Here is a 133,196-nt window from a genome sequence, read left to right as displayed (position 1 = left end):
CTTTACCTTCTATTGTGTGCTATTCTCCTTCCTGCTAATTTTGCTGCTAGAAGTCCAGGAGGAGAGCAAAACACTTTAATTATGTCTCTTTGGCAAAAATGTAAAACAAAAACCATAATTTTTAAGCACACTTTTTTTCTTCAGGTGCTGTTTTGTTTTGCTGTATTTTGTTTAATGGGTGCTATTTCCTCTTTAAAAGTCAAGTCTAGAGCGCCTTGGGCTTTATGGTACAAGAATACAAAATATTGGGGCGCCTGGGTGGCGCAGTCGGTTAAGCGTCCGACTTCAACCAGGTCACGATCTCACGGTCCGTGAGTTCGAGCCCCGCGTCGGGCTCTGGGCTGATGGCTCAGAGCCTGGAGCCTGTTTCCGATTCTGTGTCTCCCTCTCTCTCTGCCCCTCGCCCGTTCATGCTCTGTCTCTCTCTGTCCCAAAAATAAATAAACGTTGAAAAAAAAAATTAAAAAAAAAATACAAAATATCTTTCTTCAACATTTTGGCAAATATTTGTTGAGTTCCTATTATTGTAGGACACCGTTCCAGGAGCTAATGAGAGAGATGGAAAGATGGACAAAATTGCTGCTCTAACTGAGCTTAAATTCTAGTGAGGGGGAAATAAGCAATAAGCAAATACACAAGCAAATGTCATGAAATAGTCAGTGTTGTAAAGAAAATAAAATACATGTATGTCCAAAGTGCAAAGCTTGCACAGAACTACTCTGGAATGGGTGGTCAGGGAAGGGCAATCTAGAAAGGTGACATTTAATCTGAGACCTGAAAGAGCCACAGGAGTCAACCCCTGAACCAGGGTTGTCCCCGGGCAGAGACAATTGACAGGAGATCCCAAGGTGGGAACACGCATGTTCTAAGGAACAGGAGATCATCTTCTGCTGGCCTGCAGGCCCTTCCTAGGTAAGTGCCATAGACCAAATGTTTGTGTCAAAATTCACATGTGGAAATCCTAACCCCCAATGTGAAGATATCAGGAGGTGGAGCCTTTGGGAGGTGATCAGGTTATGAGGATTGAGTGCTGTTATAAAAGAGACCCCAGAGAGCCTTCTAGCCCCTTCCACTCTGTGAGGACACAATCAGAAAATGGGCCGTCTAGGAGCCAGAAAACAGGCCCTCCCCAGTCACAGTCTGCTAGCATCTTGCTTTTGGATTTTCCAGCCTTTAGAAATAAGTGTCTGCTGTTTACAAGCCACCTAGTCTATGGTGTTCGGCTAGAACAGATTAGACAGATTAATCTGCTGTACTGATTAGGACAGTAACCACATGGAGCTGACTGCCAGGGCTAGCTCTGGGTTTTCAAGAGACCTTGGCTTCACCAAAGGCACTGTAACAAAATCCACCGAACAAATCCACGTCGCACATCTCCGTTTAGGCAGGCAATGGCATAAACCAAACTTATTATCCCCCTGAGATCATCAGATCATCAACAACCTTCACAATCTTTCTGTTCCCGGAACTTGAAGACTGGAATAACCATCTTCCTTACTTCTATGCGTGTTTTGTACAAACACACCACACACACACACACACACACACACACACACACACACACACACGGTTTCAGAAGGGCATGATCTTCTTTGAGGATCCTGACGACATTTCTGTTACTTTTTTGCTTATGCTGCACAATTTAGCAGTAGAGAGGCCAAGCAGCCCCGGAACTCTCTGTCCTTGCCTTCCTTTTCCACACATGCACACATGCCTGCTCTACATATTTATATTAATTTAACCCCTTCACATCTGATCCAGTTTGTCTCACAAGTGGATTTTCCTGGGAGGCAGTGGCTGGTCTGTGGCCCCAAAGATGAGCGGAGGAGGCTTACTCATCCTGTACCACCCCTCAAGGAAATGCAGAACCACCAGATTTTAGCATCACTAAGCAGGTAGGGTTTTGCTTCCCACCCATGGGACTCGCCTACAAAGGCTACGGAGGGCTTTTGCCTGAAAATTGCATCCTCAATAGTTTATCAACATGTGTAAATTGCGAAGAACTGTTGGTGGTGCTTTCCCTTGTTTTCTCATTTCATCTTTGCAGCAATCCTAGAGGCAGGTGCTACTCTTGCCTTGTAGAAGAGGGAAGGGCGGCCCAGGGAGGGTCTGCAAAATTACTTCTGGTCACACAGCCCATCACTTCCCGTTTGAGCTGGGATCTGAACTGAGAGCTCAAGAAATCCGCTTTTCTTTGCTTCGGGGTGCTGCCCAGGCTCATGGCAGCCTTGTCTGGGCTCTCTTGTGGGCCCTGCTTTCTTCTCCCCAGGTTGGTTCCTGGGTTTGTTGATGGGATTTTGCTTGCTCTGAAACTGCTATAATTTGGTTCCTGAGGAATCACTTGCATCACTGAAAACATACAATAGGTGGCAAGAGAGTGACAGATGGTGGAGGTGGAGGTGGGGAGGAATGGAGAGAGAAAGAAGAAGAAAAGGAAAGCTCACATTTATGGAGCTCCTGCTACATCCCAGATATTGTGCATGGCTCTTTACAAGTAAGGGATCGCCTTAAAATTCTCCACCTCCCAGCCCCAGCCCTTGCCTCATAGTGTTACACTGATTCCCCAGGAATCTAAGGTCTGCTGGCCCATGGAAAATCCCAAAAATCCCAACTACTAACTGGAAACAGCAGCCACTCAATGATTTATTTTTATTTTTATTTTTTTAAGTGCCTCAGATTAGAAGTCCCTGGGAAAACAGACTTGCTGCTCTTGGGCACCTCTCTGTGGCCACCGCAAGAACATTCCAGAAAAACCATTAAAATGCATTGCTGAGCTACTCAAAGGAACAATAAACCCTTGGCTTTCTTCTTGTCTGTCCTTTCTGCCTCCTGTTACTTGAAGACTATAAATGGTTAACAGAAATGTGCTTCTTATTTTTTTTTATTTTTTATTTTTTTATTTTTTTAAATTTTTTTTTTCAACGTTTATTTATTTTTGGGACAGAGAAAGACAGAGCATGAACGGGGGAGGGGCAGAGAGAGAGGGAGACACAGAATCGGAAACAAGCTCCAGGCTCTGAGCCATCAGCCCAGAGCCCGACGCGGGGCTCGAACTCACGGACCGCGAGATCGTGACCTGGCTGAAGTTGGACACTTAACCGACTGCGCCACCCAGGCGCCCCAGAAATGTGCTTCTTAAATATTAGTGACTGTCCTCCAACATAAATATATGCTGAGAGGCTTTGAAATCATAAGAGGTCTGAGCCACAGGCTGCTCTGCCAGTCAGCTGCTCTCTGCACCTCAGTTTCTTTGTCTGTAAATTGGGACCAACAATACCTACCCTTGCGGGATGTTGTGGAGACAGATGAAATGATGCATGTCCAAGTATCCAACTCCTTCGGTGATTAATAAATGTTAGTTCCTTTCCTTTCCTTCTTTACTCTCTACACAGCATGATTTCCATAGGCAAGTCTGACATTGAACACTCTCAGATGAGAATAAACGTTTTTTTTCTAAGCTCTGGCCTGAGTCTAAGGGAACAGCAAGCACATTTCTAGGAAAACCAAAAAAAAAAAAACAAAAAAAAAAAAAAAAGGGGGGGGGGTGCTGGAGAAGAAGTCTGTGCGAACTGGGTTAGCTGCAGGCGACTTTCAGAGAGAGAGGTGATCCCAGATAAAAGAGCTGAGTGAAAGGAAGTGTTTATGGCATGCCCTTTTGGGCAGGCTTTCAACAAAGGGTCCTGCCTAGAGCATTCTGAGCTGGCTGCTGACCGGGGCTTCCCTCTCCCCTCCTGAGCAAGCAGGTCCCCTGCTGCAGCAGCCATGTTTGAAGGCCTTTCATGTGCTTGCCTCAGCAGGAGAGGCAGCTCTCTGCTGAAAGGGCCAAACACAAAGGAGAAGGTCCTTATTCTCTTGTGTTTATTTTGTTGACTGCTGCAGCAAAACTCTACCTGTGGCTACCTTTCACAACAGAGTTCCTTCCTGCTTTTAGCTGCAGGAATATTTCCAAAGCAGACGCTAACACATTCTATTGCCCAAAGCACATATTTGCATGCCTCTAAAGGAACTAGAGGAGGACACCAGCCTCCCAAGAAGCCATAAGAGGGAAAACTAGGACCAGATTTGTTCTCCTGTCTGGTAGGGAGGGAGAGAAGGAGCCCTCAGGGAGGGAGAGCCCTCTGTGTGTCCCCAACCCCTCTGCCTTTACCTTTGCCATCTCCTTGAAAAAGAGCATGGCCTTTGGGTACAGTAAGGCCTGGGTTTGCATTCTGCCTTGTTATTTGTGGGCTCTGAGACCCGGGAGAGACCACTAACCCTTGGCTGGGTTTTAGTTGCCACATCTGTGAAAGAAAGCCCTTGACTTTGTGAGAAGAAAGTATAACAAATGCAAAAACCTTGCAGAGTTAATAGAACATAAAAGATGCTCAATTGGTTATTTTTTTAATTAGTGGGGGAATGATATTAAAAAATCGCTTCCTAGAAAATGCATACGCTTGTGGTGTATTAATATAAAACATGTTTAAAGCAATTAATAAGAAGGACATATGCATTAAAAATATATTGAAGAACGAACTCAAAAATGTTGATTAATTCTGGGTCACAGAGTCTAAGGCAATTTTTATTGCTTCATTTCTAGTTACCTATATTTTCTCATTTTTCAGCAATGAACATGTATTGCTTCTACAATAAAAAGAAGAGAGAGCTGAAGCTATATATGAATCTTAATAGTCCAGAAAAATGTTCAGGATACTTTATTGTAAACAAAAGCTTGGCTATGCATCTCTGATATGTGTAGATGACACATCGAAATTGCAGTGAGGATGTAGACTAAAACGCTTATAATCTCTGTGTGAGGTAATTGTAGGTGCTTTTAATTTTCTCTTTTTTTATGCCACGTTTCCTACATTTTTATATTAGCTCTTAAAGCCCTGAAAGGAGAACAATTAAATTGTTTTAAGAGCATACAAAAAGAAAACAGACATTATTGATAGGAAATAAACATCTTGTACGTATATTAAAATAAGTTAATAGAAAAAGATATATGGGTCGCTAAGCCTGCAGCAACAATGGTGAATAAATAGCATATTCAATAGCCTGTGATATCCCCAAATCACCTTGTGTCTGGCCTCAATGCCTTTGCTCACATGCTTTTTCTGCCCAGAATTCTTTCCCCTCTGCGCATTCCCTCAGTACCATGTACGTAAGTCTCTGGAAAAGGCTACAGCATTTTACTTGCACTGCTTTGTTCACATAACCATCTTCCCTCCTAAACTGTAGGAACCAAGTCCCATGTACTTCTCTATCGTAACACCTAGCAAAGTGACTAAAACATAATATGTGCTCAATAAATGCTGTACAAGTAAACACATTTCTTAATGTGAATCCTGTCTCATATCTACTTTAAGGTCTATTGATCTCAATGCCTGCCAGTCTTAAAAATCTGGTTATTGGGAAATTTTAGGCCAAAATTACAGTTGTAAGTCTCGACAATTCTACTATTTCAAGTTCTTTCAGATCAATCTTCAAAGGGGATTGTTATCTCTGCTTTTGTTTATGTTAGGCTATTCATTAGTGATTTCTAATTTTGGGTTCTGAGCTCATCTTTAGCTAATTCATTGTTGCAGAGTTGTTTGAATTGGGAAGATGTTGTATTCCTATATATTGAATTTTTTATCTGCTATTTAGAAGCACCGGGGGTATTTAAAATGATGGATTTTGGTATTACCAGCTTGGAGCTTCCTGAACTAAGCAGGAATTTTACATCGATTCCCTCTCAAACCTGTGACAGGACAAACCTCTAGTTCAATGTCTTTGTTCTTTCCCCATCCAGAGGCCAGACAGATATACCTTCCTTTATGCCAAGGAAGGATGCCTTTATGTTTATATATTTTTGTTTTGTTTTGTTTTTCCTCTTTAACACACCAGTTAAAGGCTACAACTTCCTCATGAGGATCCAAGCACTTACTTCCTATCCCTTCCTGTCTATAAGATGTCACTTTCTTGCTTACAAAGTTACCAATCACCCTTACAGCTTCTGTACTTGTAGCTCAACTCACTATTCTAGTTTTCAGTATTTCTTCGTTTCAATTGTTATTCTTCTTGCAGATTTGCAATGAAAACTGTTTTTGTTAAATCCTGTACAATTTTGGAGTATTTCATACTGGGAAAATATTTGGGCTTTCTAATCTACCATAATACATATTACTAGAAAATAGAAGTGATAACTTATTATTAAGATTACATTTTGACCCAATAGCTGAGGTTGCTTAACCTAGTTGAATACTTAGGAAATGAGATTTGAAGGCTCTATCAAAAGTGTTTTATGTATACCTATGCTGGTGATGAAAGATACTTCAAGGAATATAGGCTTCATTTTCCATTTTGTAGAAAACGAACGGAAGAAAAACTTATAAATACTCACATGGAAAAGTAATTTCTAAATTCTTCTGGCTCAACACCCAGAGTATTTATGTCTTGTAGCACTATTTCTGGGACATTTATCCTTAACTTTTTCCTTTCTTTCAGTCTACTTGGCCAATTTGTCAGCAAATCCCAATGGCCTTCTCTTCTAATTGATTTTGAATCTGGAATTTTACACTCCCACTGCTAACACCATAATCTAAGCTACCATCCTCACAAGCCTCACTACGTACGGAACCTTCTGGTTGATCACCATTTCTAGTCTTACCCTATACTGTCTATTCTCAACATAGCCAAACAAGATAGATGACATCAAACCTGTGAGCTATATTCTCCCGTTTAATATTAGGCTTCCCCTAATATTTCCATAAAATGCAAAGTCCTTTCCGTTGTCTATGTGACTGGCTCCTGGCCTCCTCTCTGGTTAGAGAAAGAGGGGTCCAGCTATTGTGTAACTAGAGTTGAGAGGAAGGGAAGAATATTGTTGGCTAGTTATCAGAAATACTTCTTGGAGAAAATAGTCAAAGGAGTGCTGTTCAGTTCAGACTGGCCTTGTGTGGATACCCATTTGTTTTACAATGATTGTTTCACAATGGGGGCATTGAACTCCCTTACCCTTGCCCCACTGTGGACTGCACCAGCAAACAATCACAATAATCTCTTGACCTTGCTTTTTGTTGCACTGCCCTAAGGGTAGTCCAAGGAGCATGCACATCTTTCATCTGTCCACTAAACTAAATATATGACCATCTTCAAGTAATGAACCACAAGGATTGGACATCACTATCCCTCCTATCTGCCAATGGCAGCTGGAAAAACTGATTGGCCTTCTAAAACAGCTAAACTTTGTTCTAATATTGAGTCTCTGGTGGGTTCTAATGCTTTAGGATCAAAGTGGTTTATTGTTATAGAGCTAACTTGGAAAAAGAGATTTCCCTTTGAAATTAGAGAAGCAATTTCTTCTGTCGTCACCACTGTGCTGATAGAGGTCATGATGCAGGGCTTGAACTCCCGAACCAAACCGCGAGATCATGACCTGACTCGAAGTCGGATGCTCAACCGACAGAAACACCCAGGTGCCCCCAAGACAGTATGTTTAGCTTAACATCACAGAGAGCAGAAGAGGATGTAGGAGAGTCAAATGTACCAAGTTCAGTGACATCAAAGCTAAGTATTAAAATTGAAGTCATATACTTAAGAATTCAGAAACTGAATTATTTAATACCAAGCGAAATAAAACAAGAGGAACAGAGAGTGGGGTGTTTGAAGCCATGTTTTCAAATGCTAGTTAGCATTTTAAACTATTCCATGGATGTCCTTAGCAATAAGAAAGGGCTGGGCCAGTCCTAAATGGCTTACCTATGTTAGGGAGTAACCTCACGGGACCCCTCTTCTGACTCCTTCTAGCCCTTGCTGGTCCCCATGAAATATTTCTAAAGCATCTGCTCTGCTCTGTTTGGGAATTATTCTAGATGTTTCCTGCCCTTGACACTCAAACTTTTCTCTCTGTTGGCAGCTGGTTTTACAATCTTCATTCTTTTCCTTGGATAGAGACTAGCCCTGCAAATTGACCACCTAGATAAGTCTGCTTTCTTTTTTTCTTAATATTTTTTAATCAAGATTTATTTAGTCAAACACATTAGTCTTATACACAGAGTAAATTCAACCCTTGGTATCAGAGATAAATGTTGAGTTCCAATGATCTCCAATTGTGGGACTTCATAGTAAAACCCTTACTCAAATTCATGTTATGGGTGTTTTTCCATGGCAACAAATGAAATAAAAATCTTATACTACCTAGAAATTAAAGAAAAGGAAACAGTTTACTCATGAAATATACTATAAAGTAAACTACACTTCTAAAACACTATCTTAAGAATTATATTTCTATCCAATTTCCATCTGAGTATGATCACTTGACCGTAGCAGTGAAACGACATGAAAGAAAATTCAAAATTACTTTAGAGGAGAAACAAAAAATTGGCAGTGTTTCTGAATCAACAGAAGAGATTTGTGAAGTAGCAATGACACATCTAGACTCCCTAGAAATCAAATTAGGAGGATATAATTTAGTAGCAGGATTCACATTTATATAAATGTACATTTATAAAACACTACCCTAAGATTTAGAATTCTTTCAGACTACCACTAGAGCTATTGTATACTCACTTTGAAAGTAGCAATAAAACCAAGGGAGAAAAAGAAATCAAAATTACTGTACCAAGTCCAAGAGGAAAGACAAAAAAAATTCTTTGGTTGTTCTGGATTATTCAAATGAGTTTGTTAACAATAACAAAAACATTAAAACAAAAGCATACTTACAAATAGAATCAAAAGAAAGCAATTTATCAGATTGGCATTTAAATCATCTACAAGTATAAAACACTACCCTAAAAATTATAATCCTACCAAGCTTCCAGTGAGCCAAAAGACAGCCTTCATTTTTACTTGGCACTTTAAAAAAAAATTTTTAATGTTTATTTACTTTTGAGAGAGAGAGAGAGAGAGAGAGAGAGAGAGAGAGAGAATGAGTGGGGGAAGGGCACAGAGGGAGGGAGACAAAGAAACGCAAGCAGGCTCCAGGCTCTGAGCAGTCAGCACAGAGCCTGATGTGGGGCTCGAACCCACAAACCATCAGATCATGACCTGAGCCTAAGTCGGACGCTTAATTGACTGAGCCACCCAGGTGCCCCTTTACCTGGCACTTTCTTGAACTGTAGATTCTGGGATCCGTTAGTTAGTTTCACAAACTAGTGGCAATAACGCCAGGTTATTGCAAGCAGCTCAGAATAATATGGTATGGCAACCTTGGCCTGGCCTTAATCTGCTTCTCCTGAGGATGGGATCATTCCTGACACGAATGATCCCATCCTCTGTCCCCCCCCCCCCCCGCCTCTCCCCCTCCCCTGTTCTCACTCTCTCTCTCAAACATAAATAAATGTTAAAAAATTTTAAACATACTGTTTTTGACTCCAACAAGAAAATTCTTTGTTAGGTTCTTCCTGGGGAAGCCTACTTTTTTCTGACTGCCCACTTCCTTACTCAATACCCTTAAATCCAGGTTAAACACTCATTATGTCCTTTATTCTTTTCAGGTTAGGTGGGCTCCTCATGAAATAAACGATCCTGTTATGACTACTGCTTGGATCATTTTCATTCTTGGTTAATTATTATGATTTCTTGATGACAAAGATTGTAGGACTACCATCAACACTTTTCTTCGTGGCAGAAAAAACACTACTTCATATTGTATATAACATTTCATCTGATCTCTAAAGAGGAATAGAGGAGACTTGGTGTCCAACAGCGTCTAGGCTGGGTCCACTACATGATCCATGAGCTGGAACCAAATATTCTTCTCTTTAGACGACGTCTTCCAAAAGGGCAACCAAAATGAAGTATATCTGGGGATCGTCGATTAGATCTTTTTCAAATGTAACGTACATGTGTATATAAGGTTGTACTCAGTGAATATTTGAAAAATGTGCAAATCGTTCTTCCATACCTGTGCATCAGCTGTATTCTTCACAGCAACAGAGCTCAGTTAAATGCAACTGCAAGTAGGTTACTGTAAGGTATTCAAGATAAATTGCTTCTAGTCAGTTTTCCTCTTACTATAAGTGCCTGTTTGATTTTGCCTGTTATTTTTGTTAAAGTTTGTATGTTGCATTTAAAAAAATTTCATATTATATATTTCATATTATATATATTTCATGTTATATATATTTCATATTATATATCTTCCATGTGAGTTATTTCTTGAAGAGACTTCGTTAAGTTGTGGAACTTCCCATATCCTTGTTTGGCTGATGATACCATCGTAGTCTCTTTTCATCTGTTTGTCTGCCATATTTCTTGCCATTTATCTGGTAGTTAGATCCAGGAGTTTGATTAGATGAAGGTTCAATTTTTGTGCAAGAGTATTTCATAGATGCTGTGTACTTCCTATTGCACATGGTATCTGTGTGTCTCACTCTTCGTGATGCTGTTAAGATAAATCAGTGGGTTCAGGTTTTTTAGCTCCATCCAGCCATTTTGTTTCCCACTTACATTCCACCTCATACTTTTTTAATTTTTTATTTGTAAGTAATCTCCATGCCCAGCATGGGGCTCGAACTCACAACCCTGAGATCAGGAGCCACATGTTGCACCCACAGAGCCAGCCAGGCGGCCTCCACCTCATACTTTTAATAGCCATGCTGTTAAGCCATTGTTGCCTTGTCCCCGTGCTTCAGTAGGAGTTGTGAAGAGTGAATCTCTAATTCTAACCTTTCTGTTGCATTTATTATCTTTTCAGACTATTTGGGTACCCCGAAATAACAGCAGAATAGAGACTTGATTTTTTCCTCTTATTTACCAGTTTTCCAAATAAAGAGTTAGTTCCTTAGGTGATACAAGGCTAAGCAATGAGGGATTTAAAAAAATATTACTACGTATTCATGGATGTCTATAGATATGTTAAGATCAAATCAGTCATTATTCTTTCTTGAGCCCAAACTATTCCATCTTTAGCCAAAGGGTGCCCCTTTCTATTTGCTCTTGGGTTCTTTTGACAAAACCTCAGTTGTATTTGATAGCTACCTTGCTTTCTGGCCTAACAAAATGTCACAGGCTCATCTTACACAATCCCTGCCCTGGTTCTGAAATCAGTCATTTCCTAAAGGGGTCTCTGTTCCTCTTCAGGGGGCAATGGCATTTAGATGATCCATTTGGACACTAGGGCTGCTCATAGCCAAGAGATTGCCATTGCTTCTTGGCCTTTTCAGTGGACACAGCCTGCATACAGGCATTTTGTAGAAAGAGAAAATTTAATCATGAATTCATACTACCATTGCCAATTTAAATTTTCCATTCTACAACTTATCCCTAACATCATTGATTTGGATACCTGTATCTTTTCATCTCTCACTGAAGACCTTGATTTCCAACAATATCAATTCAATTATTTACTATTTTATTTATACATATATATATAATACAAATACACGCAATAGCATGTAAATAACAATACCAGTATTATTACTAACAAAGTGTTATTAAATGCAGCTTGATTTCTTGCCCATTTTTTTTTATCCTTAAGATGTGTCACACTAAGATTATGTAGTCAAAATAATGAGTTTTAAAGTCAGTTTCTTATATTTCCATGCAGTTATGTCAGTAACTCCTGATATATTTTGATTAATGGCTTTTTTTGTCCTTTTGCAAAATGCTTTGCTATTTTCTTTTAAAAATGTAGCATGTAAACCATTTACATGATTCCAAACTCAAAGTATAAAACACAATATATGAAAATAAGTCTAGCACTTATTTCCATCTCTTACATCCTGTTCTTCTTATATGCAACCATTTTTATTAGTTGGTGATTTATATTTCCATTGCTTCTTCTTTAAAATGTAAGCAAAGCACACATCTTTCTTCGAAGGAAGGCAGCGTATACAGGGTCCCAGTCTTGCTTTTTTCACTTAAGGTATCCTGGAGTTTGGTGGCCTTCCACAGAGATGGTCTTCATTCTTTTGTAAAGCTTCACAGAACTGCATTGTGTAGATACACCGTGGTTTATTCAGCCAGTCTTCTGTGGATAGACACGTGAGCTCAACAAACGTTTACTGCATGGCTAAATTGTGCCAGGCACTGGGGATAAAGACATGCTCTCTGGCCTCAGGAAACTCAGAGTGAAGAGGGGGAGGTCTCTGCAATACAGGTACTTTGCTCACAAGGGAGGGAGATCTTGGATCCACTTAGCACAAGCAGTGGGTAGAACAGGGAAAAGAGGCTGACACACAGGAGGGACACAGTAACAGTCTATGACTGGCACTCTTGTTCCCACACGGGCCTTAATATGGGAGAATCCCCTTGGGATGAACTAGTTTTTGTCAATGTTTGAAATTACTTAGAAAATCATGAGAGCCACCAATTGGTCGGAGAAGGCAAGGCCAAATGAAAGACGCAAAGAGGAAGGTTCCTAACCACAAAATTCCCTCAAAAGAGGAAACGTAAATTAATACATTAGCTGTGGTTTAACAATTAAAAGCTACTGCCTGTAGAGAATGTAACACTCCCCAGAGCTTGCTCTAACCCTAACCCTAACCCTATATGACACATATATATATAACTTCTTTATTTTTCATAACAATCCTAACAAATAGGGGCTATCATTTCTCACATTTTACCGTTAAAGAAATTAAGGCACAGAGAGGTTACTGGACTTTTTCTCCAAGGTCACACAGCGAGCGAACAAGGAAGGGAGCAAGGAAGACATCACAGATAGGACACCCGCAGGTAGTGCCCTCTCCCAGGTGGGACCAAAGTCCTCTAAGTCTCTCCGGATCCGAACCACTTCCAGGGGAGGAGAACCTCCCTCCCTCCGTCGCTGCAAACATACACCCCACGATCGGAAAACCCCACAGGGTTTTCTCTGGATTCTCTGGGGTGGGGGTGAGGGAGCAGGAATCCCAAAGGCAGGCGGAGACCTTCTGGGTGCGTGGCGGAGGCGCGGGGTTGCTAGCCGAGGTTCCCCCTCCGAGAAGCAGCCAAGCCTGCTCTCCGACCCCTTCCGGTGTGCGACTCCCATTTCTCCGCGCTGCCGCTCCCGCCTTGGCACCAATCAAGTCTGCTTCCCGGGCTCCTACGATGCGGGGGAAACTACCGGAAGTCACGAACAAACTCCCGAGGACAGCCACGCACCGTTAACCGCCGCTGGGGAGCCCAGGTCACCTGGGCACAATTCTACCCTCTGGGAACCCGCAGCTAGGGGACAAGCAGTGCCGACGCAACATGACACGGCGAGACAGGACACGTTCTCACACTGGGCCATGGTTGGCCAACCCGCCCCGCCGGTCTAAACCGAACCAATGACCGCTAGGTGGCTGTGGGCCCCCTGCTCGAACCTGCAGATTGTCGAGCCCGCTGGCTCGCTCCCGGCGCCGCCTGCCGCCCAGACCCAGTACTGCGCGTGGCCACACCGCAGCGCTGGGGGCTCACACTCGAGAGGCGCCGCCTGCCGCCCAGAGCCCAGTACTGCGCGTGGCCACACCGCAGCGGGCTCACACTCGAGAACCGGCCCCCGGCGCCACCGCGCCGCCCGAACCACCCATTTTGCTGGAAGGCCCCCCGCGTCGGGGTGGGGGTGGTCAGACTTAAGAAGTCCATTCTCGCCGGACACTGGCAACTGACTCCCCGCAACCCACTGGTAACCATTTTAAAATCGCCGGCTCCCGGCTGCTGACACCTCGTATAGAACTAGAAAGCTAGTGCTCGAATCCAACTGGAAAATCAGCGTGACAACCCGCAAGGAGATATACCGGTAGATATAAAGGACACTAACTTTTTGCATCACTGGAAGAGTAAAAGGATCCTCCAAAGTTCACGTCAGACGGGTAATGTGCCAACATCGTAACAAGGTTTAAGGGTGGCACACGTCACACAACGGCGTGAACACCCAATCATCACGCTTATGAACTACAAAAGGATCAAGGCGCGCTTCCTGTTAAGGAGTCCCGAGGATGTCCCACTGACTTTACAGAAAGGGTGACATACATAGTACTTATACACTCAGTCTCAACCGTAAAATCCTGTACACTTTTAAGACGTTATCGATGTTCTTCTTTTGTTCCTACCTTACTAGATGGAAACAGAAACAAAACTAGCAAGAGGATCTATCTATGCAAATTTTTCGCCCAAACGTCACCTTTTCTGGAACCCGATTCTCTGTTGCTTTACGACAGTAGGTCGTGAAATGACGAAGTGTTGCCTCAATATCAGCGGAAGCTAGCTTTGTGCTTTGCGGCAGCGAGGATAGCTAGGTCCGGATCCTGATGAGCACAGGGCGTGCGGGAAGGTCTGGAGGTTCCCGTGGAGGTGTTCTGCTCATACCTTAGGGGGTTATTTCTTAAACTCTTAGGGTTTTGTTTTTGTTTTTAATCATCCGTTGGGAGTCTGAGATTCTCTTACTCCCAGAGAGGCTCCTTTCCCTTTCCTGCACCTTTTCCTCTACAGACTTTACTTTTATTATGCTGGTTAGACTCTTGGTCCTCCGTCCCGCGGACGTCTTGCCGTTTTATTTGGCTTTAGTTGTTTTCTTCGGGAGAATTCCAGCATCCGAGTGATCTTTCTCTAGCAGACCCCCCCCCCCCCCTTGCCTCCATCTCGGTTCTCTGGGGAAGACCAGCTCATCACTGCCGCAGTCCGAGAAATGGAACATGACCGCTCTCGGGAATCCCCATCGCGGGAAGGCACTTCCTTGCCGGGAGAGTGGCCTTCCTCGGCCCTCGGACAGTCCTTCTCCCAGATTTTGCACCGCCTTACCAGCCAGGAGTCCCGACGGGGCAAGGGCAAAAGTGCAGCAGTTCAGGACCTCGGTACTCTCATAGAAGCCACAGAACGCGATCAGTTTTTTGAGGGGAGTGGCACATCGCTCCACGGAATGACCGAAATGCTGGGGCAGGTGGCAAAAGCCCTGGAGAAGTATGCAGCCCCACCCAAGGAGCAGGAAGGTAGAGGTCATGGTTACTCTGAAGTGGCCGAGAAAGCAGCAGCAGTTGGCTTAGTATTTCTTAAACTCTTGGGGAAATTTGAGGCGGCCAAGAATTCCTTGGTTTGCCCTAAGTGGAAGACAGGCCTACGTGACTTGGCAGGACCCATCTATATTTTTGCGGTCACACACAGCTTGGAGCAACCATGGACCAGCCCAAGATCCCATGACGTTGCTGGAGAGGTGCTCGCCTTACTCCTTCAAGTTACTGAGTGTGGTTCTGTGGCAGGATTTCTGCACGGAGAAAATGAAGATGAGAAAGGGAGATTTATTTTAATAATGGAACTTCTTAAACCCGATTTGAATAAGTGAGTATTCTTGTTGAGAGAGCTACTTACTTGAGCTTCACCCTAACGTTTTAGAATGTTAGATAGAGCTCAAAGAAACTTGTTTCTTCATCAGTAAGATAAAGGTGTTGTAATAGGAGATTTCTTAAGGCCCAGAAAGGTTGTGATTTGCTATAAATGACATTAGACATTGGCAAATTCTACATTAGAGCCCCGGTCTTCAGACTCCCCATTTTCTAGTGCTCTTTGCCATCCTCCTGACAACTGCCCTTGGCATTGGAAGTTCTGTCCAAATTATTTATACTGAACTTTCTTCAGTTAGGTGAGAATGGGATTTGGAGAAGATTTAAACTTAAGTGGTTTGAACTTAAACTCGGGGATCTTGAAACTCATCAACAGTTATTAGATAAGGATGGTTATTAGATATGGAAGCAGTGTTTGGGATGAAAAACACCCTATAGATTGCTGTTAGCTAAAGTATTTTCTGTCAGTTCTACCTGCTATTTTGTTAGTATTTGTAACACCAGAGTGATGAGAGAAAAAATGTGTACATAACTCTCACTTACCAGGAACTTGGAGTTCAAAGGCTTGGTTTGGAGGTAGTCTGGTACTTCTTTTTATTGCTTCCGAGTAGAACCAGGTCAGAGGGCTTCTCTGAACCTGTTTCATTTTTTTGTAATATAAAGATAATATTATCTATTATAGAGTTATTTTGAAGGTTAGTTGAGTAAAGTGTGTAAACCCACTTTATAAGTTGTAAATTGCTGTTCAAATATTGACTCATTTACTCCCTTACAATAATTATAGTGATGCTTGAAGACATTTCCTTTACTTCTCTCCCGTGTCAGCACGTCTCCTCTGTAACCACCCACAGATTCTTTACAAGCTGTTGGTTATAAATGGATCCTTCTCATTGGATTAGCTTTAGACCCAGAGCCCTGGGTGATTATTAAATGTATTTAGTGTAAGTTATTTTGATTTAGTATGCGTAACATCAAGAGATATCTTACGGGGTATGTATTTTTTTCAAAGGCAAGATAATGCTTTATTTAGCTTGAAGAGTTTAATTTTTTTTTTTTTTTTTGCTAGCTAACACTGTATCACTTTACTTCCTGTGGTTTCACATTTCCATATAGAGAATCCTGGAAGAATAACCCTGCCACAAAACATGTTTTCTCATGGACTCTGCAGCAGGTCTCTCGACCCTGGCTGAACCAACATCTGGAGAGGATACTTCCCCCATCGCTGCTCATCTCGGATGACTATCAAACAGAGAACAAAATACTGGGTGTCCACTGCCTCCATCACATCGTGCTTAATGTGGTGAGCGACCTCTGCACTTTGTCATCTGTGTCGATGGGACAGACTGAGTCATGATATCACTATTCTTGCCTTTTCATATTTCCTGTTAACTTTCCATTAATGCCGTTACGTGAAAAAAATCACTTCTTTATATTTTTTCTTTATATTTTCCTTCTGCCAGCCTAGTAGATTGTGTCTCGTAGGTAATATGTGGAAGACACCTGGGCCATGCTCACGCGTGTCAAAATGAATAACCAGACCTTGAGTAATTAACAGTTGACTTTCAAGGAGCAAAAGAATGGGAAACTGAAAGGGATTACACCCAAATGTGCAAGCTGTTACTCAAGGAAACTTTTTTTTTTTCCCTCTTAACTATGTGTTGTGGAGCTTTTAAAAAAGTATACACAGAAGTAGAGGGTGCTGTTCTGGGCCCAGCACCCTTCCGCTGCACCACTTTGCCGAGAGTGCTATTATGAATCCTTTGGTGTAATAGACCCTACGTACCCGTAATTCAAGTTCGAAAATCATCCATGGTTTGGCACTGTTGGGAAGCTTTTAACGGCGTAATTTGCTTGCAGCCAGCTGCTGATTTGCTCCAGTATAACAGAGCCCAGGTCCTGTACCACGCCCTTTTCAACCACCTGTACACACCGGAGTACCGCCTCATCCAGGTAACCCTACGATTTGTTTATTGGCTGTGAGTCTCAGTTCTCAAATTTGAGTAGAAGGTGGCATTGTGCGAATAAGAATAGTTGAGCCCTTTTCCTCTCTTGGAAAATGAGGATGATAACTAAGTCAGGGCCAACTTGAAAATAAAGAGGTAGCAAATGACTCGTGAAAATGTCTCAATACTGAGCAGGCATCCACATTGCTGAGTCTCCACAGAAAAGCCAGTGTTTTATCTTCATCTGGGTCAATTACACATTATTTGAGGGTGGCTTTATGTGTGAAAAGTTCTGTTTTACTAATCTTAAGTGTTCTTCTCTGCTCCTCTCTATGAACTCACAGTTGAAACTCTAACTTGTAGGTTAGATGTTCCAGTGCCATTCTTTCATCCAATACACATTGAACACCTACTGTGTGTTAGTAACCATTGTCCGTTCCAAGAATGAATGAATCAAATCAATGAATCTTAAAGCCTTTCTGGCTTTAAGAAACCCTTTGAGGGGCGCCTGGGTGGCTCAGTCGGTTGAGCGACCGACTTCGGCTCAGGTCATGATCTCGCGGTCTGTGAGTTCGAGCCCCGCGTCGGGCTCTGTGCTGACAGCTCAGAGCCTAGAGCCTGCTTCGGATTCTGTGTCTCCCTCTCTTTCTGCCCCTCCCCCACTCATGCTCTGCCTCTCTCTCTGTCAAAAATAAACATTAAAAAAAAATTAAAAAGAAACCCTTTGGAAAGACATGTAAATAAATGAGTATTTTTACATGTCTACAGTGCAGAGTGATAAATCTATTAAAAGACATTTGTATAAAGGGCAGCACATGTCCAGCAAAAGGCAGTTAACCAGGTTTGGTGGTGTTGGGATGGTTTTAGGATTTGGGAAGGAGATGATATTTGATGGATGAATAGAACTTTCTTAGGATGGGAGAACATTCTGAAGACAGAGAAAAGAAGTTATATAAAATCAGAGGTGGAAATAACCTTTTTTGTGCCTGCCCTCCCTTCCCTTGTCCCCCTGCCACCTTTCATTTTAAATATTAATTTAGGTATTAAATTGAGGATCCAGGTACTAAGAGCCAAAAAGTTTAGTGCTCTTTAGATGGTGGTTTAAAAACAAAACAAAACTCATAGAAAAACCAAAAATCTCAGGAGAGCTAGAAGGGAGTGCCTTGACACTGAAACTTCAGATAGGGTAGGTCAAACTGGACACAGATGAGGACCATCTTAGATTCTGTTCAGGAGTGGTTTTACTGTAAGTATGTATAACTACTGCTTAAACTTATTTAATGGCAATGGACTTAGACTCCTAAAATTTGAGTTAAAGTCTGGGGCGCCTGGGTGGCTCAGTCAGTTGGGCGTCCAGCTCTTGATTTCGGCTCAGGTCATGATCTCACAGTTCGGGATTCTCTCTTGCTCTCTCTCTAACCCTCCCCTCCTCAGGCTCTCTCAAAATAAACAAACATGAAAAAAAAATTAATTTGGGTTAGTCCCAGGTGTGCTCATGAAGTCCCATTTCATAGCTTAGCAAAGAACAGTCTTGAGTAGATGTTAACTTGTTTGGAGATAACATAAAACAAATTTGAAAATATAAAGTAAGGGGTGCCTGGGTGGCTCAGTTGGTTAAGTGTCCAACTTCGCTCAGCTCGTGATCTTAGTTCATGAGTTCAAGCCCCACATCGAGCTCTGTGCCAACAGCTCAGAGCCTGCAGCCTGCTTCAGATTCTGTCTCTTTCCCTCTGCGCCTCCCCTGCTTATACTCTCTCTCAAAAATATACACTAAAAAAAAAAAAAAAGAATATAAAGTAACATACACTTGGGGTGCCTGGGTGGCTCAGTCAGTTAAGCATCTGACTTTTGATTTTGGCTCAGGTCATGATTTCACGATTTGGGAGTTCCAAGCCCATGTTGGGCTCTGCACTGATAGCACAGAGCCTGCTTGGGATTCTGCCCCTCTCTCTCTGCCCTCCCCCACTCATGCGCTCTCTCAAAAAAAAAACATTAAAAATAATATACACTTCCTGTGTTTTTACTAGTATCTTTCAGAATTCTATAATGTGGACCCCACGGACAGATTAATAAGGGTGCTAGACGAGTTAGTGAATGCAAATGAACGAACGCTTCTTTTCTGTTACTTCCTCCTAGGCTGTGCTCTCGTGTCTGCTGGACTTATTCCCCGTCCTGGAGAAAGGCCTGCACTGGAAGGGAGGTGGGGCTCGACCCACCACACACTGTGACGAGGTGCTGCAGTTGATCCTGACCCACATGGAGCCAGAGCACCGCCTTCTCTTACGCAGGACCTATGCAAGAAACCTGCCAGCGTTTGTGAAGAGGCGAGTGCCCGGCTGCTGGTCTGGCCGCACCCCTCAAGTTCATCTCTGTGGTGCCACATCTTCTCTTCCCTTTTCAGGTTGGGGATCCTAACTGTCCGGCACTTGAAGAGGCTGGAGCGAGTCATCATCGGCTACCTGGAGGTTTACGATGGGCCAGAGGAGGAGGCTAGACTGAAGACACTGGAAACCTTAAAACTTCTCATGCAGTACACTTGGCCCAGGTAAAACAGCCAAGCAGGGAGGTGGGCCAAGAGGGACAAAACTCAGCCAGTTTTCACTTCAGAACTTGTCCAGGTATACTTTCAGTACAAAGTATTAAGGACAGGCCTGTTTTTACATTGCTATTGAATTTTGAACTGAAGTTGCATTGAAAAGATAAAATACACCCATTGTTACTTCAGGTGTATATCCCTCAATTTATAATGCATATTAGAATTTCAGAGTCCACTTAGAAGTGCTGTAATAGACATGCTTAACTTTGTTCACCCTAAAGTTTTTGAAATCTAATTGAGAACAGAGAACTTCATAGCTCATTACTGAACATGTGTGGAGCAGTGACCAGGAGAATACTGAGAATATCATTGCTTAGAAAGCATTCCAACTCTGGCTTGAGGTGGTGTCAGGAACAATAAAGTGGAAGGGAAACATGTTAAGTCAGCAAAATACTTTCTTGCATCAACAAAGTTTAATTCAGCTGGAGTCCAGTGCTCTAACATCTGTATCTGTTCTGAACCACAGTACTCTCATTTCCTTAGGATGTATCCAACCTTTTCCCTTAGTTACATCTGGAACTGGACTGCCTTGGTTTACTTACAGTCTTTCTCCTCCACTGAACTGTAACACCACTACTTTGGTATATTGAGTATATGAAAGTTTAACCAGTACCTGGTTCTTAAATACACAAATATTTGAAGAATGAATAGACTAAAATAGACTGAATAGATGGATGAAAGAAATTGAATCCAGTTAACATTGGCAGGCCTTTAAAGAGCAGAGACTAAGCTTCCAAGTCAGGATTGGCAAGCCCAAGTAGGAAGGTGAGAAAATCAGTGCCCTGTATGGCACGAGGGGGCGCTGGGGAGTGGGAAACAGCAGGTTTTATGTTGACGATAGGTGGAGGACTGAGCAGCAAACAGTATAGGAAATCGTTAAGTACTTACTAGATCAAGGGATGTAAACTTTTATTCTCCCAGTCACATTTCTGTCCAGAGATATGGTTTACTGTGCATATTTTTGCACTACAAGTTCCATTATTGTTCAGCTTCCATTAAGGCTTTTAAGGTTTTTTTGTTTTGTTTTGTTTTGTTTTTTTATTGTAAGAAAAACTACATACGGTTTGCCATTTAAAATGGATTCAGTGGCATTAAGTACCTTCACGATTTTGTACAACCATCACCACTGTCCTTTTCCAGAACTTTTTTTCATCAAAATAAAAACTTTCAAAAATGCTAAGAAGTTGAAGTTAAATGGGCTGGGCTTAACTGAGGGTAAAAGCTAGGATCTGGAATTAAATAACAGAAAATTCTAATTACAGTTAGGTCCCAGAAGCCAAGCATATTTCACTTCATTTTAAATTTCCAGGCCTATGACTGTATAAGTTAAAGGACTGTGGGCCATCTCCTGTTCTCTGGCCCAAAGTAAAAGCCCCTGGTAAGGGGAGATCCCACTTCTCACTTTCCAGGTGGGGCGATTTCCTTACAGTAGAACCAAGCTTCTGGCTTGGCAGGCCAGAGTATGTGTATTGGAGCCATGCTGCAGAAAAAAGGGCTCAAAATGAGTTCAGAAATCTGGCGTCTGGTCTCTAGTTCTGCACCAGCTCCCTGGTCTCCTAAGTCATTTAACTTCAGTTCCTTCATTTAGGCAATGAGGGCTTTACAACTTAGACGGCCTTGGAAGTCTCAGTTTTAATATCCTGATTTTAGAGTATGAATGTGACTTTTTTCTTCCTGATTCCAGAGTTTCCTGTAGACGTGTGGTCTTATTGAAGGCTCTCTTGAAACTGATCTGTGATGTAGCAAGGGATCCAAACCTTACACCTGAGCCTGTTAAGAGCGCCTTGTTAGAAGAGGCCACAGATTGCCTGATTCTCCTGGACCACTGTTGTCAAGGACAAGTGAAGGTAAGAGTCTGCAACCTGGTCCTTAGGAAGCTCCTATGATTGATTATAATTTACTGTTCACATGCCTGACCAAGTCTGTAAATGAACATGCATGGTTCAGGTTTTCACCTGGGAGCCCTCTAACCTTCAATAAAGGCGGATTAACTTATTCAGCTTTTAAAGCTATTCAGAGGTATTTAGGCCAAAAGGCAAGAGGCTCAGGAGATGTCTCTGGGGTGAGGATAGACAATGGGCAAAAGACTAAGAGTTCTTAAAATTTAAGTTCTGTTATATCTGATTTTTTTTTTAAGGATGAAATAATGAGCTATAAGCCACCAAGAAGTAATAATATGAGTAATTCAGATCCCAGAAATGTTTCCAGTTTTTCCAGGGCACCTGTATTTTTATTTATCCTTACTTTTCCACATGGGAATTCTTTAGTTTCACATGCCACAAAAGTTAACCTGTCATAGCCAAAGCATATAATGGCTGTGTGTATATTTACATATATTTATAAACTATTGCCTCATTTCTTATCCCACTTAGAAATCTTCAGGTTATAAAGCAGCATGAAAAAAATTCATATCCCAACAATATTTATAGAGTATTGTTTGTTGTGTTATCAGTTTATTCAAATTACTTCGTATTGGCTCTTTAATCTCTGGCAGTTTTCGAGTCCTGGATCTAATCTAATTTGCATCGGCTGGGATCAGTCTGCTGCTTCCTGAGCCAACAGGACATCTGCCCACATGCCAACACAGCTTTTAAAATTACACCTGTTCCATGAACTGTTCCCTAGTCTCATCCATTCTTTCTTTCTTTCTTTGAATATGGTACCAAGAAACAAGAACCAAGGTAAAAGGAACAGAAGTATCAATTAAAAAGAAAAAGCCTGTTTGGTTTCATATTTCAGGGTCTCCTGGTCAAAATTCTCCAAAGCTGTGAAGACAGCAAGGTGGTGAACTGTATCAGAAAAGTCCGGCAGGTTTCTGAAGGCACGCCCTACGAAGGAACTTAAGATTTGTCTTATTTTCCTAAAACAGGAAGACTTTTCTTCTTGTTCCAACTGTATACATGGAATCATTTAAGAAAAAAGGTATTTTTACACTCAACAGTGTAACTTAGTTCTTTTTCCTTCTTTTATTCCCACAGAAGTAGGGAAAGGAGAGTAAGAAAAAACTGAAATCTGAACATTTCTAAATAAAGTTGAGGGGGGGTGGGGGAGAAGGATACCAAGGAAAACAGGTGGGTAGCATTTAAAATTTAGAAATATTTACACCCACAGATTCATCTGTTAAGCTTCTTGGGCTCAAGCTGTTACTTCAAAACATATGCCAACACTATAAAAATACTCTGTTCACAACTTAAGGCTTTCTCCACTCCCAGATTTCCTTGCCCCACAGAAGCAGCATAAATATTAAAGACACAAATATTGTGTGAAATACTGTATGAAAGAGCAAAACCTGGAGGTATATACATGGTTAAGGTAAAAGAAAGGAGGATACTGAAAATGTTCAGTCCTGTTGCAGATGTCTGAAGGGAAGTCATGTGGTTTTGGCCTTGGCCACAGGCTCTGTCTCCTGCTCATACTCTATCTCTACGTAGGCTCGTTTCCTCCGCAAAGGTCCTTTCAAGGGTGTTTTGCCTTTATGTGTGGCATCAAGGGCCTTTTCTTCTTCGTCACTGGAGGATTTATCATCCTGATCTTCATCACTACTGGCATCCAGCTTATCCATATCCTGATATGGAGAGAGGAAAAAAAGAGAGAAAATGCTAGATGCATCTCCCAAACTCCTTTCATCGTCCTCTCAATTTAGAGCTAGGTAATTTATCTGCCTCTGTGTGTGTTCAGAAACGTTCTGTTCTCTGAAGGTCATAGGTGAATTTTTTGCCCATAAATCTCACCTCAAAATCACTTATGTCACTCTCATCCACCTCATCATCTTCCACAAACTCTCTCTTTCCCACATCCTAAAACAAAAACATAACTGTTAAGTTGAAAATACAGAATGAAAATTCAGCTCACACATCTAATTCTATTCTTTGATAAGTGCAACAGTAACAAACAGAATCATAGTCTACTTACTTAGTCCCAACCAAAATCTAATTATTTCCAAGTTTAATACTTCTGAATTAAAACATTTTAGGGATATCAATTCTCATGCCTAATACAAATCATTAGATCATTTTAATTTGCTAAAAAAAAAAAAAGTACATTAGAAAGGCTTTACAAACACTTAAATCTATTAATTTCAAATATCAAAAAAGGGTCACTACTAGGAAAAGTACACCTATGTGCCTGTATGAGCGCACCATGTGATTAGCAATTACCTGCTAAATCTGGCCTTTTTCTAAAAGACTATCACTCAAGTACCTCCCCTATATTAATAGTGAAATTAAATCCTGTATAAATTTCAGGTTCCTGAATGGTATATTCTGTCAGCTGATGAGGATTCTTCATTTGTCCCCTTGCAAGAAAAATCTCAGAATGCCAATAAATAAGATTAAAATCCAACGTGTTAATAGTTTGTTGACTGAACTAAAATTAATCTCATGATAGAAAAAAAAGGACCAAATAATTATTTTTGGGTAGGGGAGTGAAAATGCTCTTCTGTCACTCAAGTACATATGAAGAGATCTAGGTCTACAGGTTACTGCTTTAGGAAGCACAAACGAACAAACAAGGCTTACTTCTTCATCATCTTTTTCCTCAGCATCTGAAGAGTCACTCTCTGCTTCCTGCTGTTCCAGGGCCTTGTCGAAGGCATGAATGGGGAAGTTGTAGATGTCGCCATACTGAAGAACATAAATACAGACTGGCTTTAACAACATCTGGATTTTGCACTTGAAGTCCACTGTCCGATGACATACTGTTTTCTCCTCAGTGATTAAATGAGAATACTTAATGTGATGGATAATTTTTCTATATTAATTTCAAGCCTAGAGCCAACAGTGTCTTTACAAGCCCATTTCTGACATTTAGGTAATCAGTGGTTAATACCAAACACTATAAACTTAGTAGTTTATAAAATCAGTGGGTTAGAATAAATGTAAATGTGCTGATAGGAAATAATACGGGAAAAATAAGTTCTATCCGTTTTGTCTCATAAATGACACTAATTTTTAATAAGATTTAACTCCTTTTAAAGACTAGGTAACTCCTTTTATAGACTATAAACTCCTTTTATAGACTAGGGTAATATGCAGGAGGATCAGAACTGCATGCCTTTTCTTATCTAGAGCTCTGAAACCGTTGCGTCAGGAACAGGAGTTCACAGTATGGTGCAAAGGGAAAGGTCTCTTTGCTGGATGGAACATCAAGGGTAACCAGGGCACCTTTCATGTTCATGTTCACAAACTAAGACGGGGAAGCCAAGGCCTGTATATTTGTTCTATTCCAGGAACAAAATCAAGGTGAAGATCTTTCTAGCATCTTTGAAAGTAAAACACACTTCCCACTATTTCCTAGCATGATGTTACTGTCTAAAAAGTGAAATTTATATCCCAAACTTCCTAGCTTTCTCACCGTATCTTGTTTCAGTCGCTCCAGCAATTCCTTTTCAATGGCATTGTCCAGCTGAGCAGCTATTAATGCCTTTTCCTGTAACAGAAAAATTTGAGTAAATCCATTTACTTCCTAGTACTCATATTTCAGCCTGTAGAAGTAAAAAAAAAAGAAAAAAAATTTTATTTCAAAAAAAAAAAAATCACTTTTTTCCCCTCTTGCATTAAAAAAAAAATAACATACCACGATCAAGTGGGATTTATTCCCAGGATGCAAGAGTGGTTCCACATTCACAAAATAACATGATACATACGTATCATTAGGAGAAACGATAAAAACCATATTATCATTTCAATAGATGCAGAAAAAGCATTTGACAAAGTACAGCAACCATTCGTGATAAAAACCCTCTGCAAACTAGGTCTAGAGGGAACATATCTCAACATAATAAAGGCCTTATTTGAAAAACACACAGCCAACATCATCATCAATGGGGAAGAACAGAGCTTTTCCCGTAAGGTCAGGAACAAGGCAAGGATGTCCACTCTCACCACTTTTATTCAATATAGTACTAGAAGTCCTAGCCACAGCCATCAAACAGAAAGAAAAGGCAACCAAATTGGTAAGGAAGAAGTAAAATTCTCATTATATGCAAATGACATGACACTATATATAGAAAACCCTGAAGGCTCCACCAAAAAACAACTAGAACTGATCAATGCGGTAAAGTCACAGGATACAAAATCAATGTACAGAAATCTGTTGCATTCCTATACACTAACAATGAAGCGGCAGAAAGTAAAATTAAGAAAACCATCTCATTTACAATTACATCAAAAATGATAAAATATCTAGGAATAAACTTAACCAAAAAGATGAAAGACCTGTATTCTGAAAACTATAAAACACTGATAAAAGAAATTCAAGATGATGCAAAAAAATGGAAAGACTCATGGGGCTGGAAGAGCAAATCTTGTTAAAATGTCCATACACCAAAGCAATCTACACATTTAATGCAATTTCTATCAAAATACCAATAGCATTTTTCACAGAACTAGAACAAATAGTAAAACCACAGAAGACCCTGAACAGGCAAAGCAATGTTGAACAAGAAAAAACTGAAGGTATCACAATTCCAGATTTCAAGTTATATTACCAAGCAGTAGTAATTAAAACAGTATGGTACTGGCATAAAAATAGACACATAAGGGGAGCCTGGGTGGCTCAGTCGGTTAAGCGTCCGACTTTGACTCAGGTCACGATCTCGCGGTCCGTGAGTTTGAGCCCTGCGTCGGGCTCTGGGCTGATGGCTCAGAGCCTGGAGCCTGCTTCAGATTCTGTGTCTCCCTCTCTCTCTGCCCCTCCCCCATTCATGCTCTGTCTCTCTCTGTCTCAAAAATAAACGTTAAAAAAAATAAAAAAAAAAGAATAGGCACATAAATCAGTGGAATAAAACAGAAAACCCAGAAAAAAGTTTACAATTATATCACCAATTAATCTTTGACAAAGGAGAATTAAAATATTCAACAGGAAAAAGTCTCTTCAATAACACTGTTGGGAAAACCGGAGAGCCACAGGCAAAAGAATGAAATTGGACCCCTTCCTTTCACCATACACACAAAAATAAACTCAAAATGGATTAAAGACCTAAATATGAAACCCAAACCATAAAAATCCTTGAAGAGAGAACAGGTGGTAATCTCTGACATTGGCCATAGCAACATTTTTCTAGATATGTCTCCTGAGGCAAGACAAATACATGCAAAAATAAACTGAGATTACATTAAAATAAAATATTTCTGTACAGCGAAGGAAACAATCAACAAAACTAAAATGCAACCTACTCAATGGCAGAAAATATCTGCAAATGACATATCTGATAAAGGGTTAGTATATAAAGAACTGATACTACTCAATACCCAAAAACAATCCAATTTAAAAATGGGCAGGGGCACCTGGATGGCTCAGTTGGTTCCGTGTCCGACTTCAGCTCAGGTCATGATCTCATGGTTCGTGGGTTTGAGCCCAGCATTGGGCTCTGCACTGGCAGTGCGGAGCCCCCTTGGGATTCTCTCTCTCTCTCCCTCTGCCCTTCCCCCCAACTTGCATGAGAGCACACACACACACACACACACTCTCTCTCTCTCTCAAAATAAACTTTAAGGGGCGCCTGGGTGGCGCAGTCGGTTAAGCGTCCGACTTCAGCCAGGTCACGATCTCGTGGTCCGTGAGTTTGAGCCCCGCATTGGGCTCTGGGCTGATGGCTCAGAGCCTGGAGCCTGTTTCGGATTCTGTGTCTCCCTCTCTCTGCCCCTCCCCCGTTCATGCTCTGTCTCTCTCTGTCCCAAAAATAAATAAACGTTGAAAAAAAAAATAAAAAAAAAAAATAAACTTTAAAAAAAAATAAAAATGGGCAGAAGACATGAACAGACATTTCATCAAAGATACCAGCTGGCCAAAAGACACGTGAAAAGATGCTCAACATCACTCATCAGGGAAATGCAAATCAAAACCACAATGAGGTATCACCTCACACCTGTCAGAATGGCTAAAGTCAAAAACACAAGAAACATCAAGTGTTGGTGAGGATGTGGAGAAAAAGAAACCCTTTTGCACCATCGGTGGGAATGCAAACTGGGGTAGCTGTTGTAGGAAACAGTATGGGAGAGCCCTCAAAAAGTTAAAAACGGAACTACACTACAATGCAGGCAATGCACTACTGGGTATTTACCCCAAAAAACGAAAACACTAATTCAAAGGGTTACACACACCCTTCTGTTTATGCCAGCATTATTTACAATAGCCAAAATATGGGAGCAGCCCAAGTGTACGTCGATTGATGACTGGATAAAGAGAAAGTGGTATTTAAGAAACAAAACAAACAAGGAAAAAAAAAAAAGACAAACAGATCCTTAACTATACAAAACTGATGGTTACCAGAGGGGAGGTGGGTTGGGGGGAATGGGGGAAAGAGGGAATAGGAATTAGAGAGTACATTTACCATGGAAAAAAAAAGAAAAAAGAATGCTCAAACCCTGCTTTGAGTAGTATGCAATGTATAAGATTAACAACATACCAAAATTCTGATTTCTCTCTCTTTTAATGTTTGCTTTTGAGAGAGAGAGAGACAGAATGTGAGCAGGGGAGGGGCAGAGAGGGAGACACAGAACCTGAAGTGGGCTCCAGGCTCCAAGCTGTCAGCACAGAGCCTGATGCAGGGCTCGAACTCACAGACCTCACAATTATGACCAGAGCCAAAGTTGGACACTTACCTGACTGAGCCACCCAGGTGTCCCCCAAAATTCTGATTTCTAAAATACTTAACTTCAAGAATCTCAGACAAGGTACTTCTCTGTTCTCCATTAAATGTATCTCCAAGAACCCTTATTTTAACCTGCCCTGAAAATCATAATCTTAAAATACGAATATCCAATATCTTATGCAACTAATACTGTTATCTATTAGCGAACCACTACCCAAGGCCCAAACAGTTCACAGGAAATGGTGACTGAATCTTTCTCATGATCCCTACCTATAGAGTCCTACCCTCAATGAGATACAGAAGCTATGAATACAAGAAGGGTAAGTTACCTCTCTTCTTTTTTCCCTCCGCTCCACCTTCTTACTCAAGGGAACAAGCTTCCTCCTATGGAAAATAAAACACATTATCAGAAAACCCAAGGGCATGTTTTGTGTGTTCCTTTAAAAAAATGAGAAAATAGGAATGGAGTTGATTTTGTAGGGCTCAACTCAATATAGCTAACATTATATACCTGTAATTCCCTAAGTAGTTAATACTACAAGTCACACATTTTTACACATATTTTTATGCTTATTTTACTTTTTGTTTTCTTTGAGCATTCTGAGACTTCTGAGGGCACTCACCATGCTTCATGATTAATGCTTCAGTTAACTAAAATAATTTTCTGTAGGGATGCTTGGGTGGCTCAGTCGGGTAAGTGTCTCACTTTGACTCGGGTCACAATCTCCTGTGAGTTCAAGCCCCGCATGGGGCTCACTACTGTCAGTGCAGGGCCTGCTCCGGGTCTTCTGTCCCCTGCCCCTCTCTCTGCTCCCCCCCTCGACCCCCAACTCTCACATGCTCTCTCTCAAAAACAAACATAAAAAAACTGTCTGTAGAAGACTGTCACCTTTAGCTTTCTCTGCAGGTCACAACGAAAAAGTATTAGGACGTAGCACTCCTTAGTAAGATATCCAATTAATTCCATGGATTTCATATCACTTTTTAAAATTAATTTTTGGTGAACCCAGAGTAAAGTTCTGACATTCTTATTTATCCCCATTTTTTAGGTCATTGTTAAATCCCTAATTTTATGATTGTGTCAAGGAGTTATACAATTTCCTGAAGCTGATTTTCAGACAGGGAGGAGATCATCAAGTTCTACTATATTGTTTTTTATTTTTGTTTAAGTTTATTTTTATTTATTTTGAAAGAGAGAGCGCAAGTGAACACGTATGTGCGAGCAGGGGAAAGACAGAGAGGGAGAAAGAGAGAATCCCAAGCAGACTCTGCCCTGTCAGCATGCAGCCCGACATGGGGCTTGATCCCACAAACCGAGAGATCATGACCAGAGTGGAAATCAAGATTCGGATGCTTAACCAACTGAACTACCCAGGTGCCCCCCCGACCCCCACACTGTTTTTTAAAAAGATCAAAGGGCACAACTTTAATCAGAGGTAAACTTTCTTCCTAGCATATCATACAAGGTTACCTGAAATTGAATTTAGTAAGAACCATTACTAGACATTTAAGAGTCTCTCCATAAAATGATCCAAGGAAAGACAGACTTAAAAAAAATACACATAATAGATGAATGATTTAAATACTCACTGTCGCTTTAATGTAAGTTTTCTAATTCGAATTAGGTACTGGGTGATCTTGGTGAATCTCTGCTTACACTTGTGTCGAATGAAACGGGGCCAGTAAATTAGATTTTCATCTATTTGCTCCAGTGCTCTCTCATAGTTTTTATGAAGCCGGACCTATAAACAGAAAAAGAAAGCTTGAAGAGTGAGGGTAAATGATTAGGTGGGCCTTCACTGCTATGATACCCAGGGGCCTAATGAGGTTGGCTTCAAAAGTTTAATGTAGCTATGGTCAAGGAAGAGAGAAAAGCATGTGGCAGTTTTGTTATTGATCAAGGGTCACTGTCATTTTATGTCCTAAGTCTTACCCGTTCCCAGAGCCGCCTAGGAAAAGCTGCTCGTTCTATAACCTTCATATACAAGTAGCACTGTCCTGCAAGGTAAAGTAAATACCGTTAATATTACAGAGAGACGAAAGAATATCCTTTTAAAAGCTGTTGGCTAGTTCTCATGGAAGTTCAAACTAAAGAGTTACCTTTCTCTTCTTTGATAGTGGCATACTGACTGTTTGCCAGGGGACAAGACGACCGATTACACAGTCCAGTCAGGCTGTATTCATTTCTGCAAAAACTCTGAGTCTTGGTTCTAGAATGAGAGGGAAAGAGCAAAAATTGTAAGAGGGGTTAACGAGAGGACAGCTGAAGGAATCTTTCCCCAAGTTGCAAATCTAGACTCACCTTATTTTGAAGGAACAAAATTGCTTGTTTCCGAGTGTGTCCCAGATAACCTGCAAGACAAGGTAAGAACACATTTCAATTGCTCTGACCCAACAGGTGGGAGTATTAACCCAGGAAAACACAGTGCCCTGGTTTACTTAGGAGGTCTCAAAGGAGTCTTTGAGGAATGAGAGGAGGAAGACATGCTTTGTAAAACAGTTTGATCTGTGGGGGCACCAGGGTGGTTCAGCTGGTTAAGCACTGGACTCTGGATTCCACCTGCTCAGGTCATGTTCTCACGGTTTGTGAGTTCAAGCCTCGAGACAGGCTGTGCTGACATCACAGAGCTTGCTTGGGATTCTCTCTCAGTGTCACCCTCCTCTACTCCTGCTCTTTCTCTCAAAATAAATAAATATTTTAAAAATGTCTGATTTGTTTTCTTTTTATGCAGATTCTTGTAGGGAAAAAAAATACAAATTATCAGTAACCACAACCCCTTCACCCACAGATAAAACTTCATTAGAATTTTGTAAATATTTTCGAATTTTTTCTATATATGCATTCCAGCAACAGTATGCCTATATGTATATTTTTAACAAAAATGAGATACTAATTTTGTGACTTTCTTAATATGTTCATTACCCATTGTAAAAGGCTGCACAGAACTAGATTGTTGCATATATGTACCATAATTTCATCTCATCTGGGCAAAGAAAATCATCTACTGCTATCCTCTATTAACTAATGTGTTCTTTATTCATTCAGCATTGATGGTATACTTAATTTATGTAAGGCACTGACAATCCTAAAACCTGACACACAGGAGGCACTCAAGTATTTGTTGAATGAAGCAAGGTAGTGTCCTTAAACAGTTTTACCTCTCTACTTAGGGAGAAAGAAATGTAAACAAAGCATCACAAAGCACTAGTCTAAGTGCCACAAAAGAAGTTTGTAAGAGCCTTTAAGTGGGCTGCCCTGAGGAACTGGGAAAGGCTTTAAAGCAGCTAAAGTAGTTAAAGCCTAATACATAAAGAAATGTAAACAAACAACAACATTTTTGGAATTTTATAGGATGTGTGTTTGGCAGGCGATGATAGGAAACAGGTAGGAGGAAATGAAACTGGGAAAGTAGGAGTTCATTCTGGCTTGTGGCTTTATTATTATTTTTTTAAATGTTTATTTATTTTTGAAGGAGAGAGAGACAGAGTGTGAGTGGGGGAGGGGCAGAGAGAGAGAGGGAGACACAGAATCCGAAGAAGACTCCAGGCTCTGAGCTGTCAGCATAGAGCCCGACAAGGGGCTCGAACTCACAAACTGTGAGATCATGACCTGAGCTGAAGTCGGACGCTTACCCGACCGAGCCACCCAGACGCCCCAGGCTTGTGGCTTTAAATGTCATCTGTAAGTTGATGACTCCCAAGTTGTCATCTCCTGGTCAGACTTCTCACCTGAGCTACAGACTTGTATATACATTTAACTGCCTACTTGACATCTCCACTTAGAAGCCTGAAAGGCCTCATACACATTAACATGTCCACACCCCTTAAAAGAATACTGTGTTCCTTCCCCATCTCCATAAATAAAACCACCAATGAACTATTCGAAATCCTTTGATTTCTCCCTTTTCCTCATCATTGAATCCATCACATAGTCTTTTTGGTTATACTGATAATACAGATCTCAAATGCATCCACTTCTTTTCATCTCCACCATTACAACCAGGGTTGAAACTATTTTCATCATGCTCTAGTTTCCTTGCTCTTATGCTTTCTCTCCTTGAAAAGACTATCACAAAACTAGACAACTTTTCACAAAAGTCAGATGTCATTTCCCATTAAAAACCCTAAAAGACACTACATGATCTTGTCCCGCAAACATATCTAGCTTCATTATCTCTCTCTCTTCCCTGGATTCCTATAGCACAGGTCACATCAATATTCTTTAATACAGTCCTTCTCTCTTATATCCAGACCTTTGTATTGTACTGTTCCTACTGCCCAGATATTTTGCTTTTCCCTCAGCCCCTCCATGACGGTTCATTCTCATCTTTTAGATCTCAGCTCAAATGTCTTTTATTCAGAGAAACCTTCCCACAACAGCTTTGTCTGAAGTAGTCTCTAATTACTCTCTCCTTCATCAACTTTGGTCTTCTTTTCACAGTATTATTACACAGTACGATGGTTTTAAATATGTTCACTTGTTTACCATCTGTCTCCTCCACCAGAGTGCTCCAGAAAAGCAGAGGTCTTTTGTCTGGCTTATTAAAAACTAAATCTCCAGTAATTACCACACTGCCTGGCACACAGCGCTTCTGTATTTCCCAGGACTAATTAAATGAACGGAGGATGCTTCCAAAAATTATGGCGTGGGCAGACCATGAACAAATGTAAGGAAAATCCTAACACAGGAAAAAAAAGGTTATAAAGGAACGTGAACACGGAAGAATGGGATCTGGAAATCTGAAGTCTAAACTTAGCTATACCATCCCCAACCTCACCTCCACCCGCGCCTCCCACGTCCAGAGACACCATAGGCAAAGTCTTTCATTGCTGGGCACCAGGGACTGAATAAGCCAGCCCTATGGACTGGCGCTGTTCTGGCCCCTTCACCCCGCTGAGGCAGCGCTCGAGATCCCGGGTAGACACGTGAGAGCCCCACGCTCGGAAACCGGGGGTTCCGGCAGCCTCGGTTCCGGAGCGACACGAAGCTAATGGGCCAGCTAAGTGTTGCTGCTGATCCCCCTAAAGCAGGAGAACCCAGGTGGCAGAGAAACAGGACACTCACATCATCTGACTGCATAGCGTCGGCAGCTCAGCGTGCAAACCCGGCCAAATCTGGGGGGCAACCATGCTTCTTCCGGAGAATCACTTCCGGAAAGCCTAGTCTCACCTATCGCGAGAATTCTGATTTCCCCGGCTTGCACAGCGCCCCTTGGCGGTCTAACTTCCGTGCACATCTCCAAGTCCTGCGCCACGTCCGGACCGTCACCGTGCGCCCCCGCTGCCCTGTAGGTCTTGTTCCCGCTCTCACCCTGGGACAGTAAACCCGGCTAGGAGGCCCTTGCCACCCCGCGCAGGAGTCGGTCGAGTCCTGGAGCGCAGAGGCCGAGGTCCATGGGCGCGCCGTGGTCCAAAGCGCGGGTTGTGATTGCCCCTGAAGATTGGCTGTCCCTCCCCGGCCGCCGGGCGTCCTCGGTCTCGGAGTGCGCCCGGGAAAGCGCGGACCGCCTCCCGCCGGTCCTTAGCGCCTGGAGGCCGGGGCTGCGTTGTCTTTACTCCTTCTCCGCCAGGCTGGGGAGCTCAAACTCTGTCCTTCTTCACCTGACACCCTGGTTCCCGCGCTCACTCCTCCCTCACTTAACCCCGCAGACACTCTTGTTCTCTTGTTTGGTGTGGAATTGGGTCCTGACCTTTGAAATTCATGGATTAGATAATATTTTTTTAAAAAATCGGAGGACTAACAGCTTTCACCCGCTTTTTATTTTAATGGGAAAAAGAAAACCTTTATTAGCGCACACCATTTTTCAAAAGAATGTTCAGTTTAACACTCAAAGAGTAAACAAAGGCACAGTCTCAGAATAAGGATGGGCGATTAATTTGCATATCACGGTATAAAATAATTAAGTATATCATAAGTAATGTAATTTTGCTTCATGCTGGTGAGAACTACGAATTAGAGCCACACCATTGGAAAACATTGATTTAGCAGAGGTTTGGGGAACCAAACTTAGGTTATAAAAAACAATTGGTATTTACTAAATATCTTTGGGCAAGTCAGGTAGCCTTTAGCAAATTATCCCATTTGAAAAATGCGGGTATGTGAGGTCTAGAGGTATGTTAAATGCATAGTTTACATTACTTCATAAAAAACAGTTGTGATTGTTCTCATTCACCTACTTGCCTTACCTGGTTTAAAGACCTAAAGGGCAGTCATATCACACACACACATGCCCTTTTATGTTAGTAAAATCAAGTTTAAAATAATGTGGAAGAGGGGTGCTTGCCTGGCTCAATTGGTAGATTGTGCAACTCTTGATCTCCAGATCTTGAGTTCAGCCATACCTTGGGTGTAGAGATTTTTGAAAAAAATAAATAAAAAGATGAAGCTTCTTAAAAAATAATAGTGATGTGGAAGAAATCCAAAGGTAGACGATACTCACCAGGGTCACCACACCACACTACCCAAATCGTTTTAAGTAGGGGAAGTGATATATTTTTCAGTTTGATTTAGAATAACACTCCTTCCCTGCTCACCACCAACAGGTGAACCCAGTGAATAGTTTTTTAAACTGAGCTATAATTGACACATATTAATTTCAGTAGTACAAAATAATGATCGATATATGTATATATTGCAAGAGGATCACCACAATAAGCCTAGTTAACATTTGCCACTATATAATTATAATTTTTTTCTAATGATGAGAACTTCAAAGATCTACTCTCTTCACAACTTTCAAATATGCAATATATACTTTTATTTTTAACTGTAATCACCATCTGTAAATTAAATCCCATCATTTTTGTAACTAGAAGTTTGCCTTTGACCCCCTTCACCCATTTCTCTCCCCTTCCCCAAACATTCTGTTCTGTTTCTATGAGCTCTGTTGCCTTTCTGTTTTAGTTTTTTAGATTTCACGTGTAAGTGAGATCATATGATATTTGTCCTTCTCTGACTTATTTCACTTACCATAATGCCCTCTAGGTCTATTCACATCACAAATGGCAAAATTTCATTTTTAATGGCTGAATAATATTCCACTGTGTATATATACTGCATTTTCTTATCCATTCATCAACTGATAGACATGTAGGTTGTTTCTGTATCTTCAGGTATTATAAATAATGCTGCAATGAGTGTAGAGGTGCATACCATTAACACTTCCAACACGTGGGTTTGAATTGCATGGGTCCATTTATATGTGAATTTTTTTTTCAATAAAGTATAGTACTGTACACACATTTTTTCCCCCTTAGGATTTTCTTAACATTTTCTTTTTTCTAGCTTAGTTTACGGTAGGAACACAATGTATCATACATACACCAAATATGTGGGGGGGGGGGGTTGGCATGCCCCTAACCCCCACATTGTTGAAGGGCCAACTGTATATCTTTTTTTGAGTTAGTGTTTCACTTTTTTCAGATACCCAGAAGTGGAATTACTGCTTCATATGGTGGTTCTATTTTTAATTTTTTGAGGAGTCTCCATACTGTTCTCCATAGTGACTGTACCAATTACATCCCCACCAGCAGTGCCCAGGAGGTCTTTCTTCTCCACTTCCTAACCAACACTTGCTATTTCTTGTCTTTTTCATACTGGCCTTTTTGACTGGTGTGAGGTGATATCTCCTTGTGCCTTTGGTTATTTCCCCAATGATCAGTGATGTTTGATATTTTTTCCTATGTCTGTTGGCTATCTGGATGTCTTCTTTGGAAAACTGCATATTCAGGTCCTCTGCCCATTTTTTTTTAATCCAATTGTTTTTTTGATGTCGAGTTGTAAAAGTTCTTTATGTATTTTGGATATGAACCCCTCATTGGATATATCATTTGCAAATATCTTCTCCCATTTCACTACATTGCCCTTTTAGTTGTTGTTGTTGTTGATGGCTTCCTTTGCTGTGCAAAAGCTTTTTATTTTGATGTATTCCCAATCATTTTTGTTTCACTGGCCTCAGGAGACATGTGCATAAATATGTTGCTAAGGGCAATGTCCAGGAGATTGCTGCTTATGTTTTCTTTTAGGAGTTTTATGGTTTGGGGTCTCATATGTAGGTCTTTAATCCATTTTGAGTTTATTTTTGTGTATGGTGTAAGAAAGCAGTATAGTTTGTTTTTACGTAGCTGTCCATTTTTCCCAACACCATTTATTGAAACAACTCTCTTTGCCCCATTTTATATTCTGGCCTTCTTTGTCATAGATTGATTGACCATATAGGTGTGGGCTTATATCTTGGTTCTCTATCCTGTTCCATTGATCTCTGTGGCTGTTTTTATGCTAGTACCATAGTGTTTTAATTACTATAGCTTTTATATCTTGAAATCTGGGATTGTGATACCTCCAGTTTTATTCTTCTTTCTCAAGAATACTTTGGCTATTTGAGGTCTTTTGTGGTTCCATACACATTTTAGGATGGGTGGATGTGTGGTAGTATATAATTGTGTTAATCTGCCTTTCCCTGATGACTAAAGAAATTAAGCATCATTCACATACTTATTGGCCATTCATATTCCTCTTTGTGCTGTGTAAGTCTTCGGTTCCTTCCTTCCCAGAGATTTTTATTAGGTTGCTTTTTTTTCTTATCGTGTTTTAGGCATTCTTGCTATATTCTGGATATGAATTCTTTCTTAGATAAATCTACTGTAAATATCTTCTACTCTGGTTTTTCCTTAAGTGTCTTTTGGTGAACATAATTTGCTTTCAGTGATATCCAATTTATCAATCTTTTCCTCTGAGTTTGGTGTTTCCTGTGTGTGTGTGTGTGTGTGTGTGTGTGTGTGTGTGTGTGTGTGTTTGATGTTTCTTGAAGTTGATACCATTATTATCAACCAGTTTTTAGAGACTAGTTACTTGAGGTTCCTGGCACTGGAGATCTCAGGGCCAGGACTACAGTGAGGCAGGCGCAGGGCAGCAATGACACTCAGGTTCCTGCAATGTGCCCGGCACTTGTAGGACTCACTGTCTCCTCCTATTTTAAGCTCTAGATGCCTCACTTGCCTCAACCAAGCCCTGGCCCTCCCAAGATCTTCAATAACCTCCCTAGGTTTATCACCTTCCCTGCAGACTAGGGAAAAATAATTTTAAACGGGTTCTCTAAATTTGGGATTCAGTGGCCTGAAGTTAGTTTTCTTTCGCCACTTTTTAAAAACTAAAGATCATCCTGCTCAGTCTACCAAACACTGGTACCTGATTAAATGTATCCCCAGGTCTCTGCTTTGCCTGGCATGTTCTGTTTTCCTGAATAGGTGACTTTGAATTTGCTCCAGTCCTAGCAGAGTTTGAGAAGCAGCAAGTGTCCCGCGACTTACTAAAGAGAATCTCAGGAGTCTTCCAGGAACTTTTTGGGAATGAGGTGGCTCACGAGCGAGGGAGAAGCAGAAACTCCCAGGAACCTCTGTGGACTGGCCTTTAAGCCCGGCAACGGCGAAAACCTGGATGGAGGATCGCTGGGCCTGCGAGCGCGGAAAGTGATGCCGCTTTTCCCAAACCTCCTTTCCGAGTCTTCGCCCGAGCCCCGGCTGAGCGCAAACTGAAAGTGGAAAGCGGCCGGGCTGCCAGCCGCCAGCGAGCCTCCTACCCAGGAAGAGGTGAGTGGGAGGCACTGGGTCTTTTCGGGCTGCAATGATACCTGGTGGGGACAGGGTCTTGATGCCCAGAAACAAAAGGAGACTTTTCTGGTGCGCACGGAAGCCGGGACGCACCCGGAGCACACCTCCTCTTTGTGCCCAGAAGGGAGTGTGCGTAAGAGAAAGAGTTGCGTGCTGAAAAAGACTCGAAGTCCGTTTTGGGAAGCCTTGGGCAGCGCTTTCCAGAGACACCGCCTGAGATTTAAACCTATCTTGGGCCGAAAAAGCCCAGATGGGAGGCCGGTGACGCGCAGGAGCACCGGGAAGGCGCGCGGGTCTTAGCCGCGGGCGACTGGGGGATTTCACGTCCCTGCGGGTTTGCCGTGACCTTCCCCGCCCCACCGATTCGAAAATCTCACTCTGCCGCTTGTGTGTTGCGACTTGCTTCCTTCTTCCCCACGTCTTCAGTGAGAATCACTTGTTGCTGGAATTGTGTGCTGAAGTAGTAGCGATTCTGACTGCGCAGCTCTAGCGAGCACTGCTTTTTTAACGGAGAAAATGCCATGGGGGGAGCCCTCTGAATGGCAAGGCTATCAACATGCAATCCATTTCTTAGGTATTATTGCACCCGATGACGCCCTCAGAGTAGAACTCGTTTTGTGTAAGATGTGTAAATAACATCGATGTGATTTTAAGACACTTCCTGGCACCTTTTAATGATACGTTGCAAGTGTCGCGCAAAATGACTGTTTTCCTTCTCTTCAGAGCTCCAACAGACTGCCCCCTACTCGCTGCCACAGCTCCCTAAAATGCATGTGGTGACTTGGGTTGTTAATTTCATTGTGTGGAGTGCATGCACTCTGGCTGGGTACAATTTTCAGTATGGCAAGTGGGTCTTCAGGACGTCATTCTTCTTGTATGCCCTTCCTTCTCTCAAGATGAGACAACCCAGAAGCTCATGACCAATCTTGGGCTTGGTAGTGATGTCACACTGCAACTAGGGCATTGTTTCTGATCCACCTCGTGGTCTCAAAGGGAGGGCTTTCAGGTGGGGTCTGGTCAACCGTTGAATAAGCAACCCAGGTATTTGCACACTAAAGTGGCAGAGCCACCAGTCAGGAAGCACCCTAACCTCAATCTCAGAACTTTCTCCTTAGGCCTGAAAGCCACAGGCAATGTCCTAGCATCAGAGGCTCATTCAAGTCGGCTCCATTTTTGAAACTGCTGGCTTCCCATGCTGGCTTCCTGCTAGATGGCAGTGTGTAACTGAATTAAATAGGCAGTCTTAACTGTTACTGTTATATGGCTCCTCATTCACTTAAAAAAAAACAAAACCCTGTTTATCTTACAAACAGTATGTTTAAAAAAATTCAGACCAGGATCTTTAGAAAATAAAGAAAAAGGACATAGTTTGGACCGACAATAATGTTATCCACATATGTCCAAGTATTGCTCGGATACTGGCATTTCCAACCCATGTTTAAATGCTTTCTAAATGTGGAGCGTAAAGTGCCGATTTCAGTGGGAATGCAACACCTAATTCAATTACCAGCATTTCCCAATAAGCTTTATAGTGTTTCTCATCATGGGTTGTTAAAAATTGGAAAAAAAAAGTTTGTTTTTATTTACAGTGTTTTTCAGATATTTCTTTGAGAATAAAATTTGAGTCTTCAAAAGTTAATGATGAGTTGCTAAAAAAGAGAATGAAAATAAACTAATCCTAAACTTGTTATACAGAAATAGTTCTTCATATTTCCAGAACTCTTAGTTTATGATGGCTCAAATTATCTTGATCACCTGTCTCTTGATTAATCTTTCTTCTGTGGAGAGTTTTTCCTCCTGGACACTCTTCGTGGGAGCAGAGCGCTTCATTTTGGGATGAAACCCCAGATCACCTGGTCCTGCCCTTTGTCTTCGGGCATGTGAAGTATTAGCCACATTGTGTTGGTGTTGTTTAACCAGTACCTCATTCATGATTACATAAATGATCAAAGCAGATGATCTTTTGATTTGTTTTCATTTTTTGGTCTGGGTGTGTTATAATTTAGCTTAAGTAGACCCACTGGTTGAGACTGTATTAATACCACATCATTTGAGTGCTTCAGCATATGCAGAATTTAAGAGTTTAACAATGGCATCACCTTCGTTTCTATAATAGAGATGTGAAAGTCTCAGGCTACAAATTCTGTTCCTCCATTAATCACCCGTCTTGATTCACATGGCTGCCAGTATTCCTTTGTCTCTCATTATTCTCAACATGTCTCCCCTGAAATGTGTGGTTGGTGGAAGAGGATGAACTTCCAGGATAGAGTCTGCAACGCCAAGCACTCTACATAAAAATAAGTGCTCAGCAACATATGAAGTCTGTTTAAAAAGAGTGAGGAAAATGAACACCAACAAATGTTAATAAAGTAAATTGGATGGCAGTGGAGGCCGGAACCATCACTCCACGTTCACCAGCTGCCCAAAGAACAGACGCAGGCACTAGGTTAGAATAAGTCAGCTTTTTAGTGTTCAACAATTGCTTTATATCCATCTCATAAAGCATCTTCAGAAAGTTTCCTGAAAAATGCCAGCTTCCTGCATTCTTTCCACCGCTGTGACAGGAACAATCACAATGATGTGGACCTAGATCTCCCCACTTGGCATTGGGAGGGGTAAAGCTTGCCAAAGTATGTGGCTTGGAAAGTCCAGGAGAATGGGTAGGCTAGTGGAAGAGAGGTGTGGATGTGCTGGGTAGAGACTAGAGCACAGAACAGGAAGCTACATTCAAGGAATAGTCGGAACGAAGTGTATGTGTGGTTAGAAGCTGGAGAAGCAGGGCAGGGTCCAAGGAGTCTTGTTTTTCTAAGCTACTCAATTTGATCTTTATCTTGAAATCTGTGGGAAGCCATCGATGGATTTTCATCGGAGGAGAGATGTCCAGTTTACATTATAGAAACAACTCTTACAGGCAAGTGGAGAGAGTGCAAGGGGTCAGACCGGTATGAACAACAGTTGTCAGGCTTATGCAGTAACCAGATAGGAATGCAAGAGAAGTGTTGAATGGAGGGGTTAAAAAGTTCCTGGAGAGTTGTCCAAAAGCCCTTAGACTTCCCCACCAGCCTACCATCATCTGTCTTTCCCAGGGCAGCCATATTTCAGGGATATTGTGAGGGCTTATACATTATAAAATGAAAATGTACCTTGGGAGAGTCAAACCTACTTGAGAAATTATGCTTTTGTGGGAATAATTTAAATCTGGTAATTAGACACATTCCATTTAAAGACTTTCCCTGGCATAACCTTAAACTCTGTATAGACAGTCGCTTATTAACTCAATCCACGCACCAGTTACTAGAAGACAGATGATCAAAGGAGCCTCCCCACAACTCCCTGCCTCTGCCTCACTTCTTTGCCCTGCCAGTGGGGACAGGGAGGAAAAGACAGACACACACAAAGTGTCAGGGTCAGAAAACCCCGTGCATCTCCCATGCTCACTTTCTCATTTTATCCTCAGAGACACGGCAGAAATCATCTCTGAGCTCCGTTTCTAAGACCCTGTACCTTGGACCAGCGCTGCATGCCTGAAACTTGAGGCTGGCACCCTCAGACTGCTAGTTTGCTTTAAGATATCTCCTCTATTTTAATTCAAAACAAAGTGGAGACATTGGAAATTATTTTAGAGTGAAAGTGTCGTTGCTGTTGATGCACTAGCACCTGCAGGAGTGTGAGGTAGTCACGCTCACCTTCAAATCCCACTCTGGGCAGCAGATGGCCAGCCCCAGGCAGAGCACGCAAGCCGAACAATGCATTTCAGATGCTCGGCTCGGGGGTCAAGAAGGTTGGTTAGTGAGCGTCCATTTCCTATGTTACCTACCATGGTTGTCTGCACAAACACCCATTGCTTCATCCGGGAAAGGAGTGTTCTGGGGCCACCCTCTTGGTGGACTCTGAGATTCACCTTGTGGGCAATGACGAAACAGAAGGGAGCTTTCCCCCTGGAATCCCATTGCGCTGGTGCTTACTGGCTTTCACCAGGCTCTCTGCAAACCCATCTGTCCCTCCAGTGGGGGACTGTTGCCTTGTTGACAAGCTCCTGGGTCATTAATGCCATGTATTAGATTGATGTGCCCCAAGGTCTGGTTGATTGCTGCTTGTGATAAATCATAAACCCATCCCCACTAACTGGCTCTATTCTTTAAAATAGTGGTTGGTATGTCATCACAGCTTGGTCCCTGAGACCTCACCATACCTCTGGCTTTGAGAATATGAGCTAAATTGAGATTCTGTGGATGAAAGGGAATTTGTAACGCTAAATTCTTCTGTCATAGTTCACACAGCCATGTAAAGACTTAAAAAGGCCCTACCTAAGACGGGCCGTAGGACAGCATTGCAGCCGCTGTAAAAATATCCCAAACTATGTCTCCCATTCTCTCCCTGTCTTTTATTTTCCTTTATTTCTGACCCTCTTGTCCTCCTAACAAGCTGCCACTATTTGCCCCATCTCTTTCCTTTCCTGTGATCCTGGAGAGCGGCGACCTGATTTCTAGACCCACTCCAGCCTTTAAAAACTATGATCTTGGGCAAATCGCTTCAACTTGCCGAGGCTCAGTTTCCTTATTTGTGGGAACTGAAAATAAAACCTACCTTGCTTACTTTACAGAGTGGTTACCAATAAGATCAAGTGGAGTGATACCTGTAAAGTCTTCTGAAAATGATACAGTTTGACACCCACTTAAGGTGGTAATATTTCATGACCTAATCTGGTTTACATTAATTATAGCTATAATAAATTGCCTTTGTGTATAACACAGAAATTTGATCATCTTTCTGTTCTGCAAGGGAAAGAAATAATGATAGTTAATGTTTCTTCTTTATTGTGAAGAAACTGAAGCTTAGAAAGATTTAGTAACTTGTCCAAATTTATATTACATATAAATGACAGAGCCAGGATTGAAACTCAAAGTGCTTGCTCACATTTTATATAGTTAATAGCTATTAGCATTGACTGAGTGGAAGGAAAGGCATTTCTCAGGTTCTTATGGGTTTTTGTTACTTTTTTCTCTGGCATACCAGCTGACAGAAAGCTATTCTGTATAGCTGTATAGAAGCTGTATAGAACACATTTTTTTCTATGACTTAAAAAAATTTTTTTTTAAGTTTATTTATTTTGAGAGAGACAGAGACAGTGCGAGCAGGGGAGGGGCAGAGAGAGGGAGAACCTTAAGCAGGCTTTGTGCTGCCAGCACAGAGCCGGACGTGGGGCTTGAACTCCTGAAACCGCAAGATCATGACTGGAGCCGACACCAAGAGTTGGACGCTTAACCGAGTGAGCCACCCAGGCGCCCTACAGGTTTTTTTCTATGATTAAAGCAGATAATCTGTGCTAGTATTGTTGGGTGGGAATTTTATAATCTTAGTGTTAAAAAATGTAAAACCGTACATGAACTGCAGAGCCGGACCAGTTTTTGCTTGTACTTATCAAAGTTGTGATCTTGGGTAAGTTACTTGACTTCCTTCGGATCTCATCCTTAAAATAAGGACAGCAATTTGCTCCCTCCATAGAGTTGTAGGAGGTTTGAATGGTGTCAGGCACGCTGAGCACTTAGGAAGGGCCTCTCTCACAATAGGTCACTCAACAAACATTAGTGATCTCCTTTTCTTTGGCAAAGCGAGTATTTCTGCTTTTGAAGTTCCAGTTGGTCGGGCAGCAACATACTTGATATGAATTCAGCTTCATTTTACACTTAAAAGTATAATAAAAATTATAATATTTACAGATAAGATAGTAAATAGTTACTGGTACGGAGTAGGTACTGTGTTCTGAAATAAGTGTTTCAGCAATCTTAAGGAATTCTTAATAACCTTCTGATTAGGCAGGCTTATTATCTACATTTTGGAAATTGAGATATTGAGAGGCTAGGTTAAACCAGCTGGAGAGTTGAGATTTGAATCTTGGCCGGCTGACTCTAGGTCCTGTTCCCTTAATCACTGTGGATTGCAGGAATTCTGTGGGAAAAAGAGGAAAAACACACCATTGGTGATTTCTGAAACCAAGAGTCATTTTGTTGCCGAGGGACTTAGCCTGGACTTACAAGTAAATGAAGGTAGGTGCATGAGAGGAGAGTATACCTTTAAGGCCAATGTTTTTAACCAGAATTCTACATCATTTTTATATTTTTAATTCTTAAGGCTATTATCTGGGAGATGTACAATCAGATCTTAGAACCAGATTTTTGGAGTACTGTAGAGCAGCCTCAGGAATATTGATCCTTGCTCTATTCTGAACTCCACCATGTCATTTGACCAAGACATTTGACTTCACAGAACCATGGGAATAAAAGGTATTCTTTTGGGGGCACCTGCGTGGCTCAGTTGGTTAAACGTTTGACTTCGGCTCAGGTCATGATCTCCAAGTCAGGCCTTCTGCTGTCAGTGCAGAGCCAGCTTTGGATCCTCTGTCTCCCTCTTTCTCTGCCCCTACCCCACTCATGTTCTCTTACTCTCTCTCTCAAAAATAAATAAACATTTAAAAAAATCAATAAAAAAGACATTCTTTGGAACTTTTTAGTTCACTTTTAAAACTTTTTGAGGGGCACCTGGGTGGCTTAGTCGGTTAAGTGTCCAACTTTGGCTCAGAGCATGATCTCACAGTTGGTGGGTTCAAGCCCCGTGTCGGGCTCTATGGCTGACAGCTGAGAGCCTGGAGACTGCTTTGGATTCTGTGTCTCCCTCTCTCTCTGCCCCTCCCCTGCTTGTGCTCTCTCTGTCTCTCACACAAATAAATAAACATTTAAAAAAACTAAATAAAACTTTTTGAAACGATCATCCATTTCAGATGGATGGAAATCTTATCTGAGAACTTCCAGAGAATCATACTGCTCACAGAACCCACTGCTTTGTTACACTTGCTATAAAAGACTAAACAACTAAATCAATAATCAGAATTCCTTGTGTTCCTTATGTTGTGGCTGAAGTTGTTTTCCATAGAGGAAGCTTGGGTCTGTTGATCATTATCCATTTTTGAACTTTTATTTGTTTTTTCCCTACTTTATATGGGAGTGGGTGGATAATCCTGGTAATTTCTATTCTATTTCTCTAGTCCTTTGAAACCTGGGTGGAAGAAGTGACTCCGTATAAGTGACTTGTGGAATTCAATCTTCTGATGGCAGGGAAAATTAAGTGGCATCAGAATTTTAGACCCAGGACCTAACTATATAGATCTGCCACTCTCCTCTGATGGGCTGTGTGACCTTGACCAGGTCACTTCCTCTCTCTGATCTTGGTTTCCTTATCTAGGAGTGAGGACTACATGATCTCAAAGGTTCCTTTTCGTTTTCAAGCCTTGGGTTTCTACCTGACAGCCCTGAAAGACTACGTTTATTAAATATTCTGCACCATGGCTAAAAGATTATTCGTTTGTTACAGACTTTTTGGATGCCTTCTGGTCTGAAGAAATCTCCAGCTGCTCTGATGATAGTTTAAGAAGACTGCATGCTGTTTCCTCTCGATGCCAAGCCAGGCCCGCGCGGAACCTCGGATCCCAGCCCTTCATGGCGACCGGGTCCCAGCAGGAATGGCAGTGGAAGACATCGGCACCCAGATGGTTCCTTCACGTGAAGTTGTCTTGGGCTGTGGGCCGACTCGAGAACACCTGGTAGCCAGGCCGGCCCTCTGTCAGTCACCCAGGGCCGGGCAGCATGGCGTGGATTCAGAGGAGGCAGCTTTTGGCATCTTGCCTCTGCATCACAGCCTCTGTCTTTCTGCTTGTCACACTCCAGGTAGCAAGAATTTGGGCTGCTTCGTGTTGCCCTGAGCCTTTCCACCCTTTCCCCCTTCAACCCACTGCATTTTCTCCAAGTACTTTGCTTTTTGCTTAATTTCTCAGGATCGGGGGTTTTCTGTCTCAGGCAGGGAAAATACTCTTTTTTTTTTTTTTTTTTTTAGTAGCTGAAACTGAGGTTTTAGTGAGTGGGTGTATCAGGTAGAAACAAAACCAGTGAGATGGGGGGATCAATTTGTGACTCCTGGAGGGTTCTGGTGCTAGAAGAACAGAAAGCAGAGCTCAGTCTGTCTTACTGGGTCAAATTTGGATGGGCCTCTCCAAGTCCACTATTACGATGAATTCTGAAAGGTGGCATTCTTGAAGAACCATGATTATTCTGAGATTAAGATGGTCTATTCTGCAGAACACACACATCCACATTAGGGGCGCCTGGGTGGCTCAGTCGGTTGAGCGTCCGACTTCGGCTCAGGTCATGATCTCACAGCTCGTGAGTTCGAGCCCCGCGTCGGGCTCTGTGCTGACAGCTCAGAGCCTGGAGCCTGCTTCTGCTTCTGTGTCTCCCTCTCTCTCTGCCCCTAACCCCCTCGCATTCTGTCTCTGTCTCTGTCAAAAATAAATAAACATTAAAAAAAAATTTAAAAAAACAACAAAACATCCACATTAATACACTTGTCATTCTTTTTTTTTTTTTTAATTTATTGTTGAGACACAGAGCACAAGTGGGGCAAGGGCAGAGAGAAGGAGACAGAATCCAAAGCAGGCTCCAGGCTCTGAGCTCTCAGCACAGAGCCCGATGCGGGGCTCGAACCCACGAACCGTGAGATGTGACCTGAGCCAAAGTCCGGCGCTTAACCGGCTGAGCCCCCCAGTTGCCCAATACATTTGTCATTCTTGACATATGCTACTAGACCAAGCACTGAATGTGGGTGTTTGAACACCAGTTTTTAGTCTTCCGATTTATTTCATTTAGTCGGTGATTCTAAACTTCATTTGCTGGTTTCAAATTAGAATAAAAATTACACCATGATAGGAAGAATATAGATAGGAGTTCAGATATATTTTGGACCCGTTCAAGCACCAGCTATCCATTTTGAAATCCAAAGGACTTTTATTTATTTATTTATTTTTTTAACATTTATTTATTTTTCAGAGACAGCATGAGTGGGGCAGGGGCAGAGAGGAGACACAGAATCCGAAGCAAGGTCCAGGCTCTGAGTTGTCAGCACAGAGCCCGATGCAGACTCAAACACACGGACTGTGAGATCATAACCTGAGCCAAATTTGGACGCTTAATGGACTGAGCCACCCAGGCGCCCCAGAAATCCAAAGGACTTTGAAAGATGATTTGTGGACGTGAGCAGTTCAGGTGTGGGGCTGACGGAAAGAGAGGTGTTCTCTGGGCTTTTTCACTCTCGGTGATCTTCTTGATTAAGATTGAATGAGATTTGCGTATAAAAGCACTGTGGCAGACAGTCTGGTGCTGGATTCTACCTCCTTCTACTGCCAGATTGGGACTCTGGTCAGAAGAAATACTTGCCTTCCTGCTTGTCTGTCCTGTGGCTGTCCAGGACCTCCCTGTGCAGGAGGAACTGGGGTTCTCTACTTCTTTCTGTGGATGTTATGAGAGCTTTGATCTTAGTAGACAATTATTTTGGCACTGTTTTTCAGTTACGAGGGACGGCTGCGTCTAAGCTGAGAGCATTTCTTTTGATGTCAGAAGAAATAGCCATGTTTTGGGTATGGCTGTCGTTTCTAAGCTTCCAGAGTATGAGAGGTTGTATGATTACTGGAGCTGAACCCTTGTCTGGATCTTGATTTCGGTTTGCCACCAGTAGTATGGTTTGGGCTGTTTCCCTGTCCACATGGGTATATTAAATGCTTCAGTGTTAGGGGTGCCTGGGTGGCTCAGTCACTTAAGTGTCGGACTTCGGCCCAGGTCACGATCTTGCAGTTTGTGAGTTCGAGCCCCGCATTGGGCTCTGTGCTAATAGCTTGGAGCCTGGAGCCTGCTTCGGATTCTGTGTCTCCCTCTCTCTCTACCCCTCCCCCGCTGTCTCTTGCACTCTTTTAAACATAAATAAACATTAAAAAAATTTAATAAAATAAATGCTTTAGTGTTCAGAGTTTCAGAGGTGCTATTTTTTCTTAAACACTGTGCACGAGAAGATATAATGCCCACACATTTAGGACCATTCGTATTTCTAGTGGTTTGTTGCCATGTAGGGAGGGTAAAAGAAGGATAAATTAAAAAAAAAAAAAAAAATCATGCCAGGGCTGCCATCATAAAGTACCACAGACTGAGTGGCTTAAACAACAGAAATGTATTTTCTTACAATTCTGGAGGCCGAGAGTCCAAGATCAAGGTGTCAGCAAGCAGGGTTGTTTCTTCTGAGGTCTCTCTCCTCGGGACTTGTGGATGGCTGTCTTTTCCCTGTGTCTTCACGTCGTCTGCCTTCTTCACCTTTATGTGTCCTAATATCCTCTTTTTATAAGGATACCAGTCACACTTGATGACCACCTGTTGGGTCCACCTTGATGACCTCCTGTTAACTTAATTACCTCTTTAAAGACCCTGTCCCCTAACTCAGTCATATTCTGAGGTAATGGGAGTTAGGACGGCAGTGTATGAATTTGGGGGGCAGGTTACAGTTTAGGCCATAACAGATCTTATGACATAATTAATAAATAACGTAACCCTGAAAATGTTATGCTGATCTTCAGTTAAGCTAAAGTACCGTGGTCCCCTAGAGGAAATCGTTCATCTGAGACATTGTTTTCTACTCACGCTTTACTATATTTTGTATACAGTACATGTAAATTCTTTGGGTGTATATGTATCTTTAGTTTTTGAACTTTATTTACTTTTTGGTTGTATAATAATTCATGAATACGTTTGGGGTATTTTAAAACAAATCCAGGACTTCATATTATTTTACCTGGATTTACTTTAATATGATTCTCTAACAGATGGGAACTTTTAGAAGTATAGTATAACCAAATTATTGCCACACCCAACAAAGTTAGTAGTAACTAATCAGCACCACCCATATCCTAGACCGTGTTAAGACTTTCCCAGTTATCTCAAAGAAGTCTTTTATAGTGGGTTGGTTAGAATCTGGAATACACAAATCCCATACATCACATTTAGCTGGCGTGTCTCCAATTGTGGGGTTTTGTTTTTTCTACTATGAAAGTTTCCTCTGTCCCACCTTCTATTCCATGTCACGGGCTTTTGAAAATACTGTCTCATTGATCCTTTGGAATTTCCCAGATTTTAGAGTTGGCTGATTTTACTCATAGTTTTATTTAATATATTTCTCTGTCCTTCATATGTCTTACCGCTTAGTGGTGATGTCTGAGGCTTAATGTTTTTTTAAAAGCTATTTGGCAGAAAGGGGTGCCCAGGTGGCTCAGTCGGTTAAGTGTCCCACTTTGGCTTAGGTCATGAGCTCGCGGTTGGCGAGTTCGAGCCCTGCATTGGGCTCTCTGCTGTCAGCACAGAACCCGCTTTGGATCCTCTGTCCCCCTCTCTGTCTGTGCCTCCCCGACTTGTGCTGTCTCTGTCTCTCTCAAAATAAATAAATAAACTTAAAAAAGAAAAAACAAACAACAACAACAAAAACTATTTGGCAGAAAAATCTCTCCCTAAAGCAATCCCTATTCTTTGCAAATGAACTTACACCTCACATAATAGACATTGATCAGAAATGTAGAACAAAATTTGTCTTTGAAGTTTTATCCATGGCTTTCTAAAAGCTTCTTTTTAAAGTTGTTGGTTGTACATTTGCAGGGGGAAGGTCTGGTGAAGAGATACAGATTTTGTGGCTACAAGTCAACTCCACTCCATCAAGGTGCTGGGGAATAGCCACAACCTTAAGTTATCATGAAAATGCTGACAAAGTTGTTGGCAGGGGCTAGACTTTTCTTTAGTTTTTAGCGATCATCTTACTGTCGTAATGCTGACTTTGGTGTCACAAGTGATCCATGATTTTTTCAAGCCAGTATAATTTCTTACTTTTTTTGGAGTGCTACTTGGCTGTCACTCAGTGGTTTTTGACATTTTTTTTTTGGCCTTGGCCTCCCTCAGGGAATCGAGTGAATGTTACAGACCCTCACCAGCGAGCTGCAGACTCTATCATCAGGTCGTGGCCCTTATCTGACACTAGGGCTGCAAGCAAGAAAGAAGGCACCACCTGGGCTGCTGAGAGTCGGGGCTGGGCCACACAGATGTCCGCTGTTGCTTGGTGAAGGAGTTAATACGTAAAAGTGTGCCTTCCTTTTACTGATTGATTTGTTGCATAGTTCAACTGCTAATGTTTCAGTTATATGTGACACAGACCAATTCGTACTTTTATACTGCTTTCTCTAACACATTTTTTATAACACTGTATCAATATCTACCCTTAAAATTTGATGATGAGGCAGCATTTTTGGAGAACAACTGCCTTCCTGTTTCCACTCTGTCCACCCTGCCCTCCAGATTCCTGTTACTGATGTCCTAGCTATCCAGTGACCCACACTGTCCTGAAATCAATAAATAAACATAGTTTTACATGGAAGGGAGCCCAGGACTCACTGTATACTTCACCTGATAGCACAGTGGAAATTATTAGAAATGTAAGACCCGTGTTATTACTCCTTTAATTGTACCAAAAAGAAACTGATTGTTAATTTACAACTAATTTTCCCTAGAATGTTATCTCTAACAATAGCCAAGTAATAGCCCTGATTTTCATGGGTTTCATTAAGACATAAAACTATTAAAAAAAAAAAGAGAGATAAAACTATTTCTGGATTCTACAGATGCCTATGGAATACAGAAATATGCCTGGCGTGTGTTCAGTGGAGTTAAACATCCTTGTTGGTAGATAGTTCGGAGGCTTTGTCCACACCCTAATCTCTGGAACTTGTGGAAATGTAAATGTAAATGGTTGAAGGTGACACACTGAGATGAGATTATCCAGAATTATCAGTGTGAGCCCAGTGCAATCTCATGAGTCCTTAAAAGCTAAGAGTCTTCCCTGGTCAGACATAGATGTGACAATAGACTAAGAGTGAGAGGCAACATTGCTGGCTTTGAAGATGGAGAAGGGGCCACGAGTCAAGAATGGTGGGTAGCTCTAAAAGATAGGAAAGTAAGAAAATGGATTCTCTAGAGCTTCCAGAGAAGAATGTAGCCCTGCTGACACCTTGCTGTTAGCCTAGTGAGACCCAGGTCAGACTCCTCACCTCCAGAACTATGTAATCATAAATGTGTTCTTTTCAATTGCTGAGTTTGTGGTAATTTGTTAGAGCAGCAAAAGGAAACTAATGCAAGGCTCGGTCATCAAGATGAATGGGAGATGTGTGAATGGAAATTAAACAATCTGACTCTGTGATAATTGTCTTCTCTTTCAGGTAGTGGTTGAGCTGGGGAAACTTGAAAGGAAGAAGTTTAAAAATTCCAACTGGCAAGATGGACATGCATCGATGGAGGAGGAGCCTACACACCTCTATCCACTCCCTGGGAAAGAAGCCCTGAACTGGAAAAACAAATCAGAGACTGATAACTACCCCATCATGCTCTGGTGGTCCCCACTGACCGGGGAAACTGGAAGGCTAGGCCAGTGCGGAGCGGATGCGTGTTTCTTCACCATCAACCGGACCTACCTACATCATCACATGACCAAAGCATTCCTCTTCTATGGTAAGTGGGCTTTTGCCTTTCTCCCTTTGCTTGCTGACATCCTGCTCCAAAGCTCGCTTCCTGCTGCCCTCCCAAGGAAGACATGCGGAGCTCCCTTTGAAAACACTGTGACATGCCTGCTATCCTTTGCATTTGCTCTGTGTAAGGCCCGAGCATTTAGCAAACACAGTAAATCAACGAGCTTGACCAACGTAAAAGTGGTTGACTGGCCACTTGGTAATTAGGGAGGAGAAGGGTATTTCCTCTCACCTTTTCCCAGTTGGATACCGTGCTTACTGAATTTGGTATTGAGGGAATTGGGTATTGATTCTATTGCTGATATCAATTCAGAATGTCACCCGTGATAATAGCCAAGAGGTTTTGATGACCATAACAGATGTTTAATGGGACATGAGCTAAGCACAGTGTTCTTTCTTTCATTAGTCAGATTAATCAGCAATAAAAATAAAAATATTTTTCAGCATCGGCTTTTAAGAGCAAGCTGGTATTTATCACCTCCTGAGGCTGATTATATGTCATGATGCGACTGAGGGCAACCAAACCCAGGTAGGGGGAGTTAGCAAGATGCCAGTAGTAGCAGGAAATACAGAGCCCCTGGGTGATGAGCGGTGGGGGCCTGGGGGAACACAGGTGAGCAGATTCGGCCAAACGTAGGAAAGGTTGATCAGTTAGGAAGTCAGTGAAAGGAATTCTGCTTTAGAGTGCTGCGAATGTGGATATGTATTTGTGTGTGTGTGTGTGTGTGTGTGTGTGTGTGTGTGTGTGGTCTGGCTTTGAAGAGGCAGGACACAGACTGGGATGTAGAGCTGGGTCATTCTCAATGTTCTGCCTAACAGCAACTGAAATAAAGCAGAAAATAGGTTCAGCAGGGATCAGGTGGTATATTTGCCCCATATTAGGTCAGGGCCGCAGAGCAGTGGGCAGTAGTGACCTGGTGTAAGTCAGGAGTCAGGGAAGTTCTAGGTACTCACAAATCTGGATATAACAGAGTCCACATTCTTCCCAGACGCCTGCTGCTGTCCCCATTCACTTGCCTCCCCTCTCTGCTCCGCGAAGGGGCAAAGGGAATCGGTGCAGGTTTAAGGAGTGAGGGCTATTTGCCTGGGGCCAGGCTGGTGGCTCCTTTGTCCTGAGGGAGAACAACCACCTGGGTAGTGTCAGATACTCACTTTGAACATCATTTGACTACAGATCCCACTGAACGTGCAATGTAATACATGCACTTGTATCATGCTCCCTTCTAAAATCCAAAGAATTCAGAATTCTGAAACCTGAAGCTGTGAGTTTGCATAAGGGATTATGGTCCTCGAATCGTGCTTTGAGATGGACAATTCAATGTATGAGTTTAATTTTCCAAATTTGAACAGAAGCTCCTAGAAATACTTCAGTTATACACAAAAATTATAGATAGTATAATGGAGACTGATGTATTACTATATATCATAAGAAATAAAACATTACAAGGAAAATCAAAACCCTCTCTGAACCCTTCTCTGACCTCATTTCCCACTTCCTACCCCAGAGGGAATTATGATCCTGAAGTTGCTGTGTGTGTGTATGTGTGTGTATATATCATATGTGCATGTATGGTGTTATTCTAAACGTTACGCAAATAGTGTGATACGTTAATTTTCTATCTTTTCTCTCTACTTACTTTTCCTCTTACATGGTTTTTGAGGTTTATTGATGTTGGATACTCAGAGCTCCAGGAATCCATTTTTTCACTGTTGTATAGTATTACATTGAATTTATATATATCACACTTCATGAATATATACATATATATCATACTACATGCCATTTTTCTCTTGTTGGACCTTTAGGTTATTTTAAAAACCTTACTTATGACGAACAGTGCTACAATAAACCATCCATATACATGTGTGAGATTTCGTGGGGTTTGCACCTAGCAGTGGAATGATTTGATGTGAATCTGTGTTTATTAGATACTGCCAGACCAATATCCCAAGTGGTTGTATCACAGTGGCTGTCTTTTAAACATTTACAACTTCTTTTTCCTTTTCTTTATTTTTAAATTTATTTTGAGAGAGAGAGCACGAGGAAGGTAGGAGCAGACACAGAGGGGAGAGAGACAATCCCAAGCAGGCTCCTCAGTGCAGAGCCCAATGCGGGGCTCGAACTCACAAACCACAGGCTCATGACCTGAGCAGGAACCAAGAGTCTGACGCTCAACTGACTGAGCCACCCAGGTGCCCCAAACATGTACAACTTCTTAACATGTTCATGCACATAGACCTCCTGTATTTCCAAATAATGTGCTTAGATTGTCACCTCTTGACTTTTCAGTTTTATTTTACTTTTTTTATTTAAAAAAATTTTTTTAATGTTTATTTATTTTTGAGAGAGAGCGAGTGAGTGAGCATGAGCAGGGGAGGGGCAGAGAGACAGGGAGACCCAGAATCGGAAGCAGGCTCCAGGCTCCGAGCTGTCAGCACAGAGCCCGACGTGGGGCTCGAACCCACGAACTGTGAGATCATGACCTGAGCCGAAGTCGGACATGCAACCAACTGAGCGACCCAGGCACCCCTTGACCTTTCAGTTTTAGAAGGATAGATTGATTCTTACTATGGAAGATGAGTATTTAACTTTCCTTCCTCACCCCTGCTTTCCCCTCCTCTACTCAATTTCTCATCCCTGTAGCCCTCCCAAAAAGGTGTATTATTTTAGGTAGATTAGTATTCAGTGTTTACATCATTCTGTAGTCCCAGCGAGCCATGTCATATGCTTAGATGACGTTTCCTGCACAGTCTGTTTGCCCCGAAGTAGCATCAGGTACTCTTAAGGAAACGTCTCCCAGAGATCCCTGACCTCTTGCAGTCTAGAGTGGTTGCCCTTTGTGCTGGGCGCACAGATCCTGTCCTGGCTCCCCGTTATCCTGGGGATTCTTTGTGCCTCACTCTTGCGTTGGCTTTCCTGTTTCTTTTATGCCCCATTTTTCTTTTTCTTTGTTAATATCTTTATTTCAGTGTGTTTTGAGAAAGGTGCATGGAAGATAAGCGTTCAGAGACTTTGTGTGTGTGAAAATTTGTTCATTTTACTCTCACCTTCATTGATGGTTTGGCTTAGCATAGAATTCTAGGGTGGAAATTCTTTTCTTTCTGAATCTGAAAAACAGTTTCCCCGTCTTCTAGCTTCAAGTGCTGTTGCTGAGGAATCCACGGCTATTTGATTCCGCATCCTTTGTATGTAGTATGTTTTCTCTTCCCCTCTGACTTCTCTGGAAAAAATAGAGAATGTCCTCTTTTTCACCAGTTTGGAAATTTAGTAATGATGCTTTGGTTTGAGCCTGTTTCCTTTTATTGAGGTGGATACTAAAATGTCGGGTTATCGGGAGCCTACACAGCAGTATTTAGCTTAGTGACTTTCCCAGGACTCACAGATCTACAGGTTTATACACTTAATTTTATCAGTATACCAAGACTCAATTCTTCTCTCAGGGATGGACTTGCTTCCAACCAAATTCCCAGAAGACTGGTATGTCAACCAGAGTGCTTCTGGTTTGATTTTCATATCTCAGGTTTTGCTACTCTTCAGCTCCTAACACCATCAGTGACTCTCCTTGAGTGCTAAATATATGCCATTTTTATTACCCTGGCATTCAAGTCTCTGTAATCTGAATCCAACCTGTCTTCCAAACGTAACCACTGTGATTCTGTCAACTAAACACTATGTTCAGAAATCAAACTGCAGGGGCGCCTGGGTGGCTCAGTTGGTTAAGCGTCCGGCTTCGGCTCAGGTCATGATGTCGCAGTTTGTGGGTTCAAGCCACATGTCGGCCTTTGTGCTGACAACTCGGAGCCTGGAGCCTGCTTCGGATTCTGTGTCTCCCTCTCTCTCTGTCCCCTTCCCCTGCTTGTCCTCTGTCTGTCTCTCAAAAATAAATAAACTTAAAAAAAAAACAAAAAAAAAACAACATACTGCAGTAGTCACCATTTTAGGCATAAGCCACAAATGTTCTTAACTTAGTGCCATTGTTTATTTCGTTTCTGAGTTATAGACTGTCCTTTCTATATTTGCCCTGTCACATAAGCTACTGATAACCTACCATTTGTTTGGCAATATGGATGAATAATGTAGTGTCTAATGTCACAGATTATTATCTTGAGACAAAGACATTACCCGGCTGTAACGCAGGGCTAATTGGCATATATACCAGAAGAGAAATGTCAGTAAATCTTGCGGAATTTCAAAGAGGGGAGACAGAACATATGATTGGAGGGATCAGGAAAGGCTCCATAAGTTCTTCTGTATAAAACAGGAGGAATTTGATGTGTTGAGAGATAATGGAATTGGATTGTGTTGAGATTGGAGGACATTTAGTATGTACTCCTTTAGTAGAAGAATGGCATGAATGTGAGCACGGAAGTAGAAAGTTACGGGAGGTATCTGAGCTACAGCAAAGCTATCACCTAGTTCTGGGTAAGAGAGAGATAGAGATTGAATGATATACAGGGACCAGAACGTGAAGAACCTTGAACGTTGGCTTCAGATTTTGCATCAGAGTGGAGAACGGTATCAGGGAGCCACCGAGAATTGAATGGCTTTTTATTTTTATTTATTTATTTATTTATTTATTTATTTATTTATTTATTATTTTTTTTAACGTTTATTTATTTTTGAGACAGAGAGAGACAGAGCATGAACGGGGGAGGGGCAGAGAGAGAGGGAGACACAGAACTGGAAGCAGGCTCCAGGCTCTGAGCCATCAGCCCAGAGCCTGACTCGGGGCTCAAACTCACGGTCCATGAGATCGTGACCTGAGCTGAAGTCGGACGCTCAACCGACCGAGCCACCCAGGCGCCCCTGAATGGCTTTTTAAAACCAACTCAAATATAACACCTGTTGTGAACCATTCCTGATTCCCTTCCATCAGATGCAACCTCTACTATATGCCAGGCACAATACCAATCATGAGGAATAAAGACAAGTATAGTAACTATGGCATTTGGTTTTCTTCTGTGTGATCTTCCCTTCCTTCATACTGTATAAAGTCTTTGTTGATAGGGCCACATCGACTCATCTTTGTACCCCTCCACCCCTTCTGTCTACCACCTTGCATGTGGGAGGTGCTCAGGAAATAGTCATAGAGACCTTGAGCACAGAAGACGTGAGAGTCTAACCTTGTCTTTATCAGGGTGAGAAGACCGAGGCTCAGGAAGGTTAGGGACGTGCCAGGATTACACTGGGGTTGGCGGTAGAGTGGGGCGGAGAGCCAAGGCGCCCTGATACCTGATCCATGGCTCTTTGGCCTGCACCGTGTTTGAATGCACACTCATGAGTATAATTAAACCTGGATATTTGGATTTTGGAATTGCTTAAGATGTCCAGTTTTTAACGGACTGAATTAGAAATTCAGTTCATTAAGAAGGTCTGTTGAGCAAAATCGAACGAAGACAACACATTTTTCTGTCTGAGGGCTCCAAATCCTAATTAAGTAGGTCACTTACAACTGCACCTGGGACTCTGGTGCGGCAGGATTGAAAAAGAAAAGGCAGGGACGATGATTCAGGTGCCAAAAGCTGACCTAATTTTAGCAAAATGGAAACTCAGAGGATTATATAACCTCGAAGCTATTGTAAACCAGGATATTTTTGAGTTTGCTTGTTTCCTCTGTAGCCTACTTTCTTTTCTTCTTCCTAGATATGAATCATTTACTTCATATGAATACAGTGAATACTGTGTCTGTTTTGAGCCATTTGAGAAATGTAAGGTTTCAGCTACATTAACAATTCTCTGAAACAAAAAATTAAGGGGTCACAAGGGAATAAATTATTTTTTTAACCCCAAAGTCCAAGAGTTACGGTAGTCTTAGAAACTGTCACCATAGTGATTTCAAAACACAACGCAAAACACAGCTCTGTTTTTCGACAGTTCTCTTGAAAGGTGTCTCTCGTGAAGGAAGAGGACCCTTGACGAGAATTGGGGGTCCTTAAGAGCAGGGAACCGCTTATGTTTTAGGTGAGCTTCTAAATAGAAGTTTTAGTAGACACAGATACGTGGGGAGAAAGAAAACAAGGAGGCTCCTGAAATATTTTCCTTCCTCAGGAATATGGGTATCAGCACCCCTTGATGAAGGCTGGAGGCTGTGAAGAGGAAGGACATCAGATTTGCTCTCCTCCAAGCACAGCTACAGTGCAGCTCTCCAGGACCGAGTGCTAAGTGCCTGCTGGGAGTTCCAGTACCTCTACCCTAGGTGCAGGCTCCTTGTTCCCCTGACCACCTTCTTTATTTTTTTAAAGTTTATTTATTTATTTTGAGAGAGCGAGAGAGAGAAAGAGAGAATCCCAAGCAGGCTCCATACCATCAGCACAGAGCCCAATGCGAGGCTCCAACTTACAAACTGTGAGATTGATCATGACTTGAGCCGAAATCCAGAGTCAAACGCTTAGCTGACTGAACCACACAGGCCCGCCCCCCTCCCGCCCCCCACCGCCCTTCTTGAATGTGATCTCATTTCCTTCTCAAAACAGCCTGGTAGGTAGGAATCCTATCTATTTTGATGAAGAGGGAAGTAAAGTACAGAGTGGAAAGGCTTGTTGTCAGTTACTTATGTGGGTGGTAGGAGCCAGAACTTTCTCTTCATGGAAAAGCATGAGATGATAGAGTCCAAATTAGATTTTCAACCCCAGAGAAGACGTAAGAGTAAAGGAATAATCATAAGTGGGTAGTATCATTCCGGAAGACTTGTTCAAGAACTGGAGTTAAAAGGGAGGTTTTTAGCAGAGGAGAATGTGGAGAGCCCCACACAGGGAAGTATCATGAGCAAAGCAACAGGAATCGTCATTCTAGTTCACTCTGTGCCCAACATGGAAACGAACAAGGGGTTCTAGTATTAAAAAGGTCTCCTGAGTGAGAAGGTGTTTCTATTGTAAGCCATCTACACATTACCAGTTCTCAGAGTGTTGTAATGAAATATATTTAGAACAAATGATAGCAAATACAGTAGATGCTTTCTTTGTTTTAAAAGACACTTTGGTGGGGCACCTGGGTGGCTCAGTCGGTTAAGCATCCAACTTCGGCTCAGGTCATGATCCTGTGGTTCATGGGTTTGAGCCCCGTGTCACGCTCTGTGCTGTCAGCTCAGAGCCTGGAGTCTGCTTCAGATTCTGTGTTTCTCTCTTTTTCTTCCCCTCTTCTCTGCTCATGCTCTGCCTCTCTCAAAAATAAATATTAAAAAAAAAATTATAAAAGACACTTAGGGATTTTTCAGTGTCTTAGTGTGATCACATATAATTTAAAAGAGAGGGGTGTAGGAGTGGGGGCCCCGCTCTTGAGAAAGGGCCTTTTGAGTCAGTCCTCATCTGTCACCAAGCATTAGTCAGACTTTAATGAATGGCGATCCAAATATTCCAAATGGAGACTTGTGCTTATACTAAAAAAGTGATTTATTAGGGTGTTATCTTCACAGTTGCAGGAGTACTGCTGTTCATTATTCAGGGTATCTCTGCCCAGTAATCAAGTTTGCCAGAAAATGGAATGAGAATCATAAGGTTGCTTGGTGAGCTTAGAATTACGGGAAACATTTTAATTGGCTTCCTCTGTCCCTACCAGAGAGTAGTAATGATCACTGCCATTATCAATGCCCACTCTGTGCCAGGCACCAAATACTCTCCGTGTATTCTCTTATTTGAAATCATCATGCCCTGGGGTGCCTGGGTGGCTCAGTCAGTTAAGCGTCTGACTTCAGCTCAGGTCATGATCTCACGGTTCTTGAGTTCAAGCCCCACGTCGGGCTCTGTGCGGACAGCTCAGAGCCTGGAGCCTGCTTCAGATTCTGTGTCTCCCTCTCTCTCTGACCCTCACCTGTTCATGCTCTGTCTGTCTGTCTCTCTCTCTCACAAATAAATAAACATTAAAAAAAAAAAATTTAAATCATCATGCCCTGCATCGCATCGAGCTCCATGCTGACAGCGTGGAGCCCGCTTGGGATTCTCTCTCCTTCTCTCTCTACTCCTTCCCTGCTTGCACTCTCTCTCTCTCTCTCTCTCTCTTTCTCTCTCAAAAATAACAAATAAGTAAACTTAAAATAAAATAATATCATCATATCACTGTGTAGTACCCTAGCTATTATTACCATTTTAGAGATGAGAAAACAGGCTCCGAGCATGTAAGTGACTTGCTCAAGGTCACACAGATAGAAAGTGCCTGATCATGTACCCGAACCTGAATATCTGATTCTACAACTCAGACTCTGTTTGTTAATGTTTTACCACACTGTGTACATCCTGTCAACACCATAAAAGCAGGCATGCCAGATACAGCATCTTTCTTCTCCAGAAACGCTAGATCCTCAGCGAATCTGGTTACCATTCATTTCCATTTTCCACGTCTTCATGCAAACGTTCACTCTTTTGTAAATGTTTTCATTTGTTCATTCATTCATTCATTTATTCATTTTTTCATGGCCTGTCCAGTGAACAAGCATGAGTTATCGAATGAGATAAACACACATTCTTTATGTTTTTCTGAGCTCTTTAGAACCTTATTCAGGGGGTTAATTTTCCCCATCCCCTAACTGGAGAATCTAGCAGATCTCCAGCTCTTGTGCTCACTCTTAGGAAATGGACAATTTTTGTTTAAGTTTATTTATTTATTTTGAGAGAGCACACGTAAGCAGGGGAAGGGCAGAGAGGAGAGACAGAATCCCAAACAGGCTTCACAGCGTCCGCGCAGAGCCCGATGTGAGACTCGAACTCATGAACTATGAGACCATGATCTGAGCCAAGATCAAGAGTCGAATGCTTAACTGACTGAGCCGCCCAGGCGCCCCAGGAAGTGGACAGTTTTATGGTCATTTTAAGTTGTATGTGCAGCTTCAAGCTTAGTAAGTGGCTCGTTCAGTCCCGTGAAGAAGCCCATCCCGACTCTGAACCAGCGTCGTGTAGCATCTTGCTGCTTTCCCCAGCTTGGACCTCTTTCATGCTGCAAGCCGGGCACCCTGCTAAAGGCACCGGTGTTCTTCCTGCTCTCTACGCTCTGCTTGTTCCCTCTGCCTCCATCACCAGCTGCTTTCCAGAGCCTGGTAGAGCGGCAGTGAGGAGACGGAAGAGAATTAAGGAGATGGGACATTTCTTACTTGGCTGTGTGGCTTCACGTCTCCTGAACTTGGCAGGTGGTTAGAGCTGGTGTCCTTGAGCGGGCTGGGTAGATGGTAAAGTATACTTTTTCTATCCTGGGGCATTTTCATGGCATTTGGAAATGGACTTCTACAGTTTCCTTTCTCAGGAAGCTGCATCTCTGCCCTGGGAAGTCAGACAGCTTTTCAGCCCCTGTGGAACACATCCAGCTTCTCTTTGCTGAGCTCTCTTTGTCCGCCGCAGGGCTCTAGTAGGAAAACTCAAGACTCCCCACCTGCTCCCCACATCTGTCTTGGCTAGCTCCTAGCTCTGGGATCACAGGCACACAGCCCTCCGGTCATATAGGCAGGTTACTCCCCCTCACCCTCTAGATTTTTCTAGCAAGATGGGTTGGGGGAGCCCAGCCCTGGCCCACAGTCCTCCTGTGCCTCCATGGGCTCTAAGTCGCAAGAACATACTACATATTTCAGAGGAGTTCCCCAGGTAGCCCTGTGGAAGCAGGGGGTTCAGAGCAGGGCTCATAGAAGAGTTTCCTTAGAAACTCTTCAACAGTGTCCTCACAGGCTCTGCTCTCTCATCCCTCTCAGTATTCTTGACCTTGTTGTGGAATCCAAGAATCACAGAACAGGTTCTCCTTCGTGCCGTGCGTAAATTCGGAGAGCGGGGACAACTATGTGTTCTGTGTCTCACAATTACTTTGAATCTTGGCATATGTCCTATTGGTTTCTATTCCAACATCAAGTTATACAGGGTTTCTGTAGAGAACAACCCCTTTCCAGGCCCCTTGCCGTGTGCTGGAGAAGCCCAGAAAACAAATTCAGTTGAGCATGATTATATCACATTTGTTGTGATAGCCTCCATAGATTCCCTTATGTGGCTCTCTCTGACTTCATGAGTGACGCATCCATGAACCGTGCTCAGGGCTAGAGATTTCTGCTCATCTCATCCCTTATGTGTTGGTTCTTAGTAATTTTTGTCTCTAGACAAAAATTTTGACCTGCTCTTGGGCCCCATGCATTGAATCAGTAGGTAATTGTTGCTAATAGCATGCCAGATTAAGACTTATTTGGGAGATTGGAAAGAAATGGACTTAATTTCTTTCCAAAGAAATTGGAAGTGGGCAGTAACAAAGTTGAACATGAAAAGAAGCTCATAATAACCAGGTGATAGATTGTGTGTTATGTACAAGATGTGTATACATATGTATATGTGTTTATATTTATCTGCCTCTCTCTCGCTCTCTCTCTCTCTCTATATATATTTGCCATAATCAAACCTTATTTTATTTGATTCATTTTTCAAAATGTTTATTTATTTTGAGAGAGAGAAAGAGAGACCAAACCTGAGTGGGGGAGGAGCAGAGAGAGAGAGGGAGAGAAGACAATCCCAAACAGGCCCCATGCTGTCCACATGGAGCCCAACGTGGGGCTCGGACTCACGAACCATGAGATCATGACCCGAGCTGAAATCAAGAGTCGGACACTTAACCAACTGAGCCACCCAGGCGCCCCAAACCTCTTATTGTAGATAGATATTTTACTTTTACTTCAATAATTACTTGTGAGATACTTCACAGAGGATAAAGCCAGTCCCAGAGCTCTGCCCAGACCCCCCGGGGACTACTCCAGATCCTTAGCGTGTGGCCTCTGAGACTGCCGGGCTCTGCCATGCTCGGTTCTTGAGGCTCACTGTGCTCACCCCTCTGTACCCTGAGCTGCTTCCCCCACACAAGGGAAGCCTTTCCAGCCTCTGAATCTCTCACTTACGCTTTCTCTCCCTGGGATGTGCTCCCCTGGCTCATGCCTTCCCACCAGTCAGGTCTCTGCGAGCGGTGCTTCCTCAGAGACGCCTCTTTCCCCACCTTGTTTCTGAGGTAGTGCTCTCTCCAACACCACTCTCCAATGGCATAAAGCCTTGCCTGGCTTTATTTTCTGTTCGTGGCACCCATTACCCCCAAAATTCTCCTATTCACTTGTGGCCGGTTATCTGTGGTCTCCCCACGTTAGAATCTAACTATGGGAAGACCAAGAGCTTTGTTTTGTTCACTGCTGTCATCCCACGATGTAGAACAGTGCCTGGTGCCTGGTGGGCTTTAGGAAACATTGTTGAATGAATAAGTGAAACCAGCCTGATCCTCACGTAGAGATGGGGAGGAAATGAGGACACTGGTATTTTTACCTTCACTGGGTCTTGAGACGTTCTACAACCTACCCACGTTGTACCTGGCATTCTTTTTGAATGAGTTCGTTTGACCCTATGATTAACACCCTGTTTTATTTAAATTCTGTTTTATCAATTTTTTTCCTGTGCATGATTGAATTACACTTTCTGGTACAAGGCTTAGTTCAAAAAAAACGGTAGAATCTGCCCTCATTTTCTAGTCCCTCGAAGCAATCACTTTTGACTCTTTTAGCTATTTTCTTAGTAACATGTTACTTCCTGATTTTGTGATTAAGAGGATGAACATTACCCTGGCTGCCTGCAGATGTGGACACACAGCACAGATGCCACACGCTGGATGCTGCAGCAAGTCGGCATGGTCACCTGGGGGACAGTTGTGTTGTAACTTGTATCACATCAGTTGGGTGTGATTGATTCTTGCTTTAACTAGAGCAGATCTGGCGGCCAGGATGCGTAACAAGAGAATAGCTGCCATGAGAACAGAGGCATTCAGTCTTCATAATGCCCAGCATGCACGTGCCAAGGTCATTTGTTGGAAAGTGAAAAAGCCAAACTCTTGGCCCTTTCAGTGCGAGTTGTGACAGTTTTGTTGATCGTTCATGTAGTATAAAGTGTGGGTCATTCTCTAAACTTGTGTCAACTTCGTTTCCATCTCTAGACAGGGTCTTCAAGTGATGCTGGAATGGTGGAGAACCAAGCCCAAATCCTCTGCCACCTAAATTTCTGAAGCTTGAGAGTTTATGACCTTATTTATTTTGCTGTAGATGAGTGGTTCCCAAACCCAGCTCACCCTGAGGTCATGGTGACCTATGGTGACCTCAAACAGAGTCCTAACGGCCTGCGCCCCCCTTCAGCATCCTCAGAATCTCTTGTGTGGAAGGCTCAAAATCTGCCAGGGATATGTCAGTTTGTCCATGCGGGAGATTGACTTAATAGGCGTTTTTTAGGGCTTTTGGAACGTGTGGGAGGAATTGGCCAGAGATGTGAAAACAAGACAAAAGAAAAAGTTTCAAGAAAGAAAATGTAATGATAACACACTGGTTTGGCTCAGCAGCAAATAATATTTGTGCCTGTGATGATGAAAGCACTGGCTATACACTTAATCAAAAATGGATGAAGAGTCACAGGGGAGGTGGGTGGGGGATGGGTGGGATAGGTGATGGGGATTGAGGAGGGCACTTGTGATGAGCACCGGCTAGTATATGGAAGTGTTGAATCACTGTATTGTACACCTGAAACTAATACTACACCATGTATTAACTGCCTGGAATTTGAATAAAAACTTAAAAGAAGAAAAGAAAAAAATGGATGAGGAGGGAAGACGAATGTGTGGGGGAAGGGCGACCTGGGCAAGTTCAATCTACACCTTCCATGGCGGCAAGGCAGTAGGTATCATCCAAAACTGCAAAATCAAGGAATAGCCTATTAAGTGTGTTAATGAGATATTTTTGAAGCGTGAATACAGAAGAAACACCTGAAAGAATTGGAGTGGTGACTTCTGGCACGTGGGAAGGGGAATGAGCATGGGGCAGTCTGGTATTAATGGCCTGATAAAACGATTCACTTTTAAAGCTATGTGCGGGTATTAATTTGGTATAAATAAAATTTAATTAACAAAGATATTTTGTCTTGGGAGATAGTTAAGCACAAGGACAGTGAGAACAGTTATTAATAAATTATCCAATTCCTAGGCTTTTCTGCTTTTATCTGGATACCTTTGGGAAGAGTGTTAATTATGTAAAGACACTAATATTTCTTCTAGCTAACATACTCATTTCCTTCCATGAAAAAATTGCATATTAATATTACTCGATTTTCAGTCTCTCCACATAAAATGATGAATCAACTGAATTTTGCTAGATTTAATTTGGTGTAACGACAAAGGCTTTGGGGAGCCTCATAATGGTTAGTTTTAAGGGCTGTTCAGGCAGGGCGGGAAACCTCTTTGCCTGCTTTCTGACTTAGCCTCTCTCTTCTTTTTTAACCCGCTCTGTTCTTTGATAGCGTGTGGTAATATAAAGATTAAAGGAAGAGCAAATGGCTAAAAATCTGAAAGCGTGTCTCAGGTTAACCTTAAAAATCTGGAAGGAAGCACAGAAGTAACCAGTGCCAGAAGTCAAGCACTTTCCTTCTTACTGGCATGAGGTGCGGGACAGATTTTATTATTGCAGCTTGAGCAAATTTGGGCCAATGGGTTGGTTGGCACCCAGACAAGCTGGCAGCTCCCTGTCTTCCAGAGCAGACAGCCGCAGTGCTCATAGGCACCCAAGTAAAACCATTTTGCTTCCACCGATGTGTTCTCTTTGCGCTTTAAAAAAAAAAAAACAAAGCAAAACAAAAACAACTTAAACTGAAGAGAGTATGGTAGACACTTTGTTTTCACTGATTTTGCATTCACATTTTGATCTACCCCATCTAGATAGTTCTAGGGTGCAGACTGAGTGTCCCGGACTTTGAGAGGTGGGACGGTAGGGAGAGTCACATGCCCGCCGGACAGGAACAGCCAGGGTCCATCTCTCAGCCGGCTTCGTATTATGTATTTGTTGCATATGCTGGAAATCTCTTGAAATAGTAACAAGACTCTGGCATGCTAACGAGTTATGTGACGGGGCCCCTCCCCCCCCAGCAACAACAACAACGAAGAAACCTTAAAAACTTTTGTATTAGTGACAAAGTAACCTCTCTGAAGGAGGTAAACTACTAGTGCTGACAATGAAACAATGAAAACGAAGGCAAAGCGAAGTGTTTTATGAAACAGAGGTTATTAGGCAGAAGATAGCTATTTAAGATCAAAGAGTAGGACACTGGACTAACCTTACAGTCTGGATCTATGTGAAATAGTCCACATAGCTCCATGTTCTGAGGGCATTGTGTGCTACTGTATTTGTGTCTTGGGAGAATTTGGAAATGTCTCAGGATGTATGGCTTGCTGATGTCAGGGTGTGCTCATTCATTTATACAACTGGCGTCTAAGAAACATTTATTATATGCATTGCCCTGTGCTGGGTGCTGGGGTTATAGTGGTAAATACAGCAGGCTCTGCCCTCTAGAGCTTACAAAATATCTAAGTCAGGTGCTACCAGCTAGGCATGAGCATTTTGGTTTTGGAGTAATTGGGGAGGCTCTATGAGCATGAGACTTGAAAGATAGTAGGAGACAGACCTATGTATGATTTAGAGGGGATTAATTCCATGTCGAGGGAGCAGCTGATGCATAGGACAGTGGGAAGGAGTTTGATAGGAAGGAGGGTCAGGAAGAAGGTTGTCGTGGCAGGAAAACCAGGGGTGTGAGGGTAGAGTGTAGGAGATGAGATTTGAGTGGCCGGCAGGGGCCTGGTGGTAAAGGGCTCCATAGGACAGGGTGAGAGGTCTGGTTGTATTCTAAGTGCGATGGGAAAGTATTTAAACAGGGTTGCTGTGATCTGAGTTTTGTTTTGCTTTTTTCTGATTTATGTTTTTGCAAAGATACCCGATGGCTTCTCCATGGAGAATGGATTAGAATGTGAAGGTGGAAGCAAGACAGTTTCCATGAAAGAAATGGAAATGATGCTGCTTTGGATCAGGGTAGGAGGTAGTGGAAAAAGACAGGGGTGGGTTTGAGATGTGATTTGAAGATAGAATGGATGTCTTGGTGTCTTCGTGGTGTCTATTTTCGTATACGCGCGTCCAAAGAGAAAAATTAACTGTACTTGTTCATTGAACTCCTTGGCCTTTCAGACACTTAGTTCAACCTCATGGTATCCACTTACTTACCACGACTGTGATGCATAAAAAACGCAAATGCAGCTATTCATTTCCCCTCTGATGGGTAAAAACAATCGGTCATAAATTATTGATCACTAAATATTTTGCTTCCACGGGCACATAAATATTTAATCCTTAAAGTTATTGACATCTGCATATTTTACTTTCCTGACTGCAGACATCTAACCTTGATATCTGTAGCATTGGTAACTATATTTTTTAGCTGCATGTGAAGAGCCGTGATTAAAGTATGCAACCGGTAGTCATATAATTCGCTGCCAAAACATTAACATTTGTTTACTGCTGAAGCCATTGGCATCTAGTCAGAAAATCTAGGAGAAAAACATCCAGTCTCATTTATATGGTCATTCCCCACTCTACCCCCCGCCCCCAGCCCCCTAGAGTCTTTTGAATCACCTGGAAAAATTAAAAGAAAAATACAGAATTTTGTTTCTTATTCCATACCAAATCAACATCTCTGGAAATGAGGTCTAGGAATCTGTGTTCTTTATCAAACTTCCCAAGAAATAATGGTGTGGCTAGTCTTGGGAGTGAGGGATATTGGGAATGGCTCCTAGACGGTCTCTTATGTGGCTTCTGCCCCTAATGTTTTATGTCTTAATATAAAATCTCTAAGTTCTATCATGGGAATTTATGGATGGATCTTTGGTTTTATATCCTGTTATTGCTTGTGTGTATGCCTTTGATTTATTTCATGCTTAGTCTTTGGTAACAGAATATCCAATTATAACGTTATGCCTTTGGGAAAATAAAATCCTCTTTAAGACATCTGCCTTGTGACAGTTTCCAAGAATGTCTCATGTTGAAATTAGAAAACTGTTTGTAATTGGACATGTGAAGTTTGATGATTATTTCACAGGAATTATGCAATTAGGGCATTTTTTCAGCCACATGGGCACAGACTGGTCTTTCAGGGGCATTAGTTGTTGGACTAATACAGCATGTGGTGATGTCTGAAAGTGTCAGAACCAGAGACCTCCGCTTAGAGCAAGATTCTTATTACTTAGCTCATGCCGAGCAAAAGCATGGATCCGAGAGGGGTGAGACAGAAATTCTTCCTCTACTGTCTCCACCCAGCAGCACTTGTACCCAGAATGCACATTCCCTGGGAGGGGAGGGGGATGTACATGTTGTCATAAAACTGTACAAGTGTTGAGGCTGAAGGGGGTTTCAGGGTTCCTTAATTCCGCTGTCTGCTGCAGTGCGCACGTTCCTAGACTCCTTTAAAACAGTCCCATTAGATTCCCCTGTGGCCAATGACTGTAAAGCTCTTGGTTTTTCAGGGACCGGAGTCTTTGAACCATGATCAGTTAGGGTGGCCCATATTTCTCTTTATTCTCAAGGCCACTACACTCTAGTTTTTATTTTCATCCATGCCATCGAGCAGTCTGTAGGCTTGTTAGCTACGTCGTGCCATAGTTTGAAGGGAAGGAACATGTTCACACTCTCATTTCCCAGGTAGCCTATTTTCAACCTCTCGATTCAGTTTTCCAAATATACTCTGGTTGGGTCACCAGTATATGGAGAGGAATTGAAAGCATAGAGATGAAATGAGCCTTTTTGCTTTCCGTGGCAACCACTTTACCTCTGCTTTTGCTCATCCTATATAACTTAGATCCTTTTAGTGAATGCTGTGTCTTCATATTGACAGAGGGTAGCAGGACACCGTGCTGCTCACACAAGCGGGTGATTTTGTCAGGTCGCAGTCAGTATATGAAATGGTGGCTCGTAATTGTGGTGGTGAGGTAGTGGGTGGTGAGTTTGGGGACATGGGAAAGATTTGTTCAGCTTACATATGGAAATATGGACTGGGTTATTATTTTTTTTTAATTTTAATTAAGGTCAAGTGTTTTCCACCCTTGTTCCCTGTACTCATAGCTCCTGCCCCTTATTTTCTAGCCAACATTTTTGTTGTTGTCATCCCCTCCTGCTCCTCAACTGCTTTGTGCATTTCTGTTATGAGTTGGACAAAGTACGTATCTACGTGGTAACACCCATAATGCTCTACTTTATATCACGTCATTTCTTGGAAGAAAGAAGCTGAAAGTTGTTGTATACTAGCAAACTATTCTGAAATACTCTGACAGAAAGAACTTCTCTTGTCATGCACAAAGGCAGGTCTAATATTATACATTTCCATGCTTTGCAGAAATAATTGTGGCCTGATTTTGGCAGGGAGAGCCACAACCGTAACCAAACTGTCTCCTCCCAAATTGCTTGAGAAACTATGGTGTAATGGAAAACCCTGGAGGCAGGCGGTCAGTGAGAGCAGAGCTGACTCGTTAGATGTGTGACATTAGCACTGTTTCTGAACCTCATTAAGTTTCTTTCCTCATTCGTAGTATGAGGATAATTCCAATTTCTGTAGAGTGTTTATGAAGTTTTAAGATAATTCATGTAAAGTGCAAAACATAGCCTGAGGCATAGTCAATGCTTAATAATAATGACACTTATTAATATAACCTGAGAGTATAATGATTATGTTCTAACATTCTTTTATTATCCTTTTAATGTCCATAGGATCTGTGGTGATGTCCCCTTTTTCATTTCTGACAAATAATTTGTATCTTCTCTCTTTTTCTTAGCCTACCTAGAGGCTTATTGACTTTACTGATCTTTTCAAAGAACCAGCTTCTGTTCCATTGATTTTTCTGTATTAACTTCCTGTTTTCAAGTTCATTGATTTCTGCTCTAGTTTTTATTATTTCTTTGCTTCTGCTTATTATGGATTTAATTTGCTCTTTTTGTAGTTTCCTAAAGTGGAGACTAATGTTATGATTTTAGATTTTTCTTCTTTTTGAATATATGCATTTAATGCTATAAATTTACCTCTAACCACTGCTTTGTCTGTATCCCACAAATTTTGATACATTGTGTTTTCATTTTTATGCAGTTGAAAACTTAAAATTTCTCTTGAAGTTTTTCTTTGACTGATGTGTTACTTAGAAGTGTGATGTTAACCTCCACATATTTGGAGATTTTCTCTGTTTTTGATTCCTAGTTTAATTTCATTGTGGTCTTAGAGCAGGTATTGTATGATTTCTATTTTTTAATCTTTTGCTAGGGTGTGTTTTATGGCCAGAGTGTGGTCTATCTTGATGAATGTTCCCTGTGAGCTTAAGAAGAGTGTGTATTCTGCTGGTGTTGGATGCAGTAGGGCACAGATGTCAATGATATCCAGTTGGTAGATGGTGTTTTTCAGTTCAAGTATGTCTGCTCATTTTCTGCCGGCCAGATATGTCCATTTCCAATAGAAGTGTGTTGAAGTCTCCAACTACAATAGTGGACTCATCCTCTCCTCCTAGCAGGTCTGTCAGTTGTTGCCTTGTGTAGTTTGACAGTCTTTTGATAAGTGCCTACATGTTTAGGATTGCTATCATGTTTTTGTTTTGTTTTTTGGCTTTTAGTTAAAAAAATTTTTTTTAATGTCTATTTATTTTTGAGAGACAGAGAGATAGAGCATGGGCTAGCAAGGGGCAGAGATAGAGGGAGACACAGAATCCGAAGTAGGCTCCGGGCTCTGAGCTGTCAGCACAGAGTCTGATGCAGGCCTCGAACTCACAAACCGTGAAATCATGACCTGAGCTGAAGTTGGACGCTTAACCGACTGAGCCACCCAGGTGCCCCAGGATTGCTATTATGTTTATATTCAAATGAGCTAATGTAAAGTTAAGGAGCAATGATAATAGGATTAAAATAGACTTAAAAGTAGACTGACAGAGATGGTTTTTGGGTAGAGGAGATTTCTTTCCTTTTTGAGTAGGCTACTGTCTTCCTCACTGGTCCAAGGGCTCCATCTACTTTGGGGGAGAGTAGGACTGTTATAGAAGAAAAGCTTGACCTTTGTATTTAAGACATTCATAATAGGATATTTCCTGTAAGATAATAACAGCTTTCTAAAGTCAGATGGTTCTCTGGAGGGGATTTTCTACATTTCTTTGGTTCCCACTTTAACGTAAGGGAAACTAAGACTAGAATACTTAGCTTGTAGATTTCTTCCTCTCCAGAAGCTACTCCTTCCAGTTGTGACAGCACGGTCAAAGGCCTTGCTTCTCCAGATGGTAGAAGGAAGGGGAAGAAGCCTTGCACTTTGTAGCCCTCGGTGTTGCAGGGCAGGAACAGGGAGGAAGAAGAAAAGGAAGGTAGGTGCCAGTGTTTTGTATTTGCCCTTGTCAATCCCAAATCCTGCCTTCGGGTCACATTTTGAAGTGGTGACTTTAGAAATAGCTCCATAAGTTGAGGAAAACACAAAGACAGGTGGGTCCTGAGCTAACAGCGTGGGGTCCAGCATAGTCAAGTGGTCAGACTGGTGTGGCGCAGCACGGGGCTTCTGGTTTGTCCTCCAAAGCCTGTGTGCTCTCGTGTTGGGTGTCTGCTTAGTGAGAGGGTGCGGAATATTTGCCGGCCAAGGGGAGAGGAGAGCCCCTGCCCCTGCCCAGGTGCTGGCAGAGGGTGTGAACAGAGCACTCTGCTTTGCCCAGCACAGCCCCGCAGCGCCATGTCCTCTCCAGTTAATGCCCTCTGCCACTCTTACAAGGGTCCTGGTTGTACCGGGAGTGATGTGATCATCCTCAGAGAGGTGTGCGTACTCCCGTGAGCAGTGAGTGGGGCTGATCCCTCAACAGAGCACCCCCAGCCCTGGCAGGGCCCCTTGAGGACCAGATCACACATGACATCAGGTGCCAGCCTCAGCCGCAAAAGCCGCAGGATGGCCCCCCCCCCCCCCGAGATCAGAGAAGTCGGAGGGCACCGCACAGTTCCAGAACCTCTTTCCCACTGTCACACATGGTCATGGAAGAGAGGTAGAGAGGGAGGTAGGCTTAGGGAAACTGCACAGACATTTTTACCTAGAGAGAATGAATAGCATCTAGGAGGACTGTTTGGAGGTTTTGCATCAGATTGGGTTGAATCTATTGTTTTCCCTTTGTGCCCCGTTGATGGAGACTGATGAGAAATACTGGATCAGTTGGTTACACAGAAGATACATTTCATTTCCCATGAAAGGTCTGAATTGCACTTATGTGAGCAAATTTTGCATCCCTGTCATTGAACAATTGATTGCCTTGTTCTGCAGCTTTTTGCATCTTTGTGGAGCTTTCTTTTCTAAGGTCTTTCAAGCTGCTGAGACAAGATCACTGTAAGCCTCACAGTTAGGGGTCCAAACTTTTCTAAAGGTAATTAGCGCCAAACTGGAATAGACACAGCCCCCCTTTTTCATGGTGTCGCATTTTCCTGCTCATTCAGTACTGGCCACAGAAGTAGGCAGTCCTTCCTGTGTGGTTGGGGTTCACCTTACATCTGCAGTCCCTGTAAGTGACCTTCAGGGACACACTGTAGTGTTTATAATTGGGAAATGCTTAGAGGTCGTGTGTTTTTTCCTTTAAACTTTTAAATTGAGGTATGATATTCGTGAATTTCACTAATCTTAAGCCATAATTTTAAGGCTATTGATTAGTTTTATGGGTCAATAAATTCCTTTTTTTTTTTTTAACATTTTTTAAAGTTTATCTATTTTGAGAGAGATCACAAGCAGGGGAGGCACAGAGAGAGAGAGAGGCAGAGAGAGAATCCTAAGCCAGCTTTGCAGGGTCAGCACGGAGCCTGATGCAGGGCTTGAACTCATGAAACTGAGATCATGACCTGAGCTGAAATCAAGAGTCAGATGCTTAACCAACTGAGCCACCCAGGCTCCCCTGAATCAGTGCATTTCTATGAAGGGTTTTTCTTAACGACTTCCTTCTGCCTTGGACAACAAGGTGGGTTAGGGCAGTCTCTGCCACTCCCTGACCTGTTCATCTGCTTATAGGAAACCAGAATGTGACTAGGATTAATTCAGAACTCACAGAGTTGCATTTAATTTCATAAAATCCAGTAAGGTGAATTAAAAAAAAAATTTTTTTTTTTTTCAGTTTATTTCTTTGTTTTGAGAGAGAGAGCACGAGCTTGAGCCGGGAAAGGGTAAAGAGAGAGGGAGAGAAAGAATCCCAAGCAGGCTCCACATGATCAGCTCAGAGCCTGATGTGGGGCTCGAACCCACGAACTGTGAGATCATGACCTGAGCCTAAACCAAGCGTTGGACACTTAGCCGACTGAGCCACCCAGGCGCCCCCAGTAAGGTGAATTTGATGGGGTGTCTGAAATGTTTCATACGGTGAGAGGGGCTCCACATTCAGGTGCTGCTCACGATCCTACTTTCCTCCCCTTTCACTCTTACCGACTTCAGCCAACATAAGCTCCCCTGAGTGGGGGGGCCCACATCATCATTTTCCACTAGAGAGACAACGGTCATATTGGCAAATCTGTGTCAACAGAAAACAGTCCCCTTACTCACCGTGTCTCCACCTTCTGCCATTCTCTCTTACGACCTAAACCCTCCGAGAGCCATGTCATGGCCATCTTTGTCTTCTCACTCCACCGCTCCCTCGCTCCTCAGCTCCCCACTGGCCCCCTCACTCCCCTGAAACAGCTCTTGCTAAATTATCAGCGACATCCCAGCTGCCAAATCCTTCTTGTTGCTAAGTAAGATGAAGGCATATTCAAGCCCTCATTCTGTTTGACTTCTCAGCAACATTTGACTTTGCTAAGTCTTCCTTCCCCACATGCCCTCCTCTCGGTGCTTCTCCAGGTCAACACTGCTGGGTTTCTCCTCTGTCTACCCTTGCAAGGACGCCCTTCTCTAGCTGTCCATTAGATGTTGGAATTCACCTGGATCTGATGCCTGCTCTGTTTCTCACTCTACATTCTACCCCTGGGCCAGTTTATAATCTCATCAGTCTAAATGCCTCCTTTTTATAACAACATGTGATAAAAAAACAAAAACAAAACAAAAAAGACAACATAGGGGCACCTGGGTGGCTCAGTCGGTTAAGTGTCTGACTCTTGATTTCAGTCCAGGTCATGATCTCACGGTGTGTGAGTTTGAGCCCCATTTCGGGCTCTGTGCTAACAGCATGGCACCTGCTTGAGATCCTCTCTCCCTCTCTCTCTGCCCCTCCCCTGCTCGCACTCTATTTCTCTCTCTCTCTCTCAAAATAAATAAAATAAACATTTAAAAAAATCGTATACTGCTCTATCTGTAATACAAGGGAAAATAATTTCTGTTTGGCGGGCATTTCATTACGTGCGTGCTTGGTCATATGGAAGGCATAATGAAGTAACCAAATGCTTGTGCCTCTGTGTTGAATCAGTGACTGCGAATGTGGTTATTCTTTATGTAAAGTCTACATTATAGACCGACAGAGGAATGTTGACCTGGCACTCAGTGACCACAAGCAGGGATGTGATTTTCCACAATGGTGAATAGCTCTGGAGAAATACTAAAGAGCAGTCCACTTTTCCTTTAATTTACATGGTTCTTACATTCCTGGAAAATTTGATGTAAATTGAAACTAGGCAAGAAATACAAGCCTTGGTGTTTATGTGGAAGATGAGGTTAGATTCTAGGCTCAGATAATTAAAAACAGGTTTTTAACTTTCATGACATGTGGGGCATGGGACATTTCTTCTCTGTGAACTCTGCCGTGCTTTTCAAGGTGTCTAGCGTTTGGGGTCCCCTCCCATTGAGTGGCAGTGGCACTGTGAGACACCTGTCCTCATCTCCCCACCCCAGAAAATTCCAAACATCCGGCTGGGGGTCCTCCTCAGTAGTTGAGAACCACTGCCCGAAGGCAAGGTCGTCCTTGACCTTCACTGCAGCCCATTTGCAGGTAACACCTGCACTTATATCTTTATTGTGGACCTCTCTCCTGGTTTTCATATCGAAACATCCTGTTGTCTGCTTGGTATCCGTTTTATGGATCCCAAAGTCACCCCCGGACTTAGGTAATGGTTGCAGTGTCCATCTGTTTAAGCAGGTCAGGAAACTAGATGTCACGCTTGGAGACTTCCTCTCCTGTGCCCTCCATGGATATCCAACTCATCATAAAATTCTTTGTTGTTGTTGTTGTTGTTGTTAAGTTTATTTATGTGTAGAAAGTGAGAGTGCACAAACAGGGGAGGGGCAGAGAGAGAGGGAGAGAGAGAATCTGAAGCAGGCTCTGTGCTGTCCGTGTCGAGCCAGATGCAGGGCTCGAACACATGAACCGTGAGATCGTGACCTGAGCTGAAATCAAGAGTCAGACGTTTAACCAACTGAGCCCCCCAGGCACCCCTCATCGTAAAATTCTTTTGATTGTATTTCCTAAATATTGGAAATATTTTCTGTTGTTTTGGGATCTCTCCACTCTCCCAGGCTCTAACTTACCATCTTTACTCTAAGCTGCCGTAACCTCTTACTTGGACCATCACAGTGGCCTCTGGCTCACCCAGCCGCTCCCACTCAACTTCTTCTCTGCTTCCCCTGGCTACACTGATTTCCTGTGGTTGCTCGTAGTTACTGGGCACCCTCCTACTATAACACATGCTGCTTCCCTTCTGGAATGTTCTTCCTCCTTCTTCATTCTGTTTATTCCAGCCAGCCTTTAATCCCAGCCATGTCACTACCTCCAAGAAGCCTTCCCTGACCTCTCTGATAAGATCAAGTCCCTTATTATAGGCATTTCATAACACATGTTTGAGTTCTGGCATTACCTTCACTTCTTTTTTTTAAATTTTATTTTTCTTAAAAAAAATTTTTTTTAATGTTTTTATTTTTTTTTTTGACAGAGTGAATGACAGAGCGCATGCTGGGGAGGGTTAGAGAGAGGGAGACACAGAATCTGAAGCAGGCTTCAGGCTCCGAGCTGTCGGCACAGAGCCCGACACGGGGCTCGAACTCACAAACCGTGAGATCATGACCTGAGCCGAAGTCGGACGCTCAACCACCTGAGCCACCCAGGCGCCCCGACATTACCTTTATTTACTTCTATGATTAATTGATTAATGCCTGCCTTTTCCACTGAACTGTAAGCTCCCTGAGAGCAGGGCCATTTTCTGATTTTGCCCACTACTGTATCACCGATACTTACCACAGTGCCCCCACACAGTAGGCCCTCAATAAACGCCCAACCATCCTGAAACTTGAGAGATTTTTGTGGCCAGAACGTGACCTGTTCTGTTTTGTAACAAGAGGGGGCAGCAGAGAGCCGCCAGAGGAGAGGTTAGAAAATCCAGTTGTCAGGTTGTTTAATCAAGAGTGGGGACAGGGAGGGAAACACGTCCAAGTGGAAACAGAGAAACAAAAGAACAGATTTTGCAGAAGAAAAAGGGAGCCAGAGTGAGGAACTTGGATTCAGGCGGAGGGGGCAGGAAAGGGATCTCTGATGTGACGCGGGCAGCAGTCTGTGGCTTGGCAGATTGCTTCTTCCGAGACCTATCTAGGGCTGGAAAGAATCCCTCCCGAATACACCGGAAAGCTGTAATGATGCAGACCCGGAGTAAAGGAAGGGAAGAGCCAGTTTCTTGTTGGGGACGCAGCTTGTGGCTCTGCAGGTGGTGGCAGTCCTATCCCTTGCATGGGCTGTGGGACCGGCAGGTGGGGCCGTGGGCACGGGGGGGAAGGGGAGGAAACTAACACTTCCCAAGTATCCTCTGTGCCACAGGCACAAAGTGGTCCTGTCAGGTGAGTATTTTCCTCGTTGGAGAGATCAGGGTGCTGTGGCTCGAAGAGTTACAACAACATGGTCCAAGTCATAATCGTGAGGCTAAACTAAGTTTTTAGTCCCAACTCCCTTGCCTCAGAAACCCATGTTCTTTCTCAGACACTCTGGTGCCTTATTAAAGATTTTGGTAATGGTTGGTTTTTACTTGCTGTTTCTGAACAGAAAAATACCCTTTCCGATTATGTGCCCTATTGGTTAGATTCAAAAGTTACACTAGAGGGGCGCCTGGGTGGCTCCGTCGGTTAAGCATCCGACTTCGACTCAGGTCATGATCTCATGGTTTGTGAGTTCAAGCCCTGCGTCGGGCTGTGTGCTGACAGCTCAGAGCCTGGAGCCTGCTTCGGGTTCTGTGTCTCCCTCTATCTCTGATCCTCCTCTGCTCGCACTCTGTTTCTCTCCCTTTCAAAAATAAACATTAAAAAAAAAAAAAAACTTACACTAGAAACTGTTACCTCTGTTTATGGATTTGTTGGCTCTCGGGAAATGAAATGTACCATAAGTGTAAAATATTGCATCTTCAGTTGGCAACTTGTAATCTCTAATTTCTAACCAAAGACTCAGAATTTGAAATGTCCAGGTTTCATACGGCATATTTGTAAGGATCAAAAATTACATCCTGATTTTGTATGGAAGGATACAAACTAATGGTGAGGTTTTCTTAGTCACAGTATTAAACAAGGGACTAATACTAATGTGGGAAATAGGAACCCTGCTCACACACCATGAGCCCAAATTAAAATGCCCTCAGAGCTAGTTAAAGAATTTCTCACCTAGGGGGCGTTTGGGTGGCTCAGTTGGTTAAGCATTCGACAATTCGGTTTCAGCTCCCGTCGTGGTCTCATGGTTCATGAGATCGAGCCCTGCGTCAGGGGCTGCTATGTGCCAATAGCACAGAACCTGCTTGGGATTCTCTTTTTCCTCTCTCTCAAAAATAAATAAACACACTTAAAAAATTTTTTTAGAAAGCAGTTTATGGTGAGAACGATTAACTGGCATCAAAAAATTTGTTTTCTCACCTTCAATATAACTGCCAGAAGAGGAAAATTCACGTGGAAACTTCTAAGAGTGCACTTCTCAGTGGAACACAGACCGCACTCTTGTAGATATTGATGCTAGAATGACTTAAGCACCCCCATCCAAGCCTGTCTCTGTGTGATTAGCAAAGCAAGTGTGCCTCAGGGTGGGAGGGGGGCAGTGACTGTGGAAATGGTTGAAGTCAGGGGATCCCCAGGGTTCTCTCCCTGTTATCTAATAGCAGAGGAAAAAAATCTTGGAACTGAATGTTTGTCAACATTTTGGCAGAGAGGAATGTGTGATTTTTATCAAATAGTAACTAATGCTGAGGAAGAACATGCATTCTTCTCATTGCAAAGAAAGGAGTGTGGTGAAAAGTGGGTGTTTTGGGGTTTTTTGGTTTTGTTTTTGTTTCCTTTCAGGTGGGGATGGAAGACATCAAGGTGGAACTTTTGTCTTAGATTCTATCATCTGTGTTGCCACGTCCGTATTTGTTAGTTTGGTTCGAATAGTTATTAGTAACAACGATCACTTTCCTGTGTGCTGCTTTCTCACCTCAGATTGCCCACAAATAGCAAGATGAGTTCTGAAACCAGTCACTTGCCAGACTCCATGTTTTTCGAGTGTCTGTGTGTCCACCTTCTGTCCAGCATGATGTTAGATTCTGTAGGCATTTACCCTCTCTCAGGGAATCATGGAGAGGGCACACAAATGGGTTCTTATTCCCAACTGAATAAACCGTTGTTTACAACTCAGAACACACACCCCTCCTCCCCCCCTTAATCATGACCAGGTCCCAAAGTCCTTCCATCAAAACCTTTGAATCTATAATGAAGCCATACTATCAGGGGCGCCTGGGTGGCTCAGTCAGTTGGGCGTCCCACTTCAGTTCAGGTCATGATCTCGCCGGTGAGTTCGAGCCCCGCATTGGGCTCTGTGCTGACAGCTCAGAGCCTGGAGCCTGCTTCAGATTCTGTATCTCCCTCTCTCTGCCCCTTGCCCTCTCATGCTCTGTCTCTCTCAAAAATAAATAAACATTAAAAAATATATATTAAAAATGAAGCTATACTATCCAATTAATAATCCAAGTGTTAATTCTTGGACCTCGAACTGGGAGGCTGACCACCTGGAGAGGCTAGAGGATTCGGGATGAAGAGAGAATGTGACATTTGCAGACTTCAGTGAATTTCTAGTTTACAAAATTTAAGATGCTTTCCCGTGAGGTGACACTAGAGGGCAGTATGTACAGTAAAATCTCATAATGGAACAGCCTACTACTGGGCTCTTATCATTTCCAGCTTTTTTTTTTAATGTTCAAATATCACTCCTTAATCCTGTCCATTTCATTACATCAACAAAGGGAAAAGACAATGAAATTCTATGCCATCATAACAGAAGAATCTTAAGAGAATGAAGAATTTTGTGAATGTAGTTTTTAATCAAAGTAATAGTTAAACTTAGCTTAAAAAATCAAGTAGTATTAAAAGGGTTTTTTTGTTTGTTTTCTTTTGTTTTGTTTTACTTTGGATTAAAAAAAAAAAAACAAAACACTCCTCTTCCCCTGTCTTCTGTACCTTTATTTCCTGTTGCTTCTGGAATTTATGTTCATGCTTCTAAATAATATTTGCTTACTTGTATTTCTGGAGAAAAACCGTTATGAGATTTATTTTATTTTATTTTATTATTTTATTTTTGAAAAAGTTTTATTTATTTGAGGAGAGAGAGAGAGAACATGAACAGTGAGGGGAGGAGCTGAGAGAGAGGGAGAGAGAGGATCTCAGGCAGGCTCTGTGCTCTCAGCACAGAGCCTGATGTGGGGCTTGATGCCCTTGACTTCAGCTGAAATTAAGAGTTAGATGCTTAACTCAGCCTCTGTTTTATTTTTTTTTATTTTAGAGAGAGCATGAGCAAGGGAGGGGCAGAGAGAGAGAGAGAGAGAGAGAGAGAGAGAGAGAGAGAGAGAAAATCCTAGGCAGGCTCCACACTCAGCACTGGCCTGACTTGAAGCTTGATCCCAGGACCCTGGGATCATGACCTGAGCCGAAATCAGGAGTCGGACGCTCAACTGACTGAGCCTCCCAGGCGCCCTGAGGTTTATTTTTAATGAATTTCCTCAGACACTCATATTTACTCTCCACCACCCACCCCCCAATTTATCTAACATAGTAAAATTTTATTTCATCAGAAGTCATTGTTTATTATGTGATTGTTATAATTTCAGGTTTTTATCATTCCTCCAGCTTCCACAACCATCAGTCTTGTCTCATTTGTGTTTTATTATCTCTGCATTCCTCCTCCCTCACCTAATTATTTGAAATGATTCTTAAACATCCAATCATCTCCCCAGCATTGTTTATATTATCATGATTATGAAATATTGCTCAACATAGGGCCAGTGATTACATTTCCTTTTCTGATACTTTATTTACCCAAGCTAATAACCATCTTAAAAAATTGCCTAGTATTTATATATATATATATCTATATATATATCTATATATAGATATATATATATTAAGTTTATTTTTATTTATTTTGAGAGAGAGATGGAGAGCAAGTAGGGGAGGGAGAGAGAGAGAGAGGGAGATAGAATCCCAAGCAAGGCTTCACCCTGTCAGCACAGAGCCTGATGTGGGACTTGAACTCATGAACTGTGGGATCATGACCTGAGCTGGAATCAAGAGTCAGATGCTTAACCAACTGAGCCACCCAGGTGCCCCCCAAATTGCCTAGTTTTTATTAATTATTTGCCATTAATTTTATCTTAGCAGTATTTCATCAGCTGTATCCAATCCTGTATATGGATGTGGAATTTTTACACGTATGTGCATAAGATACATTTTAGGTACATAACTAAAGTTGAAATAAGTGGTCCAACATGTCAGGTAATCTGCCGGTTTTATTTCTCCCCCAGGGAACCCTTGTTCTGCTGTCCCCTTCTGCTTTAAACCGGACTTGTTGGGGGGTGCCTGGGTGGCTCAGTCGGTTGAGCATCCGGCTTTGGCCCAGGTCATGATCTCGGGGTTCGTGAGTTTGAGCCCCACCTCAGGCTCTGTTCCGACAGCTCAGAGCCTGGAGCCTGCCTCAGATTCTGTGTCTCCCTCTCTCTCTGCCCCTTCCCCACTCATGCTCTGTCTCAAAAATAAATAAACATTAAAAAAAATTTAAACTGGACTTGTAGGTTGCTAGTCCTGGTGAATGTTCTCATCCTACGGCTTCAAATATCCTCAAGAATTTTTTTTTTCCTGTTTTCTGATGGACTCCCTGTTTCATAGGTCTGTTTTCAGCATTCTTGATGTACTCCCTTGAGTAGCTGCAGACCATTTTCTGTTACCTAAGGAGAGTGCAAGGGTGCTTTGGAGTTTGAAGCCCAACATTTTCTTCCCTCAGAATCTTGAAGGGTTTGCTCCGTTGTCTTCTAGAAGTCTGATGTCATTCTTTTTTTTTTTTTCTAATATTTATTTATTTTTGGGTGGGGGAGGGGCAGAGACAGAGGGAGACAGAGGATCTGAGGTGGGTTCCACGCTGACAGCAGGGAGCCCAATGTGGGGCTCGAACTCACGAACCGTGAGATCATGACCTGAGCCGAAGTTGGACGCTTAACCGACTGAGCCACCCAGACGCCCCAAATCTGATGTCATACTGATTCCTTCTCCTTTGTAAGTGAATTCTGTGACCATTCACACAGGCCAGTTTGACTTAGGGACATTGGATCGCTGACTTGGGCTAGTGACCACAGAGCTTTATGTCTTTGAGGGAAAGCCTCCGTCAATACTAACCCGAAGAACAGTGGAGTCTGGAGTTGGCTTCATTTTTCTATCAGGTTATTACTCTTTGTGTCTGGTAGCATTGTGCTTCCCATTCCTTGGCAAATAACCTGTTTTCTGTAAATTTTGATGACGTGACTTGGTTTGGGACTTTCTGTCTCATGGCGGCTCATGTCATTCAGTTCTGAAGACGCATCTCATACTGTTAGTCAAGTCGTCTTCCCTGATCTCTATTTGTGAAACCACTATTCAGTGGATATTGGGTCTCCTAGATTTTGTATGTTTTAATTTTTTTTCTCTTTTCGATCACTTTGTCATTCTGTTCTGCTTTCAGGAGATTTCAGTTTTATTTTCCAACGGTCCCATAGCACTTAAAACTTTTGTTATGTTGCTTTCAATTTAATATTTTTCTTGTACTGTTTTTGTTTTACGGAGGCACTAACGTAACGTAACTAACTACTGTTAGTGGGCCATTTCTCCGGAGCTGCTCAGTTTCCGAAGGGAGGTGTTTGAGTAACATAACCTGGCTGTCCATGTCCTGGGAGCTGGTGGAGACAGGTCCTGGGGTTTCCCCTCCTCACCCCACGTTTTCCTCCAGTCTTCCTCTTTCTAGCTCCGGATGCCATTCTGCTCTGTACTGTGCCCGGTGTGACCAAGTATGAATACTCTCATTTCAGAAATCTAGAGAGAAGGAGTCTTGCAGTGACCTGGCTGGGGGTGTGTTGGTCACAGGCCAACATGCGTCACATGTCCCAGCTCATATGTGAGAGAGAGGGAGCCTGGGCTCCTGCTGCCCTATCGTTAGATTTTTCAGTAATTCCAGTCTTCTCATCCCTCACCTCACCTTCCACAGTCCCTGTCCCTTCCTCCTACCCTTCCGCGGCCTGTCCCGGTACGTTCCTCCAGGACCCACCTGCTCCACACTGAAATCCCTCCCCGGACTCAGCCTCTTCTCCAGTTCTTTGTCCTTGTAGGTTTGTGTCTTTGGTCTCTCTGTCCGTGTCTGGTCATTTTAGTGGGATTTGAGGATGGGGAAGAGGTGGCCTTGTGTTTGGCCAGGAGGTCAGTGCTTATCATGATGAGCCAGGTCCTCAGCTCTTCTTTGCTAACCCCGGGCGTTTAGGCGTCACTAAAAAAAAAGATTATTCATGACACTTTTGCCAAAGGTGGTAAGGAGGACTTGATTCGAGGGAGGACGCACTTTATTCAGGGTGTGGGGACCGCGGCATTGGGGTCTGGCGGTGAGAGAGACTGGCCTCAGCCCCAGGTACAGCATGGGCAGGTGGGAATTTGCAGCTGGGCAGCACGTGGGGGTGTCAGTGGTTGGAAAATTGCCAGGAGGAAACAGCAGGGTGAGGGAGGTTCTGGCTCAGCTGACCTAACAGGATTTTTGCTGAGGGCTGGCCGCGGGTGGGGAGGGGAAAGGATCAGACACCCTGGGGGGGGGGGGTGGAGGATGAGACACACGGTCAGACCTCAAGGGTGATAGACAGGGACGACCCTGGCTGAACTGACATGAGATTCTTGCTGACCCTGAGCAACTCAGGGACACACCCAGAAGCTCAGAGGTCAGGGCCTAGTTTAAAAAGAGCTCAGCCGAGGATGGTTAGCGTCTGCTCAAGAAGTACTGGGTCAGTGTCCAAGTGAACTTGGGGGGAATTGTTTTTTAAGTAAACAGAGAAACAAATAAGGTAAGGTATTATTTGGGAATAAAGAAGGGAGAACACAGCGAAAATAAGGAAGATTTGTTTTATTCGATTTGGGTTAATAGCTACAGAGCTTATGCCCCTTGAAGGAAAGATACTTACTAAATATGTCAAGTTATTCTATCTAGCTCATTCTGGAGGGTGTGATCTAGTTATATACATTGATGGCATGCATTAGATTGGTTACGTTAAATGTACGTATAGGGAGCTGCTTTATTTATTTTTAAATGTTTATTTATTTATTTAGAGAGTGCACATGCATGAATGGGAGCAGGGGAGGGGCAGAGAAAGAGGGAGAGAGAGAATCCCAAGCAGGCTCCGTGCTGTCTGCTCAGAGTCCAGCTGGTGGGCTCGAATCCACAAACTGTGTGATCAGGACCTGGGCCCACATCAGGAGTCCGGTGCTTAACTGACTGAGCCACCCACGTGCCCCAAGACCCCGCTTTATCTGAGGCACTGTTCTGGCAGACTGTGCTTATATCTTTGTACAGCATCACCGTGGCCTCCTTCACTGCAATTCTCCCTGACTTATTTGATGCAAGTAGTACATTTGTTCGAGTGGGCAGGGAAGGATAGATGCGGTGGTGAAGAGAGACGTTTGATACTTTTCCAAGGCACGAGTGCCAGCACTTAAAAAAAAATAAACATAAATGAATGAACACATGAATAAATAGAACAAGCAAAGCTATCAGGGATTTGTGTACCCAGGAAGTGAAACGTCTCTCGTTTTGTGCCTCTGCTTTCCCTTGTGCATGGACCGTTCGCTCCAGTGCCTTTGTGCCCAGGGTTTCCTAGGACGGCAGAGTAGAGGCATGATGCGTGATATGGGCAGATACAGAGTACTTCCTAGTGGTTAGCCTGACAGGCTTCGGGAGCAAAAATCGTGGCCCAGGTGTGAACGGCTCAGCAAATTCTGCCGCTGCGGCCGGGCTGATGCCTGTGAATCGGGCACGGGGTTTTCAGTCTTGGCCTTGCATGGCTCTGTAGTTACAGTGAGTTGACTGAATCAAAGTGCAGCTCTGCTTGTCTAATCATTGCTGAGGGTCAGTTTTTGAGGCCTTTTCAAATTTTTCGTACCAGCTTACCGTTTATTCCCAGCGCTTCACTTTCTGTTTGCTTTGGCCCTGCACTGGATGCCTCTGAAGACATTTTGAGACCTTATTCAAAACAGTAATGTGGTAACCTTGATTTCGGAGGTTGTAAGCTTCACTATTATTGAGGATCGTATTGTCCCACTTCTTTAGACTAAAGATCTTGAAAACGTACATTAAGTAAAGATGGCTTTAAAGCTGATGCATCGTGATGTAGCCAACACGCAAATGTTAACTCCACGGAAGCGGTTTGTGTGGCTGGTATGGCCTGCACAAGACAGACGTGGCTGTTGTTGTCCACCCAGTGAGTGAGGACTCAGGAATCATCGAATACCCGTTCTGAGCTCAGACGTTGAAAACCCTGGCAAGTACAATGAAGCGTGTTTGAGATTCCGAGCTCTCTGGTTGCTGCCCAGGGAAGTTCACACGTGCTTGACTCAGAGCCGGTCCCAAAATGTTGTTCCAGATCACTCTCTCTTTGCGTGGCGGATTGTTTTCAATCCAAAATGAGATTCCTTTTCGTATTGACTAATGGTACTCCGCAGTCTTTCGTTGTGAGAGAGAGCCATTCAGTAAAGCTGAAACCAGCGCGCGGTCGTCCGCGTGTCTACTAGGGAACAGATGAATAGAAAATAAAAATATTCCCCCATGGTTCGTTTTGGCCCGATTCCAGCTGTGCTGTAGATGAAAACCGCTTCAGCATTTCCCTCTCTCGCTCCTTCATCCTGATTCTGTGTTATTCTATCTTAATTTTCTTACGTACCTTGGATCAGTGAATGTGCTATTTTTCTCATGACGTCATCCACCGTCTCTAATCCTCTGATTCCTTTCATGCAAGCTCCAGGATATCTCTGTGGTGCCATTATTTTTCCTGAGTGCTAGCTCCAAGTTACTGTGGGAGGATTTATTTTCAAGCCTTGGCATCTGAATGGCCTGGCCCATAACACCCAGCGGCTAGCCCCCGCTCATTATGAGACAGGGGGCTTGGCGGTAGGCTAGGAAGCCAGAGTGAAATGGCCGTGAGGGGTGGTCATCAGTAACAGGCGGCTGCCCGCAGGATCTGGTTCGGGCTGGTTTGGGCAGACGGTGCTGCGTCGGCACCCCTGCATGCCAGCTCAGCTTTCGAGTTGCGGGAGAAAGGGTTGGCTGTGATGTTTCTCGGGGCTCTGTTCTCAGCTACGTACTGGACTTCATTACATACCCTCAGATGGGAGAGTCAACCCAATAACTTTCCAGTTCCCAGTTGGGGAATAATTCTGGGAAGACGTTTGGCTCTAGTGCAACAGCTGCTTTACTGGGCTAACAGGAACCGGCAGACATTTGGCAAATGGAAACGCCAGGCCCACATACACCCAAGGCTCACGAGTCTTAGCCCTTGCCAAACATGCACCCAGTGGGAGACTCTGGATTTTCACGTGAGAGGCTTCCAGTGTTAAGTTCATGGTCACTTCCCTACAAGGCCTTTTGAAGATTGGGCCGCTCTCTTCTCTGACAGTCACCACTAGTGGGCAGCACCTCCCTTCCTGTGGGTGCCACCTGCCTGGCTCAGGCCTGCTTAGCTACCAAGCCGATGCCTTCACTTCCAGCCTCAGATGCCAACTGTTTGCAGGGCATACCACTCCTCTGGGCAGTACTGGTATCGCAGAAGAGGCGGGGAACTGTAAAGTGATCGTTTCCTTGGATCAGGACAAGATGACACTGCAAAAATAAAATATTCGAGGGCTATTTCCCTCTAGAAGGATCACTGAATGATGCATTGAAGGACATCTGTCTGGGACCTCTGATCCCCTCCCGGGTACTTTGGTCCTGGAAGCCTGTGCCTCTGTTCCCTAGTAGCTAGCCAGCTCTCAGGCATTTCCTTGAAGTAAGTAAATAAGACACCAAGGTCAGAACGGAGACTACCTCCTGAACCAAAGGCACGTCACACGTTTTTATTAGATTAGGTTCCCACTGCTGGGGTTATCTCTGTACTAGAAGCTGTTTGTGTTGGGCCGGTCTGCTGCATTATTTAGAGGCGCTGAAATCTGCACCACCTTCCTCCCCCATCTACTGCGCCTCTGTTCTTCTAGTCACTTGATGAGTTTATAGTTGTAACAACAAAACCTCGTAAAATGGGAGAACGTTAGCTGTGCTTTTCTTTCAATATTTCCAGAGAAGGAATCCGTGCAATTTCCTGTGATGGATGACTGCACAAATTCTCTGTGAATTTTGCATGTATTTTACATAAGGGAGCGAGGTCCTGTGCCGTCCCCTTGGAATCCTCCAAGTGCAGAGCTGAAAGTGGCCACAGCCCTTTGATCTGCTCCACGCCTCAGAAACCCTTCTGACCACATCCCTAAAAAAATGTTTCAGTCTGTCCTGAATCTTTTGGGTGAGGGAAGATCCCACCTCTTATTTTTTAAATCAGCTCTTAAAAGGTGAGGTTTACATATAGTAAGTGCACACATTTTAAGTCAGCAGTTGGTGAATTTTGACAAAAGTCAGAATCAAGATATAGAGCATTTACTCACTCCGGAAGGTTCCCTCGTGCCCCTGTTAGCCTGCCCTTACTCCCCACCTCCCCACTCCCACCCCCACCCCCCAGGAAACCACTGATGGGATTTTTGTCAGTAGGTTAGTTTTGCCGGCTCAGAGACCTTATATGTTGAATTGTACACCAAGCACTCTCTCTTTTGTCTGGCTTCTGTCACCCGGCATAGCTTTGAGATTCCTCTATTTCCCAATCAGGAAGGGACGAAACTGAATTTTAACCCCCATTGTACTTGACAAGGAATAAGACTTGGTTGAGCCTAATTCATGCCTTTTCTGCCCAGGTGGAGGCTACTGAGGGCCTGGGCTTTGTTTTCTTTGTTAGGAGTTTGGCCCCGGGGGTGACTGTCCTGCATTTGCCCTGGATTCAGGGAGCTCCTCAAATAACAGGAATTTCAATGGTAAAACTGGACAGGTCCCAGGCAAATTGGGACAAGTTGGTCACCCCAGCTCCCTCTGGTAGGTACTCTAAAGCACCAGAGATATGAGCTTCTAAATAATAAAGGAAGGGCAAGAAAAATGGACATTTCATGTTTGTTCACCTTGAGGCTGTCGGCGACATGGGACCCACCTTGGGGAGAGTCCCTCTGGAAGCTGTCCAGTTGCGGGGGTGGCTGAGGCTTGTGTTGATGTCAACTCCTGTTGTTGTTTTTTTAATGCTTCGGATTCCTATTTTATTAAGGGCATATTATGTTTTATTATTATTCTGCTTTCCAGTATACTATTTTAAGAGCTCTGACATTTAAAAGTTTAAATGTAACCAAGATTACCAAGTATGTATCTGAAAGCACTAAGATTAACTAGTAATTATTATTGTTTCAAGGTGCCGGGTGTGATGGACTCCAGCTTGATGATTTTGATGTGCTTAATTTAAAAAATCCAACCAAGTTTCCAGCTGAATTGCAAGGCATTGCTGTAACATGGCTTCTCTGAGGACGTGAGCTAATGTCTCATTTACATATGAAATAATTCATTAGCTGGATGTGAGCAAATGTCTTCACCTGTTGATGTTCAAGTAAACTGCAATCTGCCAGCTTTCTTTTTTGGGGGTGGATGAAATGCCTGGCATTTAACTGTGCCATAGAGTTTTCCGCATGAATTCTGAAATACGATACTCTTATAAGCATGCAGGATTCCAAGGGCAGTATTGCCCTTTTTTAAAAAAACGTTATTTATTTTTGAAAGTTGGGGGGGGTGGGAGAGGGGCAGAGAGAGAGGGGTACAGAGGATCAAAGCAGGCTCTGCGCTGACAGCAGAGTGCCCGATGTGGGACTCAAACTCACGAACCATGAGATCATGACCTGAGCTAAAATTGGATGCTTAACCTACTGAGCCATTCAGGCACCCCTAAGGGCAGTATTTTCTAAGTGGCACTGGAGATGTCATGGCAGTTTTGGAGTATGTTTGTGAGCCTTTACGTATTATACAAGGTTTGTAAGATTTTTTTTATGCTTCTTTTCAGAGAGGTGTGTTGTTTTTTTCCTTTAATTTTTTGATGTTTACAAATTACACAAGGAATGCATAAATATATTCACAATGGCAAATTGTAAACAATAAAGAAGCAAAAAATGAAATCTCACCTTTACTTTCTCAATCCCTGTCCCAGTCACATTAATGGCCTTCCTTCCAGAATTTTTATGTATAATTGAATTCAGCCTGTAGTTTTGAATGTTTTTTTTCTCTTAAACTGAAGCATACCATAGATATATATTGGTTTTGGTTTTTCCATTTAAACATATGTTTTAAATTTTGGGGGGGTTAGAATATATCAAGTTTACTTCATTATTTTTAAAGCTACGTTGATTCAGTAGTATGAAGGCACCTAAATGTATTTAATCATCCCCCTGTCCATGGCTATTTAAATTATTGCTGTTTTTTGGTCATGTTACTATAAACTTACTTGTATGCCTCTGTTCATATGTGCTATTATTTCTCTAAATATCTGAGAATGGAGTTGCTGTGTCAATGGATAAATTAAAATTTTGCTACATGCTGCCAGATTGGCCTCAAAAAAGCTGTACCATTACTCCTCAAAGTTTGAATTCTTTTTACATGTGAAATATTTGAAACAAAGTAGAAATGGATAGTTAAATTTTGCAAGCTCAAACAGCAAATTGGGAATTTGCTCTGCTTTTAATAAAATCTGATTTATTGCTTACTTACACATTTGACTTGTATAAAAGTTCTCAGAAAAACTTGCCACTTGGGTATTGATTTATTGACCAGTTATAATCTTGTGGACTTTACATGAGCTCAGGATTAGAATGAATTTTAACGTTTTTCCATGACTGACTGATAAGATGTTTCCATCACAAACTCTAAGGAAGATGTGACCGGCGTGGGATGGTCAAGACATGACCTTCACCCAAAGCGTCTTCCATACCGAAGCTTAGGTTAAGAGTCTAGTTCTTTAGCATTTCCTTAATATCTCCGTTTCCATTTTTATAACTCACTAATCCCTTCTCAAATCATTGACTCTGTCAAGAATTTTTTTTTTTTTTTTTTTTTTTTTGGCAAGAATTAGTAACGCAATGGCAAAATGTTGCTAAGACTTCACATTATTTTTTTATGAGGTGATAGTATCCCTGGTCCACCATGATGTATTATCATAAGTCTCTAAAATAAAACTGCTGCACTTGTCAGAGCACATGAGGCAGGTGAGCGTTGCTAAGATAATGTAGGGGTTTTCTCATCACTTCATTTTACCCACTTCTCCCCCACTCGATGTGTCCTTTTATGTTTACAGAAACCCATTGACCTCATTGGGTGCAGATCAAGTCATGAAATCAAACAGCTAGGAATGTGAACGGCAATTCCTATTTTGCAATAGGACTGATAACATTTGCAGACGACACTTGTGTGAAATGAAGGGCTTTTGATGCTTTGATGTAATTGTAACGCTTTTTTAGAATTCTCAGTGGTTCCACAGTTGAGCTCTATCCATTTGACCCTACTTGCTGTTAGCACCCAGTTTCTACGTTTACTTCCTGCTCTTTCTCTACCTCTTATTGCCAAAGTAAGCCAAGGCCTGACTTCTGCAAAATAAGATCGGAAAATGCGTTTATTTATTGTCCAGATATCTTTGAGTACGTACTACGTCACAGGCATTGTGTTAGGTTCTCCAGGCAAAGATTAACAAGACATGGGTCCCTGCCTGTTGACAGGCTAGATGGGTGCGCGCGTAATTGCAGTTGAGGACACTGAGTGCTGTGGTTCAGGTCCATACCCAAAGCCACAAGATACCTGAATAGGGAACAACCGACACGAGGAGGTAGGCAACTTGGGAAGCCCTTCCTGCAACAGAGTTCACCTCCTCGAAGTCCACTGGCAGTAACAATGTAGCCTGTTTCAGGAAAAGAGCGGGGAAAGGTCTCCTAAAACTGCTTCTCCGTACACGAGCAGACAGACTTCCCAAATGTCGGGTCACAGACTAATGTCAACACCATTCAAGTGCATTAGGCTGTAAATATCAAAAAACCTGGCCAAAAGTGGTTTAGCAGTCAAGGCATTAACTTGCTAAATCGGCTGGAAATCTGGGGTAGGTAGGCCTGTTTTGTCCAGTAGTTCGGCGTGTCACAGATGACGTGCTTCCACGCTGTCATTTTCCCACATGGTCATCGGACGGCTGTGGGAGCTTAAAGCTCTGTGACCTCACCTACCTGAGCACGTCCAGCAACCCCCAGACTTTGATGATAGCCCTCTCTGAGCCGCTCCTCATCTTGCACTTTGTTCCCCTGGGCCTGCTCGCTGGCTGGCTGGCTGCTCACACGCACTGCCGCCTTGGAGGGCCGCGGTAACTGAGCCCTGAAGCGAGGCGCCATGTCTACGGGGCTTCCCTTGTCAGGGCCAGAGTTTCTGAGGGAGTTTTCATTTCCAATTCTGAGGCCCGTTCTGTTCTCTGAGCCATTGTTTCTACGGGATAGGGTGTTTGGGGACCAATTTCATCTCTCTTTGAGTACGAACAATCAAGTATAAAGTAATATCAACGTAGGAGCTCCTGGGAGGGTCAGTTGGTTGTGTCTGACTCTTGATCTCAGCTCAGGTCTTGACCTCAGGGTTGTGAGTTCAAACCCCACATTGGGCTCTGTGCGGGGTGTGAAGCCTACTTAACAACGACAACAGCAACAACCTAATATCACTGTAAATTCTTTTATTTTTCCCACTATATCAGTAGTGATTATACTCAAGTGTTGTAATAAGTATGTTCTTATTTGAATTGTTCATGCACTAAGACTCATACACATTAATGAACTCAAAGACCCCTAATGCTAAACATTGCTTTTCTTTGGGAATATGGGTGATGTTTCTTCATCTGTACGTGTGTATGTATGTATGTATTTATTTATTTCGATCTCCCCTCCACCTATTTATTTATTTATTTTTGCACAGTAGAACTTCTTGTATTGAGCATGTGTTTTCTAGAAATTTGATAAAAAATTCAACTAAAATTAAAATGATAGGAAAACGTTTATGTCCTTTGTGCATTTACAGTCTTACTCTTGTTGACTGCCGTAGGAGAGGTGGATCTTACCTGTTCAAAGTATTAAGCGTGGGCCTATAAACTATAATTTATACATCGTATTAATGAGGGTTCCTCACGTGGACCTAAAATTCTTGACCGAGTTTGTGGCTGTTTTGTTGTTTCCGCAATGACACATGTGCGTTAGGAAATCAAGCTGGGTGCCCCGTATGCATGATGAACTTTGGAGGGCAGAGCTTTCTTCACTGTTTCTCTCTTTGGGGAGAGAGAGAGAGAGAGAGAGAGAGAGAGAGAGACTCTAAGATGATTAAATGGACTGGGGCACTGGAGACTTTGAGAATAAGGAGAGTTTATTTCTCTAGGTCATAGCTTCCCACTAAGGTCAAATGTGGCCCAAGGGCTAAGTGGAATAAAATGATTTGGCAGTCCCATATCTACCAGGTGGTTTGGTCAAAGTACTCAGTTGTCCGGATCGTTGGTTTCAGAGGATGTAATTAGCTTGGAGATTGATTGCTGTCTTGAGGATTGACTTCTGTAAAATGTCCCTCCAGCAGAGAGTCTAAGCACAGACTCCCGGGCAGCGCGCACTGAAGTTTTAGTTGCTAGTGAAGACGTCAGCGGTAACAAGTACTGTAGGAAGCGGTGCGGCCAACTTGGGAAGATAGCTGTTTCACGACCCACTTTACAGAGTTTAGTTTTTGTCCCACGACGTGGAACGGTCGGGAGAACACTGAAGTGACTACATACATACACTAAATGGAATAGTCCTATGTGATCGTCAAAAAGAATCAGGCGCTAAATGGAACAACTCCGCCTTCACTGACCTGGAAATAACCACATGGTAGTTTCGTGGAAACTGCAGGTGCATGCGCTGTGTCTCACATGTTTTCATTTCTGTGAAAAAATTTACTTCATTGTAGTTTTGTTGAATGTTTATTTATTTTTGAGAAAGAGCACAAGCAGAGGAAGGGCAGAGAGAGACACACACACAGAATCGGAAGCAGGCTCCAGGCTCCGAGCTGTCAGCCCAGAACCCGTGGGGATCGAACTCATGAGCCGTGAGATCACGACCTGAGCTGAAGTCGGACGCTCAACTGACTGAGCCACCAAGGTGCCCCCAAATTTACTTAATTCTAAAAAGCATTTTTCCCGGTCAAATTTTAGCATCCCCAATATCACCGTGTATTTTATAGTTGCTAGCCTCCCTCCAGTCACCGTCGGCAACAGCAGGGAGGTAGTTGTGATGGTCCTCATGGCCACGAATGGGCCCGTCCTTCCAGTCTGCACGAAGGGAACTGCAGCCCTTTGATGTTTCAACAAACCATTCAAGGACCATTTGAGGAAAGAATATGGGTCAAGTTAATGCCTGAAAACGTTCTCTGACACCTGGTAATGCCAAGCAAGCATGGACACCAAAACTTGGGGATTGTGTCAGTCAGTGGTTTGGAAGGAAACCCCAGAGATGATGGTGCTGTGTGCTTTTAAGCAATGCTGTATCGCTAACAGCCTTAATGGCACAGAGCAAAACATGGTAGAAAACATAGGACATCACATATTCAGAAGTGATTCAAAGAGTTGGACTCTGAATCTGAAGACATTTTAGATGCTTTAACCAATTCAACTTTTATTTTTCTAAGTATTCACAAGAGTGATAAATGACAAAAATCTGTAAGCAAATCTAAAAGAGCTCTTCTACTAAGTATAAATAAAAATTCTAAGAAAGCATTAGATCATAGTTTAATTGCAAATACTTTTCTCAGTGACATAAAAAATTAATGGTCCATCTTATAATTTATTTTTCGTAGATTCAGTTAAATTCACCTACATTCACTCTACATTTTTATGGCTATGCAAATGATACTCCTAGATGAACCAGCTGGTTCACTGTTTACTTATTTGCCCTGAGTTGATAATGGAGTCTTATTTATTTTTTTAAATTGCTTTGGTTTTTTTTTTTTTTTTTTTTTTTTTTTCCTGTACTTATAAGCAGTTAAGCCCCAAACTCTTTGACCAGTCAGAAATAATCATTCCATTCTTTCTCCTGCCAGGGCTGTTTGCATTTCTGTTCTTCTAGTTTGAACTTCAGCTAATGGCTTAACATTTACATTCATAATCATAAGATCCCTGGAGCTTATTTTCTTCATCTGTGAAGCCCCAGAGTTCCCAGTTTAATGCTTTCCAAATAGTAGAACTCAGTAAAACCTTGCTTTTTAGGGGTGCTGCTCTGAGTCAGTGGCGTTGCCTCCTGTCTCCAGGTGTGTTGGCTGCAATAGAATCAGAATGTGAGACGTAGAAACCCCCACATGCGGCTTTTTAATAACGAAGAATAAATTCTTTGCGTGCCTTGAGAGATATCACAAACCCTAATGCAGGGTCATGTAGCCTTGCCATGAAAGTGGCAAGCAGGGGTTTAGCAGAACATCCTAGAACTCTCTGAAGTGGCTTTGCCAATAAGCCCTGGGCGACATTTCAGCTCCTGTCTCCTGGGGGGCAGGGGGGTGGTTAGTGCCTTAAGCTGCCCTGCAAACTGTCAGTCCTGCTCTGGTTTCTTCTTCATCTTCTCACTCGTTCTAATTGTTACCATGGAAGAAATGGAATCCCTTTCGAGATTAGGCTCAGACGCTGTCAGAGGTACCTTAATGTGCTTGTGAAGCTTATTGCAGACAGCGGTCGCGGGGAGGTAGCAACTGCAATAGTTATCTCAAACACTGGAAGTTGTTTGAGTTTCATGAAGCAAATGATTTAATCCCAGGCAGGAAACGACGACACACTCAGTGATGCCATTGTGAGTTTCGCTGCCGCTGAGGCGTTTAGCAATAGGGTGATTTATGAGCCACGGCTGTCTGCCGCGGTTGTGTTTCGCCCATCGTTTCACAAGCCTTAACATCTTGTAGCCACGGAGGTGTTTACTTCCGACGGGTAAAAGGTTCCATATAAAATTTTTCGCAGCAAGAAAGTCTTCATCTTTTTCTTACGTTAAATGTCAAGAAACACAGTTGAAGGGGAAAAACGAACACCCACAGTGGAGAGGATTTGTAGTTTGTGATGAAACTTCGGTTCTCCGTAGCTACCTGGGTCATCAGCATTCTGTGTATTTGTGTTCGCAGCTCAGAGAGGCATTTACAACACAGTACCTGCACCAGGACTGGGCTTCCCCGTGTCAAGCAGTTGGATGGTTCCTTTTGTATGGGGGAGGGGGGGGGCCCCCATTCTCTGATTTTATGTTTTCCCTCCTTAAATAGGAGGCTTGTGTTTTTTCTCCTTCCCCACTCTCACCAGATGGACTAAGAGGGACATAAACACAAAGGGGGACATAAAACCCTGGGATGGTGATAACAAGGGGATATGAATTGTGAAGAAATAGTATTTTTAGGAAAATCAAGGAATAAGCGAGTAAGAAAAAATCTGCAACAGAAGTTGGAATAATAAATTGCAGTCAGATGGAGGTCTCAAGGTTTTTTATTTTTTAATGCTTATTTGTTTGTGAAAGAGAGAGAGAGACAGAGCATGAGCAGGCGAGGGGCGGAGAGAGAGAGGGAGACATGGACTCTGAAGCAGGCTCCAGGCTCTGAGCTGTCAGCACAGGGCCCGACGAGGGGCTTGAACTCACCGACCATGAGATCGTGACCCGAGCCAAAGTCGGACGCCCAACCGACTGAGCCACCCAGGTGCCTTGGAAGTCTCAGGGTTTTGAAATGGGCTTCTGTATTAATCGTTGTCTGATAGGTGTTCTAGGTGTTTCAAACAATGGGATTTATTATGGGAATTGGTTGGTTACAAAGGCTTGGAAGGGTTGGTGGAGCAAAAGAACGTAAGGGAAGTTACGCAGAACAAGTAATGGGAAACGGCTACCATCCGTGGGCTGGAGAAGCATGGCGGGGAGATTGGTTGACCCAGAATGCAGGACAGCTGGCCTCCAAGGTTCCGCTGTTGGAGGTGAGCAGGAGCCTGTGTGCTGGCACTGAAAGGTCATTGCCACTGCCGCTGGGGCTGTCACCACAGTCTTGGTAGCTGGTGTCTCCACTGCAGCTGATACGATCACAATCCCAGGTGCTGCTGCTCTCTCTGCTAGGGGAGAAGCCTGTAGAAGAGGCTCCTTCTTGCCCTTCCACTTCCCAGCCTCCCTACAGCACTCCCATTGGCGGGACCTAAATGTAGGCAGGGGGTCCTGAGAAATGAAGTCTGCAGGGTCTCTCCCTTCAGTGCGGAGCACAACACACAAAGATCGGAATGGAGCTGAGAAGCCAGCAAGCCGGTGACTAACACCACCTCCTTTTAGGAAAAAGAGCTCCGGGCCCTCTGTGCCCTCCGTGAACCCACTTGCAGCCGAGAGTGCTGTAATCTTGGGCCAAACCCATGGTAATACTAAGCCCAGTATTTGAATTCTCGAAGGAATGTGTGTTCTGTTGGGGGACATTGGTGTGTCTGGAAGAAAGTAGTCTCCAGGAGAGAGAAGGTCTCTACTTTAGATTCTCTGCTTTCGTGATGGATTTATATAAAGCATTGACTCCTGGATCCATTTTGATGGAAATTGTCTGCAAAATAAAAGAAAAGGGCAAAATCTTCCATGTGCGTGTTCTGTTCTCCATAGGAATTTGTAATCGGTATTATTTCAAGTCACTCCGGGAAAAAAAAAAAAGCGCACATGAAAAGCAACTTTATCTGGTCACATATAGCATCGGCCTGGCATGAGCATCGGAGGATTGAGTGGATCTCTCGGCCGCAAGCTCGGGCTGGCAACCCTTCTGTACGGGCTGGAGCTGTGTGTTGGCGTTAAGACTCGGAGTTCTCTGTAGGTTTAAGCGTGGCTCATTGGAGTCAGTGTGCCATGTACCAAAGATTACGATTCACCCAATTCTGTGCACCTGAGATGTACTTTAAAAGGAAAAAACCGGGGTGCCTCGGTGGCTCAGTCAGTTAAGTGTCCACCTCTTGATTTCAGTTCAGGTCATGGTTTCGCAGTTCATGAGATCGAGCCCCGAGTTGGGCTGTGCACTGACGGCACAGAGCTTGCTTGGGATTCTCTCTCCCTCTCTCCCTGCCTCCCCTCCTCAAGTAAATAAACAAACAAATAAATAAATAAAAGGGAAAAGGCAAAGGAAGGGTTATACTCAAAGGTAGAGCACCTAGCTTACTCTAAGAGTTTCAAACCAACCTTGGTGGTGATGTAATGGAGACAAGACACGAAAAGGGACTGGGCTTTAGGGGAAGATGGCTAGTTTAGTCAGGGCATGGTCATTGGTGATTTTCTCTGGGCTATCCAAGTGGATATTTCCAGCATGCTATTAGATAATCTGGTTGGAGCTCAGGGGAGCAGTCTGGATAGAGTATAAACGTAGGATCTATCAGTAAATAGGTTTAGTTAAAACCTGAGTAGGGTTGGGAAACAGACTTGTTGGCATATTTTAGACTAAATCATTGAAGAGGATTCATTATGGGAGAATGTGCTAGAAGGAAATAGTCATCCCCCTGTTCCTCCTCCTGCCCAACCATATTGGATGTCATTGTCCCGAGGTTTAAAATCTGAATTTGTGTCCTTGGTTTAAGTAATCACACACAGTACATCAGGCCCCTGTTATACCAGAGCATGAATTCTAACCTGGAAGCAACTGTGCTTGGGAACGATGATTGACAACTTAAATCTGGACAATGGAGCTTTTGGACTCGGCCCAGAGGGGTCAACTCTGGCTTTCTCCAGCTGTGCCCCTTCATACAGGACGAGGAGTCCATAGGCTAAGGTCACGTTCTCACCTGTGGCCATAGAGCCCGTGCCTCCCCCTTAGAGGTCACACTCCAAGTACCAGGATCCCAGAATTCCCTGCCCCAATGGCCAAAGTGGAGCTCACTTCCAGAGCCCTCAGTGGCCACTTCTCTGTTGCAGGTATGCACCCCTGGGCTTCAAGATTGGTGAAGGGGTGACTACAAAGGTGTGGAATGTAAAAGAAAAGTTTTACACTGGATACTTGTTAAGCTAGATTTTATCCGAACTGCTCTAGTAGAGGAGAGAGGTTTCAGTATAGAACTGAGCTCAATTCTGGGGCGTCTGGGTGGCTCAGTCCATTAAGTGTCCAACTGTGACTCAGGTCATGATCTCGTGGTTCATGAGTTTGCACCCTGCGTTGGACTCTGTTATCAGCTCAGGGCCTGGAGCCTGCTTCAGATTCTGTGTCTCCCTCTCTGCCCCTCCTCTGTTCATGCTCTGTCTCTCTCTGTCTCAAAAAAATTAAAAAAACATCAAAAAAAAAAAAAAAAGAACTGAGCTCAACTCTGAATACAACAAAGACTGTTGGGGATGTCTAGCCCACAAGCAGGGTGAGGCAGTCAGTGTGTGGAAGGTTACTAAGAGGACAGCAGGGGTAGGAAGATGTTTGCTAAACTGGCTTCAGGATTCATGTTGGAGGCAGGTCAAGGACTTAGACATCAGTTGTGGGGGATGAGGGACTTGGTTAAATATCAAGGGTGAGGAGGGGATTATCACCAAACCAACACGGCAGGATTCTTTGCCGAATCTGGGCTCTGGAGGCTGAGGGCAGGGCAGCCGGCCAAGGTTGTGACATAGTGAGAAGAGGGCTCAGAAGAGCCTGATTAAATTTGGTCAGAGAGGGAGTTTCTGTCAGGACAGAGCTTGGACTTACAGGTTTGGGTGTCCATGTCTGTGTCACAGGGCCCCTCATGGTGTGGCTCAGAGCCAGGGGCAGAAGGAAAAGGGGCCAGGCACCCTGGCGTTCCGGCTTGGAACCCTGAGGAATCTGAGAGGTCCCAGTTTGAACCTGACTCCCCGGCCACCGATTCTTTTGCAAGAGTCTAAAAGGCTGATGCCTGAAGGGATGGGGCAGATTGTCTGATGGGGACTCTCAGCTGAGCAACTCAGGAGCTTCTGGAGGCACCTGGAGAGTGGGGGTGGGGAGGGGCAAGACCCAGGACAGGCCACGAGGGAGCCCCCCCCCCCCAAAGAGGAAGGGAAAATGGCGTCTCACCTGGGGTGGTGCTGACTGAGTGGAAGGGAAGGCCTGAGGGGTTAGGTGCGGCTGTCTGCGAGCCAGGGAGAACTTTTCCCTTCTCTTTTCACCCTGTGCCAGGCCCCAGTGAGAATCACGACCTATGGTAGAAAACGGTGTCGATTTTGAATATATGTTCTCCACATTTGGTGTGAACTGCGACTTTGCACATTAAAAAATATATATATCCATGAATGGGGGCGCCTGGATGGCTCAGTCGGTTGAGTGTCCGACTTTGGCTCAGGTCACGATCTGATGGCTCATGGGTTCGCGCCCCACATCGGGCTCTGTGCTGACAGCTCTGAGTCTGGAGCCTGCTTCGGATTCTGTGTCTCCCTCTCTCTGCCCCTCCTCCACTCAACTCTCTTTCTGTCTCTTCCTCAAAAATAAACATTACAATTTCTTTTTAAATCTTAAAAGAAAATCCAGGAATATATATATGTTAAGGTGGAAGGATAAAAATCCAACACTCAGAATGATTTACAGGTGCTGAATGTTTAGGCGTATCGTACTCGGGACCCCGTTTTTACTCTTGCCTCAGGCTCTGCACCGCCAGGAAGGGGCTGCAAAGTTGCTGACTGGCCTAGAGCACAGGCCCAGTTAGGGGGCATGAGAAGTTTCCAGGCCTAGGGGCAGATGGACAGATGCCTGATTGAACATGTGCGATTGAGAGAGGGCTACACGATATAGGATCGATAAGGGGGCAGGTAGGACTCATGAAGAGAGGTGGTGGAGAAGAGGGGGAGAAGATGGGTCTAGAAGCTAGTGCGGGAGTGCTTGGAGTCCAGTGGCCTGCCCACACACCCCGACTGGGATGGAACCAGGCCATCTGCAGAGGTGCGTGTATGGCACCCCTCCTGCCTTTAGTTAGAATTGAGCCTGGGGTGATCGGGGTCTTTCCCAGGTGCCAGCACCATTCTTTCACATTAAAAAAATTTTTTTTACTGTTTATTTATTTTTGAGAGAGAGACAGAGCATGAACACGGGCGGAGGGTGGGGGTAGCACAGAGAGAGAGGAAGACACAGAATCCGAAGCAGGCTCCAGGCTCTGAGCTGTCAGCACAGAGCCCGACGTGGGGCTGGAACCCATGAGCCATGAGATCGTGACCTGAGCCGAAGTCGGATGCTTAACTGACTGAGCCACCCAGGTGCCCCAATTCTTTCACATTAACAAAAATATGTATTCATTTTGGAGACGGGGGAGGGACAGACAGAGGGGGACAGAGTATCCGAAGCAAGTCTGTGCTGACAGTCGTGAGCCTAATGCAGAGCTTGAACTCACCAACCATGAGATTGTGACCTGAGCCCAAGTTAGATGCTCAACCAACTGAGCCACCCAGGTGCCCCGCTTTCACATTTGGAGTTAGCCTTCAGAACCTTAGAGAAAATACATGACCTGATGGGGTTGTGTGGGTAAGTCAAGAAAGTTCACGTGAAAGGGCTTTAAAAATACCAACAAACTACGCAAATTCTGGGTGGTAATATGTGGCCTAAATTGTTTTTCCCCAAGAGCTTTCCTATATTGAGGTATTCTTTGTGGGGCACACAGTTTTATGTTAGAGTTCTCTTTAAAAACAGGGATTACTAGGGTGCCTGGGTGGCTCAGTCGGTTAAATGTCCGACTTTGGCTCAGGTCATGATCTCACGGTTGGTGAATTCGAGCCCCGCTTCAGGCTCTGTGCTGACAGCTCTGAGTCTAGAGTCTGCTTCAAATTCTGTGTCTCCCTCCCTCTCTCTCTGCCCCTCCCCTCCACACACTCTGTCTGTCTCTCTCTCAAAAATGAATAAACGTAAAAAAACTTTAAAAGAAAATAAAATCAGGGATTACTTCTGAAGGACATTTTGAGGGGGCACTTTTCTTTTCCTAAATAAGGTATCTGTTCTCCCCGAGCAAGCTGGGTTTAAGCCGGGTAATGTTTTGGTGGGGGTACCTGGGAGCACCACGAGCAAATCGTTCAAAAGAATCAAGCATTGTAGTGGGGCCACTGATCTTTCCGGTCCTTTAGCATTAGCCAGTCGGAAAATTCTGCTCCCCACTAGAGGTTTCAGCTCCAGATAAATGATTCAAACTTCGTTAGTAGAGTGCGGCTAATAATACGTGTTGCCTTCTGTTTTCACCAGCCTGGGTAGGAATAACAAAAAAAGAGTTTGTGTGCTTGCAGAAGGAAAGGAGCACATAAACATATCATAAACTATAGTCGGTCTTCTGCTTGTCTGCCACTCCAAATTCAGCCTCCGCAGTTAGCAATCTGGCACCATTTGCCAGCATTAATTTGATTCCATTTGTATTCCAAGTTGCAATTCCCTTTACAGTGCACTTTAGTGCTTAAGATCTATTTGTCAGCTGTTATTTAAAGGAGCGAATAAATTTTTCAGTATGCAGTAAACGCAAAATAACCCAGAGAAATGAAAGTTTGAATCCCAAGTTGTTAAATGGGAGAGCCAGTGAAGAGGACTGTGTAAAACTAGTGAGCTAATGGCAGGCAAGTTAGTCACGTTTTTATGGATTTGCCATAGTTGAATTGACTTTGATTTCTTTAAACGTTCCAACTCTTGGGGCTCCTGGGTGGCTCAGTTGGTTAAGCATCTGACTCTTGATTTCTTCTCAGGTCACTATCTCACAGTTCGTGGGTTTAAGCCCTGAGTAGGGCTCTGTGTTGACAGTGTGGATCCTGCTTGGGATTCTCTCTCTCTCTCTCTCTCTCTCTCTCTCTCTCTCTCTCTGCCCCTCTCCTGTTCACACACTCTGTCTCTCTCTCTCTCTCTCTCAAAATAAATAAATAAACTTAAAACAATAAGGAATGTTCCAACTCTTGTTATAGTGGGTATTGCCCTAGAGTTGGAGAGAAGTAAGGAACTCAGTTGTTTTCCTGAGCCACCTATAGAAATTGTTCAGTATCATCATTCATATTCTATAATTTTTTTATGTTTATTTATTTCTGAGACAGAGACTGAGCTTGAGTGGGGGAGGGGCAGAGGGAGAGGGAGACACAGAAACAGAAGCAGGCTCCAGGCTCTTGAGCTGTCAGCACAGAGCCTGACGCAGGGCTCGAACTCACAAACTGTGAGATCATGACCTGAGCCGAAGTTGGATGCTCAACCGACTGAGCCACCCAGGCACCCCATCATTCATATTCTAGACCATAATATCCTCAGTGAAATACGGTGGACCCTTGAACAATGCAGCTGTTAGGGGCACCACACCCCACACAGTCGAAAAATCTGCGTCTAACTTTGGAACCCCCAAAACTTAACTACTACTAATAGTCTGCTGTTCGCTGGAAGCCTGAAGGATAATATGAACAGTCAGTTAACACATATTTCGTATATTATACGTATCATATACCGTATTCTTACAATAAAGTTAGCCAGAAAAAAAGAAAAGGGTATTAAGAAAAACATAAAAGAAAATACATTCACAGTATTATACTGTGTTTGTTGAAAACAAATCCACAGCGAAGTGGACCCACAAAGTTCAGGTCTGTGTTGTTCCAGGATCAGCTGTAGTTTAGGGCTTTTATGGTTCTTATTTCAGTCTTCTTGAGTGTTGACCATCTGAAGCTATAGGTTTAGGGAAGGAGCTCACTGGGCAAAATGCCATCTTTTTTAAAATCTTCCCCAGAGAATTTTAGTGTGGAAGAATCTGATTAAAAGCCTACTTTAATATGATTTTGTGTGTGTCTGTTGTGTATGTGTTTTAGGGAAGTAGCTAGGAAATACTTTTTAAGGTAAAAAAATAATGGGAAATGTTTCTGGAAAGTTAGGTCCCTTTAACTTTCCTCTCTGTTAAAAAGGTATTCCTGCAGTTTTAAAGATGGCGTCACTCCTACAAACTAAACAATTCAGATGGATGTCCTAGAACCTCACACTCTCGTTTTTCAAAAGCCGTGTTCTTTTTTAGAGCATGAACATAATGGATGTATCTTGCTTAGATTCCGCAGGCTTGTTTTACTACTAAAGATTGCATATGCACGGAACCCCGTGCTCTTCTCCCCTTCCTTCCTTTATCAGGGTTCCAGTAGAACTTGGCTACCGAGCCGGCAAGCCCTCGTTACAGTGAATGAATGGCAAGCCCTCCCAGTTACAGTGAATCAAGGGTTCATAATTGCAACCAGTCTCAAGTCCCATTCATGTTACGAATACAATCTGAGTGGACCTAGAAACTGGCCACAGAAAGATCTAGCCAGAGCTGTTTTTGGTGCCCATTACCCTTAACTGATGTGGACGAGCAGAGATGATGCTCAGGCCATCTCCATTCTCTGAAGCACAGGAGGCAGGCGTTGTGTCCTGCTGCTGTCCTGTTCTTTGGATCTTTGCCGTGGCACAGCCAGGGCGAGGCAAATAAAGAGTCACCTGCGTGCCATATAGCAGCAGCCGCCAGCCACTGCTGGCACCAGCCACTCACTCAAGACACCTGTGCCTGCCCCCCTCCCGAGTTAAGTGTGGACCCACTTCTGTTCTAATCATACACCACCAATCTTAATCTTGTATCTTGATCACTGTCTCTGACTCCTGTGGATTGGACTCCAATTCTTCGCTCCCAAACAGCCTTGATTCCTGTTATGCCTTCAGCGGAAACTTAATGCTCTAACTCAAGTTCCTGGGTTCCTGGTCCTGTTGGTGACCAGTTGACCAGCAACCACTTCATGTGTGAATGGCCTTTCTTCTCAGATTCTCTACTTTTTCACATCTTCAAGTTTGTCTGTTAACTTTTGCTGACCACCTAACTCTACGTGTCATTAAATTCCCACTGTGTATGTAGGTGAGCATTCTTTTTTGTTTTTTAATGTTTATTTATTATTTTTGAGAGACAGAGAGACAGAGCGTGAGCAGGGGAGGGGAGGGGAGGGGCAGAGAGAGAGAGAGAGAGAGGAAGACATAGAATCCGAAGCAGGCTCCAGGCTCTGAGCTGTCAGCACAGAGCCTGATGCGGGGCTCGAACCCACAAACCGTGAGATCATGACCTGAGCCGAAGTGGGACGCTTAACCAACTGAGCCACCCAGGCACTCCTTCATTCTTTTTTTTTTTTTTTTTTTTTGATGTTTATTTATTTATTTATTTATTTTGAGAGAGCACAAGTAGGGGAGGATCAGAGAGAGAGATAGAGAGAGTTCCAAACAGGCTGTGCACTGTCTGTGCCTGACATGGGGCTCAAATGCACCAACTTTGAGTTCATGACCTGAGCCAAAAATCAGGAGTCAAACGTTTAAACAGCTGAGCCACCTAGGCGCCCCTGTTCTTTTTGATGCTAAAGGTCAAATATGGCAAATGCCAAGTAAACAAATACATAATCATTTTTTTTTAATTTATTTATTTTGAGAGAGAGGGGGAGAGAGAGAGAGAGAGAGAGAGAGAACAAGTGGGGGTGGGGCAGAGAGAGAGAGGAAGTGAGAATGTCTCAAGCAGGCTCTCCGGCTGTCAGCACAGAGCCCATCATGGGTCTTGATCTCATTAACTGTGAGATCATGACCTGAGCCGAAGTCAGACGCCTAACCGACTGAGCCACCCAGGCGCCCCAATCTTACTTGATCTTTAATTGTTTACAAGCCTTTCGTGATTAAATGACTTCTCCTTGCTGTAGTGTTGGCACCAAAGAGTATATATTTATTTGAGAGAGTGTGTACCAGCATTAAACAATTAATTTTTATGAATTCTACTAGAGAATATGTTTTGTTCCTCTGGAAGCATTTATTTGGGCTTTTTTTTTTTTTTCCCTGCAGATAGATTTTTTTTTTTTTCCATTTCCTTACATTTAAAAACTCAAATCAGGGGCCACAAAATCATCAGTGTCAGGAACACTTTAGAAATTCTGTTACATATTGTGGTATTGTCTTAATCCTTTCTCGGTTATAGAAATAACTTCTTCCTGATTGAGTCTCCATCCACAATGTCAGGAAACAACTGCTTACCACATCCATCACTTCTGTCTGCACAGGATCGTGTTTCAAAGGTTTCCCAATTAATCCTGTGGAAGTTAGAATCATTCATAATTATAATCCTGTTATGCCTTCTTTATTTCTTGATGTGCTTGTTAATTAACGTCCATCCTGCAGCGGTCTGTAGCATGGTGCTGTTATTGGCTGTTTTGTCTTTAAAAGCCTCTTTTCTACCATTTTGACTAAGATTGATTCACTGCACTTTGTTGAAATCGATCATTTTGGATCAAAAAAAAATCTATCTATACCATATATTCATTCTGGCTACTTTTGCATGATTTCACTTTTTTTCAGTCCATCAATGCCAAGCTGGTGGCTTACCCCTTTTTGGCTTCCTTTCTCTTGCTCTTTTCTTTTTTAAGAACTGTCTATCTCTTTCTTTCTCCCGCCCTCTCTGAGACAACACCTCTGGGGAGAAAAGCCAATTGGCGGAGGCAGCAGAATAAATTCTCATTTTGGAACCAGGCTAGACACTAGTCCCATTTCTCTTTTTATAAAATCAGGAAGAGGGTCCCTCTGCTTGGTGATCCTCCCCCTGAACAGTCTCTAGGGTGACAGCGTCATGACTGACTGCGAGGCACTTTGCAAGCGCTGTAGCGTCCTTCGTCATAGCCTCAAACTCCTCTGTATTCTAATCTCACCAGGTGGACTCCAGACGAGCACTAAAATTCTTGCGCACATACTAACGTTTTCTTTTCTTCTTCCAGGCACTGACTTTAACATAGATAGCTTACCTCTGCCTCGGAAGGCCCATCACGACTGGGCCCTTTTTCACGAAGAGTCTCCGAAAAATAATTACAAGCTCTTTCACAAGCCGGTCATCACCTTGTTCAACTACACTGCCACGTTCAGCCGACATTCCCACTTGCCACTGACCACCCAGTACTTGGAGGGCGTAGAAGTCCTGAAGTCACTCAGATACCTGGTCCCTTTGCGGTCCAAGAACATCCTTCGAAGAAGACTTGCTCCACTGGTGTATGTCCAGTCAGACTGTGACCCGCCATCAGACAGGGACAGCTATGTTCGAGAACTGATGACTCACGTTGAGGTGGATTCCTACGGTGAGTGTTTACGAAACAAGGATCTCCCTCCGCAGCTAAAAAATCCAGCTTCCATGGATGCTGATGGCTTTTATAGGATCATCGCACAGTATAAGTTTATCCTTGCCTTCGAGAATGCGGTGTGTGATGACTACATCACTGAGAAGTTCTGGAGACCTCTGAAACTGGGGGTGGTCCCTGTGTATTATGGGTCCCCCAGCATCGCTGACTGGCTCCCAAGTAATAGAAGTGCTATTCTCGTGTCTGAATTTGCTCACCCTAGAGAACTGGCAAGTTACATCAGACAGCTGGATCACGACGACAGACTGTACGAGGCCTACATAGAATGGAAGCTGAAGGGTGAGGTCTCGAATCAGCGACTTCTCACAGCACTCAAGGAACGGAAGTGGGGAGTACAAGACGTCCACCAGGACAACTACATCGATGCATTTGAGTGCATGGTGTGCAGCAAGGTGTGGGATAATATCCGGCTTCAGGAGAAGGTGAGAGAATCAAGGTTTGGCGAAGAGGCTCTAGGAGAGCCATCTTGATGGCTTCTGACATTTTGCATCCTTTTTTTAAAAAAAGTTATTATTATTATTATTATGTTTTAAAGTTTATTTATTTTGAGAGAGAGAAGGAGGGGCAGAGAGAGAGGGAAAGAGAAGAGAATCCCAAGCAGACTCTGTACTGTCAGCACAGAGCCCGACACGGCACTCAAACTCAGCAAACCACAAGATGGTGACCTGAGCCAAACCCAAGAGTCAGATGCTTAACAGACTGAGCCACCCAGGCGCTCCGCCATTTTGTATCCTTCTGTAGCGGCCCCTTCGTACTCCTCTTCATTCCCATTAGAGAGACCAGGCTCTGCAGGAAGGTGAATATTTCATTCCTCTCCTTTGAGGACTTCATTCCTCATGAAGTTTACTAGTCCTGTCCTTCTTCCTGAAGGCCTTAAACTCCCCTTTATTGTTTCTTCTGAAGGACACCATGCTGCAGGTGCTGGGCAGTGATAGAAGCAGGCTGCAGGAGAGGGAAGAAAATGATAAAAAATGGGAAAATTCTAAATCTCATCCACATTGTCAGGTCTTTAACTTTTCCATCAGTGCTCTGGTTTCTGTCAGACTCCTTACACGTTTGCCTCACAGGCTACTGCTTGGAAACTTATTTTCATTTCACATGTGCAATCTAACACCTCTCTCTCTGTCTCTCTCTTTCTCATTCTTACTCTTTCTCTTTCTGGCACATGCTTATTAATATAGAGAAAATATTCAAATGATGATGGATAACCCTTAAAATATTTCTTTTTCTTAAACTATTATAATTTCTTAGTAATGTCTTAGTAATGTCTTCAAATTTCTTGATGCTCTTAACATTTGCTTGCTTTACTTATTTATACTGGGAATGGTCTCACTTTATATATAACTAAATTTGTTAGAAGGTAGTTTATTGAAAGAAAGAGAAAGATTAGTTTAATTTACCTTTGAAATTAAAAGAGAGTGGTGCCCAGGTGGCTCAGTCAGCCCCTAAAAGTCAGCCAACTTTGGCTCAGGTCATGACCTTGTGATTCATGGTTTCGAGCCCCGTGTCGGGCTCTGTGCTGACAGCTCAGAGCCTGGAGCCTGCTTCGGATTCTGTCTCCCTCTCTCTCTCTGCTCCTCCCCTGCTCACACTCTGTCTGTCTGTCTCTCTCTCTCAAATAAATAAATGTTTAAAAAAATTGAAAAAAAAAAGAAATTAGAGAAGAAATGAGATGGCCCACTTATACTATACTAGTTGGCAATCACTCATCAGTCCCTTGTCCTACTCCCATATACATGTAATGTTTCATCTAAGTTCTCTGGAGGCAAACAATTTTTGTTAAATACTGAAATGTTTATTTTGGACACCATATTAATTTCAGGTCAGACATAAACCTGAACAGTTCATTGAATTATTTTTGTGTATTGTATAGATAAGGCTCTCATAGGCGAAATGTGTGTATTTTTAGACAAATTTTAAAATATTTGAAAGATTATTTTCCTCATTTTAACTAGTATAAAATTTAAATTGTTTTATCTGGTTTTATATAACAAAGATTTACTCAGAAAATCATTTCTGTTAAGCCAAGTGACTTGGTTGCTGCACGAACACTATTACATCATCCTTCTCAGAGAATGCATCCTGACTGGCAACGACTTCCTCTTTGACCTAAGTTACAGGGCCACGTTACAGCAAAACCCAAAATCCGCACACTGCAGAAAACGTGAAAAAGTAGAGACCACATTAATTACCCATGCCATCCTAATTATTTATTCTGAAAGTCTGTTAAAGCAGAAAACAGAACTTCTGAGGGTGGTGATTTGCCCGGGGCTGCCGATCAAGATCCGTGCCAGGCTTGGACATGACAGTCACAGAAAACCAAACAACCCCACAAGCCCTAACTGTGTGTGCACCTCACAGACGCCCTTTTGGAATGATTGCTGGGGACTGGAAGAGAGCACATGACGACGTTGGTGGATAGCTTTGTAAAAGTTATAGGAGAATGTGTATATTCCTGCGTTTCCAAAAAAACAGCTAACTGTGGTATTTCCGAGTGCCTGAAGGTGATGTAATTACATGTCCTTTTCTTTGGAGTCTTTGAAGAAAAGTAGATGGAGTAGGCTGTCCTTTGGCGTGTTCTTATTCCTCCCCGAAAAGTGGTCAGTGAGGATGATTAAAAGGCTTTGCTTGCATTTCAATGGATGCGCTACAGTTCTCAAATGCTAATGTGCTCATTATTGAAAAGCAGAACAAAATGTACCGTGAAAGTAAATTAAAAGGGTATTAAGACTAGTTCTTTACACTGGCATTTATTCATTTGTTTTACAAGATTTGTTATAGCTTCCATATGCCATGCCTTAAAGTAAGCTGCTTATATATGTTTCTTCACTTTTTCTCTTTCAGCCAAAGAAAAGCTAAAAGAAATAATTTGATTTCCTCTGACTCTGATTATTTTTCATCTTGTGGCTGGCAATAATTTAATCATTGTATTTGGATGTAGAAACTACCGTAAGAATATCAAATGTATCTCCCCTTTCTCTACTCTGCTTCTCCCCTGCTCTCCCTCTACACAGACCTAGTGAGTTATCTATTGCTGTGTGAATAATAATGTCACAGACTTAGTGGCTTAAAAACCACACATACTTATCATCTAACGGTTTCTTGTGGATTAGCTCATGGCTTAAGCGGGTCCCCCGGAAGCCTGCAATCAAAGTATCAGTCAGGGCCGGGTGTTCACCCAGAGGCTCAACTGGGGACAAGTCTGCTTCTAAACTCACATGCTTGTTGGCAGATTCAGTTCCTAGAGGCTATAGGACTGAGGGCTTCAAGTTGCTCATTGGCTGGAGGCCGGAGGCTGCCCTCGGCTCTGAGAGGCCACTACATTCCTCGTCCATGCGGGCTTCCCCAGCATGGCTGCTTACTTCCTCAAAGCCAGCAAGGGAGTGAGAGAGTTCAGCAAGATCAGTGCTGCAACCAGCATATATGATCATGTACACACAATCACATACATTCTCTCACCTTTGCCGTATTTTATTGGTTAGAAACAAGTGAAGATACCTTGCACGCTCAAGAGGAAAGGAATACAAGGGCATGCATACCAGGAGGCAGAAATCACGGGGGCCATCTGGAGTCTGTCCACCACACCTGTTGAATCTGAGTAGGCTTGTTCTCTATGGTGTTTGCTTTATTTACCCCATGTAGGGGGAAGTCTTTCGGTATTGAATTGACTTTAGTCTGTAAAAGAACATTTACCCATACACCATCCTGTCCTCAAAAAGGCCATAATAGGGGAGACAGCATATAATCGTCAGAGATCTAACTTCACAGGGGATAAGCTTTTAAAAAATTAGCTTTGAGGTATAATTGATATACAATAAACTGCACATATTTAAAATGCGTGGTTTGATTAGTTATGACCTATACCTGTGAAACCATCACCCCAATCAAGATGACAAACATTTCTGTCCTCCCCAGGACATGAGTTTCCTCATGTCCCTCTTTAATCCATTCTCTCTCCACCCCCTTTCTCAGGCAGCCACACATCTGCTTTTTGCCACTTGTGACAAAGAAGCTAAGGCACTTTTCTAGAATTTTATGTAAATGGAATCCTGTAATGATTCTCTTTTGTGTCTGGCTTCTTTCTATCCACATGATAATGTTGACATTCATCCACAACACTGCGTATCAACAGTTCCTTTCTCTTCATTGTTGAAGTTCGCACATGCCAAAATGGCCTTATCCATTCAGCTCTTGATGGACATTTGAGTTGTTTTCAGTTTCTGGCTATTACACAATAAAGCTGCCTCGAACGTTCACGTACAAGTCTTTGCGTGGACGTATGTTTTCATTTGTCTTCTATAAATACCTAGGCGAGGAATGGCTAGGTCATATGGTAGATGTCTGTTAAACATTTTGAGAAATTACCAGATTGTTTTCCAAAGTTACTCTGTCGTACATCCCCACCAGCATTGCATGGGAGTTGCATTCATTAACAGTCGGTGTGGTCAGTTGTAGTTTTTGCCATTTTGCTGGGTGCGTAGTGGTATCTCACTGTGATTTAATTTACATTTCTCAGCAACTAATGATTTTGAGTATCTTTTAAATGGCTTATTTGCCATCAATATCTTCAGCGATACGTCTCTTCAAATCTTTGCTCATTTAAAAAAGATTGAGTTATTCTTGTTATTCTTGAGTGGTGACAGTTCTTCATATATTTTGAACAAATAACAGATGTTTTCTTCCAGGCTTTGGGTTGTTTTTCCATTTTCATAACAGTGTCTTTTAAGGTGTAAAAGGTTTTAGTTTTGATGAAGTCCAGCACATCATTTTTTTCTTTTATATTTGTGTGTTTTGTGTCCTATATAAAAATATTTGTGTAACCCAAGGTCACTAAGATGTGCGTCTGTTTTATTCTAGAAATGTTGTGGTTTTAGCTTTTACACTTGGGTCTGTTTTCCACTTAGAGTTAATTTTTGTAATGCAGTGTGGTGTAAGAGTTGAGGTTTGTATATTTGGATGTCCAATAGGATCGGCACCATTACTGGAAAGATTATTTTTTCGTGATTGAATTACCTTGTTGTTTTTTTCTAAACTCAATTGGCCATCTATATATATATATATATATGTTAATTTCTGGGCTGATCAATATGTCTGTATTTAAGTACTGTAGCTTCATAATAAGTGTTAAAATGAGATAGTGTCAATCTTCCAACCTTGTTCTTTTTCAAAATTATTTTCACCATTTTAGGTCTTTTGCTTTAATATATAAATTTTAGAGTCAGTTTGCCAATTTATATGAGAATGCTTGATAGCATTTTCATTGTGATTGTGTTGAATGTAAGTATCAATTTTGGGAGAATTGACAACAATATTGAGACATTTAACCCATAAGAATGATATATCTATCCATTTAAGTCTTCTTTAATTTCTCTAGACATTATTTTGTAATTTCTTGTGTACAGGTTTTTTTATAACTCTTTACTCAAATTTATCACTAAGTAGTTCACATTTTTTGATACCATAATAAATGATATATTTTTTTAAACTATATATTCTGATCATTTGTTGCTGGTATATAGAAAAAAAATTGATTTTGTACGTTGACTTCATAGACTGCAGCCGTGTTCATTACACTGATTAGTTCTGGTATCTTTTTACAAGATTTCTTAGGATTTTTCTACATAAATGATCATGTCATTTATAAAAGAAGATGATTTTATCCCCATCTCCAATCTATTTGCCTTTTATTTCTTCCCCTTTTCTCCTTTACTGTACTAAGACCTTCATTATAACTTTGAAGAGTACTGTTGGGACCATAGTTCCCCATCATAGAGAGACTTGTTCTTCATCATTGTCTCATCATTGTTTTTCATCATCGTTTATGATATTAGCTGTAGGATTTTGGTTGATGCCCTTTATCAAATTGAGAAAGTTTCCTTCTGTTCTTACTTCGATGAGAATTTTTTATCATGAGTGGATATAGAATTTGTCAAATGATTTTCTGTCTCCATTGAGACAATCATGGTTTTCCTTCTTTATTTAATGATGAGTTACAGTGATAATTTTCAAGGCTAAATGACCTTGCTTTCCTGAGATAAACTTCACTTGGTTATATTATCCTTCTTATTTATTGTTGGATTTGAACTGTTAAAATTTTTGTTAGGAATTTTTGCATCTAGGTTCATGAGGTAGACTGGTCCATGTTTTTCTCCCAGTGCCTTGGCTAGTTTTCATATGTGGTAATGCTGCTCTCATGTTCCCTCTGCTCGTGTTTCCTGAGTTTGTGGAGATTTAGTATTATTTTTTCCTTAACTGTTTGTTGAATTTACCAGTAGGCCATCAAAGTTTTTTCCTTGTAGGAAGGTTTTTAAGTATAAATTGAATTGTTTTAATAGACATAAAGCTGTTCCTGTTATTCATCTCCTTTTGAGTGAGCTTTGGTAGATTGTGTCTTCTAAGGGATTTTTTTTTCATATTCTCCAAGTTGTCAAATTGACTAGCATACCATTGTCAGCATTCCTTTATTCTTTCAATATCTGTACTATCTGTATGTTACCTCTGTCATGTCTGATATTAATTTGTGTCTTTTTTTCATGATTAATCTACACAGAGATTTATCCATTTCATTGAGCTATTCAGATAATTAGCTTTTGATTTCATTATTTTTTCTTTTGTTCTATATCTTAATTATTTCTGTTCCTTATTTTAATTTTTCTTTTTTAATTTTATTTATTTATTTAATATAATTTATTGCCATGTTGGCTAACATACACTGTATACAGTGTGCTTTTGGTTTTGAGGGTAGATTCCTGTGGTTCATCGCTTACATACAACACCCAGGGCTCATCCCAACAAGTGCTCTCCTCAATTTACCCTCTCCGACCATCAACCCTCAATTTGTTCTCTGTATTTAAGAGTCTCTTATGGTTTGCCTCCCTCTCTGTAACTCTTTTTTTCTTCTTCCCTTCCCCCATGGTCTTCAGTTAAGTTAATTTTTCTTTTTTTTTTTTTTTTATTTAAAAAAAATTTTTTTTTCAACATTTTATTTATTTTTGGGACAGAGAGAGACAGAGCATGAACGGGCGAGGGGCAGAGAGAGAGGGAGACACAGAATCGGAAACAGGCTCCAGGCTCTGAGCCATCAGCCCAGAGCCTGACCCGGGGCTCCAACTCACGGACCGCGAGATCGTGACCTGGCTGAAGTCGGACGCTTAACCGACTGCGCCACCCAGGCGCCCCAAGTTAATTTTTCTTAAATTGGACTTAATTTGTTCATTTTCAAATTTAAGGTAGAAACTTGGGTCATTGATTTTAAACCTTTATGCTTTCATAATATACGTGTTTACTGCTATAAAATTCCTCTAATCACCGCCTGAGCTACCTCCTACAAATTTAGGTTATTGTGTTAATGTTAATTCAGCTTAAAATATTTTCAGTCTTCTGCCCTGCTTCCAGTCTCCCTCCTGAGCATCTGATGGAGGTCCATGGAAAAGAGCTTTTGAGTGGATTTGAACTCTTCCTTTGTGTCTGGGACTCCTAGGTATTCCAAACTGGCATGAAAACCCATACTTCACCTTTAAGAATTTGTTTAAAAATGTAACTCGGGGCACTTGGGTGGCTCAGTCGGTTAAGTGTCCAACTCTTCATTTTGGCTCAGGTCATGATCTCGCGGATGGTGAGACCGAGCCCTGCATCCCTTGTCAGCACAGAGCCTGCTTGGGATTCACTCTCTCCTCTCTCTCTGCCTCTCTCTCTCTCTCTCTCTCTCTCTCTGCCTCTCTCTCTCTCTCTCTCTGTCTCTGTCTCTCTCTCAAAATAAATAAGTAAACATTTTTTTAAAATGTTAACTGATTTCTTATTACCTGTTGGTATGACGACCACCGCTTTCTCCTGTGTTCTGTCAAAGGTTAAACAAATCATGTATCCATCTCTCTCTGGAGGGGCTTGTCACTCTGGAATTCGGTTTACCTGGTTCCTGTGTGATTTCGGTTCCCTGATGGCCTCAAGGAAAGTCGTGAATTTAGATTACCTGACTTTGTCCTTATTGTTAGAATAGGAACCATGTTCTCTTTGGAAGCAAAATATTTGTTAATCATACTTTAGAAACAGCTTGTTTTTCTGCCCAGGACCCCAGCTGGAAAGACAATTTGGGATGCTGAAACTTAGTCACTTCCAAAATGTCATAACTATTTCATCAGACACACTTCCTTCAGGTCATACTGTGAACTATTTCTACAAGAACACTAGAGTTAAGAGTCCATTTCATAAGATTATTTTCTTTGTGATATCCCCTCAGATGGAACTTTATCCTACACTGCTGAAAGGACTTTTGAGTGGGCAGGCACGCAAACAGATATCAGTACTGGCTTTCTCATATAAACAGTGACGCAGCACCAGGGTTGGGAAGGCCATCCAATGGTATGTGGTCAGTATGGCTACCAGCTGACTGGTTCTAGCATCACGAACAAGCCATCTGCTGGTTATCTTGGAACATTTCCGGTGCTGGCGGTTGCATCATTTTTCAGGGTAGCCCATTTTATCTTTTGTTAGTTTTGACAGTTACATGGTTCTTTCCTTTGAACCCGGACTTTGCTTTCTCTAGTCCATTCTTAGTTACCTGCCTCTGACTCTTTAGTTCAATGGGATGTAGCCTCGCATCTCCACATGTTAGTCAATAAATATGAGCGGTGACCTTTCAAAAGTTTGCATCCTCCTTTCTTGATTCTGTTCTGCTCTTGCTTCAAATACAATCTCTGACCAACCATAATCCCTCACTAAAGTAACCCCAATTTTGAGCCCACCTCTAGTTTTCTGGGGGAAAAAATGTATTGCTATTCAGACTTCCCAGCTTTTAAGTCTTAGCATTTCCTAATGGTTTGCTGTTTGGATTTGTGTTCTGGGTCTCTTGCTGTGTTGTCTTGGTAAGGAAATCTTGCCCTAGTTCCAGACTCTTTTAAGCCAAACTGCATGGTCATTTGTCCTGAGAGCAGAGAGGTATATCCTTCACTCTCTTCCAAACATGTTAATGCATTCTTCAACTTAGAGTCCCTTCAGATGCGTAAAGGAAGCTTTATATGCATTCTAGGTCATCTTTTTTTTTGGGCTACACCCTAGTATCTTCTCCTGTGCTTCCTATGGGAAGTTTAACAAAAAAGGGAATGTGTTGATTCAACCACAGGTAGGCACCCAAATTGTTATATTTCCAAATTGGTTTTTCTACTCTGCTTTCTAAATTTGTATTGGATGAGAATTCTAATTATTACAAACTCAATACATTATAAACCCTGTTATCTTCACATTAAAATTTTTTTTTGGAAAAAGATACACATGCACATAGCTCAAAGTATTAAATAGTTCTGCAAAGTTAGTTTAAAAAAAAAAAAGAGCAGCCTTTAAGTTACCCCTTTTCTCCCTCCCCAGGAGCAATCTCTTACCACCACACTTAGCTAATTATTTTGGTATTTGCCCAATGTTTCTAACTAACATGCTGATACACTAATTTTTTGATGTTTAAAAAAAGGGACCCTGAGAGCTCCCCTGCCTAGCATTTGAGGATTTTCCTTTCTTATCTTTTTCTATTGCGGGGACACCTCTATTTCTTGCATGCTTTCTCCCTTTTCCCGAGTTTGCGCTTCTGATTGATCCTGCCCTTGGACAGCTTCTCGAGAAGGGGTACGTGAGGATGTCTGAAATGTCTTCATTTCACTCCAACATGTAAGCCATAGTTTCGCTGAGTGTAAACTATCAGTTTTCCTTAGAATTTGGAAGGCATTTTGCATCGCCTTTTAAAAAAAAAAAAAACTTTTACTTTTGAAATGATTTTAAATTGGCGGAAGAGTTACAAAGATGGTACAGAGGTCCTGAACGCCCTTCACATGGCCTCTCCTGTTGTTAACATTGCACATCATGACATGATAACGTGTCAGCGCTTAAGAAATTAACGTTGGCACACTGCGATTAACTCACCTGCAGACTTTAGTCGTATTTCACCCGTTTTTCCACCAACATCCTTTGTTCCAGGATTAAATCCAAGATACCAGATTGAAATGAGCTCTCGTGTGTCCTTGGTCTTCTCTAAACTGTGACAGTCGTTCAGTTTCCTTATTTTTAATAACTTTGATGCTTTTAAAGAGTACTGGCCAATATTTTTGTAGACTGTCCCTCCATGGGTTTGTCTGATGTTTTCTCCTGTTAAAACTTGGATTATGGATTTGGGGGAATAATATTGCAGCGGTGAAAGGGCCCTTCTCACCTCACCTTGTCAGAGGGGTGCATGACATCAACCTGACCTATTACTAGTGATGTTAACTTTGATCAATTGGTTTAAGGCGATACCTGCTAGGTTTCCTCCGTGAGCTTACTGTTTTTCCCTTTCCATTAAGCAGGTTGCTAAGTCCAGGTCATGCTCGAAGGGAGGGGGATTGATCTTCACCTCCTCGAGAGAGGAATATCGCACAATTTGCAGGCATGAGTTAAAACCACCACAATAATGAATAAATATTTCAGGGGAGATATTTTGAGGCTACGCAAGTATTCTTTTTCTTCCCTAAAGATTCACGCACTAATGTTAACATTCAACGGTTAGTCTCACCATCGCTTTTTAACCTCCAGTGTCCCTGTCAAGAAATCTACAACCATCCTAACTCCTGATCCTCAGAATTAGACTTTTCCAGTCAGGGAGGTGGCAGAATCTCTCCCTTCTTTTCTGTGTTCTGAAATTTCATAAAAATATTTGCCAAGAGACTATTTGTTTCACTGGGGAGTGACGATATTTGCTTTCAAAAGAAAAGTACGTGTCGGGTGCTGTTGTTGTGAGACAGGAACACGGGACTTGTTTTTCCTTATCATCTATTTTGAATTCTTTTTTTCTTTCTCCCAATGCAGGGCTTACCACCCAAAAGATGGAAGGCAGAAGTTACCCACCTCAGCTGCCCGGAGCCCACAGTGTTTGCTTTCTCACCTCTGGCTCCACGTTGGAGCTCTTTGAGGGAGATGTGGATACCAAGCTTTGAACAGTCCAAGAAAGAAGCACAGGCACTAAGGTGGCTGGTTGATAGGAATAAAAATTTTTCAGCTCAAGAGTTTTGGGCCCTCGTGTTCAAGGACTAATTTCTACCAGTATCACAGCGATATAGACTAGGGGGTTCTCCTGAGCTTTATTTTCTAGGTTGCCTTAACACTCGAATACAGTCGCTACTTTGTTGACTGTCCTTCAGGATAAGGATTAATTGCTGTAGTTCTCATCATGAGCCCTCTCACCTAATGGATATGAATTACCCTTAGGGGTCACCTCTGTATTTTTTTATACTAAAAAAGTGACTATGTCGTATGGACACTGGTCACCTTCAGTTTCCACGTCTGGACGGATGTACCTGCTGCCTTTTGTGGACGTCCAGCTAATGCGGAGTGAGTGCTTTCCTCGCCGCAAGCGAGGCGGAGGGTGGAGCTGTGGATTCTTGACACTCACCTCACTGTCTGCGGTTTATTAGTATTTGGCAAGCCCGGTGTCCTGATGCTAAGCATGAACATGAAATGCATTAGAACTTGGCAATGAGAGATTCCATCTGTTGGTTTCCAGGGATGTAAGTGAGTAATAAAAGCTGTGTGAATTTTATCGGCTGTTTAGTCTTCAAGTCAGAAGAACATACGCATGCCTGCCTTCTCCTTACTCTCACTACCTCTCTTTTCTTCTTTCCACCTTGCCCTGCGTCCTTCCCCGCTCGCCTCCCTAACTGGAATGTCTTAGGAAGACCTGCCTTCTCCTCGTGTATTTTGAACGGTGAGATGTTCTCAATTGTCTCTCACTCTGCAGAGCAGAAGAATAATCATATGATCCAGGCGGTACACCCTGTTCGTTTCCATCAGCGTGAGAGTGGAAGTGAATGTCCCCAGGAACCCCAGTTGTGTTGAAGGTGATTTGTTTTTTTCTTAGGATGATACAATAGTGGGCAGCCCCACTGGTTTGTAAATGTCCCTTGTCATTTCTGATCCCGTCACAGAGAAGGTTCAGCTCTCCTGGCGGGATCATCCACTGGAGCTCCATGAAAGACCGGGAGAAAACACTGGCTCACATTTTCTTCCCGTGTGATGGTGGGGAGGCTTTTAGAGGATACTATAGCCCGTTGCCACCCAACGTGTCATGGCTTTGGTGCTCTTTATTGTGGAAAGGCCCAAGCCACAGAGGACAGGAAGAGTCCCTGACACTCATGTCCCCAGTGTGGCACACGGGCAAAACTTAGGGTGGCTCCCGTGGTACCAGCACCCCCTTTATCCCAAGCCAGTGCCTTTACATGCCAGCCGTGAACAGGCTCTTCCATACATAGTGCTCTAAGTGCGGCCTGAACCAATACATTCTAAGAAAGGTCACATTGCTATTTGGGAGAAGGTGTCTATGACTGGGTCCCTCTCCATCCCAGCGCGGCCATTAGCTGAATGTGATTTGGTACAAATCTCTTCCCTCCTTGGGCCTTAGTTTTTGTCCCTAAAAAGAAGCGATTGGGCTGGTCACTGAAGTTCTTTTCTGTGTCACATTCTTCGTTTATCAAAATGAAGGCGTTTAGATTTGAAGATGTTTTTACTAAGGCAGTAACAAACCATTTGGAGCCTCTGCATGGTTTTAAAGGGAAGAACGCTCTTTGGAGGAAGAAGCATCCTTTGTGGGTAGTGTTAGGGATAGAAAGTAGTTTATCTCTGCCATCTTTTCTGATAATATCCAAAGGGAAAGTCTTGGAAAGGGCAATTGTTTGTTAAAGGACCAGATTTAAAATTGTATATTAAATGAGTTTTGTTGTTGCTGTACTCTTCAAAGAAAGTCCAGGATGTGATTGGTGCCTCTGGGGAGTTATTACCAGAGAGCTTCAGTTCTCCATAAATGCCTTCAACTAATGCCCAGTGTTCATATGCTGCACGTATGTTTTAAAGCTCAACGTTGCGTGTAGTTTTGTTCTATCTTGTTTTTTCATCAAGACTCCATAGATAAAAGTCTCCCTAAACTTTTCAGAAATACATAGCCCTCAACAAATTTAGTGAAATGAATAATTGACCATTTAGCATGGTCTAAACATTTTGCGGAGGAAGGGGTCTGAGGAGAGGGAACTCCATGGGATTGAAAGTGAGGTGTGTTTTAAAGAAAATAAATTAGGAGTTCTTTGGGACTCTTTGAATACCCATAGATTTGAGACTTTATTGTTGTTGTTTGTTTAGCATATGTGTCGTGTGTGATAATTGCTGTCGTGGAGTGAGAGGTGTGTCCCCACTGTAGCAGGATTCTCATCTGCAAATGGGGAGCTGTACATTTTTGAGGTCCATGCAGGCCCCCTCAGTACCATTCTATCTGTTGATCCTATCAGACCACACCCTTCTCTTTACCTCAGTGTCTCCATTTTGAACTACGATTAAGAAAGAGTCCTGTCTCACAGGGCTGCTGTGAAGGACTCTGTGCAGTGCAACATTCTGTTCAATGCCTCAATATGTTTTGCTTGGTTTGTTCTCAAAGACTGTTTTTCAAAGTGATATGACAAGACGGAGAGAAACCTTTTCAGAAACGTTGAAAAGAAGGCTTACCAATGCAAGTCAATAGTCTTCAGAATCTTCGTGTGGAAAGGTATCTTTGATCTTTGATCATGTAGCAAATATAAAATTTCAGAACCTGAACGCCGACTGGCTTATTTGTTGCCGTTAAGGACTAGATTCTGGTGACTAGAACATCAGTTGAGATTATTACCGTTATCAGTAACAGATTGAACGCACACAGTGTTCTAGGCACCACTCAGAAGTGAAAGACAAGCAAAAATGAGCATCATTCCTTCTGAGTCACACATTGTATATTACATGTAGAACAATCTAGTATCTACAGAACACTACATGAATCCAAGCACAGTGCCGGCCTGAACTTGAGATGCCCAGTGTAATACTGTGCATCTAAGAAAGTCATTAGTGCGCTCATAATTCCTGCTAAAGAGGACAAGGCATTAGGGGAATCCGATGTAGTAATTTTCAGTGAATGATGTTGATTATCTAAAGCAACATGGGTACAGTTCCGCATAAATGACATATGTCTTTCTTGGAATCATCAAGATATAGGTTGTGGAAGTTCACAGGCTGAGAATAATGGTGGTTAGTTTATGTTTCAAGTGGCTTTGCAATCCTGAATATCCTAGGAAGAACTTTCTTACCCTTCTTTAGGGAATTTCCTTTTTTTTGTTTTCCCTTTTGTCGTTGTCATTAGTGATACTGCCTTTACTGCATAATTCTAACATCAACATATATCTTTATTTTCTCCTGATTACAGAAATTAAAATGCCTGAAAAACTTGGGATATAGAATTACGAGCTGTGACTCTAGAATAAGAAAACCGGTTTTAGTCCCCACTCTCCAGTACCCCATCTGTATTACCTTGGCCAAGTTATTTGGCCTTCTAAGCTTCAGTTTGCTCACTGGGAAAGCTTATTACAGGTCAGCCTCTCTGTGAGCTTGTTGTGAAGGGTAAGTTGAGCCAGAATTCATCTTCACTGCACAAATGCTCGCTGTCATTGTTACAGCTGTGTGTGGCCATCAGCCTTTGCGAAGACCTTGACTGAGATTCGTGCAGAACAAAGGCATTGGTAATGATAGTGTCAGCAGTGGTACCCTTCTGTTTGTCATTTAATTATTTGGTACACATGGATTGTTAGGAGACAGGCATTGTGTTCGGCACCTCAGCAGATGTGAATTAGGCATGGGAGAGCAGTGTGAAGGGGTCTGGGTAGGGACCGAGAGGAATGCTCAAATTGTACTGTCTCTCCCCTCCATGGGATTTCTGATGGAGTTTTATACAACGCTCCTAATAGCATAATGGGAATCGAACAACATCTTTAGGGTAACTGTGCAAACCCAACGAAACCCAGTGCAGGGGCACCTGGGTGGCTCAGTCTGTTGAGTGTCTGACTTCGGCTCAGGTCATGACCTCACAGGTTCGTGAGTTTGAGCCCTGCGTCGGGCTCTCTGCTGTCAACACAGAGCCTACTTCAGATCCTCTGTCTCCCTTGTCTGTGACCCTCCCGGCTCGTGCTCTCCCTCTCTCTCTCTCTCTCTCTCAAAAATAAACAAACATTAAAAAATACATTTAAACCCAGTGCAATGATGTCTGGCAAAAGCCTTTCAATTTTGCAGTTCTCAGTCTTGAGGGGAGCCTGTTCAATGTGCCCATACCAAGAGAGGAGGGAAAGGTGACCAGGTCTGGAAGTTCTGCCTCTCTTACTTATTAACTGAAAAACAAACAAACAAAAACGAAACAAAAAACAAGAAAGAGGAGGAACCTGCTCAGGACTTCTGAGAGACAAGCCCTGTTTTGTTCATCGTATGTTACTGATGCGAGAATATGAGTGCAAAGCACGGGAGTTCACTGTTTAGTCACAGGAACCTCTCTTGCTAATAGATTTGGCCCATCAATCTCCTGGGTCTAACCTGTTAAATTAATGACCCCATTGATGGTGGTGGTGGGATTATTAAGGAGACGGGCAAGGGGCAGAGGTGTGGGGAGGAGCAGAAGCGCCTCTCCATGATTTTTGTCATCTCAACTCATTGGGCTTAACAGCCAAGCCTGTGGTCATTTGGGGATGTGGCTGCATCCCTAAGGGGTGTGACCAGCCATGATGGACGGGGACCTCCTTTCACCTTCCTGAGGCTTCTTCCCAGATAGCTACCCTTGCCCCTTTGTGTCCCCTTGGAACCACGGACATGAGAAGTTCAGCTGTTGTCTCTGAAACCTCTGAAATGAATCAGAAGGGGACACCGACTGGGGCGCCTGGGTGGCTCAGTCGGCTGAGCATCTGACTCTCGATTTCGGCTCAGGTCTTGATCCCAGGGTCGTGCCCTGCGGTCGGGCTCTGCACTGAGCGTGGAGGCTGCTTGAGATTCTCTCTCTCCCTCTGCCCCTTTCCCCTGCTCACTCTCTCCCTTTCCCTAAAATAAAAAATAAAGTAGACAAGAACTACACACTGCTAAATGCCTCCAAAGGTGTTTTGAACATTAGGTGAAAACTTGATTCCCTATTTTATTTCTCATGCAAACCACGGCCACATCATCAAACCTCGTTCACCAGAGGAGGTCACACGATCAGCCTGAATAGGCCACTATGGACACTTGGAATTTTACTTTCATACACAACTTCATTTTCAAAAAATGGGCTGAGTGGGTAATTGAAGAAACTTAGAGACCATCAGGGTGGGTAGGGGGTGATATGAATGGTTTCGAGGCAGGGGCATTATCTTATCCCAGGAGCCTTTGAAGTCAGCCTAATGTAAGTTGCTTCTATATTCAGCTCAACATGACCGTGGGCACGTATCTGGTGAGTTGCACCCAGAAAAAGGCAGTTTTATTTAAGAATGTCCTTGATGAAGCAGTAAAAATGATTAATTTTATTAAATCTTGATCTTTGAGTACATGTCTTTTTAAGATTCCGTGTGACAAAATGGGGAGGTATCCATAAATCACTTCTGCACCTCAGAGTGCAATGGGAATCGCAAGGGAAAGCACTTGTGTGCTTGTTCGAGGTGTGAACCGATTTAACAGCTTTTGCCTGTAATTCCATCTCTACTCAAAAGAGCATCTGGCAACCTACGGCTATCCAGGCTTGGGTTTTTGTGCGTCAGCTGCATGAACACAAAGTGAGCCTGTCACTTTAAGAAAGCTGATGGATGTTGTTGCCCATGATAACATTTCAGCTTTTGAGCGCAAGTTAGGATGTGCTTGATTGGTGGTGATATTAACAAACGCTGCGTTTGACATTGCCTGAAAACAGAGATGATGCTGTGTCAGAGTGTTTTTAGTTTATTAGTTTGTTTTTATAATTCTAAGAAAGGAAAAGATGGTGTCAGGTACTGGAGAGAGAACAATTTTTTAAAAATTAAATTAAAAAAATTTTTTTTAGTTCAAGACTTCCGTAAGTGAAAATGGAACTTCCAGTGGGAGAGTTTTTAAATTATTGATTACTTACTTGCAAATTGGGGTAAATAGGGGTGCCTGGGTGGCTCAGTTGGCTAAGGGTCCTACTCTTGATTTCAGCTCAGGTCATGATCCCATGGTTTGTGGGACCGAGCCCTGCATCAGGCTCTGTGCTGACAGCACAGATCCTCCCTGGGATTCTCTCTCTCTCTCCATCTCTTCGCCCCTCCTCTGTCTGTGCTTTGTCTCCCTCAAAATAAATAAATAAACTTAAAAAAAGAAAGAAAGAAAATTGGGGTAAGATAAAAAGTATGAGAGGTTTCATTGAGGGAAAAGAAGCCTTTGTTATTTAAGTCAGAAACAACAAAAAATGTATTAAGGAAGAGGAAAAATAGTTTAAAAATAGATTTAAAAAAATATCGTTACTTGGGTGACTCAGTGTCAGTCTGCCTGGAATTTATTAATGTATTGAATACATTTTTTTAATGTTTATTTATTTCTGAGAGAGAGAGAGAGAGAGAGAGAGACAGAGCACGAGCAGGGGAGGGGCAGAGAGAGAGGGAGACACAGAATCCCAAGCAGGCTCCAGGCTCTGAGCTGTCAGCACAGTGGGGCTCAAACCCACAAACCATGAGATCATGACCTGAGCTGAAGTTGGACGCTTACCCAGCTGAGCCCCCAGGCACCCTTGAATACATTTTTATTGAGCTCTTACTACGTGCCAGGGATTATTCTGGGCCATGGGCACCCAGCAGCGAGTGGAAACCACCAAGCCCCTGCCACTATAGAGCTGACATTCTGATTTGTTTAGGGGAATGAGAATGGAAATGCTTTAGCGAAATAGAAATCACTGCCTGGAAGCTTTATTTTACCAGAGCCCCATGGGATGGAATTTACCTCCTGACTCCTTACCACCACATTTGAAACATGAGATGTGATATAAATGGGTTATAGTGATAGAGTGTATTAAACATGCTATATTGACAAGGTATGTTAAAACTACTAAGGGTTCGGGGGTGCCTGGGGGCACAGTTAAACGTCCGACTCTTGATTTCAGTTCAGGTCATGATCTCACAGTTCATGAGATCGAGCCCTGTGTTGGGCTCCACACTGAACTTGAAGCCTGCCTGGGATCCTCTCTCTGTGTCTCCGTCTGTCTCTCTCCCTCTCACTCCTTTGCCCTCTGTCCTTCCCCTACTCTCTCTCTCAAAATAAATAAATAAATAAATATTTTTTAAATTAAAAAGAAAACTACTAAGCATTCAAATTTGAAGTGAGTTGGCAAGTCTAGAAGCAAATCCTGTCTCTAATCTTTTCACTGTTTACTCCGTTGTTTTATTCCTGTTTCCCGGAAAAGGAGACATTTCTTCTCTCAACCTTGGGTGATTTCTGGCAAGAATAAGAACTCTGACTTGGGGATTAGCAATGAAGACGGCAGGCCCACTGGGCAAGCAGGTCCACTCTGCCGAAACTGCATCTGTTCACCGTAAGTATAGAGGCTGGGGCCGGTCAGCATTTGCTTTGTCATGGTGCCTGGAAAAGTTTTATCTTACAAGCTGTATTCAGTCATCGTGTGTATAGTTCACACACCATTAATAAGAAGACTCATTTCACCACTGAAATAATATTATCTGTGAGTCTGAGAGAACACAGGTCACTTAGATGAGCATCTTCCAGTAGTGAAGTAGGATCACAGATGTCTTCTATTTCCTGTTTTCATGGCCTAAAATCCCAGCCTCCAAATGCTCCCGCCTGGAGGTGATGGAGCAGGAACAATAAAAAGGAAATCTGTGATGTCCCCTCCTTATATGTTTGTTTCTTGATTTCCGCTATAGCTCTGGGGATGCCATTAAAAATACATTTCGGTAATGTTTATTCAGAAAGATGGTGCCGCCCTCTGTGCCTTTTAGCAGCATGTATTTTCCGGAAAGACTGTGACAATAGGTTGATGGCCTTATGATTTATTTTCCGAACGGGGACACTCTTGAGTGAAAGGGGAGCCATTAATTAAGCCAGGACGATAGACATAAACTAGGATGCATGGTCATCCTTGCCATAGGGAATGTAGGAGGCAATGTCACGCTTTGGCACCACTGTGTTCCAGAACAGTCTCTGAGCATGGGGTGCTCAGATGAGGAAAAGGTTTATAGTATTGATTAATACATATTGGATGCTGTCCTGTGTAATGGCACTTAGTTGTTGCAATAACCATTTGAGGTAGATAGTTTTCTCCCCTGCTTATAACACAAAACACAGTAGGTGCACCTGGGTGGCTCAATCAGTTAAGCTTCTGAATCTTGGTTTCGGCTCAGGTCATGACCTCGTGGTTCATGAGTTTGAGCCCCGCATCGGGCTCTATGCTGACAGCACAGAACTTGCTTGGGATTCTCTCTCACACTCTTTGCCCCTCTCGGTTGCTCTCTTTCTCTCAAAATAAATAAACTTTAAAAATTAAAAAAAATAAATAAAAGAACACAATAAAACTCAGTTTAATCATGGCGGGGTGACATTTTAAACAGTTTGAAGTGACAGAAGCCATTGTTTGAGCTTTGCCAATAGCTTTTTTAGTGGTAGAGATCTCTACATCTCCTGGGTAGAGGTGATCTGTACTCCAGCAAGAACCTTTTGATCAATTGGTTTACATGTGGCAAGGTCAGGTGATTGGGTCCCCTTTGTTCTGGAGGAAGGGAGGAATTTTTTGTGCTTAGAAAAGGTGGTTCTCTCAAATACCTTAGTTATGGATGAATCAAAAACCAATCATAGGGGAAGAAGTGGAAATTTGAGTAGAATAGGTGTTGTGGACTCTCGAAAATCACTGACTCGGAGCATCTATTCTCCCCACCTTCCAGAACCTATTTCCCTGCATCTTTTGACAACGTTTTAGAACTGCAGAAAAGTGGCAACACTCAATATCTCTTCAATTAGATTCACCAGTTTGTAACATTTTGCCACATTTGCTTTACATCTTATTTATTTATTTGTTTGTTTATTTATTTATTTTGCCATTTAAAACTAAGTTGTGAAATAGAAGACATCCAAGTTGGTAAGGAAGAAGTAAAACTTTCACTATTTGCAGATGACATGATATTCTATATAGAAAAACCCTAACGACTCCACCAAAATACTACTAGAACTGATAATTGAGTAAAGTCACAGGATACAAAATCAATGTGCAGAAATCTGTTGCATTTCTATACGTTAATAATGAAGCAGCAGAAAGAGAAATTAAAATCCCATTTACAATTGCACCAAAAATTATAAGATACTTAGGAATGCAGCTTGTAACCAAAGAGGTGAAAGACCTGTACTCTGAAAACTACAAAGCATTAATGAAAGAAATTGAAGACGACACAAAGAAATGGAAAGACATTCCATGCTCATGGATTGGAAGAACAAATATTGTAAAAATGTCTATCCTACCCAAAGCAATCTACAGATTTAATGCAATCCTTTTTGCGTTAAAATTATCCATTTTGATAAATGTCAATAGCATTTTTCACAGAGCTAGCACCAAAAATCCTAAAGTTTATATGGAACCACAAAAGACCACAAAATAGCCAAAGCAATTTTGAAAAAGAAAAGCAAAGCTGGAGGTAACACAATTCCAGACTTCAAGTTACATTACAAAGCTATAGTAATCAAAACAGTATGCTACAGCCACAAAACAATATGGTACTGGCACAAAAATAGACACATAGATCAATGGAATAGAATAGAATACCCAGAAATAAACCCATAAATATATGGCCAATTAATCTTTGATAAAGCAGGGAAGACTATCCAATGGTAAAAAGTCTCTTCAACAAGAGTGTTGGGAAAACTGGACAGCTACATGCAAAAGAATGAAACGACCATGTTCTTACACCATATGTAAAAGTAAATTCGTAATCGATTCAAGACCTATGAGACCTGAAACCATACAAATTCTTGAAGAGAGCACAGTCAGTAAGGTCTCTGATATAGGCCATAACAACATTTTTCTAGATTAGTCTCCTGAGGCAAGGGAAATAAAAGCAAAAATAAAATATAGGGACTACATCAAAATAAAACACTTCTGCACAGCGAAGGAAACAACCAACAAAGCTAAAAAACAATCAACAAAACTAAAACCTATTTTCCCAACAGAATGGGAGAAGATATTTCTGACAAAGGCTTTGTATCCAAAATATATAAAAAACTTGTAAAACTCTACACCCAAAAAACAAGTAATCCAATTAAAAAATGGGCAGAAGAGGGGTGCCTGGGTGGCTCAGTCGGCTAAGTGTCCAACTTTGGCTCAGGTCATTATCTCGCAGCTCATGAGTTCAAGTCCCATGTCGGGCTTTCTGCTGTCAGCACAGAGTCTGCTTCAGATCCTGTGTCTCCTCCTCTTTCTGCCCCTCTCCAGATTGTTCTCTCTCTCTCTCAAAATAAATAAATAAAAACTTTTAAAAAATGGGCAGAAGACACAAACAGACATTTCTTCCAAGAAGACACCCAGATGGCCAACAGACACGTGAAAAGATGCTCAGCATCACTCATCATCAGGGAAATGTGAATCAAAACTACAATGAGATATCACCTCACACTGTCAGAAGGGCTAAAATCAAAATACAGGAAACAACAGGTGCTGGCGAGGATGTAGAGAAAAAGGACCTTCTTGCCTGATTGATGGGAATGAAACCTGATGCAGCCACTGTGGAAAACAGTATGGAGTTTTCTTTAAAAGTTAAAAATTGAAGTGCCCTACAATCCAGTAATTGCACTACACGGTATTTACCCCCAAAACACAAAAACTAATTCAGAGGGATACATGCACCCCTATGTTTATAGCCACATTATTTACAATAGCCAAACTATGGAAGCAGCCCATGTCCATCAACAGATGAATGGATAAAGAATTGGTTTATATACACAATGGGATATTATTCAGCCATAAAAAATGAAGTCTTGCCATTTATAATGACATGAATGGAGCTTGAGAGTGAAATAAGTCAGAGAAAGACAAGTACCATATGATTTCACTTGTATGTGGAATTTAAGAAACAAAACAAATGAGGAAAGGAAAAAGAGAGAGAGAGAGAGAGAGAGAGAGAGAGACAAGCCAAGAAACAGACTCTTAACTACTGAGAACAAATTATGGTTACCAGAGGGGAGGTGGGGGGGCACGGGAGTAAAACAGGTGATGGGAATTAAGGAGTGTACTTGTAATGTATGGAATTGTTGAATCACTATTGTATGCCTGAAACTAATATAACACTATATGTTAACTATACTGGAATTTAAAAAAAGTTGCAAATGTCACCTCCCCACCATCTTCTATGAAGGACATTCTTCTAAATAACCACAAATCCTTGATCACACTCAAGGAATCAAACGCTGACACAATAATATTATCTAATACACACACCATATTCACAGTTTCTCAGCCTTACAAATGATGAGTTATTACAGCTGTTTCTTTTTTTCAATCCAACTGAGAATCTCATATTTCCTTTATTTCTTATATATCTTTAATCTCTTTTAATTTAGCAGAGTTGTCTTATTTTACTTTGTTTTGTTTGCTTTTGGTCTTTTGTTGACACGGATATTTTTGAAGAGTCAAGACCATCTGTCTTGTAGAATATTCCATAATCTGGATTTATCTGAATGCTTTCTCGTGATTAGATTCATGGACCCCTTCTGTTTTGAAGTTCAACATCACCTCTGATGCACTGGAGACTTTAACCAAGTCCCCTGCCAGAGAAGACTCCAACACTTCCCTCTCCACGTAGAGATTCACTAGATGAGAAAAGGGAATCTGAGGCAATGACTCAGGCTTAACAACCAGGTTTAGAGGATGGTTAGTTATTTTTGTAGTGTGTGTGTGTGGAGGGGGTGGAGGTGTGATGAATATCAGTTTGAGAGAATAAAGAGGAGGAAGTGGAGAAGGGGAAAGAAAAGAAAACTAACAAGGTGTTTTGGTATTGTTTTTTTTGTTTTTGTTTTTGAAACCAACATTGTATTGAGCTCTCCTACCTCTCAGAAATCTATCCCAGCGGATTTTCTCTTTGCCACGGGCATCACAGACATGGGGGTGCGGCCAGCACTCCCCCGATGCCCACCTATGGCCCATCTGGGAGGGGAAGGCTCCTTCCCGGGACGGGCCACCGCATGTACGATGCGGGGCAGGAGAGCAGGCCCAGCGAGGCCTTGGTGCCGGCAGTTAACCAGTAACGACCCCAGAGGTATGATGAATTCATTTCTCCTACAAAAAGAAAAAAAAACCTAGTATGAAACCTCAGTAGTGTTCCAGCACTCAGAGTTTAAATATTAAAAAGGGATCACCAGAAAACAGTTAAAAAAGACAACAAAACCAACTGAGGCCACCTCCCGGTGGGGGGGGGGGGGTGCAGAGGCCAGCCCTGCACCCTCCCACCCTCACCCCACACTGAGCAGCAGCAGGTGTCACTGGAGAAGGTGGAGCCCCAAACCTAGCAGCAGCAACAGCAGCAGCAGGGACAGCGCCAGCCGGTGACCTGGGTTGGGGGACAATTGTGGGATCAAGGGGATGGGGTAGGTGGCGAGAGGTGAGGACTTCAGCCTTGAACAGGTGTGCTCATTCTGCAATGCCTCCTATGCTCGCTCTGTGGACGCAGGGGTGAGCCCCGAGTGGCTGGGAGTGGGGTGGGCCGAACGAGTCAGGGAAGGCGGAGAACACAGGAGCACCCACTCCTAACTGAAGAGGTCTGGAACAAGTTGACCAGAAAGAGGGGCACAGGTGGGGCGGGGCACTGGCCCCGAGGACAAGGCAGAGGAGGAGAAGTCAGCCCACCCAGGCTGTGACTCGTCTCCTGGGGACTCGGAGGGAGGAATGAAGAGTGGTCAGGAGAGGTGCTCAGGGGAGGAGGCACCTGCTGGGTAGATGAGGGAGGAAGCACCCATGTCTGCCAGACGAAGGCGCTCCTGGCAGAAGGAGAGGCATGAGCACAGGTGGCGAAGCAGGCAAACACGCTCAGGAATTCAAGCATGGAGTCAGTAAACCAGACGTCTCAAAGCCAAAGGCCTCTGGGACCAGGCACAAGCAGAAGAGTGGGGAAGCAAGCATGACAAGACAATAGGGAGTAGTGGAGCCTGTGGCACTCAGAGAGGATATGCCCTAGGGAGTATCACCCTATGCAGGAGGGTAAGTCAGGGTCATGAAATCTCAAGGCTTCTTTACCCTGTCCCTGATAGGGGCAGGAATCTCCAGATCCTTATGTTCTCCCTGAGATTAGTGAGACCACCCGAGAAACTTCTAAGAGCACCTGTCAGGCCTGTCTGCTTGTGGGTGAAGGCCAGGCTGTACCTGGCCAGCCCGGGCAGCTCGCCGATGTGGGACAGCATCCACCTGACTTCCATCTTGTCCCCGATGAAGGCTGCCACATGGCCACGTCGTCGGGTTTGTTGCTGTTAGGGGAGGGCCCAGGACATAGGAACTCCATGAGATCGGTCATGCCAGGAAGGTCCAGAATTTCTGTTCTATGCTTTTGCAGGAAGGTGCTCAAAATGACGGCGCTGGAGAGGGGTACTTCCAGAGACATTTCTTCTCTCGCGTCAGAGGTGGTGGTGGTGGTGCCAGTGGTGGAGCCGGGAGGCATGTTGTCTCTAAAGAGAAAAATATGGGGCGCCTGGGTGGCACAGTCGGTTAAGCGTCTGACTTCAGCCAGGTCACGATCTCGCGGTCCGTGAGTTCGAGCCCCGCGTCGGGCTCTGGGCTGATGGCTCAGAGCCTGGAGCCTGTTTCCGATTCTGTGTCTCCCTCTCTCTCTGCCCCTCCCCCATTCATGCTCTGTCTCTCTCTGTCCCAAAAATAAATAAACGTTGAAAAAAAATTAAAAAAAAAAAAAGAGAGAGAAAAATATGTAGTAGAAAGAGCAGTCATGGTGGTAGAGAATGGAGACATATGGTGTACAAATTAATTTTTCCAGCTTTTTTCTCTTTAAGGCAATTATAAAGCAGAACAGCTCTTTGGGCTAATAGACCCCTAACGTTCTATGATTTATTAGAATAATTAGAAAGGGAGATAAAACCCTTTTGAGATAGGAAGTTGGAAGCTCACATTTTTGAAAACGTGATTTTTTTTTTTATTACCTAAGATAATGAAGCAGGACATGTCATCATATACATAGCTTATCCGTTGCCATATAACTAGTAAATGGCAGAACCAAATTTCAGACCCAGGATTGTCTTGTTTGCTCCTGTTCTTTCTGCCGTAGTTCATTTTCTCTCAAAAGAATCTCTCATGGGATGGATAGGTTGTTGTGATTCTTTGCAGTACCGTGGAAAAATAAAATGTCTTTCCCACTGGTATGGAAAACTCCAGTTCTACCCTTATAGCCTTTCATAAATATGAAATTCCGTATGAGTGAAATGGAGCCTGTGTCCACGCTTCTAAGTCTATCTATTTCTTCTTTCAGAAAACTTTCATGTGACATTGGAATTATGAAGAATTTGGTCTGGGGTGCCTGGGTGGCTCAGTTGCATGAGCGTCTGACTCTTGATTTTGGCTCAGGTCGTGATCCCAGGGTCATGGTATAACCACATATTGGGCTTTGCTCTGAGCATGGAGCCCGCTTGAGATAGGTAGACAGATGGATGGATGGATGGATGGATGGATGGATGAATAGATAGATAGATAGATACATACATACATAACATTTGGTTGGAATGTATTAAACACTTGGGAAAGCCCACGGCAGCTGTGTTAGCCTTAAGGGATACTCCCGTCTTTGGGAAGGCCTAGGTTTGGCCTCTCACCAGATTTGTTTGCAGGTGCTTTGTAATTCTGTACACACGACAAGTACTTCGACTTCCCCATTGTGAGAGCTGGCAGATGAAAGCTCGGGAAGGACTGTGAAGTAAAGATGATGTATCTGTGCAAACAACAAAAACTCAGAAATGAATGATGTTGGGACTCTGGCAGTGATGCTGCAGTAAACCATGATCACAGTCATGGAAAACCAGAGTTAACGTTCAACGAAGAAAGCATATGGTGTCATTTCTTATGCCCTGTCTGTTATGCCTACCCCACTCCCACCCTACCTGTTCATAGTCTGGGATTCTTTCTAACTTGATACTTGTGCAAAATTTCCTCCATTTGTTTTGCAACTATAGAAGATAGTGTCGCTTCCCAAAATTCATATAGACCCCTGTCTTGTGAAGAAGCAACACTCCAAATAAACTTTATAATAAGAGGTTTGCAGGGGTGACGGGGGGTTCAGTCAGTTCAGCATCCGACTCCTGATTTCAGCTCAAGTCATGATCTCGTGGTTCATGAGTTCAAGCCCTGCATTGGGCTCTGAATTGATAGCGAGAAACGTGCTTGGGATTCTCTCTCTCTCTCTCTCTCTCTCTCTCTCTCTCTCTGCCTGCCCCCTGCTCACTCGCTCTTTCTCTCTCTGTCTCTCAAAATAATTTTTCAAAAAAGAAGTAAAATGTTGGAGAGGGTGGCAATGACAAGGGACAGGGAGGTATGGGTGATAGAGAAGAAGTGACAAATGCACTTTCTGAGGAGATGTGAAAATGGCGCTAGGTTGGGGAGGTGAAAGTGGCGCTAAGTTGGGGAGGCCAAGTTGTATGGTGAGGCTGATGGCACACAGTCATTGTTCTGGAGAAAAGGCTTTTGCTATGGGTTTCTTTACAGAGGCCAATGTCTCAGCTTCAGTTTCAGGAAATCCCAAAACAGGAAATAAGATGTTGCAAGCTTGGGGCTTTGGGGACAGACTCATGAGAGTGATAAATTTCAACAACCTAAAAATTGCTCAGTGACTTCTTGGCTTCTGAGGACATGTAGCCAAGCCAAGGTGAAGCCACCCTTCCTCCCCTCCCACCCCTCATGTGCAGCTGGCTCAAGTGCCCTCAGTCTTCATAAACACAACCACATTCTTCAGCTCTACACCGGACCTCCCCTCAAGTCACACAATCCCTCAGCAAACTAAGGGTCATTCATGAAGGGCCCAGAAAACAAGGAGAAAACAACTCCCGATCCATGTGGCATAGAAAGAATCTGTTTTGGTGGGAACAGGAGGGGGACTGGTGTGGAATTCGGGGTTTAAACAGTCTCTGATCTCAGCACTGGCAGCCTCTGAAATGACCTTGGAAAAGACCTTGCGTCAATTCCATCAGAACCTCCGGACAAAATACCTGAGTTCAGCCAAACATTTGAATGTTTCCGACGTTTGCCTGTTTGCCATCATACAGGGGATGGTCTTCACTGCACTGGGATTCAGTGTGACTCTCAGGAAGGCTGTTCTGAAGGGATCCTTCCCCACCCCCTTCCCTCCTTTTCCAGCACCCTGCAAATTATGCGGGAACATTGGACATGGCAGATATATCGAGCTATTGTCTGACTCACGTCTCACCTAGAACATGGTAGCATTGGATTTAGATTGATTTGGACCTGACTAGAGTGACACTAGAGACTGGGATCTGAATGTGTCCACCAGGATTTACAAATCTTTTAAAATGTTCTCATGTGTGCTTGCGGCTTCCCAATTAGGCAGAGAACTTGGTGTCAGGCTGTGCACGGCTTCTCCTGTGTTTACATGTGTCACATATTTCTTCGGGGCACTGCCCAGTGGGGTAATTGATTAATCTAAGGCAGCCATTAATTGTTTGATGTCTGTTCTATAGAAGGATTGGAGATGGTCTCAGGGCAAATATAATTTGAGAATAGCCAGGGGTGAGTGACAGCATCACTGTTCTCTCATCTCCCACTGACTCCAGACATTCAAAGTGAGCTTGGCAATTATCTAAGAAAGAAAGGAGCGACATGTGGTTTTTTCCCAACGGGGGATTTCATTGTCCATTTGGGTCCTTTGTTTACTGCGTCTCAAAGAAACCATGACAACCATATTTGTCTCTATTTCCTCTCCCCTAGATGCTTTTGGCTCCATCTGTTCGATATTCACCAATGAAGTCAACTTTTCATCTCTTTTTTCATTATATGTGGAAGTGTACTTAGGTGAGTTCCTTTTTTTTAAAGTAAAAGAAAAGAAAAATTTAAAGGTGGTGCTTGACTGGATGTATTGTTAAACACCTTCTCTACACTTCCTCCTTCTTAATTTCCACTGGCGTGTGACATGCTCATTTATTTGACTTGCCAGAAGGTGTGGGTTGCAATGTGCAGAGACGGGCCATCCCGGGAAAACAAAACAAAATAAACCCCCCTGCTCTGTAGGTATATGTTTGTGTGATGAAAAATGCCTCGTCTATATTCATATCGACGTCTAACTTTATTCCTCTCTACTAACAAAATCTCAGGCAGTGGCAGCGAGGAACAGCCCTCTCCTTCTTCAGAAGGTGGTTTTGTCTTCTTGTTAAGGCTTTTTACGAGTTTGTACGGTCATGTGGCTCTTCAACGGGTGTGGAACACAGAAAGCGGTAACTAAGAGGAAGAAATATGGGGCCCGGCTTGAATGGGACACCAAAGAGACTTCTTTTGGTGGTGTAGGGTGACCTTTCACAGTTGTGAAAGTTCCCCTGTTACAACTGAGTAGCCCCAGACAGAAGTACCCCAGGCTCAGGACTCCTGGCTGTGTCTAACTTTGCTTTTGCTATTAACTACCTTTGTGATCTCGAACAAACCATAGTACCTCAATATGGCCTCCACTTCCTTCATAGTTAAGGTGAAGTAGTATTAGGTGACATATAAGCCTCCAAAGAGCCTTTAAATGATCCTGTTCTGTTTCATGGCTAAACGGTAACAGGGGCTAAT

General features: G+C 42.9%; 3 protein-coding genes and 1 non-coding gene across 7 annotated transcripts; 2 read left to right on the top strand and 2 right to left on the bottom strand.

The window, feature by feature from the left end:
- Positions 1-13,726: 13,726 nt before the first annotated feature.
- LOC121040033 (small nucleolar RNA U13) lies at positions 13,727-13,830 on the bottom strand. Its single transcript, XR_005795103.1, has one exon. It is a non-coding gene; the product is annotated as a small nucleolar RNA U13 (small nucleolar RNA).
- A 313-nt stretch (positions 13,831-14,143) lies between these two features.
- TTI2 (TELO2 interacting protein 2) lies at positions 14,144-24,483 on the top strand. Of its 3 annotated transcripts, XM_040490214.1 has the most exons (8): positions 14,146-15,198; positions 16,314-16,500; positions 17,058-17,150; positions 19,280-19,467; positions 19,545-19,688; positions 21,424-21,586; positions 22,479-22,661; positions 24,280-24,483. In XM_040490214.1, the coding sequence occupies exons 1-7, from the start codon at positions 14,552-14,554 to the stop codon at positions 22,581-22,583; spliced, it is 1,527 nt and encodes a 508-aa protein (XP_040346148.1). In that variant the 5' UTR covers positions 14,146-14,551; the 3' UTR covers positions 22,584-22,661; positions 24,280-24,483. The 3 variants fall into 3 exon arrangements, with proteins under 3 accessions (XP_040346150.1, XP_040346149.1, XP_040346148.1); XM_040490216.1 differs by lacking the exon at positions 17,058-17,150 and having other exon boundaries at positions 14,144-15,198; XM_040490215.1 differs by lacking the exons at positions 22,479-22,661; positions 24,280-24,483 and adding an exon at positions 22,234-22,353 and having other exon boundaries at positions 14,145-15,198.
- Positions 22,683-33,509, bottom strand: MAK16 (MAK16 homolog). The gene is made up of 10 exons (XM_040490219.1): positions 33,398-33,509; positions 30,635-30,684; positions 30,433-30,542; positions 30,266-30,330; positions 29,923-30,074; positions 28,662-28,716; positions 25,092-25,166; positions 24,257-24,361; positions 23,471-23,536; positions 22,683-23,304 (listed from the first exon to the last, which is right to left on the bottom strand). Exons 1-10 carry the CDS (start codon positions 33,410-33,412, stop codon positions 23,110-23,112), a joined length of 888 nt encoding a protein of 295 aa, XP_040346153.1. The 5' UTR covers positions 33,413-33,509; the 3' UTR covers positions 22,683-23,109.
- A 4,019-nt stretch (positions 33,510-37,528) lies between these two features.
- Positions 37,529-116,171, top strand: POFUT3 (protein O-fucosyltransferase 3). 2 transcript variants are annotated; one of them, XM_040490211.1, is made up of 5 exons: positions 37,529-37,920; positions 45,310-45,662; positions 51,065-51,353; positions 104,204-105,039; positions 115,442-116,171. In XM_040490211.1, the coding sequence occupies exons 2-5, from the start codon at positions 45,582-45,584 to the stop codon at positions 115,664-115,666; spliced, it is 1,431 nt and encodes a 476-aa protein (XP_040346145.1). In that variant the 5' UTR covers positions 37,529-37,920; positions 45,310-45,581; the 3' UTR covers positions 115,667-116,171. The 2 variants fall into 2 exon arrangements, with proteins under 2 accessions (XP_040346145.1, XP_040346147.1); XM_040490213.1 differs by lacking the exons at positions 37,529-37,920; positions 45,310-45,662 and adding an exon at positions 46,929-47,033.
- The last annotated feature ends 17,025 nt before the right edge of the window (positions 116,172-133,196 follow it).

This window comes from Herpailurus yagouaroundi, unplaced genomic scaffold, assembly GCF_014898765.1.
Source record: "Herpailurus yagouaroundi ecotype Mexico unplaced genomic scaffold, PumYag 181, whole genome shotgun sequence".
NCBI classification, from domain to species: domain Eukaryota; kingdom Metazoa; phylum Chordata; class Mammalia; order Carnivora; family Felidae; genus Herpailurus; species Herpailurus yagouaroundi.
The sequence above is the reverse complement of the archived record's forward strand: the minus strand, read 5'-3'. Positions and strand labels throughout refer to the sequence as shown.

Coding starts and splice junctions, on each gene's coding strand:
- POFUT3 (XM_040490211.1), top strand. CDS start 45,582: ATGGCGTGGATTCAGAGGAGGCAGCTTTTGGCATCTTGCCTCTGCATC. Junction 45,663..51,064: donor TTCTGCTTGTCACACTCCAG/GTAGCAAGAATT, acceptor CTTCTCTTTCAG/GTAGTGGTTGAGCTGGGGAA. Junction 105,040..115,441: donor ATATCCGGCTTCAGGAGAAG/GTGAGAGAATCA, acceptor CTCCCAATGCAG/GGCTTACCACCCAAAAGATG.
- MAK16 (XM_040490219.1), bottom strand. Junction 30,075..30,265: donor CTAGGCGGCTCTGGGAACGG/GTAAGACTTAGG, acceptor TTCTGTTTATAG/GTCCGGCTTCATAAAAACTA. Junction 23,537..24,256: donor AGGAAAAAGATGATGAAGAA/GTAAGCCTTGTT, acceptor TTTTTGTTTTAG/GATGTGGGAAAGAGAGAGTT.
- TTI2 (XM_040490214.1), top strand. CDS start 14,552: ATGGAACATGACCGCTCTCGGGAATCCCCATCGCGGGAAGGCACTTCC. Junction 19,689..21,423: donor ATGCAGTACACTTGGCCCAG/GTAAAACAGCCA, acceptor TCCTGATTCCAG/AGTTTCCTGTAGACGTGTGG. Junction 21,587..22,478: donor GTTGTCAAGGACAAGTGAAG/GTAAGAGTCTGC, acceptor TTCATATTTCAG/GGTCTCCTGGTCAAAATTCT.